We start from the raw sequence: 131,958 nt of genomic DNA, 5'->3' as shown, positions 1-131,958 counted from the left end.
GTTGGCTGGCTGTCCTTTGGGTGGTGGACCGTTCTTGATACACATGGAAAACTGTTGAGCATGAAAAACCCAGCAGCGTTGCAGTTCTTGAAACACTCAAACTGGTGTATCTGACACTTACTACCATACCCCGTTTAAAGTCACTTCAAACTTTTGTCTTGCCCGTTCGCCCTCTGAATGGCACATATACACTGAATATACCAAACGTTAGGAACATCTTCCTAATATTGAGTTGCACCCCACCCTTTTGCCCTTAGAACTCCCTCAATTTGTTGGGGGATGGACTCCATAAAGTGTCGAAAGTGATCCACAGGGATGCTGGCCCATGTTGACTCCAATGCTTCCCACAGTTGTAAAGTTGACTGGATGTCTTTTGGGTGGTGGACCATTCTTGATACACACGGGAAACTGTTGAGCGTGAAAAACCCAGCAGCATTGCAGTTCTTGACACAAACCGGTGTGCCTGGCACCTACCCCGTTCAGTTAAATACCCCGTTCAGTTAAATATTTTGTGTTGCCCATTAACCCTCTGAATGGCACACGTACACAATCCGTGTCTCAAGGCTTAAAAATCCTTCTTTACCCTGTCTCCTCCCCTTCATCGACACTTATTGAAGTGGATTTAACAAGTGACATCAATAAGGGATCATAGACTGAAAGCTATGTCATGGAAAGAGCAGGCGTTCCTAATGTTTTGTACACTGTAGGTCACACACTGAATAGTGAATCAAACATAGCCCTGGGGGAGGAAGGGTTACTGGAAGAGGAGGAGGGAGGTTGTACGGTATAGTGGGAGAAGATGGCCTAGATGCCAATAGCCTAAAATGGCCTCCTTTCCTCCTTCATGGCCAGTTATGAGTGAGAAAACACATGGGAAGCGCTAGGTGCCTCAAGTTGAGTAGTAGCTGGCAGAGCACTCCGGACGCTTCAAGTTTACTTTTGGTAGCCGCGCCAACCCCCAACAACACGTCTCACATTTTGTGTGGCTGGGGGGCTAGTTAGTGGAACATCCTCCATTCCTATTTGTTCCCTTTCCCAATTAATGAATAGTTGTAACATCCCATTGGCACACTTCCACACCCCCCTACACACTCCTCCCAAAATGAATAACACTGGAACTTCAGAGATTGTTTAGACCAAGAGAGTGGGGTTAACAACGTTAATATTTGGTAATTTCACACTAACATCTCATGCCAGGAGCACCTGAATTGGAGACAATGCGTGCTCATCATGGGATGGTTGGGAAATAGGGGTTCGGGCGTAGTATGATCTCTGTGATGAAGTCACGCATGGAGAGAATATACATGCCAAAAAGAACTGAAGCAGGATTGCAATAAATTGAATTCGGGCTGAATTCCTACAGCAGATGTGTTTGTCCAGAGGCATACTCATTGTTGAGGGGTAATAAAGGGTTGTGTTGTCTTTAGAGGGGATCAAATTCTAAACCCTACAGTATGAATATAATGTATATAAAACTCTGGCCAGTTTATTAGGTACACCACCCCATTCACAAATGTCGTGCTCCTTCAAACAGTGAGTCAGGTGGCCATGGCTTGCTATATAAAGCGTGCTCATCATGGGATGGTTGGGAAATAGGGGCTCGTTGCTATATAAAGCAAGCAGACAGGCATCAAGGAATTAAATTACTGTTTGATTGAACATCAAATTGGCAAAACAATTGACCTAAACGACTTTGAGTGTGGTATGATCGTCGGTGCCAGGCGTGCCGGTTCCAGTATCTGAGAAACGTCTGGCCTCCTGGGCTTTTCATGCACAACAGTGTCTAGGGTTTACTGAGAAGGTTGCGACAAACAAAAAACATCCAGTCAGCGGCAGTCTTCTGGGCAAAAACAGCTCATTCATGAGAGGTCAAAGGAGAATGGCAAGAATCGTGCAAGCTAACAGGCGGGCCACAAACAGGCAAATAACAGCGCAGTATAACAGTGGTGTGCAGAACAGCATCTCGGAACGCACAACTCGTCAGTCCTTGTCATTGATGGGCTATTGCAGTAGACAGCACCGGGTTGCACTCTTATCAGCTAAAGTCAAGGCCCCTTCCTGCCTGGTGTCAACGTTATAGGCTGGTGGCGGTGGTGTAATGGTGTGGGGAATGTTTTCCTGGCACACATTAGGTCCCTTGATAACAATTGAGCTGCGTTTCCATGCCCCAGATAATTCAGGCTGTTCTGGAGGCAAAGGGAGGTCCGACCTGGTACTATACTGAACAACAATATAAACGCAACATGCAACAATTTAAACGATTTTACTGACTCAATTTACTCAGTCAATTGAAATAAATAAATTGGGGACTAATCTATGGATTTCACATGACTAGGCGGGGGCGCAGCCATGGGCCCACCCACTGGGGAGCCCAGGACCAGCCAATCAGAATACATTTTTTCCTCACAAAGGGGCTTTATTACAGACAGAAATAGTGCTCAGTTTCATCAGCTGTCCGGGTGGCTGGTCTCAGACAATCCCGCAGGTGAAGAAGCCAGATATGGAGGTCCTTGGCTGGCATGGTTACACGTGGTGTGCTGTTGTGAGGCTGGTTGGACGTACTGCCAAATTCTCTTAAGCAACGTTGGAGGCAGATTATGGTAGAGAAATTAACTTTAAATTCTCTGGCAACCACTCCGGTGAACATTCCTGCAGTCAGCATGCCAATTGCACGCTGCCTCAAAACTTGAGACATCTGTGGCATTGTGTTGTGTGACAAACTGTACATTTTAGAGTGGTCTTTTATTGTCCCGAACACAAGGTGCACCTGTGTAATGATCATGCTGTTTAATTAGCTTCTTGATATGCCACAACTGTCAAGTGGATGGATTATCTTGGCAAAGGAGAAATGTTCACTAACAGGGATATAAACAAATTTGTGCACAACATTTGAGAGAAATAAGCTTTTGTGCGTATGAAAAATTGCTGGATTATTTTATTTCAGTTCATGAAACATGGGACCTACATGTTTATATTTTTGTTCGGTATAGATGGGTGTATGTGTGGTCTGGGTCAGTGTACCCTTGTGGATGTTTGTGTCTATGTGCGTGTCCCTGTGTTTATGCATGGATGTGTGTGTTTTGTACAATCATTTCACGGAATCTCTTTCAAGGAATCTCGAATAAATTTTAATTAAACTTTATTCTTTACCAATTAACATTGCAGACAACAACAAACAACATGATAAATGCACTTTCACCGGGTGAAATCCTGGTGACCAGGCAGAAAAAGTGACTCACCACTGTTGGATAAGTACCGCCGCCCTGCGTCATCCATTGACTTATGCGGTACATGTGATTGTGTGTACACACAATGATTCCTGCTCGGGTTTCATAAGCAATCGCAACTTGGAGCAGAGGAAAATTGCCGGGTGGAAAATCCAACCCTAACAGTTTTAGGTCAAAGCTTTTGTGTTGCGTGAAATCATCTGTCTCTCTCTCTTTAAATGGGCTGTGTTTATTTTCATGCCTTATTTTATTATATAGTCACCAGAGCAATAGGAACGACCTACATCAGCTACCCACCCAGATCTGTGTGTGTGTGTATGAGAGAGAGAGAGCGAGAGAGAATGATAAAAGCAAGTAGTATCTAACCAAACTGCAACTGAGGGTATTCCATTAGCAAAGGGGAAAGGTTAAATGATCGTCTAACACATTGTACAACTAATGCAGGGCTGATAATAGTTGGTCATTCAAACAACTAATTCTACTTCGGCTCAAGATAATCACGTTGGGTAGAGGTTTCTGCCAAATTATCATATTCTAAGACGTTTATTACAAGGGGCTTTTAACTAGTGACGCAGTGTCATAGCTAATATGTTACTAGTGCATGATGTGCACACATGAGGCTGAGAGTTATTGAGTGCAAAGATGGGAATACTGCTGTATCAGTCCACACTCAGCAATAGTCAAACACACCTCATCACTGCCAAATGGTCATTAGGTCAGACTGCATTAATTGGCTCACCTCATAAGATCTCATCTTACCTGCCTGAGATAAGACTTAATTATTTGATCAAATCAGGCAATTGCTTTGTAAATGTATAGTCATTTCATAATGTAGCCTAACAATTATTATTTTAGTGTACCTTTATTTAACTAGGCAAGTCAGTTAAGAACAAATTCTTATTTACAATGATGGCCTACCGGGGAACAGTGGGTTAACTGCCTTGTTCAGGGGCAGAACAACAGTTACCTTGTCAGCTCTGGGATTTTATCCAGCAACCTTTCGGTTACTTGCCCAACGCTCTAACCACTGTGCTACCTGCCGCTCCATGGCTGTATCCATGTTGTCTTGATCTGGCTCTGATGTTAAGACTTGTGAAAGAGTTCATGCCTCTTTTCCATTGCAGTCAATGTGTATGCTATTATTGTTGTAGTCCCAGTTCAGACTAATCTTGTTTGGTTCAACAGAGCTCTACTACTTAGTGGGAAGAGAGAGATAGATAAAGACACAAAAAATAAGGAAATGTGGGTCAAATTTAGAGCGTTGTGACCTTGTGTCAGTATGTGTGACACGTAGGCAAACTGTTTACACCACAGACTCACAGGAGATATACACAATGTATTAGGTACACCCATCTAGTACTGGGTCGGACCCCCTTTTCCTCTAGAACAGCCTGAAACCTCTGGGGCATGGAAATGTTGCTCAATTGGTATCAAGGGACCTAATGTGTGCCAGGAAAAACATTCTCCACCAGCCTGTACCAGGCAGCATGGAGCCATGGACTTATTCTGCTTATACCAAATCCTGACTCTGCCATCAGCATGACGCAACAGACACCAGGATTCGTCAGAGCAGGCAATGTTTTCCCACTCCTCAATTGTCCAGTGTTGGTGATCGCGTGTCCACTGGAGCCACTTCTTCTTGTTTTTAGCTGATAGGAGTGGAACCCGGTGTGGTCGTCTGCTGCAATAGCCCATCCGTGACAAAAAACGACGAGTTATGTGTTTTGAGATGCCGTTCTGCACACCACTGTTGAACTGCGCCGTTATTTGCCTGTTTGTCGCCCGCCTGTTAGCCTTCCCGATTCTTGCCATTCTCCTTCGGCCTCTCATTAACAAGCTGTTTTTGCCCACAGGACTGCCACTGACTGGATGTTTTTTGTTTGTCGCACCATTCTCGGTAAACCCTAGACACTGTTGTGCATTGAAAGCCTAGGAGGTCAGACGTTTCTGAGATACTGGAACTGGCGTGCTTGGCACCGATGATCATACCATGCTCAAAGTCTCTTATGTCACTTATGCCCATTCTAATGTTGTAACGCTCGTCTTCCTCCTCGTCTGAGGAGCAAGGATCGGACCAAAGCGTAGCGTAGTGTGAATACATATTGATTTATTTAAGAAAGACGAACACGAAGAACACTTGACAAAATACAAAACGACGTGAACAGACCTGAACTTGAGAACATAAAACATGAACGCACGAACAGGAAGGAACACACGAACGAACGAAACGAAACAGTACTGTGTGGCGAACAAACACAGACACAGCAACAATCACCCACAAACAAACAGTGAGAACAGCCTACCTTAATATGGTTCTCAATCAGAGGAAACGTAAAACACCTGCCCCTGATTGAGAACCATATCAGGCTAGTTGACAATGAACCCAACATAGAAACACATAACATAGAATGCCCACCCAGCTCACGTCCTGACCAACTAAACAATACAGAACAAAGGAAATAAGGTCAGGAACGTGACAAATGTTCAATCGGACAGTAACTGAATTCCTTGATGCCTGTCTGCCTGCTTTATATAGCAAGCCACGTGACTCACTGTATGTAGGAGCAAAACATTTTTGTGAACCTAATAAACTGGCCACTGAGTGCTCTTGGCATGGCCAATACAACACTAAACATGCAACGCAGACCTCCAGCCAGGATAGTTATTCAAAGCACAAGGCACAATAACAGTGTGTGTTCTTTAACTGGTAGTTTGGGTTTACTGTTAATGTGAGATGAGGATGCATTTTGTGAAATAGGAACAACATTCACAAGTAATTGGAAGGTCAAGTTAACATTCAAATGCTAAATCCTCCCTTAGGAAAAAGATTGCAGTCAAAGTTCAGTATAAATGTGCAGGCCAGTCAAGTTTTTCCACACTGATTTCGACAAACCATTTCGGTATGGACCTTGCTTTGTGAACGGGGGCAATGTCAGGCTGAAACAGGAAAGGGCCTTCCCAAACTGTTTCCACAAAGTTGGAAGCACAGAATCGTCTAGAATGTCATTGTGTGCTGTAGTGTTAAGCTTTCCCTTCACTGTGCCGAGCATGGAGACAGTGACACTGAAGCATGCATGAAAGCACCAGCTGTTCCGGACGACTGTGTGATCACACTCTCCGTAGCCAAGGTGAGTAAGACCTTTTTAACAGGTCAACATTCAGACAAATTACCAGGACATGATCAGCACATGCTCTGAGTACAACTGGCAAGTGTCTTCACTGATATGTTCAACCTCTCCCTGACTGAGTCTGTAATGCCTACATGTTTCAAGCAGACTGCCATACATAGTCCCTGTGCACAAGAACGCCAAGGTAACCTGCTTAAATGACTACCACCCCGTAGCACTCAGGCCTGTAGCCATGAAGTGCTTTGAAAGGTTGGTCATGACACATCAACACCATCATCCCAGAAACCCACTACAATTAGCATACCGCCCCAACAGATCCACAGATGACACAATCTCCATTGCACTCCACACCTCCCTTTCCCACTTGAACAAATGGTACACCTACGTGAGAATGCTGTTTGTTGACTACAGCTCAGCGTTCAACATCATAGTGCCCTTCAAGCTCATCACTAAGCTAAGGACCCTGGGAATAAACACCTCCCTCTGCAACTGGATCCTGGACCTCCTGACGGGCCGCCCCCAGGTGGTAAGGGTAGGCAACAAATATCTGCCACGCTGATCCTCAACACGAGGGCCCCTCAGGGGTGCGAGCTAATTCCCATCCTATAGCCCCTGTTCACCCATGACTCCAACACCATCATTACGTTTGCGGGGGGCATTTGAGGGGGGCATTCCTTTGCCTCAACTCAGGGTCACTATGGCTGTACACTCCGTATCCCATGAACCTGCCATTCTAAACAAGCAAATAAATGTCTGGTAAATAAATTAGCCCTCAACCTGAGGCCTACTTCCTTCTCAGGAATGTATGCTTCTCAGGGTAGGTGGGCGTCCATCCACCAGAACAAGATGAGAAGCAAGGGTAGGGGCGGCGACGGGGCTTCTCGCCACTGGAGCATAGCAGATTGTGTTGCCTTCCATTCCCCCACCCCTTCTTTGTCTTTTCAACTTTTGTATTCCATTGAGAAAAACAGTACGCCTTTTGGTTTTGAGACCTAGTTTAAAGAATGACTTCATATGCTAGCAGGCGGTAAATGTGGAAGTCTGAATGGAAACCAACTCATGGTCATGAAAAGAGAAGATGCCAATTTCATTGTGACCCATTTTTATCTGGAGAATGCATTTCACAAAACCGCAGATACTCGATGTAGTCTTCATGATCCATTAACTTTCCTATGAGAGGCTTTGAACTGAAACCCATATGACCAGCCTCTTATAAGTGTAATGGAAAAAGTACCTAACTCTCATGCTTGAGTAAAAGTAAAGATACTATCAGGTATGAAGGTAAGACCCAGATGCAGGCACGTCGAATTAACAATGGTTTAATAATCCAACAGGGGCGGGCAATAGACAGGTCAAGGCAGGCAGGGGTCAGTAAACAAGAGGTGGGGCAACGGTACAGGTCGGCAGGCAGGCTCAGGGGCAGGCAGAGTGGTCAGGCAGGCGGGCTCAGAGTCAGGACAGGCAAGGGTCAAACCCAGGAAGGCGAGAAAAAGAGGTCTGATAGGCTTAACACTCGAAGTGTTCCAAAAACACGTTTTCATGTGATCACGTGATCTTAGTAAATTATCTTATTTGAAGTAAATGTGATAATGTGTGATTACATGTAAAGCAACGTGATAACATGAAACTACATGTGATAACATTCCAAAAACACATGTTACCACGTGAATTCCTGTGTTTTTCCTGTACTGGTAGTTTTCAGTGGGACTTAACAAACTTTGTCATGTCACTTTGACACTGAATGCTGTCCAGATATGCCAAATGTGACCCACTTTCAAATGAAAGAGCAAAATGACCATTAGAGAGGTGTGAGGACAAATAAAGGTGGTCAGAAAAATACAAATTCCTGAGAAAATGCACTGAGTGTGGAAGGAACACTTTTTCCATGACATAGACTGACCAGGTGAATCCAGGTGAAAGCTATGATCCCTTACTGATGTCACTTCTTAAATCCACTTCAATCAGTGGAGCTAAAGGCACAATTTCAGACTATTATTTTCTATTCAGAATTGTTTTAAGTTGTAAAACTTATGTTAAACATGTTGGTCTGCACTGCAAAGTAGGCTATAATTTGGTTGTCATTATGAAAGACATTTACAAGGCATGAGCCGGGTAATGAAGAGATGGGGTGGCAAATATGGATGATGAGGAAGAGATCTGGGTGACAACTGTGGCACGTTTTGGGGTCATGAAGAGGCCAGAGATAGCTAGACTACTAAATTGTGCTAAGGAACAGATGGTGGGTATAGGAGAAAGGCCATCAGTGCGTGTTCTGCAAGCAGTACAATGGATGAAGGTGCGGCGTGAGCGTGGTGAATGGATAGATGTGGTTATGGACTGTGAGGAAGAAGTAGAAGAGCCGAATGCAGTGGGAAGATGTGTGTTGAAGAAGAATAGCGCCAAGTACAAACCATATTCGGCTGTCTCTGATAGCTCAGAAATTGAACCTGACGAGAGTGAGGATGAATTACTTGTGGTGGCAGGTGTGGTGAAGACCTCCGAGTCTGAGCCTCACCCTGATGCTCATGCAAAGGATGATTTGGGCCCAGTGGGAGTGACATTTTTGGAGAAAGTGGATCGCTGCCTTTTGGCTGATCCATATGTATTCTCAGCCTGGGTAGAAAATAAATTGGGTATTGTGAAATCGGTGAAGGTAGCTCGAAGTGGACTTGTGATGATTTTCTGTGTTTCTTCTGTCTAGAGGGAGCGGGCACTTCACGTCACGTGACTAGGGACAAGACCTGTGACTTGCTTTGCTCTCCGGAGCCCGGCGCCTTTGAAAACAATGATTACTGTGGTGGAGTTGAAGTGTTGAGGTGGAGCAAATGAACTTGAAGATTCCTATACCACGGGTATATCAGACCATATACCACGAGTATGACAAAACATTTAGTTTTACTGCTCTAATTAAGTTCGTAACCAGTTTATAATAGAAATAAGGCTCATCTGGGTTTGTGATATATGGCCAATATACCACGGCTAAGGACTGTGTCCAGGCACTCCGCGTGCAAAAGAACAGCCCTTAGCCGTGGTATATTGGCCATGTACCTCACCCCCTCGTGCATCATTGCTTAATTAGTGCAGTATAACTCCAGTATGCTGCAAATACTGCCAAAAGAACACAATTTTTTTACTGCAGTAATTTTGCAATGTAACTGCAGACTGCAGTGCAGTACACTGAATTTATTCGGCAATTACTGAGTCCAAAATGCAGTTACTGCATTTTTACTGCAGTTTCAAAACTGCTTTGTTTTCTTGTAAGGGTTACTGCAGAATGGATACAAGGTGTGTTTAAAGAAAGACTCCTGTCCTCCCAGGCCTTCGGCCTGGTGTAGGATCAGTTAGGGTCAAAGTAGTGGAATGGAGTGATGATTTAAAAAAAATATTAAATAGTGGTATATAGGTGTAGGGTTAGTTGGTGGTGCAACTTTTTTCCATTTACAAAATAAAAAAATTAACGTGATTGACCACACACTACCACACAGTAGGTGGCGGCATGCACAAACAAAATGTGCGAATGCCATGATACCAAAGAAGAAGAACGAAGAGACGCTCTCTAGCTACCGCGTCTTACTTCCTCCTAGAGCACATGGAGCCGGTGACAAGACTAAACCGGTTCCTAAGTCTACAGAAGGCCGGTTTCAGCTGGCGTGTTGCCTTGGAGACAGCACCTCTATAAATACGGTCGTATCGAAACGTTAGCTTCAACTTTCCAGTTGTAATTCAGTTAGAGCGCGCTACACAGTTTCGTGACAGACTCGACTGACGAGGAAAAACCGAGTCATATTTTCCAGGATTCTGGTCTAATGGACACACTCTTTGTAAATGCTTTTTAAGGTAAGCCTTCAATAATTTATCCTACATTTTCACAAATTAATTTATTTTAAACAGGTTAGCTAGGTAGGCTATCGTATTCATCCATGTATTGCGATATCCACGTTGGCTTAGTCAGATCGTGTCAAATTGTGTTTAGCTAAAGTAATATTATGGTAATGCCATATTTAGCCTCTTCGCTCATGGAGACCTGTAACGTTACATTGATCTGTGTAACAGTACAGGTCTCCCAGAGCGAAAAGGATATGCCACCTCGTGCAACGTTAGTTAGCGTTACGTATCTCTATCTTCTAATAGGTTTTTGGTTTAATGGAAGTGATGGGTTTGGAGCAGCCCCAAGGGACGCCGTGTATACCTTGTCGAACCTGGGGTTGGGTTTGAAGAATGGTTTGGACCGCGGGAATGAGATTGGCAAAGAAACTCGGTGAAAGTTTTTGTTACATTCGTGAACAACTCCCAGTCCCCACACAATGTCTTTAACTAGCTTGCTAAAATGTATTTTATGATGAAGTGTATACCGGTAACATTAGGCTACATTGACGAAGCTTGTGTGGCCATGCTGGCATGGCGTTAATGAATGAATGAAGAATTTTGGAGCGTGTTCGAGAGCATCAAAACCGTGATGTATCATGGGTAAATTGTGACAGACTAACACATCTAGAAGTTATGTTGAGGAGTAATTGTTTATGAAGCAGGGTGATTTGGAGATCGGTCAGTCTCGATTCGCCTTTTATGTCGGCTGCAATGTCGAATGCGCCCATTATAATGGCGCGCCAAGCGGATAAAATACTGATTGGTTCAGCCAAGAAGCGTTTGTTTTGCGTCAGTCTTTCCTGATTGGTTCCTTTTCATGCCACTAAACGATTTAGCCACTGTCTCCCTGCTATTTGGATACTTTAGCAGTGTCCTTGTCATAGAGGCGGTTTCTCACTTACTGGTTAGTAGAGACTTGTCGAGAGACGTTGTATCCCTTTGAGACCCGGATAAAAGATTGCCCTGTAGTCGGCCTTCTCGAGGGTGTGGTTGTTCAACAAAAAATCCTTCAGATTGTCCGATAATGTAAAAAAGCAAGTATATTGGCCATTAATACTCTCTGATAACACTTGCGATGCCAACAGTAACTACTTCTCAGTCATACTAGGCTATATGATTATCTAAACTGCTAACGGGCTGGTTGAATGAATTATGTAAATATCCATTGAAAACACTAACGCAGCATAGACACTGTCCTGTTTTAATGCTACTGTATTTTCACACATTTGAGCTTTCTGTTTGCAGAATACTCGCTTTAGGAAAGCGCACACTGGCTACTCTGCAGGCCCCGGCCTAGAGTCTTACCTGAAAGGCTTCAACTTCACTGGTGAACCACCTTGGCTGCTCTGCACCTGATTAAACTACTTTGCCAAATTCCATCTCTTTCTTGTCCAAGTAAGGGTTGCTTTCCAATCCACTGTCATTTCCAACATACATGTCACAATATCTTCTGGAATAGATGTTACAGTACCGGCCTATGAGCAGCTGGGGTTGGTTGTAATTGGTGTACTGTCTTTGGGAGTAATGCTACTAATTTAGGCATATTCCAGGTGACAATGAGCTGTCTTGTACAAACATTTTACTATCAGGGAATTGCCCTTGTAAAGTGTGCAGGTCACTGAGTCAACATTGATAGGCTATTCCTTGAACAACTAGCCCACTGATAAACACAATGTTTTTGGGTCTGTGCTACGATTTTTAACTCTGATCTCCTTTTTCCACAGTTCTTTTGTGACAGTCTTTAAATATTTTCTTCGACCATGAACACTTTTGCTCCTGATTTTGCCTTCCTGGAGGAGGGTTTCTGTGCCCGTGACATTGTTGAGCAAAAAATCAACGAGACATCCATGTCTGTAAGAACCACTTCCTGTTGTCTCAGATTTTGCTGCATTTGGTGTGAGAAGTGTGATTTGATGTCGAGGCATTTGTCAGTGTAAGATGTATTTCTTATTCGCTTGCATCCATGTCTTTGACCCTCCAGGATGATAAGGATGCCTTCTACGTGTGCGACTTGGGTGACGTGCTGAAGAAGCACATGCGATGGGCGCGTGCCATGCCTCGCGTCACGCCCTTCTATGCTGTCAAATGCAACGACAGTCGGGCTGTTGTCACGACCCTGGCTTCCTTGAACGCTGGCTTTGACTGTGCAAGCAAGGTTTGTCTCTTTCTAAACCGCTCCTGACAAACCCTGCTGCCCTGTGAATGTGTTTCCTGTACTGACCCAGTCTGTCTTTGTCCCATCAGACTGAGATCCAGATCGTTCAGTCTCTGGGTGTGGATGCTAACAGGATCATCTACGCCAACCCCTGCAAGCAGGTGTCCCAGATCAAGTATGCCTCTGCCCACGGAGTGCAGATGATGACCTTCGACAGTGATGTGGAGCTCATGAAGGTTGCTCGGTACCACGACGATGCAAAGTAAGAGACCTCCACCCCCATTCTTTAGCCACACTGAAAACACTTGGATTGTCAGGAACTTATTTGGCTACTCTAGAAAAGTACACCTCTTACTTATCTCTCCTTGTCCAGACTGGTACTGCGCATTGCCACAGATGATTCCAAGGCAGTGTGCCGGCTGAGTGTGAAGTTTGGTGCCACCCTGAAGGCCTGCCGGGGTCTCCTGGAGCGGGCTAAGGAGCTGGGCCTGGATGTTATCGGGGTCAGCTTCCACGTGGGCAGCGGCTGCACTGACCCAGACACCTTCAGCCAGGCCATCTCTGACGCACGCTGTGTCTTCGACATGGGGGTGAGTTGCCTTTTCTGCTTTAACTTATCACCTGAATTGATACATTTTAAAAATGGACCCTTTACCTGGTAAGTTTGGTTCGTTTCCAGTGAAGGGATGCAGTTGGCCCGCAGCGGTAGGCCTAACTCATCTTTTGTTTGTTTCTTCAGGCTGAGGTGGGATTCAACATGACCCTCCTGGACATTGGTGGCGGTTTTCCTGGGTCTGAGGACGCCAAGCTCAAGTTTGAGGAGATCACAGCAGTTATCAACCCAGCGCTGGACAAGTATTTTCCTGCCGACTCTGGGATCCGGATCATAGCCGAACCAGGCCGCTACTACGTGGCCTCTGCCTACACCCTAGCTGTTAACATCATTGCCAAGAAGGTTATCATGAACGAGCAGTCTGCCTCTGACGGTAAGAGCAAACTCTACTCAATCCGCTAACTTGTGGCTACTGCCTGATGTGCGAAATAACATTGCATCACGTAACTTAAAGTTAGCAAAGTTTCATTCATCTCTGCCCCTACAGAGGATGACGATTGGACTAGTGACCGGACTCTGATGTACTATGTGAACGATGGGGTCTACGGCTCCTTCAACTGTATTCTATATGACCATGCTCACCCCCTGCCTACCCTGCACAAGGTACGATGATTTCAACCAAACACTTCATTTCAACCAAACTCACACAAAAAGCACATTTTATAAAACCAGTAAAGTAAGTTTGATTGTTTAATCCCTGCTCTCTTCATCCTCCTACAGAAGCCAAAACCAGATGAGCGTATGTACCCCTGCAGCATCTGGGGACCAACCTGCGATGGCCTGGACCGCATCGCTGAGATGTGCACCTTGCCTGACATGCAGGTGGGAGAGTGGCTGCTGTTTGAGAACATGGGTGCCTACACTGTGGCTGCCTCCTCTACCTTCAACGGCTTCCAGAAGCCAGACATCTATTACACTATGTCCCGCACAGCTTGGTAAGTTATTGGAAATGTAGTATAATTATATGGACACCAATTGAATGTGACTGTGGCTGAATGTTTCCATACAGTGGTGTCTCATCAATCCTCAACCTTCATTCTGATTCTAAATCGCTCTTGTCCTGTGTAGGCAGTGCATGCAGCAGATCTGTGCCCAGGGGATGCCCACTCCTTTGGAGGATATGTCCTGTGTGACATCCAGCTGTGGCCATGAGAGCAGCCTGGAGCTGCCCACCAAGCCTTGCCAGACCCGTGTGCTCTAAACACAACACCAACATAATCTCATACATACCCACCACCACACTGCCACTCTACGGGGCCAGTAGCCTGTGTTAATTTCCTATTCATTTTTTTTTTTTTACTCATACCATTGAAAGGCCAGTTACTTGACTGGAGAATGAGGGGCATGTTGGTGCACATTTCTTTCTTTTCTGTATGAAAGACAGATCTAATCCTGAGCTGAGGCTGAATCTCTCTGTCTCAGAGGGTTGTAGTCCTATTGTTACAGGGGTCTGATTGGCTAATGCCTATAACACCAAGGTTGAATGTTCATTTATTGTAGGGGCCACAGGATGCCTTCATTTGCACTGAGCTAAGTCGCTCTAAATGAGAGCACTTGTAACATTGACATTGTCATTTTACATGGCGGTGTCGTGGGTGGTTTTTCTCTCCAACTCCTAGAAGGGTCCATTTCAGTTGATTCCACTACCACATCTCATGACTCAAAGGGCTGTTTGAGTGCTGATTACTTTGCCAGGTAATGGCTGCTACAGATGTTTAATTTTCTCTGAATCCTCTTTCACACCGACCCCTTTCGGTGTAGGGACTCAACATGCAGACTGTCCCTTCTCCTTTTCTGTATTTAATATTTTTTTTGTTTGTTGCTGGGTAGTAAATCAGTTAATGATAGTTATTCATGTTTAAGATGCATTTTTTTTTAAACGGATACGAAAGATGGGATTGCACATTTGTATTGCTTTCCTATGGAAACTTTCAATTTTGTAATAAAAAAAGATAAATAAAACGTAGGTGCAGAGCTGAATAATGTTGGTCCTTTCTGGGGGAAAAGGCAGTGTCTGTTGGGTAGAAAGGATAGGATACTGGATAACACACCTTGAGGATATTACTACAGTAGTGACTCGCTAACTATACTGAACAAAAATATAAATGTAACAATTTCAGTTACAGTTCCTATAAGGAAATCAGTCAATTGAAATACTTTAAATTAGGCCCTAATCTATGGATTTCACATGACTGGGAATACAAATATGCATCTGTTGGTCACACAACTTTAAAAAAGGGATGTATGTGGATTAGAAAACCAGTCAGTATCTGGTGTGATCATTAACCTCATGCAGCACATCTCCTTCTCATGGAGTTACTCAGGCTGTTGATTGTGGAATGTTGTCCCACTCTTCAATGGCTGTGCAGTTGTTGGATATTGGCCGGAACTGCAACACGCTGTCGATTCAGAGCATGCTCAACGGGTGACGTCTGAGTATGCAGGCCATGGGGGAAGAACTGGGACATGTTCAGCTTCCAAGAATTGTGTACAGATCCTTGCGCCATGGGCCCGTGCATTATGGCGGTGGATGAATTGCACAATGGGCCTCGGTTACGGTATGTGTGCAATCAAATTACCATAAATAAAATGCAATTGTGTTTGTAGCTTATGCCTGCCCATACCATAACACCGTTGGCACTCTGTTCACAATGTTGACTTCAGCAAAACGCTCCCCCACACGCCATACATGGGGTCTGCGGTTGTGAGGCCGGTTGGACGTACTGCCAAATTCTCTAAAATGACGTTGGAGCAGCTTGTAGAGAAATTTACATTCAGTTCTCTGGCAACAGCTCTGGTTGACATTCCTATTACACTCCCTCAACTTGAGATGTTTTAGTGACCATTTGTCCCCAGCACAAGGTGCAATGATCATGCTCTTTAATCAGCTTCTTGATATGCCACACCTGTCAGGTGGATGGATTATCTCAGCAAAGGAGAAATGCTCACTAACGGGGATGCACCTAATTTGAGACAAGCTTTTTGTGCGTATGGAACATTTCTGGGATCTTTTATTTTAGCTCATTAAACATGGGACCAATACTTTACGTTATATTTTTGTTCAGTGTGTATATAAAATTCTGAACTTATGAGGGGCAGCAGTTGCATCCATATCCACACATGCAGTCAGTCAACTGATTTGTGGAATAATCCATGTAGTTATGCTAAACTCTTAATGCACTATGAAGAAATGACTCAGCGTTTACCTGGTTGCTAAAATTATAATAGTTCGCCTAATTTCAGTTTGTGACAAAGCAGAGAATTATTGTATAGAGAATTATTGAACCATCTAAAACGTTCTGAAATATATTTTCCATATTGTATTTTCAGCTGTTTGAAGCAGGTGTACAAAACTGAAAGATGCAACTTAAGAATGGGAAGCATAGAAATAGCACACACATAGAATAGATCTAATACTTCTTAGAATTGCTTGATGAGAATCGAATTTATTTATATAGCCCTTCTTACATCAGCCGATATCTCAAAGTGCTGTACAGAAACCCAGCCTAAAACCCCAAACAGCAAGCAATGCAGGTGTAGAAGCACGGCGGCTAGGAAAAACTCCCTAGAAAGGCCAAAACCTAGAGAGGAACCAGGCTATGAGGGGTCCTCAGTCCTCTTCTAGCTGTGCCGGGTGGAGATAACAGAACATGGCCAAGATGTTCAAATGTTCATAAATGACCAGCATGGTCAAATAATAATCATCACAGTAGTTGTCGAGGGTGCAACAAGTCAGAACCTCAGGAGTAAATGTCAGTTGGCTTTTCATAGCCAATCACTGAGAGTATCTCTACCGCTCCTGCTGTCTCTAGAGAGTTGAAAACAGCAGGTCTGGGACAGGTAGCACGTCCGGTGAACAGGTCAGGGTTCCATAGCCGCAGGCAGAACAGTTGAAACTGGGGCAGCAGCACGGCCAGGTGGACTGGGGACAGCAAGGAGTCATCATGCCAGGTAGTCCTGAGGCATGGTCCTAGGGCTCAGGTTCTCCGAGAGAAAGAGAATTAGAGAGAGCATACTTAAATTCACACAGGACACCGGATAAGACAGGAGTACTCCAGATATAACAGACTGACCCTAACCCCCCCGACACGTAAACTACTGCAGCATAAATACTGGAGGCTGAGACCGGAGGGGTCAGGAGACACTGGCCCCATCCGATGATACCCCCGGACAGGGCCAAACAGGCAGGATATAACCCCACCCACTTTGCCAAAGCACAGCCCCCACACCACTAGAGGGATATCTTCAACCACCAACTTACCATCCTGAGACAAGGCCGAGTATAGCCCACAAAGATCTCCGCCACAGCACAACCCAAGAGGGGGGGGGGGGGGGGGGGGGGGGCAAACCAAACAGAATGAAAGATTAACTAATTTGTGAATTTGGATAGGTAACCCAAAAAGTTACATTTTAAATACATTATTACTAGTAGCCGGCCCTTGCCTTTTAGGGCACCTAGCCGGCAAAACATTTTACTGGCCCCCATCTTGACAGCAGAGAATGTTGTTTTGGCAGTGTTAAAGCAAATTTCTTACAATTCGACACATTTTGCAGTGACTTGTGCCATTTAAATATGATATCTGAGTGAGCATGACTAACAAAATCAATGTGGGCCCCCTGGAGGCCAGGGCTCCTGGGCACATGCCCTGCGTGCCCAGTCGGTAAATTTAGATAGTCTAGCCAGCTAACTACCAATAAAAATTGTTAGCAGATATGGCTAATTGAGTGACCCAGTGACTAAAATAAGCGAAAAACTGTTGATGCACAACCAATTTTTTTTAATTATATCTTGTGTATTCTATTTTTACTCTCAACATTAAGTTGATTACCAGACTGAGATCATAGAAAAATTAAGACAACTAAATTATCAAAGCAAAGGTGCACATCCGTATCACTTAAAGTATTTAAAAGCAATATGCTAACATGACAAATAACAAAACATTTGAATGCTGGTAATAGACTCACAATTTCATAGACTCGTTTGAGTAAAAAATGTTGAAGACACTTAAAATCTCAAGTAACATCGCTTTAATACCAGTGATACTTGAAACACTACTGACAGAAACTTTGGGTGTATTCATATAGAAAATCACTGTTCAATGACATTCAAAGAGACAAAGTTGGTATCATTAGAAAGCAGAGTCTTTTCAACAGCATGTCTGACTAAAGTCAATACATTTCCATGATCGGCATCATTGATGACCTGTGTCGTAAAACCAAAGTGGCTGTTGAAAGAGAAGTTCCCTCTTCCTACCTACAGATATCAGTCACTTTCCATCTGTGTGTTAGGGGCCCTTCTCCTCGCCCGTGACGAACAGGTGTACAGGCTTCTGGGACTGCAGCATCTGAGCGGCCCTCTGGGCCCCGGTGATGGCAGCGAGGCGCTGGGCGTCATAGCGTGAGTAGAGGGCTGTGCAAGTCCAGCTAGCCTCCTCTCCTTGGCCCCCTGCCTGCAGCATGTTGCACACCTCATTGTAGAAGTGAGGGTAGGAGGGCAGCCCATAGAAGATCAGGTTCTGGATTCCCTTGATGGTGTATCTGATAGGGGGTTGACAATTATTCAATGGGAAAGTTCAATGCAACACTATTATACACAGCTGGACAACTTCCTGTTTACAGACAACAAAAATTGCCTGACATTTAAAAACGGAGCACCACTTTTACCTCTTGTAGAAGTGGAAGCGTTCGGTGAAGAGAATAAACTGTTTATCTCCCTTCTGGAAAAAGTGCCTGGCACGGGACACCTCTGACTTTGTCGAGTACTCGCATATGCTGGCAAAGTTGATCTCCTCCTTCTTCATGTAGTTGCGCAGTCGGACGTAGTCGAAGTATGAGGGAACATAGATGAGCGTGTGGGACATGACTGAGTCCCTGTACTGGGGCAGGACCTTGTCCACAAAGAATTGGAACCTGCCAGGGAAAATGGGGATAAATTAAGAAAAGGTTTATTCATTGATTGATTTTAAGATGTCAGTATAACATTTAAACACAATAGGAGGTAGTCAATGACTACCTATTGTTTACAATGAAACTTCACTATAATAAATAAACCATGAATTTCCCTCTGTAGTCCGATCTGATCTTGTGGTATTAAAAATTTGCCACTTACAGAGTAGGGTTGATCTTGACGTGGAATGTATTAGTGCAGTGCGCCCTCTAGTATTCGCTATGTGTCTTACACCGGGGCTGTCTGTTGCAAATCGGAGACTTCACTTTTTCTTTATTTGCTGTAGGGTTGGGCTGAGTAGACCTCTAAAATACAGTATGCTACTCCAAATATCGCGATATCCAATATAATCTGTTTGCGCCGTTAATGACTAGATAATTCCAGACGGTGCATTTTTTGTTCTTATTTACAATATCATAGTTGCATTCTCATTTTAAAAAATTAGTATGGTGAAAAAACAAGGCTTAATTCATTTAGATTTCATTTTCAACATATTGATATAGCCTAACTGAAGTTCAAACAGACTATAGTCTTTTTAAAATTTATTTTACCTTTATTTAACTAGGCAAGTCAGTTAAGAACAAATTCTTATTTTCAATGACGGCCTAGGAACAGTGGGTTAACTGCCTTGTGCAGGGGCAGAACGACAGATTTGTACCTTGTCAGCTCGGGGATTCGAACTTGCAACCTTTCGGTTACTAGTCCAACGCTCTAACCACTAGGCTACCATCTTGCACATCACAATATATTGTCTTGCACTTCACAATATATTGTCCAAGTAAAATATCACAATATTCAATTTAAACATACATCAGCCCAACCCTAATTTCCTGCCCAGATTATATACCATCGTAGGATACTGCTGAAGAGTACATTGTGTGTCTTTACCTTGCATCCTGGTCCATGAAGCTGTTAGAGTTGATCATCTGGAAGACATGAGGGAGCTGAACCAGAACCTGGCAGATAGAGCCTGTTATAGGCATATTCTTGGTGGCAACCTGGAAAAAGAATGTGGAAAACATGACTTTCATAATACTCAATTAACAATGTTTCTAATGGCATGGCATATACCTCATTAGTTGAAATCATACAGACGATGGATTGAAGAGGCCACACAGGCCAAGTGCACACTGACCTGGCCGCGGTAGTTGAAGCAGTGCTTAGAGATGATGTTGTTGATCTGTGGGTCTTGGATAGAGCTGAACATCAGTGTCTGGCGATAGTACTTGGCCCAGTTGTTCAGGTTCCACATGCGCACCCTGGAGAAGTCCACCCCATGGGGGTCCAAGGGCTGCAGGTTCAGATGCTTCATCACATGCTGGAAGAAAGCACAGCAGGGATTGTGGTTAAAGCAACACTGAAAAGTTCTGTGGTGTAGAAGGTCCCTTTACACAGGAAAGTAATTCACTAAAATACCAGAAGGGCAGCCTGCATAATGCCATAGTGATACTTCCCTGAATTATACACATTATTTACAATAGTAGAACTGGATATTTTTGGCTTGGGTTAACATTGTCCTTATAACAGAACTTGATGAAATATGGAGGCAACTTTAAAAAAAAATATATATATATTTTATTTTACCTTTAACTAGGCAAGTCAGTTAAGAACAAATTCTTATTTTCAATGACGGTCTAGGAACAGTGGGTTAACTACCTTGTTCAGGGGCAGAGCGACAGTTTTTTACCTTGTCAGCTCGGGGATTCGATCTTGCAACCTTTCGGTTACAAGTCCAACGCTCTAACCACTAGGCTACCTGCCGCGCCCAACTTAATCTAGGCTACTGTTTATCAATCCAGCCTAACCCTGCCAGTAGGTAACCCTAACACTATAGGTAACCCTACCTAACCACACTAGCAGGTAACCCGAACACTGTAGCTAGGTAACCCTACCAGTAGGTGCTCCCAGTTCTGCATGAGGAAGACGTCGGCCTGGTCCACCACAAGTATCTCGATGGAGGACAAGAAGTCGTAGTCCCGCTTGGCCTCGCCCTCCACCCCCAGCACCGTACGCAGGCCCAGCGGAGACGCTATGATGATGTCAGAGGAGTAGAAGGGTGCATAGAGCCGAATGCTTCTCCTCAAGATGGAAACTCCTGGTTTGAAGAGGGTGGGGTCAAAGGTCGATAATGGTCAGAGATAGGAGGCAATGAGCCAAATGTGGAGGAAAAAATGGAGTGCAATCTATTGTGAATGAATGTCTTATGTTTTGTGTAAATGTACTGAAAAAATTGTATTTTAGGGAAATATAAACACGACAACAAACATTCTCATTGAGTTTGCCTGCACATCCTATTTGCTTGCTGACCTATCCTGAAGTGATCGTCGATGTTGCCAGAGAAAATGGCGGTGTAGTCGTCTGGTCTGAAGAGGTTGGGTGGCGTGTCCACTGGCTCCTCTCCAAATTCGTCCTTGAACCTCTTCTTGTTGCTGACATCCATCTTCCTGTCCTTGGTCTCCAGGAGGTTGATGAGGGTCTGGACCACCCGCAGCGCTCCATCTCGGAACGGCACCAGGATCAGAACCTGTACACAGATGCATGAGGGAACTGATTAAAATATCTTGATGGTGAAAAGGGGTAGACTAACCAGATGTGTAAACAACATTCAGTCTCTTCAACCGAGCTGGACTACTAATCAGCACACATTGGTGCTACTCTGGATAGGGACTTAGGACAAAGTACACAAGTAAACAGGTGCCTTACCTTGGGTCGGGTCAGGCCTTGGTCCCGGGGCTCATCCTGTGGTTCAACTTTGGCCTTGTTCCCTCCGGCCTTGTCCGCGGCTTGGTTCTCCCTCATCTGGGCATTATGACCCAGAACACCGGAGTTGGCCTTCAGCACGTGGTTGAGTGCGTGGAGGCAGTAGGCACTGCGGACCTGCCGGCCCTCGGTGAGTGGTGAGCTCTCTGGGAAGTACACGTCCTTGTAGGAACCCATGAGAGACAGCAGCTCCAGCTGCAGTGGACTGACCTCCTCCACGGCCACCTTAGGGTTGGAGGTCTGGTTCAGAGACGTCCAGTTAGTTTCCAGGACTTTGTGGAGCGCCAGAGGCCTTTTGTCTTTCTCCTGGCCGGCGGGACCAAACTTCTCCAGGGGGGAGGAGCAGAGGAGGGTGCCCAGTCTTGGCCACTGTGTATGATTTGTGTGGGGAAGGGGGTGGTGAAGGTGGACATGAGAGGTTACACAATGTTGGCCGTAAAACTTGAATAAACAAGAACACATAAAAATGTAATTAAGCTCAGACGAATGTGGGCGTACCTTGACCTGAGCCTTGGCCTTAGTGCCAGCAGTAATCCATTTTACATCCTCCTCACTAATCTCTGTGTCAAGGTGCAGCTTAAAGGAGTCTAAAAAAGATGGGAAACACACGGAAGCATTGCCTTTTCACTCCAAACTCACCTTCAGGAGTTGGTTGCTGCACAGAGCTATGAATAATTCCAGAGCTGGATAGTGGATACAAAACCAGAATGAAGGAAGATTCAATTAAGTAGGATTAAATTTCTCTCAATGTTTGCTTACCTTCCTTATCCTCTTGTTTAGCAGTGCTCTCTGCACCCTCCTGTTCTCCTTCTCCAGAGAAGTTGTTCTCCAGACAGAACTGAGACTCATGTTCCTTGTCCTCAAACTCCACTCCTCCTGCTGTTTCATCCTCCATAGCATCCTCACACCCTTCATTTGGTCCTGCTTCCCCCTCATCTGCCTCTTCTGGTGTCACAGTCAAATTATTTCCTGCTTCTTTATATTCCTCATCTCCATCACTTCCTTCTAAAATCAAGGAGCATAGACAAATCTAAATTCCGATCTGATTTGCAATGTCACTCCATGACTGTTCTAAAGACAATCATGACATAACCAATACTCAATATATCTGCAAGCAAAACTATGCTTCAATCAGTGTGCACTTTGACACTTTCACTTGCCTTCACTAAGATGCTCTTCTACCTCTTCTTCATCATCTACACTCTCATCTTCGCTTTCGTGGTCTGCAGGACTGCTGAGAGTAGACAACAACTTCTGGTATGCTGACTTGTGCTCTGGTTCGTCGTCCTCGTCACTTTCAGCACTGGACTGTACTGGGCTGTCTGGCTGTAGAAAAGAGAAAACACATTTACAAAAAACGCTAACTAGCAATTGAAAGTCAGATTAGCTAGTTAGTCGACGAGACAATAACGTTAGACTTACCAGAGCCAATATTTGTGTTTTCTCTGCCTTTTCTGTGACTCTAGAATAAATAATTTAAAACATCTGATTTATAAACGTGTACTTTATTCTATGCAGGGTCAAGTGATTAGCATGGTTAGCTGTTTGCTAGCTAGTTACGTTAGCTATAGTATAGCTAATTGAGGAATTACAAGTCACAGTGAATTTCAATTGCTGCGTACATATCATGGAATGGATGCTCCTCCCCAAATTCTTTCAGATGTTTCTTCTGCTTTTTTGATAAATTATTGAAGATCTGATTCTTCTGTTTTCTCTTCCCCATTGTTGACGGTTCAGTCACTAGATAGCTAGATAACTTTAGCTTGGTCGGGACACACGTGTGTTTGGGTTTTTTCGCAGATCAATAGCGTCACTTCCGGTATTCAAATTAAAGTGACATTCCACTGCAGTCAAATCAAATTGTATTGGTCACATACACATGATTAGCAGATGTTATTGCGAGTGTAGCAAAATGCTTATGCCTCTAGATCTGACAGTGCAGCAGTATGTAACAGGTAATATCTAACAGTTCCACAACAAAACCTAATATCTAACAAATTCCACAACAAAACCTAATACACGCAATCTAGTAAAGGAATGGGATGAGAATATATACATATAAAATATATGCATGAGCAGTGACAGAGCGGCTAAGATGCAATAGATAGTAAAGAATAGATAGTGAGGGATGCAGTATACAGTATATACACATGAGATGAGTAATGCAAGATATGTAAACATTCTTAAAGTGGAATTATTAAAGTGACTAGTGTTCCATTTATTAAAGTGGCCAATGATATCAAGTCTGTAGGTATTCAGCCACCTTTCTGTGCTAGTGGTGGCTGTTTAACAATCTGATGGCCTTGAGATAGAAGCTGTTTTTCAATCTATCTGTCCCAGCTTTTATGCACCTGTACTGACCTCGCCTTCTGGATGGAAGCAGGGTGAACAGGTAGTGGCTCGGGTGGTTATTGTCCTTGATTATCTTTTTTGCCTTCCTGTGACATAGTGTGTTGTAAGTGTCCTGGAGGGCAGGTAGTTTGCCCCCGGTGATAAGTTGTGCCACCCTCTGGAGAGCCCTGCGGTTGTGGGCGGTGCAGATGCCGTATCTGGCGGTGATACAGCCCGACAGGATGCTCTGTGATTGTATGTTGATGGCAGCAAAGTTTTATATGGGAAATAGTTGATCAACGCTTTGATAAAATACTCCACTTTTCTCCTTTCTCGTGGAACCTTCTCTTGCTACCATAGAGGGATGCCGCTATAAAAACAGATGCATCCTTGACAACATTATAATAGGTCATCAAAGTTTCAACAGCTGAAGCTTTCATGTACGGATAGGTTGTGGAGGTAAGGCGTTGGAAAGTGGGGGCACAAGAACCCGTAGGTTGTTGATCTGCAGTGACCTCTCAACTAGCTGTTGCCTATTTGGCCATATTTGAACAATTCATTAATTATGGAGATATCAGTTGAATGTTTGCTTGTTTTAGCTGTTACCATGGCAGAACTTAATTCATTGTTAACCATTTTGGTGTCTAGTTTTTTTACTCAGACCATTTTGGACTTTTACGTGTCAATGAGGAAAATGAACAATAGCGTCGGGCGGCAGGTGGCCAAAACGGTTAGAGCGTTGGGGCAGTAACTGAAAGGTCGTCTAATCCTGAGTCGACAAAGTGAAAAATATGTCGGCTCGGGGACCCTTGCTCCAGGGTCGCCGTTGCTAATATATGACAAACCCTGGCTTTAACCCCACTCAATTCAAGGGTGTAACGTTTGCTTTCAACTCATACTCTCCAACACGTAAATCCCCTGAACGCAGCTCACTTTCCAGCTCACACTCTCAAACACATAGATCCCCTGAACGCAGCTCACTCTCCAGATCCCAATCACCTGAATTCTGATCACCTGTTCACACACTTGTATGTCATTACCACACACTATTTAGTTCAGTTCTTTGCACCCCATCATTGTGAGGTATTGTTTGTTTTGTGACACACTTCTATTCGGAGCGCTGGGTTGTAGTGTAATTTAATCCTCCTGTGTATGATGCCTTTTTGCATATTAACTGCCTGTACTTTAGCCTATCGGATTTCCTGTTATCAACCTATTGCCTGATCTCCCGGAGGACGTTACTAGCCTTTTCTCTGCCTGTACTGTTGCCTTTTTGGACCCCCTGTGTATGACCTTCTGCCTGCCCCTGGACCCAGCTACTTGCCCCCTCCTGTGGTCCTTTACCAATAAACACCTGCTGCACCCTGCACTTGAAACCAGCTCTCTGTCTCCCATCGTGTTCATTACAAAGGGGCTTTATTGGCATGGGAAACATATGTTTACATTGCCAGAGCAAGTGAAATAGTTAAACAGAAAATTAACAGTAAACATTACACACACAAAAGTTCCAAAATAAAAAAGCCATTTAAAATGTGTTTGTCAATTGTTGTGACTGTTGACGCATATCCACGGTAGTTATTGGGGTCAAATTTGTCTCCACTTTTGTGGATTGGGGTGATCAGTACTTGGTTCCAAATATTGGGGAAGATGCCAGAGCTAGGATGGTGTTAAAGAGTTTAGGTATAGCCAATTGGAATTTGTGGTCGGTATATTTTATTATTTCATTTAGGATACCATCAACACCACAGGCCTTTTTTGGGTTGGAGGCTTTGTATTTTGTCCTGTAGTTCATTCAATGTAATTGGAGAATCCAGTGGGTTCTGGTAGTCTTTAATAGTTTATTCTAAAATGTGTTTTTGATCATGTATATGTTTTTTCTGTTTGTTCTTTGTTATAGGGCCAAAAAGATTGGGGAAGTGGTTTATCCATACATCTCCATTTTGGATAGATTACTCTTTGTGTTGTTGTTTGTTTAGCATGTTCCAATTTTCCCAGAAGTGGTTAGATTCTATGGATTCTTCAATTACATTGAGCTGATTTCTGACGTGCTGTTTCTTCTTTTTCCATAGCGTATTTCTGTATTGTTTTAGTGATTCACCATACTGAAGGTGTAAACTCAGATTTTCTGGGTCTCTATGTTATTGGTTGGATAGGTTTCTCAATTTCTTTCTTAGGTTTTTGAATTCTTCATCAAACCATTTTTCATTGTTTTTCATTTTCTTAGGTTGTCTGCTTGACATTTTTAGATTTGATAGGGAAGCTGAAAGGTAAAATAAACTGTTTAGGCTTTCTACTGTCACATTTACACCTTCACTATTACAGTGCAATCCAGGAAGTTGTCTAAAGGGGTTTGAATTTGTTGTTGCCTAATTGATTTTTGGAAGGTTTCTACCCTACTTTCCTTCCATCTGTAGCGTTTCTTAATATTGTGCAGTTCCTTTGGCTTTGATGCCTCATGATTGAGTATTGCTCTGTTCAAGTAGACTGTGATTTTGCTGTGATCTGATCGAGGTGTTAGTGGGCTGACAGTGAACGCTCTGAGAGAGTCTGGGTTGAGGTCAGTAATCTACAGTCAGTAATCTACAGCCAAGGGATGAGCTGTAGGAGTACCTACCATAGGAGTCTCCTCAAAGCCTACCATTGACTATGTGTTTGTGTTTGTCCCCCTGTGTGCTGAGAGTGTCAGGTTCTTGTCCAGTTCTGGCATTTAGGTAGCCACAGACTAGTACATGTCCCTGGGCCTGGAAATGGTTGATCTCCCCCTCTAGGATGGAGAAGCTGTCATCGTTAATGTATGGGGATTCTATTGGGGGGATATACACTACCGTTAAAAAATTTGGGGTCACTTAGAAATGTCCTTGTTTTTGAAAGAAAATCACATTTTTTGTCCATTAAAATAACATCAAATTGATCAGAAATACAGTGTAGACATTGTTCATGTTGTAAATGACTATTGTAGCTGGAAACTGCATATTTTTTATAGAATATCTACATAGGCGCACAGAGGCCCATTATCAGCAACCATCACTCCTATGTTCCAATTGCACGTTGTGTTAACTTATCCAAGTTTATCATTTTAAAAGACTAATTGATCATTAGAAAACCCTTCTGTTAGCACAGCTGAAAACTGTTGTTCTGATTAAAGAAGCAATAAAACTGGCCTTCTTTAGACTAGTTGAGTATTTGGAGCATCAGCATGTGTTAAAATCGCCTGTCCTCGGTTGCAACACTCACTACTGAGTTCCAAACTGCCTCTGGAAGCAACGTCAGCACAAGGACTGTTCATCGGAACTTTGTGAAATGGGTTTCCATGGCTGAGCAGCTGCAAACCAGCCTAAGATCACCATGCGGAATGCCAACTTTCGGCTGGAGTGGTGTAAAGCAAGCGGCCATTGAACTCTGGAGCAGTTCTCTGGAGTGATGAATCACGCTTCGCCATCTGGCAGTCCAATGAACAAATTTGGGTTTGGCGGATGCCAGGAGAACGCTACCTGCCCGAATGGCAGTGCCAACTGTAAAGTTTGTTGGAGGAGGAATAATGGTCTGGGGCTGTTTTTCATGGTTCAAGCTAGGCCCCTTAGTTCCAGTGAAGAGAAATCTTAACGCTACAATGACATTTTCTTAGGTTGGCATACAATGACATTCTTGATGATTATGTGCTTTCAACTTTGAGGCCCTTTCCTGTTTCAGCATGACAATGTCCCTGTGCACAAAGCGAGGTCCATATGGAAATGGTTTGTTGAGATCAGTGTGGAAAAACTTGACTGGCCTGCACAAAACCCTGACCTCAAACACCTTTGGGATGAATTGGAACGCTGACTGCGAGCCAGGCCTAATCGCCCAATGTCAGTGCCCAACCACACTAATGCTCTTGTGTCTGAATGGAAGCAAGTCCCAGCAGAAATGTTCCAACATCTAGTGGAAAGCCTTCCCAGAAGAGTGGAGGCTGTTATAGCAGCAAATGGGCGACCGACTACCGACTCCATATTAATGCCCATGATTTTGAAATGAGATGTTCAGCTAGCAGGTGTTCACATACATTGAGTAAAACATACTTTTGGTTGTGTAGTGTTTTTCTTTTTTAAACACTGGATTACTGTAAAAAAAAAAAGATTAAATAAAGTTGAATAGCTTTTAAACATGGTCTTTGTTGGTTCCATAATTCAAATTTAAGTCAGTATTGCCTTTTGACACAATGTAACATTTCAATTACATTTCTTGGCACATTCCAATGCACAAATGTCAACCAATCACACACCCAGATTACATTTTTCACAATGTAAAGTAACCCCCAAGAAGAAACCAGGACCCATTTCAAAAAAGAAAGGAATACAACTCTATATAACTATAACTCAATGTTATTTTCACACCCATATACCGCACTGATACCCATATGGGATACGTAGTGCCTCAAATGTGATCTCTGTTGACAGTCAGCGACAGTAGTGGCCTTTAGAACACTGTTAGCAAGGCAAAGACTCCATAAAGCAGGGCACAGGGGTACGCTACCAACAGCTGCTGGCCCTCCATAGCCAGGGTGGAGATGAAGATCTTGGAAGCTGAGAAACTGCACCAGCCAATCACCAGCAAGGCCAGGATAGTTCCAATGATCCCTCTGGATGGAAATCAAGTAAGATTTCAAAAAAGTTACAACAAAGGACATGACAGAAAATAAATCAAGATGAGCCAATCTTAGTTGTTTTACACAATATTATTTAGGCAACCTTTTTATTTTTTCTGGACTGGATAGGCCTACTCACTGTAGGGAAAAGATGACTGCGAATGCAGATAGTGCCACCATGGGTAGGAGGCAGTAGCCCAGAACGCTGGCTACACAGCCATAGGACACAGTCAGGGAACTCAGCAGGGTCAACAGGGTGTACATCGCCATGCAGCCGATGGCACTGATCCCATAGACATAGCTAAAGTGGGATTTGCCTGCCTACATAAAAGAGTAAATGTTTTCAGTACAGTACATGCACATTTACATAGCTACAAATGCTTTTTATTTTAATAGTGTCTCATGATGACTTGGGCTGTGAAAACGTGCCGCACACACACACACGGACATGAGCTGCTCCGGAGGTTCCTCACCATAAGTAAAGTGGCACCCAGAGCGATACAGAACAGAATAGGGCCCGTCAGGTCGGTCTCATTCATGATGCTGCCATCTGCTGGCATCATAGGGTTCAGCACTGTCAACGTCTTCTGCCATATGTGTTCAAAATTAATGCCAAGCTCTACACAAATACAAAACAGAGGAATAAAAACAGATGTGAACATGAGAAGACTCATATACACTTTCACATTGAAATATGTTACTTATTTAATTTGATTTCTGTTAAAGATTTAATCCGGAGATAAAACAATGTGTTGAATAAACCAGCAGTTTAGAGCAGTACTAGTGACTCAGGTCTTACCTTCCAGCAACGGAGGCTCCTCTTCAAATGATCCGTCTGTTCCAGCTGTGTATTGATATGTCCCAGCAGGCTTTGAAGGCTGGAAGGCCTGGCCCGTAGAGGGGGTGAACACACCAGGCATGGACACATCTATGCCACTAATAACAAAACAAAAATCTTACTGGCTAAATGTATCTACTTTCCTTTCAAAAAAGTAGGGGAAGATGTGAGGGATGTGCCCCCATTGTACATCTCCCTTTCTATCATGACATAATGTAATTGACCTTAAGAGAACAAAATTATATATTATGAGTTAGACTTATTGACACATTCAAATCTTCCCAATCCCAGTTCAAAAGTTGAATGAAGAGTTTAGGAATGTAGAGTTTTCCCCATATACTTACTCATCCTCATACTCTGGGTTATGGTCATAGCCATTGCCATAGTCGTAGGCCACCTGTCCCTGGTCATCGATGTAATACCCTGACTGGTAGAAGCCCTGTTCAAATTGCTGAAAGTCCCCCATTGCTATAGAGTAGGCAGAGATGATTAGATAAAGATCATGACTGTAACAGTAGAATGAAGTGAGGGGCTAGCCTTTTGAGGAGTGGTGCTCAGTTTGAGTCTCACATATCACAAAACTAGTTGTCAACCAAATCACAATTACATAAACTACAAATGATAATACAAATAGCTATTGCGCTTTATCCTTTGGTCAACAGCATACTCACACTACAGCAGAAATAGCAAGCCAGGTATCCTTAAGATTTCACTCAAACTGATAAGGCAAGATCATATTTTGTAACTGGGATTGCTTATCTCAATAGAATGAGGTCTCATCAGCACATATTTGATTGGATCTGGAAGCCTGTACCAGCCCATTGAAAGTCTGTTTACAGTCACAGCACCAGTGGCCTAGTAGCAACACTAAATAGACATGCATAAGAAACAGCCAACAGAAATATGTATGCCTGTGAAATCAACCAGAGTCTATTCACTTCATTAAAGTACAATCACATCCCACACAGAGCCTTATTGCTAAATTCAGATTTCAAACCTTGAGGTAAATTCTCAGCAAGACCTCTTATTATGTTGTCAAGGGAGAGTTTGGGAAGAAAAGTTGACGCCTATGTGGGGATGTACTATAAATAGTTTACTATATTTAAACTTGGGGAATGACAAATCCTGAGAAGCAGACTAAGTAGCCCACTTTCTATTTAATCTATTTCTTAATTGCGCTCTTTTTTCTTTTTCATTCAGCTAGGTTTGGAGGTTTGGTAATGCACATTACATCCATTTGCAGAAATGCAATGGTTTTGGATACTCGGTGCTACAGAACAGAATTAACAATTTCCACTGTTGACAAGGCTCTTATTTTGAAACATTTTCGAACAGCGTAACCCGGATGTTGCTGGCTCAACATGGGTCAAGTCAAAGATGATCTATTATATTGACAAGATAGTTGAGTGACCGCTCTAACAATGGCAATACATGTCCTCAAATATGGAGGAGTCAATGCTATCCGGAATCCTTGGGACGTCCCTACCCCATTGAAGTTTACATTTAAAATAGTTAAGGTAAGGGTTATGGTTAAGGTTTGGGTAGGGGTTAAGGTTAAGGTTAGGTTTAGAGTAGGGACGTCCCAAGGGTCGCAGATGGCACTGACTTGACCAAGATGGAAGGCAGGCGGCGAGATCAGGTGGGACCATTCTAACCAATTAGAGGGCAGATACCCGTGTCAACCACATGCACAACTAAGTTGTTTTTTATCAAATTTGCCGGAATTCAATTTGCATCCACTTATATTAGTACATTTGTAAGAGCCTAAACATTACGAAACGTATATTCGATCAAATAAGCCTTACGTAATTCGGCACTCTCTCATAGACCATACAAAAAGGGCTTATCGCACGCAGTAACAATTTGGGCTGAGTAAATCCTCTCGCTTCGCCTCTTCCTAGCTGAACAAGTCAGTCATGTGATTTCCTTGTGCTCAAGCGGAGTCAGAAAAACATCGAAGATTTTGTGCCAAGTAAAACAATTCAATAAGGTAACCAACACAGTGCATTTTAAAAGTATTCGATAAAGATTGTCATACCTTGTAGCTAGTGAAAATGACATTTTGTTAATAAGGTACATATTAAAAACAACCAAGTTCAGCTAGCTAACATTACGTAACCTTCCTAAACCCAGTAACGTTATCAGCTGGTTATAGCGTACTGTAGCTAGCTAACGTTAGCTGTCAACAAGTCAGGGGAAGCTTGGGAGAGCACAAAAATACCTGCTGATATTCTTTAGCGTTAGACACCCTTGCCATAATTCAGTTCTCTATTTTAGTAATTGAAGGAATAAAAGAAATTTCCACCATGGCTGATGTAAGTATCAATTCTTTGAGCACAATCACTAATTGGCTATATCCATCTAGCCAGATGAAGCTATAGCTAGCTACACTCGTGTAACAAATTGCTTTGGGCTAACACATTGACATTTGTTGCAGGACTTGAAGAGATACTTGTACAAACAGCTACCAAGGTATGTTGGTTGTATGAATATGGTGTGTTCATTGTGATTCTTCTGTTGCTGAAACCTAATGAGTTCATTTGACTTAACGAATTATGTCATGTGTAGCAGACTAAACTCCACGGTGAAGGATGTTTCTGAACTCCACCTACCGAGTGCAGCAGAGACTAGGCTTTGTGCAATTCAGCTCCAACTACATTGATTTGCCCAAGGTCAATACTTAAATAATGAAATGCTTACCTTGTATTTATGTTTGTCCTCTGTAGTCGCCTGTCTTTCTTTGAAATCCATATTTTTCCAGAAACGTTAATTAAATACAGCCACCGACTTTGCAAATGTACATGTGCCAACAAGGAAACAGTAGGTTGTATTTGATTAATGTTTTTTTAAGTATGGAGGACAAACATAGGTACAAGGTAAGTGTTTCATAATTGACGTTTTTCAAGTATTGACCTTGGGTGACTCAATGTAGTCTGAACTGAATTCCATAAAGCCTGGTCTATGCTCCACTCTGTTGGAGTTAATTAGAAATGTCCCTCACCATGGACTGGCGTTAAGTCAGCTATGTCAAGTGCTGCTCTTTTTCTCCTTATCCACCAGTGTTGAGGGTCTTCATGCAATTGTAGTGACAGACAGGGATGGTGTCCCAGTTATCAAAGGTAGGTCTCCCTCACAACTGTTCTGTTCTAAAAACGAGGTAATTTAGTTGACCTCTTCTTATCCATGTTCCAATGTGTTGTGCTCAGTGTACCTGATATTTTATCCTTCAGTGGCAAATGATAATGCACCAGAATATGCGCTACGGCCAGGCTTCCTCTCCACTTTTGCATTGGCCACCGACCAGGGCAGTAAGCTAGGGCTCTCCAAAAACAAGAGCATCATCTGCTACTATAACACATACCAGGTAAGTTAAATCTAGAACTAACAATTGACATTGTTGCCTGGGGAGACTTGGTGATTAGTTGAGTCAGGTGTTAGTGCTGGGCTAGAATGAGTGTGCATTCCCTGGGGCTCCCTGGGAATAGCTTGAGAAACACTGACCTACAGTGCATTTGGAAAGTATTGACCCCTTGACCTTTTCCACATTTTACATTGCAGCCTTACTCTAATGGATTCAATTGTATTTTCCCTTCAATCTACACAACCTACACTGCTCAAAAAAATAAAGGGAACAGTTAAACAACACAATGTAACTCCAAGTCAATCACACATGCTGTTGTGCAAATGGAATAGACAAAAGGTGGTAATTATAGGCAATTAGCAAGACACCCCCAATAAAGGAGTGATTCTGCAGGTGGTGACCACAGACCACTTCTCAGTTCCTATGCTTCCTGGCTGATGTTTTGGTCACTTTTGAATGCTGGCGGTGCTCTCACTCTAGTGGTAGCATGAGACGGAGTCTACAACCCACACAAGTGGCTCAGGTAGTGCAGCTCATCCAGGATGGCACATCAATGCGAGCTGTGGCAAAAAGGTTTGCTGTGTCTGTCAGCGTAGTGTCCAGAGCATGGAGGCGCTACCAGGAGACAGGCCAGTACATCAGGAGACGTGGAGGAGGCCGTAGGAGGGCAACAACCCAGCAGCAGGACCGCTACCTCCGCCTTTGTGCAAGGAGGAGCACTGCCAGAGCCCTGCAAAATGACCTCCAGCAGGCCACAAATGTGCATGTGTCAGCATATGGTCTCACAAGGGCTCTGAGGATCTCATCTCGGTACCTAATGGCAGTCAGGCTACCTCTGGCGAGCACCTGGAGGGCTGTGCGGCCCCACAAAGAAATGCCACCCCACACCATGACTGACCCACCGCCAAACCGGTCATGCTGGAGGATGTTGCAGGCAGCAGAACGTTCTCCACGGCGTCTCCAGACTCTGTCACGTCTGTCACATGTGCTCAGTGTGAACCTGCTTTCATCTGTGAAGAGCACAGGGCGCCAGTGGCGAATTTGCCAATCTTGGTGTTCTCTGGCAAATGCCAAACGTCCTGCACGGTGTTGGGCTGTAAGCACAACCCCCACCTGTGGACGTCGGGCCCTCATACCACCCTCATGGAGTCTGCTCAAACGATCAGAAACAGACTCCATGAGGGTGGTATGAGGGCCCGACGTCCACAGGTGGGGGTTGTGCTTACAGCCCAACACCGTGCAGGACGTTTGGCATTTGCCAGAGAACACCAAGATTGGCAAATTCGCCACTGGCGCCCTGTGCTCTTCACAGATGAAAGCAGGTTCACACTGAGCACATGTGACAGACGTGACAGAGTCTGGAGACGCCGTGGAGAACGTTCTGCTGCCTGCAACATCCTCCAGCATGACCGGTTTGGCGGTGGGTCAGTCATGGTGTGGGGTGGCATTTCTTTGTGGGGCCGCACAGCCCTCCAGGTGCTCGCCAGAGGTAGCCTGACTGCCATTAGGTACCGAGATGAGATCCTCAGAGCCCTTGTGAGACCATATGCTGACACATGCACATTTGTGGCCTGCTGGAGGTCATTTTGCAGGGCTCTGGCAGTGCTCCTCCTTGCACAAAGGCGGAGGTAGCGGTCCTGCTGCTGGGTTGTTGCCCTCCTACGGCCTCCTCCACGTCTCCTGATGTACTGGCCTGTCTCCTGGTAGCGCCTCCATGCTCTGGACACTACGCTGACAGACACAGCAAACCTTCTTGCCACAGCTCGCATTGATGTGCCATCCTGGATGAGCTGCACTACCTGAGCCACTTGTGTGGGTTGTAGACTCTGTCTCATGCTACCACTAGAGTGAGAGCACCGCCAGCATTCAAAAGTGACCAAAACATCAGCCAGGAAGCATAGGAACTGAGAAGTGGTCTGTGGTCACCACCTGCAGAATCACTCCTTTATTGGGGGTGTCTTGCTAATTGCCTATAATTTCAACCTTTTGTCTATTCCATTTGCACAACCGCATGTGAAATTTATTGTCAATCAGTGTTGCTTCCGAAGTGGACAGTTTGATTTCACAGAAGTGTGATTGACTTGGAGTTACATTGTGTTGTTTAAGTGTTCCCTTTATTTTTTTGAGCAGTGTATAATAACAAAGCAAAAACCGGTTTAGACATTTGTAAATGTATTAAAAACTAAAATCAGATATCACATTTACCTAAGTATTCAGACCCTTTACTCAGTACTTTGTTGAAGCACCTTTGGCAGCGATTACATCCTCACATCTTCTTGGGTATGATGCTACAAGCTTGGCACACCTGTATTTGGTGTTTTTCCCCATTCTTCTCTGCAGATCCTCAAGCTCTGTCAGGTTGGATGGAGAGCATCCCATCAAGGATATCTGTACTTCGCTCCATTCATATTTCCCTCGATCCTGATATGTCTCCCAGTCCCTGCCACTGAAAAACATCCCCACAGCTTGATGCTGTCACCACCATGCTTCACCGTAGGGATGGTGCCAGGTTTCCTCCAGATGTGACTCTCTGCATTTAGGCCAAAGAGTTCAATCTTGGTTTCATCAGACCAGAGAATCTTGTTTCTCATGGTCTGAGAGTCCTTTAGGTGCCTTTTGGCAAACTCCAAGCGGGCTGTCGTATGCCTTTTACTGAGGGGCCTCTGTCTGGCCACTCTACTATAAAGGCCTGATTGGTAGAGTGCTGCAGAGATGGTTGTCCTTCTGGAAGGGTCTCCCATCTCCACAGAGGAACTCTGGAGCTCTGGCAGTGACCATCAGGTTCTTTGCCACCTCCCTGTCCAAGGCCCTTCTCCCCCAATCACTCAGTTTGGCCCGGTGGCCAGCTCTAGGAAGAGTCTGGATGGCTCCAAACTACTTCATTTAAAAATGATGGGGGCCACTGTTCTTGGGGACCTTCAATGCTTGGTTTTTGCTCTAACATGCGCTGTCAACTGTGGGACCTTCTATAGACAGGTGTGCCTTTCCCAAATCACGTCCAATCAATTGAATTTACCACAGGTGGGCTCCAATCAAGTTGTAGACACAGCTTAAGGATGATCAATGGAAACAGGATGCACCGGAGCTCAATTTTGAATCTCAAAGGGTCTGAATACTTATGTAAATAATTTTATTTTTTTAAATATTAAACATTTTTAAACCGGTTTTCACTTTGTCATTATGGGGTATATTTCATCCATTTTAGAATAAGGCTGTAATGTAACAAAATGTGGAAAGTTGGAATATTTTCCGAATGTTAAGTTGTGCCTTGTTTGATTGCCTCTCCTTTTGCCAGATTGTGCAGTTTAACCGGCTGCCTTTGGTGATCAGTTTCATCGCAAGCAGTACTGCTAACACCGGTAAGATAAAGTTCTCTCCTTATCATCTCCTCTGCATGAATGAGGATGAAAAGTACAGAATTCTGAAGGGTTATCCAAGCTTAACTGATGTTGTATGTAGGTTTGATCATCAATCTGGAGAAGGAGCTCGTACCGCTAATCGAAGAGCTACGGCAGGTAGTGGAGGTTGCTTAGGAGTGTCACCTTGACGACAAAAGGACTGTTCTATGACAGAATCACAAGTTTCCTTTTTCATGATCACAATGACATATATTTAATATCACTCATGCACACGCACTCTCACACAAGAATGGCTCTGTTGCAGAAAGACTGATACATGTTTGATAGTGTCTTGATGCTGTATTGTTTGTCATTCATGTTCTAAAACTTTAATGTTACCCCTTCCTTGCTTGTGTTTTTTGTAAGTAAACTGACTCATGTAGCCATTTTCTTAAAATAAATATTAACAGAACTCACCCTCATACTGTGTTATCTTGAGTAAAATTAAGATCAAGTGAATGTCAACCAGTGAAAGATAGCGGTCAATTTAGAAAAAATAATTCCTGGAGGAACTGAAGTATCACAAAAGAAATATCAACAACAGGCCAGGGCAAAGGCCGGGCCGTATGCAGACTGCGACTTGATTCAATACGGCCCACGGAATCATGCGCAGATCACAGAGAATTTGCAATAGTAAAGTTTTGAAAAATTAAAAGCCCAATGAATTACAGCCTTTGTAAAGATTTAAGTCCCAACAATAACAACTGCACGAGGACAGACAGTGACTGACAGGCTGACACACGTCAGTTTCACGTCGTAGCAAGGTAGAAATTGCGCAAAAATTTGTTTTTCAATGAAAGGTAAAGTAGACGAAGGGTTTTCCAGCAAGTGTGGACATCGAACTATTTGAGGTATCAGGGAAAGCTGTGTGCAAAGAGAGCCTCGCTGTCTTGAAGGACTACAACTTACCCCGACACTTCCAGACAAAGCATGCAGAGAAATATAGGAATATGTCTTCTGAGCGGAGTGCAAGTGCATCGAAAGAGTTGCTTTCTCAGTTGCAAAAGCAGCAAGGACTTTTCACAAAATTGCATTCTGCAAACGATGGAATTGTCCAACAAAATTGCTAAACATAGCAAGCCATTCGCTAGGGGCGAATTCTTTAAAGAATGTTTAATTGACTGCAGCAATACTTTGCCCCGACAAGAAAGAGCTGTTTGAAAATGTTTACCCGTCAAGACGAACAGTGACACAGCGCGTTGAGGACATCGCAGAGAATATGGAACAACTGACAGACGAGGTAAATGATTTCTCCTTGTCCCTGGATGAGAGCAGTGATGCACATGACACGGCGCAGTTGTTGATATTCTTACGAGGCATAAACACAGACTTTGACATTACAGAGGAGCTTGCTTCAGTGCAGTCAATGAAGAGCACAACCACAGGGAAATATTTATCGGAGGAGGTTAATAAGTGTGGCAAAGCTGGGACTGTTTTGAAAAGTTATCCAGTGGCCATTGTGTGCCCAAACTTGACAGAAAAAAACGTTGGTCTTTTGAAAAGGATACAAGATCAAGTAGCTGAGCAGAACCCAGATCAGAAAAGTATTTTCCTGAATTGCATTATTCATTAGGAGGTGCTCTATAAATGTGTTCTGAAAATGAGTCATGTTGTGGATAGTCACTGAAGGGGTAAACTTCATAAGCGCAAAATCATAAAACTACAGGCAGTTTGTCTCACTGTTGGAAGAGACAGTCGGGTCATGCATATCTCCCCTACCACACAAACTTCAGATGGCTGAGTTAGGGGAAGATGCTTAAAAGACTGTGGAACCTGAAGTCGGAGATTGCTGAGATTTTGGAAATGAAAATATTGTAACGACCCTGGGTTTATAAGCGCGGAAATCGACTCTGCCGCTTGAGCATGCTTTTGCGGCCCAGTCGATAGCGCGCCGGACCTCGGGCTAGGAGGTCGAGGGTTCGAGACCTGCTCCCTGCCTGTTTCATTACATTGGTGTCGGAAGTGATCGGACCTCGCATCCACGACAGTGCGTGTGCTTGGCCGGTGAGCGCGTTCCTGTAAGACGTAAAGTCGCAAGCTAGCGCGAGGACGCGCTCTTTGAAAGGAGGGAGTAGTGTAACGACCCTGGGTTTATAAGCGCGGATATCGACTCTGCCGCTTGAGCATGCTTTTGCGGCACAGTCGATAGCGCGCCGGACCTCGGGCTAGGAGGTCGAGGGTTCGAGACCTGCTCCCTGCTGTTTCATTACACTATGTAGATTTCCCTCAACTGCAAGATAAAGAATGGTTGGCTGATTTTTGCCTTCACTGTGGACATGGCCCTCATGAATGAACTGAATTCCAAACTATAAGGAAAGGGCATTATTTCACATCAGATGTACAGCCTTGTCAAAGCCATCAAGGGAAAATTACTCCTGACCCGCCAAGTAGAAGCCAACAATCTCACCCCCCTTCCCGACACTACTAGTCTGTTCCCTATCAGATGACCAACGGGAGAAGTATACATCGCTGCTGCGTGCTTTGAACGGTGAGTTTTCTCGTCGTTTTGAGGATTTCAAAGTGTTGGAAAATGACATGCTGTTTGTTACCTCTCCTTTCACCTTCAATGTGGATAACGCTCCCACTGACATGCAATTTGAGCTTATCGATCTTCAGTCTGATGCAGTGATTGGAGAACTATTCAAAAGAATGACACTGACGAGGTTCTATGCATCTCTAGATGAACAAAACTTTCCAAAGATTGGGAGACATGCTCAGATGTTTGTACTGTTTGGGTCAACCTATGTATGTGAACATACATTTTCTGTTATGAAATATAACAAGTCGAGGCACAGATCATCTCTTACTGACTCTCAGCAATCCTCCGCATAGCGACGTCAGGAACTATACCTGACCATTGCTCTAGTCAATGCCCATCAGAGACTTCACTCCTCACACCGATTGAGTAGTTTAAATGTAATGTTGAGCACTCTCTCTCTCATATTTGTGTGCATACCTGCATACATTTTGTGCAAGAGTTCTGTCCGTGGTGCTGAATGCACAGTGTACTTTTCCCTCCGTGTAGTTCATTGCATGTTTAATAATGAAAATACCTACCAAAAGGAGAACATGTATGTGGTTTATTTCTGTGCATGTTAAAAAAGTAAAATATGTAGCATATCTGGATGTGATTTACAGTAGAAATATCTGTCAACACAGTCATACACATGATGTATTATCTTGTAATATGATTCTGGCCTGCGATGGCAAAAATATATTCTAATGTGTCCCTCCATGGAAAATAATTGCCCAGGCCTGATTTACAACATTGTCATTGTGCATGTTCTGTAAATTGCATGGTAAAAATGGATATTGTTTAGATGTTCAGAGCCCACTTGTATTTTGTCTTAGGTTACCAGCCAGTCATTTAATCTATGTGGAGCAGAGAGGATCTCGGTGGAGTGACAAGCTACCAGTCTTGAGGTTATTCTTTTAGTTCATTGTGGAAATATGCTTATTTTGGCTGTCCACATCTGTCACAGCTCCTCCTCTGCTTTCCAATTCTCTTCTCTCATCCGCTTCATGTTGTCATCTTCCTTTTATCTGTGACTGAAAATGATAAACATTCATTTGTTAGGCTATTTTGCTCTGATTCTACCCCCATTAGTTAAGAATTTGGACTAAGAGGTAGCCAGTTCAAGCTTTGTTTCTGTTGTATACATTCTAATGGTGGAATATGGGCTCACCAATTTCAATCTGTTATCGTGATCCATTCGTTCACCTCCACACCACTCTTGTTACACAAAATAAAATACATAATGTCCACTTGGGGAACACCACACTGAGACAGAATGATGATTATTGCAAATTTTAAAATCATTAAACTTAAATAATACAACAGCTACAAAAAGAGACCCAGCAACAAGAGAAAGTAGCTACCATCTTTCCATACGCACAAAAATATTAATTTGCGCAAATTTGTGCACAAATTAGTTTACATCCCATTCAGTGAGGATTTCTCCTTTGCCTAGATAATCCATCCACCTGACAGGTGGCATATCAAGAAGCTGATTAAACAGTATGATCATTACACAGGTGTACCTTGTGCTGGGGACAACAAATGTGACGCAATGCCACAGATGTCTCAAGTTTTGAGGGAGTGTAGAAATGTCCACCAGAGCTGTTGCCAGATAATTGAATGTTCATTTCTCTACCATAAGCCTCCTCCGTCATTTTCGATAATTTGGCTCTATGTCCAACCGGCCTCAACCGCAGAACTTGTTTAACCACACCAGCCCAGAACCTCCACATCTGGCTTCTTCACCTGCGGGATTGTCTGAGACCACAACTGAAGAATTTCTACAAAAACTGTCAGAAACTGTCTCAAGGAAGCTCATCTACGTGCTCGTCGTCCTCACCAGGGTCTTGACCTGACTGCAATTCGGCGTCATTACCGAATTCAGTGGGCAAATGCTCACCTTTGATGGAAACTGGCAAGCTGGAGAAGTGTGATCTTCATGGATTAATCCTGGTTTCAACTTATCACGAGAAATTTTATCCCAATGGTTGAACTCAACTATCACTATAGCTTTGACCGATTCCCAGAAGTTTGTAAGACCCTGGTTAATGAAGAATTAGACAAAGCCACCAGTCTGCAATAGATCAATCCTTTATTCAGAGAGTACTCTGAAGTCAAAAATGCAAACAGTCATTTTATAACTCCCACCCCCATCTACACGCACGCACACACACACACACAGTTTATCACTTTTCTACCAGCCTGGCAGTTTCTAGCCGTTCCTCTCCTCCCTAGATTATAGGAGCCTTGGAAGGGGCCTCTTTCCTGTTGTCAGTTTGAGTTATAACAAGTCGACAGTTCAGTTGGCCTTGAATGTCTCAACTCTACCCAGCTCATATTGCGAAATAGTAACACAATGGTCTAGTCACACACATTATGGAATTATTACTCTTAACACATTTCATACAATTATATGATTTCAGGGTGGAATCCTTTAGTCATTACTTTAAACATATAGATTCCTTTATCACAACTGTAACGGGCAGATGGCAGACAGCGTGAATGGCGTCGTGGGTGAGCGGTTTGCTGATGTCAACATTGTGAACAGAGTGTCCCATGGAGGCAGTGGGGTTATGGTATGGGCAGGCATAAGCTACGGACAATGAACACAATTGCATTTTATCGATTGCAATTTGAATGCACAGAGATACTGTGGTGAGATCCTGAGGCCCATTGTCGTGCCATTCATCCACTGCCATCATCTCATGTTTCATCATGACAATGGACAGCCCCATGTCGCAAGGATCTGTACACAATTCTTGGAAGGTGAAAATGTCTAAATTCTTCCATGGCCTGCATACTCACAAGACAAGTCACCACCCATTGAGCATGTTTGGGATGCTCTGGTATGACGTGTACGACATTGTGTTCCAGTTCCCGCCAATGTCCAGCAACTTCGCACAACCATTGAAGAGGAGTGGGACAACATTCCACAGGCCACAATCAACAGCCTGATCAACTCTATGCGAAGGAGATGTCTCGCGCTGCATGAGGCAAATAGCTGTCACACTAGATACTTACTGGTTTTCTGATCCACACCCCTATCTTTTTTTTAAAGATATCTGTGACCAACATGCATATCTGTATTCCCAGTCATGTGAAATCCATAGATTAGGGCCTAATGAATTTATTTCAATTGACTGATTTCCTTATATGAATTGTAACTCAGTAAAGTCTTTGAATGCATGTTGTCATCTGAATCAGGGTTAGTTTGGCAGCTGGGGTGAAAGAGGAGCGATTAGGATAGAGGAAAACAAGTCTAGATTTAACTTTAGCCTGCAGATTTGATATGTGCTGAGAGAAGGACAGTGTACTGTTTAGCCATACTCCCAAGTACTTGTATGAGGTGACTACCTCAAGCTCTAAACCCTCAGAGGTAGTAATCACACCTGTGGGGAGAGGGGCATTCTTCTTACCAAACCACATTACCTTTGTTTTGGAGGTGTTCAGAACAAGGTTGAGCATGTTAAGCTTGTTGGTTAAGGTTAAGCTTAAAGGTTAAGCTTGTTGGACACTAAGAAAGCTTTGTTGTAGAGCATTTAACACAACATCTGGGGAGGGGCCAGCTGACTATAAGACTGTATCATCTGCATATAAATGGATGAGAGAGCTTCCTACTGCCTGAGCTATGTTGTTGATGTAAATTGAGAAGAGCGTGGGGCCTAGGATTGAGCCTAGGGTACTCCCTTGGTGACAGGCAGTGGCTGAGACAGCAGATTTTCCGACTTTATACACTGCACTCTTTGTCAGAGGTAGTTAGCAAACCAGGCCAAAGACCCCTCAGAGACACCAATATTCCTTAGCCGGCCCACAAGAATGGAATGGTCTACCGTATCAAAAGCTTTGGCCAAGTCAATAAAAATAGCACCACAACATTGCTTAGAGTCAAGGGCAATGGTGACATCATTGAGGACCTTTAAGGTTGCAGTGACACATCCATAACCTGAACGGAAACCAGATTGCATACCAGAGAGAATACTATAGACATCAAGAAAGCTAGTCAGTTGATTATTGACAAATTCTTCCAACGCTTTTGATAAACAGGGCAAAATAGAAATAGGCCTATAACAGTTAGGATCAGCTTGATCTCCCCCTTTAAATAAAGGATGAACCGTGGCTGCCTTCCAAGCAATAGGAACCTCCCCATAAAGGAGAGAGGTAAAACATTTGGAGATAGGCTTGGCGATGATAGGGGCAGCAACCTTAAAGAAGAAAGGGTCTAAACCATTTGACCCAGATGTTTTTTTGGGGTCAAGTTTCAGGAGCTCCTCTAGCACCTCAGACTTGGTGACTGCTTGCAGGGAGAAACTTTCTAGCGGGGCAGGGGAAAAATAGGGAGAAGCATTGGGGATAGTCACATTAGAAGGGGTGGGAGATGAGGAAATATTGGATGTGCAAGGAGGCATGGCTGAGTCAAATAGGAATCCTGACTTAATGAAGTGGTGATTAAAGAACTCAGCCATGTGCTTCTTGTCAGTAACAGCCACATCATCAACTTTAAGGGACATGGGCAGCTCTGAGGGTTTATTCTCCAGGTCTTTAACCGTTTTCCAGAACTTCTTGGGGTTAGACCCACAGAGAGAGAACTTCCCCTTAAAGTAACTAACTTTGGCCTTCCGGATAGCCTGAGTGCACTTCTTTCTCATTTGCCTGAACGAGAGCCAGTCAGCCTGAGTATGTGTGTGCCGAGCCTTTCGTCAAATGCAATTCTTGAGGTGGATTAACTCTGCAAGATCACGGTCGAACCAGGGGCTGAACCGTTTATAATTTGCATTTTCTTTATGGGGCGTGTTTGTTAAAAATACCACTGAAAATATAAAAAAAGAAGGTCCAAGCGTCTTCGACAGAGGGGATCAAGCTGATTCTATACCATTTTACAGAGGCCAGTTCATGAAGGAAGGCTTGCTCATTAAAGTTATTTAGCAAGTGTCTATAACAAATCAGGACAGGTTGTTTCACTGAGCAGCCATTACGAACACAGGCTGTAAAACAGTGATCACTAAGGTCATTACAGAAAACACCAGACTGATACCTATCAGGATTATTTGTGAGAATAACATCAAGAAGAGTAGCCTTTTCTGGGTGTTTGGAGTCATACCTTGTGGGATTGGTAATAATCTGAGAAAGATTATTGGGCCGACCAAACAGTGCTCCAGCACATTGGCTAACCGGGCTATCTGCATTGTGTCCCACCCACCACCCGCAAAGCCCTCTTTTACGCTACTGCTACTCTCTGTTCATCATATAAGCATAGTCACTTTAACCATATCTACATGTACATACTACCTCAATCAGCGTGACTAACCGGTGTTTGTATGTAGCCTGTCGTGGTAATTTCATGTATTATTCAATGATGAGAGAGCAAACCACACACAAGTCAGAGTTATATTATAAAGTCCATCTTTAATTATATATGAGCTTCACCATAGTCCTTACAACACAATTCTTAGAATATTTTATAGCCAAGATACACCCCCTCCTAACTTACATGACGAACCACAGATCTTAGTAACAGTTCACAAAGAACCTTTTACTTGAAAGAGGAGTATCCCATAGCTAGATAGCATTAGCTATAAATTATCAATCAGTTTGGTCTCCTAAAATGAGGTTCCAATCTCGTGCTTGGTACCAAAACATTACCTCATCCAATGGCATATATCAATTGTCAATTCTAGATACTCCCATCTCAAATACACCTCCTCCTGGACAAGCTCAGAAAGGGGAGTGATTCTCTAGGTCATATACCATGAAAGATAAGTTCAACACATCAGAGGGGTAATACAATGGTTCCAGACACTGCCATTCTCCTCCCCTCTCTGGGCCCCAAGTGACTTTTCCCTAGAGACAAAGGCCAATGCAACTGCCCACAGTATAGTCCAAAAAGAGACATTCTAACTGACAAGTATCCCACATAAGCATAATATGAAGATAAATAAAACATTTTATTTATCTATGTTACCTAACTAATTCTGATTCAGCCACGACAAGCCTCGCTACTTTTATAGCCTCGCTACTGTCTTTTTACTGTTGTTTTATTTCTTTACCTACCTATTGTTCACCTAATACCTTTTTTGCACTATTGGTTAGAGCCTGTAAGTAAGCATTTCACTGTAAGCATTTCACTGTAACCTGTTGTATTCGGCACACGTGACAAATAAACTTTTAATTTGATTTGAGTCCCATTGATTTAGGACTTGGTTAGGTGGTTTAAGCATGTCCCCGTTTAGGTCACCTAGCAGGACAAATTCAGACTTGGTGTAAGGGGCCAGGAGAGAGCTTAGGGCAGGTAGGGTACAGGCCGGTGCTGATGGAGGATGATAGCACCCAGCAACAGTCAACAAAGAGCTATTTGAAAGTTGAATACTTAAAACCAGCAAATCAAATTGTTTGGGGACAGACTTGGTGGAGACAACCAAGAAATCATTGAAGCAGATATCAGAGCACAAGTCAGAATTGGGGCTAGCAACAGTAGATGGGCCAGGGTGTACATGTACATTTCCAGATATCATCAACAGTAATACAATCAAGGCACGGCATAGTACAGGGAGAGCTTTGCAGTGCTAATTTATGATATCTGAATGTGCATACGATGACAACAAGATCATATTATACAGTAATTTCATCAAATCAAATCAAATTTTATTTGTCACATACACATGGTTAGCAGATGTTAATGCGAGTGTAGCGAAATGCTTGTACTTCTAGTTCTGACCATGCAGTAATATCTAACAAGTAATCTAACAATTTCACAACAACTACCTTATACACACAAGGGTAAAGGAATGAATAAGAATATGTACATAAAAATATATATGGATGAGTGATGGCTGAACGGCATAGGCAAGATGCAGTAGATGATATAGAGTACAGTATATACATATGAGATGAGTAGTGTAGGGTATGTAAACATTATATAAAGTGGCATAGTTTAAAGTGACTAGTGATACATTTATTACATCCAATTTTTAATTATTAAAGTGGCTGGAGTTGAGTCAGTATGTTGGCAGCAGCCACTCAATGTTAGTGATGGCTGTTTAACAGTCTGATGGCCTTGAGATAGAAGTTGTTTTTCAGTCTCTCGGTCCCAGATTTGATGCACCTGTACTGACCTCGCCTTCTGGATGATAGCGGGGTGAACAGGCAGTGGCTCGGGTGGTTGTTGTCCTTGATGATCTTTTTGGCCTTCCTGTGACATCGGGTGGTGTAGGTGTCCTGGAGAGCAGGTAAGTTGCCCCCGGTGATGCATTGTGTAGACCTCACTACCCTCTGGAGAGCCTTGCGGTTGTGGGCGGAGCAGTTGCCGTACCAGGCGGGGATACAGCCCGACAGGATGCTCTCGATTGTGCATCTGTAAAAGTTTGTGAGTGATTTTGGTGACAAGCCAAATTTCTTCAGCCTCCTGAGGTTGAAGAGGCTCTGTTGCGCCTTCTTCACCACGCTGTCTGTGTGGGTGGACCATTTCAGTTTGTCTGTGATGTGTACGCCGAGAAACTTAAAACTTTCCACCTTCTCCACTACTGTCCCGCCGATGTGGATAGGGGGGTGCTCCCTCTGCTGTTTCCTGAAGTCCACGATCATCTCCTTTGTTTTGTTGACGTTGAGTGTGAGGTTATTTTCCTGACACCACACTCCGAGGGCCCTCACCTCCTCCCCGTCGGCTGTCTCGTCGTTGTTGGTAATCAAGCCTACCACTGTAGTGTCGTCTGCAAACTTGATGACTGCGTGCATGGCCACGCAGTCATGGGGGAACAGGGAGTACAGGAGAGGGCTGAGAATGCACCCTTGTGGGGCCCCAGTTTTGAGGATCAGCGGGGTGGAGATGTTGTTTCCTACCCTCACCACCTGGGGGCGGCCCGTCAGGAAGTCCATGACCCAGTTTCACAGGGGGGGTCGAGACCCAGGGTCTCGAGCTTAATGACGAGTTTGGAGGGTACTATGGTGTTAAATGCTGAGCTGTAGTCGATGAACAGCATTCTTACATAGGTATTCCTCTTGTCCAGATGGGTTAGGGCAGTGTGCAGTGTGATTGCGATTGTGCCTTTTGTGGACCTATTGGGGCGGTAAGCAAATTGGAGTGGGTCTAGGGTGTCAGGTAGGGTGGAGGTGATATGATCCTTGACTAGTCTCTCAAAGCACTTCATGATGACGGAGGTGAGTGCTACGGGGCGATAGTCATTTAGGAGAGCCCGCAGGTTTTGGTAGCGGGCCGTGTCGGTGACACTGCATTGTCCTCAAAGCGAGCAAAGAAGCTGTTTAGTTTGTCTGGGAGCAAGACATTGGGGTCCGCGACGGGGCTGGTTTTCTTTTTGTAGTCCGTGATTGACTGTAGACCCTGCCACAAACCTCTTGTGTCTGAGCCGTTGAATTGCGACTCTACTTTGTCTCTATACTGACTCTTAGCTTGTTTGATTGCCTTGCGGAGGGACTAGCTACACTGTTTGTATTCGGTCATGTTTCCGCTTGCCTTGCACTGATTAAAAGCAGTGGTTTGTGCTTTCAGTTTTGCACGAATGCTGCCATCAATCCACAGTTTCTGGTTGGGGAAGGTTTTAATAGTTGCTGTGGGTACAACATCACCGATGCACTTGCTAATAAACTCGCCAACCGAATCAGCGTATTCATCAATGTTATTGTCCGACGCTATGCGGAACATATCCCAGTCCACGTGATCGGAGCAATCTTGAAGCGTGGAATCAGATTGGTCGGACCAGCGCTGAACAGACCTGAGCACGGACATTTCCTGTTTTAGTTTCTGTCTATAGGCTGGGAGCAACAAAATGGAGTCGTGGTCAGATTTTCTGAAAGGAGGGCGGGGCAGGGCTTTGTATGTATGTTAGAGTAACAATGGTCAAGGATTTTTCCCGCCCGGGTAGCGCATTCGATATGCTGATAAAATTTAGGGAGTCTTGTTTTCAGAATAACCTTGTTAAAATCCCCAGCTACAATGAATGCAGCCTCAGGATGGGGGCTGGGGGGGGGGGAGACAGGCCAGGGCAGACGGTGAACAGATCGCCAGGTGGAATCCAAGCAGCAGTGCAGCAGGCAATGGGAGTAGGTGTCACACCCACTTGGGGGAAGCTTTTATTTCTGGAGGCAGATTTCTTGTAGAGAATGCCAGTGGATGGTCTTTGAACAGCAGGAGGGGGCTTCAAGGCCTCTGGATCTGGGTGGGGTAGCCTGCCGTTTGTTGGGCTCAAAAGGCTTCAACACCTCTCGCTTCACACGTCAGTGCTATTTGAAGTTGTATCTCTTTTTCCTAGCAAAGCCTGGTAGCCTGAGCATTCAGTCCTTATTATTAAGTAAAATACATAATTGTAATTTATTTTTCTTCTTTGCTTTTGAAAGTTAAAAAAATGCTTCAGACTAAGCATTACTCAGCTCACTCAGCTCCGTGTTGCATGGGGTTTTCAGGTCTCTGCTTGTTTGCCAGAGCATTTGATGTATAGTTTGGGAATAATAATCCTTGAGCGTATGAAGCATTCCAAGTAATTCCATCCAAAATCAGGTTGTTGGTTTGCTGTTTCAATTTGGAATGAAGGTTATGTTGTTTAGGGTAGCGTCCTGTATATGTCCTGGTGACATAGTGAAGGTTATGTTGTTTAGGGTAGCATCCTGTATATGTCCCTTCCAAAAAATCTAAGTTTGTCTAACTCTAAATCTATCTATTTTTAAAAACATGCTGAAAAATGTGGGAGCTCATCTGCTCATGACCTCTCTCAAGTACCCTCCTTTCTCGCTGATTAAAGATTAGGGCCATGTTTCGAAAGCCGTATCGCAAGCGATGATTATTGACGTTTTTAAACATTAAACAGCAGGATTATAGTTCACATGAGCCAGTCATGGGCGAAGCTAACCACTGAAAACTGTAGGGAGAAGGCAGAATGCCGCCTAGAGTTTGAGAGCTATGGGTAGGGTAGACAGTTGAACTATGCTCATGAGGCATTTCTGTTCTATTCTTCAAGATTCAATGGCTATATATCACAGGAGGTTGGTGGCACCTTAATTGGGGAGGATGGGCTCATGGTAGTGGCTGGAGCAGAAAAAGTGGAATGGTATCAAATACATGGTTTCCACTGCTATATATAATTAATAAAAAAAGTCAGGAAATGGATGTACCAATCCCAGATTGCCCCTTTTTAAATTCAATATTTAAACAATTCATATATTTTAACAATTCATATAAATAGGCTAATAACAATACTATGATGCCTAGTGAAGGGATTCCCTTGTCTAGAAGCCTTTCAGATAACATTCCTAAAACTCACTGCACATAAAGAGAACTTGAATTTTGTTTGATCAGGTAGGCTATAAGATAAAATGTACGAATAGGGACAAGAATGACATTCTTACCCTAATGTCTCCACCTCATTGTCGACACTTGGCGTGTTACTGTAGTAACTCATCGTGAAAACGATGGCAATTAATCACCTGTTCGATTCTCCACTTGTCAGGCTACGGAGTCGACTCAACATTCTTAAAGCACCAACCGAAATCCTACACACACGCTGACCAAACGGAAATGATGAGGAAGTTCTAAGCAGACACGCCACAACAAAAATGTAAAACTGTAGGCCTACTGTAGTAATGTCTGTGCCATAGTCATGTGCCTACTGTGATCTCAACGGGTCCAGTTTGTAGGATTAAACTGTTCTTTATCCACATTTTAAAAGAAAGATGGAGGGAGGTAGAGGAGGGGAGGGAGCTAGCAGGGTTGACTCAGGCCCCATTTACCCTTGTTTAGAATATTAGGCTAATGAAGTAGTTTCTGTCTTATAATAACCCAAATTATTGTACACAAATTAACATCAGACGTTTAATAACACTAAACTCAAATAATTAACATGACACAGAACACATGAGTTGCTAATGTATTTATACCAATATCTGATACAGTACACACATTTGGAATTAAGTTGATATAAAATAATGACTTCTAATCATTGCTCTGAAACTTTTTCAAATGGACTATATTCAAATCAGCTGCCTTTGCCATGTTGTACAGGATTTGATATGCAGGATTGTACTGTAAAAATTTATTATAAAAAAAAATACATCAGTCTAATGTTACCACATAAAATACTGAGGATGGTCTGTCTAAAAAAGACCAAACCAGGTCAGAATTGCATGTGGTAGAGAAAAACGTCACTTCTCAGAAGTAGATATAAATGCCAATGCCATATCCAGGCAAACTCAAGAGAACATTTGTAAAGCCTATTTCCAGTGGTGGAAAAAGTACCCAATTGTCATACTTAATGATACCTTGATAGAAAATGACTCAAGTAAAAGTGAAAGTCACCCAGTAAAATGCTACTTGAGTAAAAGTCTAAAAGTATTTGGTTTTAAGTATACTTAAGTATTAAAAGTAAATGTAATTGCTAAATATATACTTAAGTATCAAAAGTATAAATCATTTCAAATTCCTTATATTAAGCAAACCACAATGTGTTTTTTAATTTACAGATAGCCAGGGGCACACTCAAACACATAATTTACAAACAAAGCATTTGTGTTTAGTGAGTCTGCCAGATCAGAGGCAGTAGGGATGACCAGGGATGTTCTCTTGATGTGTGAAGCGTGTGAATTGGACAATTTTCCTGTCCTGCTATGCATTCAAAATGTAATGATTGTTTTAGGTGTCAGGGAAAAGGTATGGAGTAAAAAGTACATTGTTTTCTTTAGGAATGTAGTAAAGTAAAAGTTGTCAAAAATATAAATAGTAAAGATATCCCCAAAAAACAACTTAAGTAGTACTTTAAAGTATTTTTACTGAAGTACTTTACACCACTGCCTACTTCACATATAGAGGGCCATACCTGAATCCTCCTCCTACACTTAGGCCTACTAAGTTGCACTTTTGGTTGTCTTGCTTTAGAAACCCCAGGCCCTCAATCAATTCCCACATTTCATTTTCATTGTGTCAGTGTGTTTTGCTTCTTGCTGATTGCGTTTCTCTTTATTCAATATCAATATTACAATTTAGCGTTTTTTAATTACTGTTTACAAATACACCATGACAGCGCAATACACAAGGGGTGGAACAGTGGCAAAGGTACCCACAGTACATAGCATTTTGGTTCTTGTCTTGTAACTAAACGTGTGCTGTCACTTTGGTCAGGACTTTCTCAAAAAGAGATTGTATCTCAACAAGGAAATACATGTTAAATAAATATATCCCATGTTTTAGTGGACTGCTTTACTCAACTACAGGTCAGAGGAAAACAGTGGTGAGAAAGGTCAGGTCCATGCCAAATCCATTTCAACTCCAGTCAAAATGAATTCAAGTGCGATTCAGAAAGAAAAGGCCACTTTACAGCATTTTGATTTGGTCTAGCCCTTCAATGGGACCTCTGTGTCCAAGGTTCATATGCATAATTTACAATGTTATTTTGGAGTGTTTGTTTAAGAAACGCCAACGTCGAAGAGTTGTGCCTAAACACAAAAGGAGTCATAGCTTGATGCTAACTTTAAAAATAAGTGTACGCAGCTCAATAACTAATAATGATAACTAATAGCATTCTGTTCTCTACATGCTCAGTGCACACTGAAGAGGGCCAGAGTGGACCACACCTCGCAGTGTTCGGGTAAGGTGCACTGTGAAGGGGCCTCTTCACCATGGACACTGGATTGTGTCAAAGTCCTACCGTACAGCAGACACACATTTATTAATATCTGTGTCCACATCACTAATCTTTAATCAAGGGACCATGACTCCATGTTAATGCAACTCTAGGCACATGTGAGAAACATCCATCTCTTTTCCCTGGATAGACAGCATGGTGATCTTAACCATCACCAGTGAGCAACGCATGCAAGGCAGCTAGCTTTGAAGGGTGTTAGGGTTGAACCCTGTAGCCACCATGTAAATAATGAATAGCACAGGCTTGGAACCTCTAACCCTTGCAATTTGACTGGTAAACTCATGGGTACTCTAGCAATGGCTGCCTGGTATTGTGATTAAATAATTTCCATGTTAATGTATAATGTTCATTCAAATGATGCTAACTGATGTGGCTCATGAAATGGGATGTATTTTTTATAATGTCAGTTGAGTTAATTCAACAAATCACAGCACAGATTGATGGGTACACTTCCAGCTTTTACTTCCTGCTTTTACTTCCTTCTTTGCTCCTATGCGTACACTCACAATGGCCACATGTCCACCAATTATGCCATCAATGACTTGAATGGGACTATTCTTTTCTTTCTATTACTATGGTTGCCACCTCCTGTAGCCTCTGAGGTCAGGAGAGCACAGAGCCAGTGGCAGCTCTGCATTCCTTCAGCTCTTTAGGGAGTATAAAGTCAGGGATCTTGATGTCCAAGTCTTCCACGTTGATGACGAGACCCCTGGCTTTACTCTGGGCCTGGGTCTGGTTCCAGTGCTGGATCCTCCTACAGTAGTTGTCTGGGTTGAGCTGGTCCATCAGAGCAGCCTTCAGTGTGTCAGAGGGGGAGATGCTGTTGCGCAATGCATGGAACAGGAATCTGAAAGAGTGACAGTGAGGGAAGGTAGAAAAGGTTTAAAAAACGATTTACAAAAAATATGTTTTTTATGACATGGTCTCAAATCGAGCAGTGATTGTGTCTGAAAAAGGTTGGCACTACTGTTGGTGTGTATACCTTGGTAGCAGTGCCACCACGGTGGTGAGGGCACACACTCCATAGAAGAGTGGTTGGGACATCTGTAGCTTGTCCACACCAAGGGGATTGGTGGGGGGACTACACGTCACACACACCACACTGAAGACCAGGGTGAAAGAGAAGTAGAAGAGAGCACTACCCACCAGCACTAACACATGTAGCCATGTCTGTAACACAGGAACATAGCACAGATCAACACATGAATATAAATAGAGTACATAACATGGAACGGGAATATTCAAACACGATCCCAGGTGCACTTATTCACAACTTGAACCCATGAGTTGCCCCCTTCAAAATGTGAAGGCATTGAGACCTAGTCAAAAGTGCTAAATACAGTGCATTTGTAAAATGTATTCAGACCCCTTGACTTTTTCCACATGTTACGTTACAGCCTTATTCTAAAAATGATTAAATATTTTTTTCCCCCTCATCAATCTACACACATTACCCCATAATGACAAAGTGAAAACAGGTTTTAGGAAATGTTTGCAAATATATAAAAACAAACAATTACAGCCTCAAGTCTTTTTGGGTATGACGCTACAAGCTTGGCACACCTGTATTCGGGGAGTTTCTCCTATTCTTCTCTGCAGATCCTCTCAAGCTCTGTCAGGTTGGATGGGGAGCATCGCTGCACAGCTATTTTCAGGTCTCTCCAGAGATGTTCGATCGGGTTCATGTCCGGGCTCTGGCTGGGCCACTCAAGGACATTCAGAGACTTGTCCCGAAGCCACTCCTGCGTTGTCTTGGCTGTGTGTTTAGGGTCATTGTCCTGTTGGAAGACTAGGTCCTGAGTGCTCTGGAGTAGATTATCATCAAGGATCTCTCTGTACTTTCCTTCATTCATCTTTCACTCGATCCTGACTAGGCTCCAAGTCCCTGTCGCTGAAAAACATCCCCACATTATGCTGCCACCACCATGCTTCACGGAAGGGATGGTACCAGGTTTACTCCAGACGTGACTCTTGGCATTCAGGCCAAAGAGTTCAATCTTGGTTTCATCAGACCAGAGAATCTTGTTTCTCATGGTCTGAGACTCCAAGCAGGCTGTCATGTGCCTTTTACTGAGGAGTGGCTTCCGTCTGGCCACTACCATAAAGGCCTGATGGAAGGTTCTACCATCTACACAGAGGAACTCTGAAGCTCTGTCAGAGTGACCATCAAGTTCTTGGGCACCTCCCTGACCAAGGCCCTTCTCCCCCAAATTTTTTAATATTTATTATTTATTTCACCTTTATTTAACCAGGTAGGCTAGTTGAGAACAAGTTCTCATTTGTAACTGCGACCTGGCCAAGATAAAGCAAAGCAGTTCGACACATACAACAACACAGAGTTACACATGGAATAAACAAACATACAATCAATAATACAGTAGAAAAATCTGTATACAGCATGTGCAAATGAGGTAGGATAAGAGAGGTAAAGCAATACATAGGCCATGGTGGCAAAGTAATTACAATATAGCAATTAAACACTGGAATGGTAGATGTGCAGCAGATGAATGTGCAAGTTGAGATACTGGGGTGCAACGGAACAAGATAAATAAATAAATACAGTATGGGGATGAGGGAAATTGGATGGACTATTTACAGAAGAGCTATGTACAGGTGCAGTGATCTGTGAGCTGCTCTGACAGCTGGTGCTTAAAGCTAGTGAGGGAGGTAAGAGTCTCCAGCTTCAGAGATTTTTGCAGTTCGTTCCAGTCATGGGCAGCAGAGAACTGGAAGGAAAGGCGGCCAAAGGAAGAATTGGCTTTGGGGGTGACCAGTGAGATATACCTGCTGGAGCGCGTGCTAAGGGTGGGTGCTGCTATGGTGACCAGTGAGCTGAGATAAGGCGGGGCTTTACCTAGTAGAGACTTGTAGATGACCTGGAGCCAGTGGGTTTGGCGATGAGTTTGAAGCGAGGGCCAGGTCGCAGTGGTGGGTAGTATATGGGGCTTTGGTGACAAAACGGATGGCACTGTGATAGACTGCATCCAATTTGTTGAGTAGAGTGTTGGAGGCTATTTTGTAAATGACATCGCCAAAGTCGAGGATCGGTAGGATGGTCAGTTTTAAGAGGGTAAGTTTGGCAGCATGAGTGAAGGATGCTTTGTTGCGAAATATTGCTCAGTTTGGCCGGGCAGCCAGCTCTAGGTTGAGTCTTGGTGGTTCCAAACTTCTTCCATTTAAGAATGACGGAGGCCACGGTGTTCTTGGGGACCCTCAATGCTGCAGAACTGTTTTGGTACCCTTCCTCAGATCTGTGCCTCGACACAATCCTGTCTCAGAGCTCTACGGACAATTCCTTCGACCTCATGGCTTGGTTTTTGCTCTGACATGCACTGTAGACTATGGGACCTTATATAGACAGGTGTGTGCCTTTCCAAATCATGTCCAATCAATTGAATTCACCACAGGTGGACTCCAATCATGTTGTAGAAACATCTCAAGGATGATCAATGGGAACAGGATGCACCTGAGCTCAAGTTCGAGTCTCATAGCAAAGGGTCTGAATACTTATGTAAATAAGGTAATACATTTTTTTTTTCTAAAAACCTGTTTTCGCGTTGTCATTATGGGGTGTTGTGTGTAGATTGAGGGAAATTAAAAAAAACATTTTTTAGAATAAGGCTGTAACATAACAAAATGTGGTAAAAGTCAAGAGGTCTGTATACTTTTTGAATGCACTGTACGTAGCCTACTGTAGGCTCCACTACTTTTTTTAAGGGGAACATATGTTCAGAACAATTAACTTGAAAGCAAAAGAATGTTGCTCTCAAAAAGTATCAAAAGAAAGGTGAAAATTGAAGTTTCAGGGAAGAATGGAAAGAGATGTTTTCATCTTACAATATTTTCCCAATGCCAAGCCAGTGTGTCTTATTTGCAATGAAAATGTCACTGTTTACAAATAATTCAATCTCAGACTTCATTATGAATTTAAGCATGGAACTTTCAAAGTGGCATTCCCACCCCCCAAAATAATTGTATCCATATTAGAATAAGGCTGTAACGTAATAAAATGTGTAAAAAAATCAAGGGGTCTGAATACTTTCTGAATGCACTGTAAATGCATTGTCATTATCAACCTATGGGTGTGTCAGGTAAGGTGTGATTCTCACCAGTGTGCGGCTCTCGATGACCTGGTGTAGTAGGATGATGAGGAGGGCCGAGGCGTTGATGGGAGACCCAAAGGAGAGCATGTCTGCATCTGACCCTGCATATGCCTGACCAAAAATAAGGAAGTCCTGTCAAGCCTTTAAAGGCAGGGTATGGCATGATGCCCTATTCAACTTAAACTACTCCCAGACTAGAGAGAACAACACCACCTCACTGACCCCTTCTCAGGGTATATGTATCAAAACATAATAGATCAATGGCAATAACACTATTTGTGGAAATCTACTCACAAAGTAAGGAATGAAGAAACAGACAAGGCTTTGGTAAAGAGCGTCCAGCATCGTCAGCCAAAAGGTAGAAGGGAGGTAGGCCTGGACAGATACATAAATAAAACATATCAATGAGTGTATGTGTTAGTGCTGGGCTACAACAAAAATATACCCAAGGACCAGAGTTGGAAATCATTGTTCTAATACATCCAGATTCCGCCTTAACACACCTTGGAATTCTGTCCGGATTTGTAGAGCTCCGGTAACTTAATGAGGGTGTCTGCAGACACGTCTTTGTCCAGGATCCCGTAGAGAAGGGGAGGGGCGGAGGTGAAGAGGAGGTTGAAGAAGATGAGCACCCAGGAGTTGGTCATGGCGCTCCCCGAGAAACCACAGAAGAACTGGTACCAGAACAGCAGATTCACATACATCTACACATACAGGAAGAGAGAGGGACAAAGGGAGGGAGGAAGAGAAAATAAAGACAGAGATAGTGAGTGTATGTGTGCCTGGGGTGAGTGAGAGATGTTCTTACCACATTCTTGTAGAAGAAGTAGAGAATCATGTTGGCCAGGCGTGTGTAGCACCAGTGGCCATGGACCAACAGCAGCTTGCGAAGGTGTTTAAACCTGGAGATGGCAAAGTCACTGGACATCACAGCCTGCATGCCCTCCTGGCCAGATATCCCAATGCCAACATCTGCCACCTGGATCATACTGACATCATTGGCTCCATCACCTGGACAAAAAGGATGCCCCAGACTTAAGAAATCTAGATTGGAAGCACTAAGACAGGCCTATTTCTACTGCCTTATAAATGTGCATAAATGTTTATATATCCTGGACTTATCATTTATTTAAGTGTTACCGACTTCCACTGACCTATGGCGAGGGTCATAACTCGGAGCTGGTCCCGTACCAGTTGTACCACATGGCTCTTCTGAAGTGGGGTGGAGCGGCAGCAGACCACGGCCCTGCAGCGCCGGCTCAGCTCCAGGAAGTCCCCTTTCAGGTCCTCCTGCAGGGCGAAGTCCAGCGTGCGCCCGTCCACCACCAGGGTGAAGCCTGACGTGCCCTCAGCTGCCTCGCCACGCTCCACCTCCGCCCGCAGCTCCAGCAACAAGGCCTTGCAGGCCTCCTGAAGAGAGACAAGACAGGATGAGGAAGATTGACAGCAGGATGACAGGAACGCATTTTGAAGAAGGACAAATAATTTAGAATAACAGGATAACATTCACCTTGCTACCACAGTTAGCAGTCAGCAGTTGGTCTGTGGTCCTGAGCAGTTTGCAGGCACAGGCAATATTTATGGCAGTCTCTTGTTTGTCCCCTGTGAGGACCCATACTTTGACCCCTGCTCTCTGTAGTGCCTCAATGGTCTCTGGCACCTCTTCCTGCAGTCTATCCACAATCCCTGTTGCCCCTGGCGACAGAAACAGTATCACTACAGTCAGCCATTGCAAATGGTTGTTGCTAGCCCCTAACCAAGTTTAGGGGTGACCCCATTTAGTCGACTGGTCGATTGTTTGGTCGATAGGCTGTTGGTTGGCCGAAATGTCTTTAGTCGAGCAGTAGCAAAAAATATATATATCCAGTACCAGTCAAAAGTTTGGACACACCTAATCATTCCAGGGTTTTACTTTATTTTTACTATTTTCTACATTGTAGAAGAATAGTGAAGACATCAAAACATTCCATCACTCCCCTTCTTGGTCATATAGCCCTCACACATCCTGGAGGTGTGTTTTGGGTTATTGTCCTGTTGAAAAACAAATGATAGTCCCACTAAGCGCAAACCAGATGGGATGGCATATTGCACCAGAATGCTGTGGTAGCCATGCTGGTTAAGTGTGCCTTGAATTCTAAATAAATCACTGACAGTGTCACCAGCAAGGCACCCCCACACCATCACACCTCCTCCTCCATGCTTCACGGTGGGAACCACACATGCGGAGATCATCCGCTCACCTACTCTGCATCTCACAGACACGGCGGTTGGAACCAAAAATCTCAAATTTGTATTCATCAGACCAAAGGACAGATTTCCACCAGTCTAATTTCCATTGCTCATGTTTCTTGCCCCAAGCAAGTCTCTTCTTCTTATTGTGTCCTTTAGTAGTGGTTTCTTTGCAGCAATTCGACCATGAAGGCCTGATTCACGCAGTCTCCTCTGAACAGTTGATGTTGAGATGTGTCTGTTACTTGAACTCTATGAAGCATTTATTTGGGCTGCAATTTCTGAGGCTGGTACCTCTAATGAACTTATCCTCTGCAGCAGAGTTAACTCTGGGTCTTCCTTTCCGATGGCGGTCCTCATGAGAGACAGTTTCATCATAGTGCTTGATGGTTTTTGCGACTGCACTTGAAGAAACTTTAAAAGTTCTTGTCACGTTCTGACCTTTATTTCCTTTGTTTTGTCTTTATTTAGTATGGTCAGGGCGTGAGTTGGGGTGGGCAGTCTATGTATGTTTTTCTATGTTGGGGTTTTGAGTTCGGCCTGGTATAGTTCTCAATCAGAGGCAGCTGTCAATCGTTGTCCCTGATTGAGAATCATACTTAGGTAGCCTGGGTTTCACTTTTGGTTTGTGGGTGTTTGTCTTCCGTGTCAGTGTTTGTCGCCACACGGTACTGTTTCGTTTGTTCACATCGTTTATTGTTTTGTTTAGTGTTCTGAGTTTAATTAAAAACATCATCATGAACACTTACCACGCTGCGCTTTGGTCCTCCTCTCTTTCTCCCGAAGACGATCGTTACAGTTCTTGACATTTTCCGGATTGACTGACCTTCATCTCTTAAGGTAATGATGGACTGTTGTTTCTCTTTGCTTATTTGAGTTGTTCTTGCCATAATATGGACTTGGTCTTTTACCAAATAGGGCCATCTTCTGTATACCACCCATACCTTGTCACAACACAACTGATTGTCTCAAACACATTAAGGAAAGAAATTCCACAAAGTAACTTTTAAGAAGGCACACCTGTTAATTGAAATGCATTCCAGGTGCATTCTGCATTGAAATGCATTCTACCTCATGAAGATGTTTGAGAGAATGCCAAGAGTGTGCAAAGTTGTCATCAAGGCAAAGGGTGGCTACTTTGAAGAATCTCAAATATAAAATATATGTTGATTTGTTTAACACTTTTTTGGTTACTACATGATTCCATATATGTTATTTCATAGTTTTGATGTCTTCACTATTATTCTACAATTTAGAAAATAGTCTAAATAAAGACAAACCCTTGAATGAATAGGTGTGTCCAAACTTTTGACTGGTACTGTATTCACAGAAATAAGACAGATCCTGCTTCTGTTGCCTGTTTGAGTGTTTGTTTAATAGCCTACTGATTCCATGTGCACCAAGCCTCATGCAACAACATGTCAAGTAACAATTTCGCATTCGGCTGCTTTTAATCTTTGCTTTGCTGTAATAAAGGCTTTAAACTGTTTTTCGTTAGAACAGCCCCTCTGGTATTATTCATAATTTATTTAGTGCTGTTTACGCTGTTCCAAATTGTCCCAAAAATTATTTGTAAAATAACAATAATAACACTCCTTTTTCTTGATCTCCTTCTTATTGTAATTATTACTATTATGATCATAAGTAATGTCATTATCATTAGTAGGCTTAGTATAGCAGCCTTGTATAACCACCATTGAGCTGTAGGCCTAAGAGCGCATCCGGTTTAGCATTAACACCATAACTTACTTTGGCCTATATTTCAAAACTTATATAGGCTACTGCATCAATCAATCATTCATTCGTTAGTTTATGTCATCACACAGCATACCAATTATTCATGATTTGAAATGGAATCAAGCATTTTAGTTTTAAAATAAAATAAAGCGAGCCTTGAAGAATTAGCTTAAACAATAAATAAACCGTTCCATTTAGGAAATTGCATTCATGAATGAATGCGACTGTTTTTAGGGAAACATTTATTTAATCAATTTTATAATAAGGCTGTACGTAACAAAATGTGGAAAAAGTCAAGGGGTCTGAATACTTTCCGAATGCACTGTACTCGGTCATGTAAAGAGAGCAAGGGTTTAGGGAATAGGGATTGTTTTTTTCTAAACAAATGAGGAATTTCGGTAAGAGAACTTTTCAGTCAGAAATGGCTGGAATTATGTTGCAGCTTTAGCAACACGGACAGCGCGATAAACACGTTGATGTTCTGTGGTGGTCGCTGCAGCAGGGAGCAGCAGGGAGGAGAGAAAGACAAACGGGTGCTAGTCACACAGTCACTCGCTGTCTTTTCTTTTTTTTAACACAGCGCAGCAAGTCTGAGCCAGGCCCGGCACAATCAAATCAATTGCTGGTTGGGCTCGCTGTAGTCATTTGTGTGTCTTAATTAGTTAATCAAACAGTGTGCTTAAAGCATCAAACAAGCTCAGTGAATATATTTGATTTAAACACATAGGACAGGACTCGTCAACTAGGTTTGGCCTTAGGCCAAATTCTTTGAGCTAATAGTCGAATGGTCATTCCACAATTAGCATATAATATTAGCACAATTAATAGGCCTTTTTTTTAACACATCTGATTAGTACATAATAAATTCAGTGACAATAAGATAATAATTTCGATCCGATTACGCTCATAAAATCACCAATGTCTCTATTCAATTATTATTTTTGTCTATTTCTCTGTGCATTGATTGGTGGGGAAAAACATATCTACATAGCCTACTGTAAACTGCACTACTTTTTTAACGTCAACATTAGTTCAGAACAATTAGCTTGATAGCAAGAGAATATGTCGCTCTAAAAAAGTATCAAAAGGTGAAAGAATGGACAGATACTGTAGATATGTGTTCATAGATGTTCATCTTCCAATATTTTTCCCAATGCCAAGCCAGTGTCTCAGATTTCATTATGAATTTAAGCATGGAACTTTCAAAGTGGCATTCCCGCCCTAGACAGAGGCCTGACGCAGAGAAATTTAAGCATTAACTGCAAGCTACACACAGCTTTTTTTGGCTGACATATTCTTGTCACTTAAACGAGTTAAATCTGCAGTTACAAGGAAGAGGGAAAACAGTGGTGTACATGGTGGAAAAACCTGAGGCCTTTACTAGGAGGCTTGAGTTGTTCGATTTGGACTTGTCATCTAGAAGGCTACTTCACCTCAGCACACTGAAGAAACGACAGGCAGAGAGACCAGACAGCAGATTTGTCACAGAGGTGATGGAAGATTTCATCAAGCAGCTGAGGGACAACTTCTCCACCAGATTTGAAGACCACAGCATATCTGCCCAAGGATATCATTGTTTGTACGTGATCCTCTCACAGTCCGTCCAGGTGGAGAATTCTCCTCCCTTGCTAAGAAAACAATACCCTCGCTGGATGAGGCCACAATTCAAACAGAGCTGATTGAACTCCAGATATCGAGCCAAATCAGGGATGCGCTCGGGAGTGCCTTTTGTGTTTTGGGTGGCATGCACAGAGGAATACAACACAATAAAGAAACTTGCATTTTATGTGCTAACAATGTTTGGATCGAGTTATACATGCGAGTCCTCCTTTTCCTCTATGAACGCAATATAGACTCACGACAGGAACCGGCTTTCATATAATGTAAACTCACTCACCTTGGTCCGTACAATTGACCTTATTTTAGCGCCCCAAAAACGTAATACTTACAGATCAACTAATGTCAATACCATTGTAAAGCACAATTTCTCCCCTTTCCAACAGAATCAATTATATGACCCCCGCGCTGCGCGTTTCTGCATGATTCAAAAAGGCAATGAGCCCCGTCGGGTCTTTTTAAAAATGGCGGGTGGGGAAGCGAAACTAATGCGTGATAGTGAGAAGGAGAGATGTTGTGTGGGAAAATTGCTTTTTTTCCACTCGATCTGTCCAACTTATCACCTTATCGCCTCTAAAATGTAAATAAAACACTATAAAGAGTTTATATAATGTGTCATTACATACCTATTTGAAGGTTTGTGTCGAATTTGAATCGGGTTTTTAGGGCGGTGCTAAAGTGATCTTCAGAAGTAAACAGCGGCTTTGAGAATGATGATCGCTTGCAGTGAAGATGCAAAAATGACCCCCTTACCCCCGTCACTGTCCATTTCTTGTTTTTAAACGATGAGAGAAGTACTACACCTGGTGGAGAGAGATTGTAAGACAGAAATAGTTGCTTAATGCGTGCTGTACATTACGGCATGACACGTCACGATGTAACGGAGGGTCAGTTTTTTAAAACTTTTCTCCAATACTATAGAGCCATTACCATGTCGATCAACGCATGAATAGAAACGTAGATCACACCCCTGATTTTGAAGTCAACACAGTCGCTACAGTCCCATTAGTTTTCTTTGTAGCCTCGTTTGAATGTTGCGGTTGCGCACATTTGTACGGAATGGGGTGAGTTTACGTTAAGTCAATGGAGGACTGCCTGCACATCAAAATCACATCCATCTCATCCGACATCGTGTCCGAGTGGAACTGCAACTTTTCCCATTGAGTAAGTAACTCAGTGGCCTATATGACTGTATTTAGTAAATACTAACATTATTGTGAGTGCTTATCCAGGGCTATTTAGATCTCAAGCTGACAGTATTTTTGGTCCTTACAGGAGCAGGTTATCCCAAGACTCCCGATACAGACATTCAGACATCACTTTTTTTTCTTTAAATTATTGTTTCATGTAAGATGCAACAGTTTTGGCCAGTTGCAATTTTATGTAGGCCTAATAAATTTTAAAAATCCCACTTCTATTGCCATTTCTTTCTTGTGAAAGATGCTGTTAAGCCACATAACTTAACTGGCTGAGGTAGGCTATTTTATATAGGCATAGGCTCGGAAGAAATAGACTCCAATTAAGCCCTCTTGTTATTTGTAAAGTCAAATTAAAATGAAGATTATTGTTGAAATGAATTACTCAACTGGTGTAGTTTTTCTGGATATGTTGCTGTGCGCCACTTGCATAACAAGTTAGCTATATTTTCAGCGCCAGGTGCTGTTTACCTCCTATTGATTGCACTGCGATTGCAACTTTACGTTTCAGCACCACAAAATGGTTCATTGCCTGCTTTATTAGTTGACTGCCTTCAGCATTCTCTCTCCTAATGAATGAAGTTAAAATGTAACTTTTGCATTATTTAAGTAGGGTAACTTCCTTCTTGGGACTTTTTGCATGTTGGGTCCGAGATTTTTTTATTATATATTTTAAAAAAATGATGGGAGCCAAATAATATAAAATAACCCTGACATAGGATGTGTTAATATGGAAAAATCTTTGAAATTCGAAAGAACAGACTCTTCTTGGTTGGCCAAGATTATTTTTTTGTTGGGGACAGTCCTAACCAAGTTGCTCCTTGAATTCACCACCAGTTTATAAACAAGTGTAGGAGCAGCACTGTTGACTATGAAAGTTACAGGCTGTGCCTTTAATTGATTTGTACCCTATGACTAATACTTTGGCAAGAAATTAAATAAATCATCCTTATTCTCCTAATGGTGTAAGAAAACATGTCAGTGGAGTTTTACCCAGTAGGGTGAGGTTGGTTTCCAGTCTCTGTGCAGACTCCAGTAGAAGCTCCTCTCTGTTCTCTATACTGGTCTCTGCAAATGCATGACGCTTCAACCAAATGTCATACTCCTCCTCCTCCAACACCTGTTAGCACAATGCACCAGTAAGTGAAAAATAATTTATTCTAACGAGGACAATCAACTATTCTAAGTTATCAAGTCTTTTTTCCATAGACACAAATGTGAATTAATGTGGTATTTAAGGTCAAAGCTAAAAAGTTTAACCACTGTAGATGTCTGTACCTTCTTAGCGATGCAGAGGGTGCGAAGGCCTTCCCTGGCGTAGTTGTCTAGGTGTTTCTGGGTTTGTTCTCTGATGTGACCCTGTCTCCCGTCTGACTGCTCAGCACCTTTAGGTGACTCTGCCAGGTCCATGATGACCGAGTCGGCTCCCTTGGTGTAGACCACCACCTGCTTGGTGAGTGGGTGGCGGACCACCACAGACATCCTCTTGCGGGTGGAGTCGAAGGGCAGGATGTGGAGCAGGCGCACAGCCAGGCTGCCCATCCCTGGCAGCTCCACCAGAAGGCGCTCGAGTGAGCGTCCCTGCAGGGTGCAGCGGTAGGCCCTGGCCGCGTGGACCAGAGCCGCCTCGTCAGGGCTCTCCGCCTCATAGATCAGTTCATCTGCCCCAGGTTCACTGGGAGGGCCTTCGGCTCCGTTTGAGTTCTCCAGTCTGCTCCAGGCCCCCGGGTTGAGGTGTAACATCTTGTCCTCTTCGCCTTTCCAAGAGCCATGCTCTCCCTCCTCCTCATACCCTTGGTCCCCATCCTCTCCAGGGACCCCATCCAGCCCTGGTTTGATACTTAGGATGGAGGCCTCAAGGTTATGCTCCCCGTCTGGCTCTGTACCCAGCTTGGTGGGGGTAGGGGAGGGGCTGGGTGTGAAGGAGGCTGCTTTGCCCCTGGAAAAGAGCCTGCGTGTGAAGCTGCCAGGGCTCTCTGTAGTGTGGGGAGGAGAGAGTGTGGAGAAGCGGGGGAGGCCAAAACGCTGGAACAGCATCTTGATGTCCTCCAGGGATTTAAGGGGGGTACGGGAGACCTCTGGCACCTGGACCTGGGAATGTAATTGACAACATCAGTTGAAATGGAATTGGCACTAACCCTGGTCAAACATATACATTTTTGTTACATTCAGCATGTGCTTTCCCCCTTTGAGGACTACACATGGACATTGTTTGGAATTAAAACATCGCAAACACAGGGTTTGTACAGAAAGTGGCAAGTCAAATTCAAGGACTTTTGTCACGGATCCCCCCGGTACTGATCCTCATTCTGTTCACCAGTTCCGGAGGTCTACGTCACCGGCTTTCTAGGCTTCACTAAACGGGATTCATTATCATCAACCCCGGACTGTCTTTTCTGATTACACACACACCTGGTTCCCATTTCCCCTGATTAGTATGTTATATATGTGCCCTCTGTTCCCTCTGTCTTTGTCGATTATTGTTTCCATGTCCGTTGGTGGTGTGAGTACCTATGCGTTGGTGCAGCTGTTATGCTGCATGCTTTATATATTGTGTATTACGGGTATTGTCCCGTGTCAGTCAACAAGGTTTACCCTCGCTCTTTTGTTTGGGTACAGCCCAGTGTTTTTGTATGGGTGTATTAAAAACCCCTATTGTGTATTCCTGCGCCTGTCTCCAAAATCCTTTATACCAGCGTGACAACTTTCAAGTACTTTTTCAAGCACTAATATTTATTTTCAAGGACCATCAATTTGCAATAGTTCAAATAAAATTGTATTAGTCACATGCGCCGAATACAACAGGTATAGATAGACCTTACAGTGAAATGCTTACTTACGACCCTCTAACAAACAATGCAGTTTAAAAAAATACAGATAATAAGAAATAAAAGTAACAAGTAATTAAAGAGCAGCAGTAAAATAACAATAGACTATATACAGGGGGCACCGGTTAGTTGAGGTAGTATGTACATGTATGTAGAGTTATTAAAGTGACTATGCATAGATGATAACAACAGAGAGTAGCAGTGGTGTAAGAGGAGGGGGGGGGGGGGAATGCAAATAGTCTGGGTAGCCAGTTGATTAGATGTTCAGGAGTCTTATGGCTTGGGGGCAGAAGCTGTTTAGAAGCCTCTTGGACCTAGACTTGGCGCTCCGGTACTGCTTGCCATGCGGTAGCAGAGAGAACAGTCTATGACTAGGGTGGCTGGAGTCTGACAATTTTTAGGGCCTTCCTCTGACACCGCCTCGTATAGAGGTCCTGGATGGCAGGAAGCTTGGCCCTAGTGACGTACTGGGCTGTTCGCACTACCCTCTATAGTGCTTTGCGGTCGGAGGCTGAGCAGTTGCCATACCAGGCAGTGATGCAACCAGTCAGGATGCTCTCGATTGTGCATCTGTAGAACTTTGAGGATCTGAGGACCCATGTCAAATCCTATTCCTATTATGCAATTGTTTCTAGTCGCCACTAGATGGCAGTATATCGCCACAACCTCAACAAAAAAAAACGAACTTGGTATATTCATCACTACCTTACAAGTCCTACTCAATAATAAGTGTTTTACTACTTACATGAGTGGTAAGTCAGTACTGATGACTTAATTTAAGTAGTGATGAGCAGAGCTTTGGGACATACCTACTGGTGAACACACATTTCCTATTGCAGCTTAATGACTATTGTATTTTTATTGGGCATTTGGGAATCTACTACTTAATAGTTTGAGGACACACACTGGCAGACGAGAAGTAAGTACAGGGAGTGAATATTTAATAAATAACGGACATGAAACAAAACAAGGACAGAGTCTGGACAAAATAACATTAGTCTGGACAAAATAACATTAATGCAGACACGGGGAAGAAACTGAGGAAGTGACAGATATAGGGGAGGCAATCAATAAGGTAATATAGTCCAGGTGAGTCCCATGAAGTGCTGATGCGTGTAACAATGGTGACAGGTGTGCGTAATGATGGGCCACCTGGCACCCTCGAGCGGCAGCAGGCGTGACAATATCCCCCCTCTAGGGGCGCCACCCGGCGTCCCACCTGGGCCGGATGAGCCGGCTGAGGCGTGGGAGCCCGATGAGACCCGGCTGAGGCGTGGGAGCCTGACGAAACCTGGCTGAGGCATGATGTGGGATGGGAGCCTGCCGAGCCAACCGAGGCAAGAAAACCTCTCAAGCCAGCTAAGGCATGGAAGCCCGACAAGCCAGCTGAGGGACCCCCAATTCCTTCGGCAGCGGCACCTGGACCAGACGTCACAAACCCCAACAAAAAAACAAAAAAAACTACCTGATGCTTCCAATATTCGTGTCTGCATTCTGTGAGGACAGACGCTGGGAGACGAGAAGCAAGTACAGGGAGTGAAGATTTAATTAATAACAGACATGAAACAAAACAAGGACAGCGTCTGTACAAGGGAAACAAGAAGACATTAATGCTGACCCGGGGAATAAACTGAGGAAGTGACAGATATAGGGGAGGCAATAAATTAGGTAGAGTCACATGAAGCGCTGGTGCGCGTAACGATGGTGACAGGTGTGCGTAATGATGGGCCGCCGAGAGGGAGAGCGAGAGCAGGTGTGACATAGTTACAAAAAAGCATCTTGCTTCTGACAGGCAGCTTTAACGTTGCCGGTCGCGAGAAGGGCGGGTGGGCTGTGTGAAGAAAGCGGCATGTGAACATCCAACAGAACGGCAAAAGTACAGCTGCCACTTGATGAAGCGTAATATCGCGAGCGCTCCTTGAACGAGGCTAAAAAGCTCTGGAGAGAAAAAGTCAATGTAGAACTGGCGCCAAAGCAGAATGCAGCGTTGTGTCTTTCCCCCTTCAGGGCCGATTCACCCATGCTCACAAAGTCAAAGTCTTACACATTTTTTGCACATTACACGTTGTGGGTTGGTTGGGTTCAGTGATGTAGTGGTAAAAAAATTAAATGGGTAAACAAACATATAAAACGCAACATGTAAAGTGTTGGTCCCATGTTTCATGAGCTGAAATTCAAGATCTCAGACATTTTCCATACACACATTGAATCTACATTTGCCCGGCATTTTAACTGTCTATGTGATGTTTGGCGGCGTCTAAATCAGTCAGTTCTGTACCTGCCTGGCTGAGTGGCAGTGTGGGTGGAATGAGCGATCTCACCTGGAAACCAGAGTGCGAAACACTTGAGGAAATAAAACTCGGCAGTCTGCCTGGAAATGAATTCGTAAGACCAATACATTTTTCAAATATTTTTCACATATTATATTAAATTATATAATATTAACATATTTTTATCATTTTCTCTTCTTTCATTTGAATTCAAGTACCAACTGAGAACATGTCTGATTTGCAGTATTGCAGTACTTGAATTGCTTGAATTTCAGAGTGCCAAATTCAAGTACTTTAATTAAGCACCTCAAGCACCATGTGCGAACCCCGCAAACATCTACCTCCTTTTATTAAGTTGAGGCTATGTTACGTACCACATGGCGGGGCTGGTTGGGAGAAGACACCACTACCGTGTTGCAGATGGCCAGAGCCATGAAGAAGTCAACGATGTAGGTGAGCTCCATACTGGCGTCCCTCAGAAGGAAGAGTGGAGAGGACAGACAGTTCAGCTTCTGAACCAGGAAAGGGTCTGGGACTATATCCTTCTCCTTGAGGGAAGACAGGAAAATAGGAATTAGACATTTCATATCATGCCGTCAGTTGTGTGTGATTCAACGAATCAACTAATCACCAAGTCTTGATTAGAAGAATCAGGTGTCTTAGTGCTTGGCTAGAACAAAAACGTGCATCTCCTGAGGGGTCTTATTGAAAATGGATTAATAAACACTGGGTGTATGAGTTTCACCATGGGGCTACTGAAGGCGCTGTGTCGGGGCAAGGTGGGGCTGGGTGACTCCTCCCCCTCAGAGTGGCCTGTCAGTGTGTGCAGGGACACAGAGCTGCGGTTGCAGCTGAGTGACTTGCAGCTCAGGGACTTGGCGCTGGCACGTGACTTGAGCGTGTGGGAGCAACCCATCGCCTCATCCTCCTCGTACACTTCAAGCCTCCTCGCTGCCAGAAAGACAGACAGGGAAGGACGAAAGAAATGGTTAAATACATTGTACAAAATCCTTAGTGTCATGGTATCATGGGAGGCAGGTAGCCTAGCGGTTAGAGCCACTCCCGAGGGTATTTCAGGACAAATAAGCACCCACAAAAAATATATAATTATTTTCAAACATTCACAATACTATATCACTGATGAGTAGGGTTGCAAAGCTACCGTTAATTTACCGAAGTTACCGCAATCTTCAGTAATTTTGGTAATTAACAGAAAATCTATGGCAATTTGTCATAACTTTGGTAATTTATACTTGAATAACACTTGTTTTTATTATAAAAATATAGAGTATTCATTTATTATATCTGTGTCCATAGAGTTTAGTAGATAGACCATATGGTTCAAGAGAAAATAGCCTAATTAATTAAATAATAATCTAATCAATGAAGTTTGAAAAATAAATATAAAGGGTATTTTATGCTGAAACCCTCATAATAAACACAAATGGTATTCACTAAGTTGATGGTTTACATTTAGCATAATGTTTTACAGCTTTCTCATATTTTATTTAAAAATATACAGTACCAGTCATAAGTTTGGACACACCGACTCATTCCAGGGATTTTCTTTATTTTTACTATTTTCTACATTGTACAACAATAGTGAAGACATCAAAACTATGAAATAACACATATGGAAATATGTAGTAACCAAAAAAAGTGTTAAACAAATCAAAATATATTTGAGATTCTTCAAAGTATCCACCCTTCACCTTGATGACAGCTTTACACACTCTTGGCATTCTCTCAAGCAGCTTCATGAGGTAGTCACCTGGAATGCATTTCAATTAACAGGTGTGCCTTGTTAACAGGTCATTTGTGGAATTTCTTTCCTTCTTAATGCGTTTGAGCCAATCAGTTGTGTTGTGACAAGGTATGGGTGGTATACAGAAGAGAGCCCTTTTTGGTAAAAGACCAAGTCCATATTATGGCAAGAACAGCTCCAATAAGCAAATAGAAACAACAGTCCATCATTACTTTAAGACATGAAGGTCAGTCAATAGGGAAAATTTCAAGAACTTTTAAAGTTTCTTCAAGTGCAGTCGCAAAAACCATCAAGCGCTATAATGAAACTGGCTCTCATAAAGGACCGCCACAGGAAAGGAAGAACCAGCGTTACGTCTGCTGCAGAGGATACGTTCATTAGAGTTACCAGCCTCAGAAATTGCAGCCCAAATAAATGCTTCATAGAGTTCAAGTAACATACACATCTCAACATCAACTGTTCAGAGGAGACTGTGATTCACACAGTCTCCTCTGAACAGTTGATGTTGAGATGTGTATGTTACTTGAACTCTATGAAGCATTTATTTGGGCTGCAATTTCTGAGGCTGGTAACTCTAATGAACGTTTATTTGGGCTGCATGGTCGAATTGCTGCAAAGAAATCACTACTGAAGGACACCAATAATAAGAGATTTGCTTGGGCCAAGAAACACAAGCAATGGACATTAGACCGGTGCAAATCTGTCCTTTGGTCTGAGGAGTCCAAATTTGAGATTTTTGGTTCCAACCGCCGTTTCTTTGTGAGACGCAGAGTAGGTGAGCGGATGATCTCCATACGTGTGGTTCCCACCGTGAAGCATGGAGGAGGAGGTGTGATGGTGCTTTGCTGGTGACACTGTCAGTGATTTATTTAGAATTCAAGCCACACTTAACCAGCATGGCTACCGAAGCATTCTGCAGCGATATGCAATCCCATCTGGTTTGCACTTCGTGGGACTATCATTTGTTTTTCAACAGGACAATGACCCAAAACACACCTCCAGGATGTGTGAGGGCTATTTGACCAAGAAGGGGTGATGGAGTGCTGCATCAGATGACCTGACCTCTACAATCACCCTACCTCAACCCAATTTAGATGGTTTAGGATGCGTTGGACGGCAGAGTGAAGGAAAAGCATCTAACAAGTGCTCAGCATATGTGGGAACTCCTTCAAGACTGTTGGAAAAGCATTCCAGGTGAAGCTGGTTGAGAGAGTGCCAAGAGTGTCTAAAGCTGTCAACATGGCAAAGGGTGGATACTTTGAAGAATATAAAATATATTTTGATTTGTTTAACACTTTTTTGGTTACTACATGAATCCATATGTGTTATTTCATAGTTGTGATGTCTTCGCTATTATTCTACAATGTAGAAAATAGTCCAAATAAAGACAAACCCTTGAATGAGTAGGTGTGTCCAAACTTGGCTGGTACTGTATATAAAAAAAATCATATATTATTTTAGAGGGCCAGAGATGATTACATACACCTGTGATAATCTGAAGTACCCAAAAGGGCCACTAGATGTCTAAAATCCCTGAAAGATACTAAAATTCTGATATTTTACTGGTAAACTTTGAACGTTTCCAGTAATATACCCTCCCTTTGCAACCCTAATCATGAGTACCCCTGATGGAAAATGTTGTGTTGTGTAGAAAAATGTACTTTGACTTCTCACAATTTTCCTCGTGGGGGTACTCCACCCCAGCAATGGTGCAGCGCCGGAACACCATCTTGTTCTCTGTCAGCGTGCCAGTCTTGTCTGAGAACACATACTGAATCTGACCCAGGTCCTCTGTGATGTTCAGGGCCCGACACTGGATCCTGGAGTCCATATACTCATTATAGAAGTCCACGTCGTTCTGGATGAAGAAGATTTGACACAGTTTGACGATCTCGATGGAAACATACAGGGAGATGGGGATGAGCACCTTCCAAGGAGAGAATGGAAGATAATTTAGCATCATGAATTTAGCATATTAACACAAAGTTTTAAGACATTTAGTGTGCTACCTACCTGTAAAACTATGATCATGGTCCAGAACAGGTAGAAGCCAGACAGGGCAGGAGACGTGGTGTCAGGGATCAGAAAGGAAGCATCCTTCAGGTTCCTGAGCCAGAGACCATGGCCTGGGGGACACAAAGAATGATACGGATGTGGTCAAAATACTTGTTTACAGCAGCGCTATACAGTTGAAGTCAGAAGTTTACATACACCTTAGCCAAATACATTTAAACTCAGTTTTTCACAATTCCTGACATTTAATCCTAGTAAAAATTCCCTGTCTTAGGTCAGTCAGGATCACCACTTTTTTTTAAGAATGTGAAATGTCAGAATAATAGTAGAGAATGCTTTATTTCAGCTTCTATTTCTTTCATCACATTCCCAGTGGGTCAGAAGTTTACATACACTCAATTAGTATTTGGTAGCATTGCCTTTAAATTGTTTAACTTGGGTCAAACATTTTGGGTAGCCTTCCACAAGCTTCCCACAATAAGTTTGATTAATTTTGGCCCATTCCTCCTGACAGAGCTGGTGTAACTGGGTCAGGTTTGTAGGCCTCGTTGCTCGCACATGCTTTTTCAGTTCTGCACACAAAATTTCTATGGGATTGAGGTCAGGGCTGTGTGAAGCCATTTTGCCACAACTTTGGAAGTATGCTTGGGGTCATTTGCGACCAAGCTTTAACTTCCTGACTGATGTCTTGAGATGTTGCTTCAATATATCCACATAATTTTCCATCCTCATGATGATTTGTGAAGTGCACCAGTCCCTCCTCCAGCAAAGCACCCCCACAACATGATGCTGCCACCCCCATGCTTCACGGTTGGGATGGTGTTCTTTGGCTTGCCAGCCTCCCCCTTTTTCCTGCAAACATAACGATGGTCATTATGGCCAAACAGTTCTATTTTTGTTTCATCAGACCAGAGGACATTTCTCCAAAAAGTGCAATCTTTGTCCCCATGTGCAGTTGCAAACCGTAGTCTGGCTTTTTTATGGCGGTTTTGGAGCAGTGGCTTCTTCCTTGCTTCTTTTGATTTTCCCATGATGTCAAGCAAAGAGGCACTGAGTTTGAAGGTAGGCCTTGAAATACATCCACAGGTACACCTCCAATTGACTCAAATGATGTCAATTAGCCTATCAGAAGCTTCTAAAGCCATGACATCCTTTTCTGGAATTTTCCAAGCTGTTTAAAGGCACAGTCAACTTAGCGCATGTAAACTTCTGACCCACTGGAATTGTAATACAGTGAATTATAAGTGAAATAATCTGTCTGTAAACAATTGTTGGAAAAATCACTTGTGTCATGCTCAAAGTAGATGTCCTAACCGACTTGCCAAAACTATAGTTTGTTAACAAGAAATTTGTGGAGTAGTTGAAAAACAAGTTTTATTGACTCCAACCTAAGTGTATGTAAACTTCCGACTTCAACTGTAGCTGTGGTAAAACAGCAAAGACCAAGAACTGTGTGGTAGGACAAGATAAGTAGTGTGTTCATATAGATTTGGCCAGCAAACATACAGCTGTGGTCAGTTAAATTGAGAGCAATACAGACCTACTGTATAGCTGTGGTCGGACACATGTTTTCATATAGATTTGGTCAGTTATATTGATCAGTACGGACCTATAGCTGCAGTCAGACACATGATGACCAGCAGGACAACGCTCCACAGCACGTCCACGTTCAGCCTGCGCTCCAATTTACTGCGTTTATACCTCGGTCCATTGTTGTTCTTCATGGCTTTGGTCTCGTGACCTGCGTTCAAGATCACACAACACAACCATGGCTATTTACATGTAAATGTACATGTATGTGTGCTTTTACAGCAGACCAGTAGTGCAAAGTACTTAACTTGTTTGGGATAGGGGGCAGCATTTTCACTTTTGGATGAATAGCGTGCCCAGAGTGAACTGCCTCCTACTCAGTCCCAGATGTTAATATATGCATATTATTAGTAGTATTGGATAGAAAACACTCTAACGTTTCTAAAACTGTTTGAACGATATGGCAGGCAAAAACCTGAGAAAAAATCCAAACAGGAAGTGGGAAATCTGAGGTTTGTAGTTTTTGAACTCACCCCTATCGAATACACAGTGGGATATGGGTTATTTTTCACGTCCTAAGGCTTCCACTAGATGTCAACCGTTTTTAGAACGTTGTGTCAGGCTGCTCATGTGAAGGGGGGCCGGATGGGAGCTGTTTGACTAAGGGGTCTGCCTACAGCCTCGTTCTCAGTCACGCGCTTTCACTTGAGAGGTAGCTCTCGTTCCATTGCTTTTCTACAGACAATGGAATTCTCCGGTTGGAACATTATTGAACTTTTACGATAAAAACATCCTAAAGATTGATTTTATACTTAGTTTAACAATTTCCCTCGACCTGTAATATAACTTCTTGAACGTTTCGTCCGAATGGACCAGATCGCGCTTTTGGATTGTTTACCAAACACCCTAACAAAAGAAGCTATTGGACATAAATGATGGACATTATCGAACAAAACAAGCATTTATTGTGGAACTGCGATTCCTGGGAGTGCATTCTGATGAAGATCATCAAAGGTAAGTGAATATTTATAATACTATTTATGAATAATGTTGACTACCCAACATGGCGGATATTTCTCTGGCTGGTTTGGGCTCTGAGCGCCGTTCTTAGATTATGCTTTTTCCGTAAAGTTTTTTAAAAATCTGACACAGGGGTTGCATTAAGGAGAAGTGTATCTAAAGTTCCATGCATAACACTTGAATTTTCATCAACGTTTATAATGAGTATTTCTGTGAATTCATGTGGCTCTCTGCAAAATCATAGCATGTTTTTGAACTACTGAACATAACACACCAATGTAAAATTAGATTTTTGGATATAAATATGCACTTTATCGAACAAAACATACATGTATTGTGTAACATGAAGTCCTATGAGTGTCATCTGATGAAGATCATCAAAGGTTAGTGATTAATGTTATCTCTATTTGTGCTTTTTGTGACTCCTCTCTTTGGCAGGAAAAATGGCTGGGTTTTTCTGTGACTTGGTGGTGACCTAACATAATCGTTTGTGGAGCTTTCGCTGTAAAGCATTTTTGAAAACAGACACTGTGGCTGGATTAATGAGAATTTTATATTTAAAATGGTGCCTAATACTTGTATGTTTGAGAAATTTGATTTATGAGATTTCTGTTGATTTGTATTTGGCGCCCTGCAATTTTATTGGCTGTTGGCGAAGGGGTTCCAAGTCCTAGACAGGTTAAGTAAAAATACTTTAAAGTACTACTTAAGTAGTATTTTGAGGTATCTGTACTTTACTATTTATATTTTTGACAAGTTTTACTTCACAACATTCCTAAAGAAAATATTGTACTTTTTACTCCATACATTTTTCCTGACAACCAAAAGTACTCATTACATTTTGAATGCTTAGCAGGAAAGGAAAATAGTAAAATTCACACACTTATCAAGAGAACACGTGGTCATCCCTACTGCCTGTGACCCTGGCTATCCGTTAATTTAAAAACAAGAAAATGGTGCCGTCTCCTTTGCTTAATATTAGGAATTTTAAGTGATTTATACTTTTACTTTTAATAGTTAAGTATATTTTAGCAATTACGTTTACTTTTGATACTTAAGTATATTTAAAACCAAATACTTTTAGACTTTTACTGAAGTAGTATTTTACTGGCTGAATTTCACTTTTACTTGAGTAACTTTCTATTAAGGCATTTATACTTTTACTCAAGTATGACAGTTGGGTACTTTTTCCACCACTGCAGCAGACCTGGGTCAAAATACCGTATTTGTTTGTGGGTGACGAATAAACATGCAGAGGTGATAGTACCCTTACGGCATAACTCTACATACAATTCTACAACAACAACAGAGAAATTCTTTACAATAAAATTGCATAGACATTAAAATGCAGTGCACAAAACGTCAAAAGCCTTCATTTTTGCTGCTGAAAAATGAAAGAAAATGAGATGAATGTCATATATAGAAAGCCATTGATGGTACCAGAGCTGATGTAACTGTATACCTGTATGGATTTTGTAGTAAAATAATGGGAGCAGAAACCTTATGTGCCTGAGCAGACAGACTGGTTTAGCCTGCAGTGTTGTAGTCAGCCCTGCCTGACTATGTTTAGTGGGGACAAGGCATAAAGGAACTAGGGGCAGGCTACATTCCTAGCAGCCAACTGATATAGATTATGGGGGCAGGACAATGTGGTAGTTCTCTCAACAGCCATTTTTCCATAAGGGCAGTATTATATAGGCTTTATGACAGAAGATTCAGGTTCAGTGTTATTGAGTACACGAGAGGCAGATTAATCTCTCACCAGCATAGTCTGTTACCAGAGGTGACACCAGAGGTCCCAGAGTGGTGTGGTGTAAAAAACTATTCTGGGGCCTTGGACTATTCTTATGACTTGCTTAATCTGTTGTAAAAAGATTTAATATGGGCTATGATGGGACCAGAGTTTTTCTAATCACGTCACATGTTTTTTTTTAACTCCTGGAAAAACAAATGGCCTTGGGGAGGATGAAAACCCTGTAAAACTGCAGAAACCTTGTACTTGATCATATGAATTATATTTTAAAGAAGGACTAGGAATTTTCCTCTACACAGACAGACAGAAAGCAACATGATTTAGCAATAAAACTCACAGGGCTGAGCATGCTTTATACAGGTTTGCATCATGTAGTCCTGCCCTATGCAACTGTAGGCCTAATTTAAAATTAACTCACAGTCTATGTCAGCTATTGTTTTTATTGATTAATTCCAGTTAATCATTTTGGATTAGCTAGGTAGTAGCCTAGTCAGCAACATTTTGAATATAAACCACATTTGATCCCATTCACATTTTCTGACAAAGAAATGGGCTTTAAATACACAATGTTACCGCTCTGTTTACCCTGGCCAGAGGGACAGGGTGCATAGTAGGCCAGACTATGCAGCTGTTGTTGTTAGTAGCCTACAGTTGATCAGACGGAAAAATTGTCTAGTTTCCATGCAATACTGCATGTCAGATCGCTAATGTTTAGGTGTATAAGTGCTAAATTTATGTAAGAGTTTTTGCTTGTGTCTGTCTGGAGTAATGTGTTATCACGCTTGCTAAATAAATACCGGAGGATAGTTGTGAGCGCACTTTGTGCGTTGTACCCGGGCCGCGTGACCTGTGATTTCCGTGAATCCGATTGGTCAAGACACACAAAGAGCCTGAAGCAGCACTACGATGTGAAGGACAAAAATTGTGCAAGAGTTGACAAATCATGAGGCAAATCGGTCTAAAAAACAGCACTTTGCCCGTCTTTTAACGCTTTTCAAAGGTGCTAAACTGCCACAGTCCTGCTGGTTGTCCAGGTATAACTTGAAATATGATGAAAACCAGCTGTGGACACCCGGGTTGGATAATGGGATACTCCAAACCCTAGCAAGAGCTAGACCTGAGGAAAGAGGATTGTTTCACCCTCTTACCTGCATAGACCACAATGCCTATGACGGTCTCCGTGTTGCGGATGGTGCAGCTTCGCAGAAGGAGGTTGTTGTTGTGTAAGCCCACACGAGCCTTACTGGGGTACTCCCTGTAGGAAACAAATAAGAATAAATAATGAAGTTACCTTTCCTTTCAAAAGTTTATAAAATGACGTCTGTCTTCATACAGTGTCTGTAGTCACTAAAACCAGACTCACATGAAACCTCGGAACCGGCTGAGGTCGTTGTTGGGGTTCTCACATTCTATGCGGCTGTGGAAGTTCTCTGGAGTCAACTCAGAACCCTGAAACACATGACATACACACTAAATATTTCTGTAGTCATTTTCCCACTAGACCCAAGGACAATATTTGACCTAATCCCTATTGATGTTCTTCTTCCTTACACCATACCTTTACGGGATGCGTACAGCTTTTTACACAGATATACAGTGCAGTTGCGTAATGCCGGTAAATTACAGCTTCTTGTGTCATGTTTTATCAAGCTTTTTATTGATTATTGTGCCACGCCACCTTTAGCTGTTCAATAAACGGCAGTGTTTTGTTTAGGCAGGGCGAGCCGCCCCGTCTCTTGCACGCTTGCTTTAAGACTTAAGCCTCAAGTACTTCAAACACTGAAGTGCCATCATGATGATTTAATGATAACAGCATGTTCAAACCAATGAGGGCCACATACCTGTCGTGGCAGATCTCTGACCACTTGTCTCTGTTTGAGGTTGGTCTCCCCGTCCAGGTTGGCCGTCTCGATGTAGCAGACGCCGTGGGGGTCAGAGGAGTACAGCAGCAGCATGTCTGCAGGGATGATCTCATTACAGGACAGACGGACAAAGTCCCCCACATGGACATCCTGCCAACGCTGGTCCACATACGTCTGCCGTTTCCTATGGTAAAAAAGACCACAAGATAACCTGTTAACTACTTGAGGGCAATGAGAGTGGGACCATGTGCGTACTATCAAATATGACGAAGGCCTGAAGTCCCCCGCTGTTGTTAAAACTTTGCTAACAATTAGAGGTCGACCGATTATGATTTTTCAACGCCGATACCGATTATTGGAGGACCAAAAAAAGCCGATACCGATTAATCTGCCTTTTTTTATTTATTTACTTGTAATAATGACAATTACAACAATATTGAATGAACACTTTTATTTTAACTTAATATAATACATCAATAAAATCAATTTAGCCTCAAATAAATAATGAAACATGTTCAATTTGGTTTAAATAATGCAAAAACAAAGTGTTGGAGAAAAAAGTAAAAGTGCAATATGTGCCATGTAAAAAAGCTAACGTTTAAGTTCCTTGGTCAGAACATGAGAACATATGAAAGCTGGTGGTTCCTTTTAACATGAGTCTTCAATATTCCCAGGTAAGAAGTTTTAGGTTGTAGTTATTATAGGAATTATAGGACTATTTCTCTCTATACCATTTGTATTTCATATACCTTTGACTATTGGATGTTCTTATTGGCACTTTAGTATTGCCAGTGTAACAGTATAGCTTCCGTCCCTCTCCTCGCCCCTACCTGGGCTCGAACCAGGAACACATCGAAAACAGCCACCCTCGAAGCATCGTTATCCATTGCTCCACAAATGCTGCGGCCCTTGCAGAGCAAGGGGAACAACTACTTCAAGGTCTCAGAGCGAGTGCCGTCACCGATTGAAAGGCTATTAGCTCGCACCCCGCTAACTAGCTAGCCATTTCACATCGGTTACACCAGCCTAATCTCGGGAGTTAATAGGCTTGAAGTCATAAACAGCTCAATGCTTGAAGCACAACGAAGAGCTGCTGGCAAATGCACGAAAGTGCTGTTTGAATGAATGCTTACGAGCCTGCTGCTGCCTACCACCGCTCAGTCAGACTGCTCTATCAAATATCAAATCATAGACTTAATTATAACATAATAACACACAGAAATACGAGCCGTAGCTCATTAATATGGTCAAATCCAGAAACTATCATTTTGAAAACCAAACGTTTATTCTTTTAGTGAAATACGGAACCTTTCAGGATTTTATCTAACGGGTGGCATCCCTAAGTCTAAATAATGCTATTACATTGTACAACCTTCAATGATGTGTTACAGTATTTGTTAGGAATAAATGGTCTTCACACAGTTCGCAACGAGCCAGGCGGCCCAAACTGCTGCATATACCCTGACTGCTTGCATGGAACGCAAGAGAAATGACACAATTTCCTTAGTTAAAAGAAAGTAGTGTTAGCAGGCAATATTAACTAAATATGCAGGTTTAAAAATATATACTTTGTATTGATTTTAAAGAAAGGCATGGATGTTTATGGTTAGGTACACATTGGTGCAACGACAGTGCTTTTTTCGCAAATGCGCTTGTTAAATCATCACCCTTTTGGAGAAGTAGGCTGTGATTCGATGAGAAATTAACAGGCACCGCATCGATTATATGCAACGCAGGACACGCTAGATAAACTAGTGATTATGTTAAGGTTGATTGTTTTTTATAAGATAAGTTTAATGCTAGCTAGCAACTTACCTTGGCTTCTTGCTGCACTCGCGTAACAGGTAGTCAGCCTGCCACGCAGGCTCCTCGTGGAGTGCAATGTAAGAGTGGTTAGAGCGTTGGACTAGTAACCGGAAGGTTGCAAGATCGAATCCCCGAGCTGACAAGGTAAAAATCTGTCATTCTGCCCCTGAACAAGGCAGTTAACCCCCCGTTCCTAGGCTGTCATTGAAAATAAGAATGTGTTCTTAACTGACTTGCCTAGTTAAATAAAAGGTAAAAAAAATATATATAATAATTTTAAAAATTCGTCCACAATCGGTGTCCAAAAATGCCGATTACGATTGTTATGAAAACTTGAAATCGGCCCTAATTAAATCGGCCATTCCGATTAATCAGTCGACCTCTACTAACAATACCACAAAAGACAACAAAATAACAGTTTCACACATATGAGCAGTATTCACACAAGCAAAGGAACATGTCTCTCTAAACAACCATGAAACACAGACATGGTTACGTATTTTACACATTGTAAAAACTCCAGGAAACACCATTAACCCTGCACTTTTTTTGTCTACATTTTGGTCAGTGACCTGTGTTTGGGTGCACAGCAACATGCAAGATGGAACCATGCCAACTGTAAGGTAGGGTGGGTGTTAAGAAACAAGTCTTCAAGTCAATCAGAGGGAGTGAGTGTAAGGCTTCTCAAACACACAATGTTCAACCAAGGCAGCTATGAGCCAGAGCGTGTGAACACATCTCAAGGTTAATCATTTATTTTACTGTCCACCACCACCACCCTTTCCTGGCAGGAAAGAGACTGAGAAACAAATTACTGTAATACTGTGGTTTGTTATTCAACCAAAATATAAAATATATTGTCATGCCCTGACCTTAGAGATCATTGTTATTCTCTATGTTTGGTTAGGTCAGGGTGTGATTTGGGTAGGCATTCTATGTTCTCTATTTCTTTGTGTTTGGCCGAGTGTGGTTCCCAATCAGAGGCAGCTGTCTTTCATTGTCTCTGATTGGGGATCTTACTTAGGCAGCCCTTTTTCTCTCCTTCAGTGTGGGATCTTGTCTTTGTTTGAGTGCATGAAGCGTTTCGTTCGTTGTATTGTTTATTGTTTTTTCTTGGTGGAACATTGAAATAAAAGAATGTACGCCTACCACGCTGCACCTTGGTCTCCTTCTGACGACAAACGTTACATGTATGGTAAAGATAGTTGGTATGGATAGGCCCTAGGAAAGGGGTCGGCAACAGGCGGCCAGTGGTCCATAATCAGCCTGCGAGTGATATTTGTTGGCCCCCTAAAGTTTTTAGTTTTTGGTCAAAAAAGACTCAAATCACCAGGAATTCAGCTAAAAATGATGAGTTTAATTTAGAAAATATTTTCCCACAAATAAAAAAAGAGATGATTGTGTCTCAATGTAATCAAGGTACGAAATTATTATTTTCAAATACAACCTCTTTTTGGGCTTAGTTGTGGTCAATTTGCAGTGTACAAATTATTATACAACACAAATGGTCCCGCGGCAGAAACTACTCCTGCCCTAAGGATTGTCTGGCCTCTGTAAGCCTGAGGATATGAACGATTGCATGGTGGGACATGTAGACCTGTGAGGAAGAACCAATAGGCTACCTCGACCACTCACTCCTAGACTCCGGAAAAGGGGATAGATTTGATATGGGGTTAGCAACCCCATCCTGAGCAAAATAGATTATGATAAAGATACCTCAACAAGTGAGGACACACCCATTGAACAATGAATTTCTCTTGTCAAGGCCTTATGTGCAGAGAGACATGAGAGGAATTGAGTGAGATGTGTGTGTGTCCATCTCTCACATGGCACAACAATTATGTTTTACAACCACAGATGGTATAATTTAACCCCTTGTAATTAGATATTGTCAACTTGTCCTACTTTCAGTTCAGCATATACAGTGCATTTAAAAACTATTCAGACCCCTTGACTTTTTTCAATTTTTTTTCAACGTTTGTCACGTTACAGCCTTATTCTAAAATGGATGAAATTGTATTTTTCAATTGTATTCATCAATCTACACACAATACCCCACCTAAAAACAGGTTCTTCGAAATGTTTGCACATTTATAAAAATAAAAATAAATAAAAAATGAAATATCACATTAACATAAGTATTCAGACCCTTTACTCAGTACTTTGTTGAAGCTCCTTTGGCAGCGATTACAGCCCAGAGTCTTCTTGGGTATGACGCTACAATCTTGGCACACCTGTATTTGGGGAGTTTCTCCCATTCTTCTCTGTAGATCCTCTCAAGTTCCGTCAGGTTGGATGGGGAGCGTTGCTACTCAGCTATTTTCAGGTACCTCCAGAGATTTTCGATCAGGTTGAAGTCCGGGCTCTGGCTGGGCCACTCAAGGACATTCAGAGACCTGTCCCGAAGCCACTCCTGGGTTGTCTTGGCTGTTTGCTTAGGGTCGTTGTACTATTGGAAGGTGAACCTTCCCCCCAGTCTGAGGTCCTGAGCAGGTTTTGATCAAGGATCTGTGTACTTTGCGCTGTTCATCCCCACAACATGATGTTGCCACCACCACGCTTCACCGTAAGGATGGTGCCAGGTTTCCTCCAGACGTGACGCTTGGTATTCAGGCCAAATAGTTCAATCTTGGTTTCATCAGACCAGAGAATCTTGTTTCCCATGGTCTGAGTATCCTTTAGGTGCCTTTTGGCAAACTCCAAGCGAGCTGTCATGTGCCTTTTACAGAGGAGTGGCTTCTGTCTTACCACTCTACCATAAATGCCAGATTGGTGGAGTGCTGCAGAGATGGGAGAATCTTCCAGAAGGAAAACCATCTCCACAGAGGAACTCTGGAGCTCTTTCAGAGTGATCAGGTTCTTGGTCACCTATCTGACCAAGGCCCTTCTAGGAAGAGTTTTGGTGGTTCCAAACTTTGTCTATTTAAGAATGATAGAGGCAGGGAACGTTCAATGCTGTAGACATTTTTTGGTACCCTTCCCCAGATCTGTGCCTCGACTTAATCCTGTCTTGGAGGTCTACGGACAATTCCTTCGAACTCATGGCTTGGATTTTGCTCTGACATGCACTGTAGGACCTTATATAGACAGGTGTGTGCCTTTCTAAATCATGTCCAATCAATTGAATTTACCCCAGGTGTACTCTAATCAAGTTGTAGAAGCATCTCAAGGATGATCAAAGGAAACAGGATGCACCTGAGCTCAACTTCGAGTCTCATAGCAAAGGGTCTGAATTGTTATGTAAATAAGGTATTTCTGTTTTTATTTTTAATACCTTAGCAAAAAAAATTGAAATACCTGTTTTCGCTTTGTCATTATGGGGTATTGTGTTTAAATTGATGAGTAAAAAAATATATTTAATCCATTTTAGAATAAGGCTATAACGTAACAAAATGTGGATAAAGTGAAGGGTTCTGAATACTTTCCGAACGCACTGTACCTGATCTAGTTAGCATGCTAGTCAGTTTGATGGCACCATATACAACCCTAGTAAGTATAAAGAAGAAGCTGCAGAACTACAGGTCTGTACGTTTTGTTTACCTGTAAAAGTAGCTGTCACATATAATTACTGGTCAATTTGCTATATAGCTATCAGAATGTTAACCTGTAAAAGGATCTCGTGCACAAGCTAGAACATTTCAAACCATGTTCTAGCAAATCAGTTTACCCCATATAAGCAGTACTAATTCCATTTGCTCCCATTCAGAGATAACAAACAACCCTATGCTCTACTAAAATTTACACTGAGTGTATTTACCTGCTGTAAATCTCACAGACCAGTCCGTTGATGAACTTGTCCGACTTGTGTTTCCTGTAGTCTTCCCAAAGATCCTTTACTGCCGTCACTGCCAGCACCAGGAGAATGGGAATAATGCTGATTTCCGGCTGGAAGGCATTGACCACTGGAACAAAGTTCAGAGCTGCCAGGAATATGAAATAGATATTGGCAAAGCGGTGGAGTTGTTCGAACAGGTTCTTGGGGATAAATGAGAGGAAGGAGTACTTGGTGGTGGTCACCTTGTTACTGCTGTATGACTTGAGGATTTCCGTCAGCTCTTCATCCTCTGTGAGGGAGGATACCACCATCCTCCTCGTCCTCCCCAGTCGGTCCTTCGGACTGGAACTTTGTCCTCGGACCGGCCGCTCCAAGCTGTACATGACTCCTAAGCTCAGTGAAAGACTCCACCAGTTAAAATCCAGAGGGTTTACTTATTGGTGACCTTGATTAAAATTCAAGTCAACCCTTGTATCTCTCTCCGGCATTTCCAGCCACTTGTGACCGACCGAGCTCTGCATCTAGATTCAAATGCCCACTCTGTTTTACTGTCATCGTCTATCATGATCCAGGATGTTGAGTTGCCAGGGTGAAGTTTAGATATAGAAAGACAGCTACTTTGCCGGGGAGAGCTTTGTTTCTGTCATGGTGGAGAGTATCTCTCCGGCACTTCACTAACACTCCACCTCGCTGCCTTAAAGACCAAGAGCCACTCCTCCACACTCCATGTCATAAACAAACAACTCAAAGTTGAACTTTTATGACTTTCTATGAATAGGGATTGAGAAACCCTTGACATCACAAAGGAATGGGTAAATGAGCAAGCCCATAGATTATCTGTGCTGTATATATGGTGCTCTTTATACCACATACAGTCACACAGACAACTGAATCTACAATAACCAACATATAATCCAGTGTAAGGATCAACGGTCCTCAGCTTCAGGCTCTCTAGAAAATGTGTTCATGTTTGGTATGCTAATGGTAATACAGAACTGTAGACTGTATCATGTAAATTTCTACTTCACCTTTGATCCTACTGTTACAGGAAGTCCCAGTATGCAATTCATGGGTCTTTTCTCATTTGGGCAAAAGTCCATCCTCCACCTTCTCTTCTCCTTCCTCTCTCCTCTGTCCTCACTCCTCCGTTACTTGGAAACCGATAAGTGGTTGAGGAGATGTCAATTTGTTAGTAGGCAAACGAAAGAGTGTCCTCCCCTCCTTGATAGCCACCTTTCATTGAGGATAGTCATGTGTATCCTACCTGAGTCCTACTAAATCTGTCACACCCCCCCTGAATCATATTTTGTTTTGTCAGTGGAGAAAAGCATGCACACATGTTTTATCTATAAAATGTCTTAAACAACTAACATAATTTGTTTTGATCACTTTACACATTTATTTTGGGATCCACCCCTGTAAACGTAATTTGCCTGATGAGAAGGAGAGTCTAATTTCATACAAGCACATTTTCGTTCACGTTTCCTCTTCTCGCCGCCTCTCCTCGATTACCCTTGACCTTTTTCAAATGGAGGCGAGACAGAGAGAGGACGCAGGAGTTGAGCAAATTCAATTGTGAAAAGGCCATGGTGCTTTGGTGCTGATTAACACAGAGGACTGTGGGATATGAAGTTTGTGTTCAAGATGTTTTAAGACCTTCAGTTTGAATACTAGCCATCATAAAATCAATATACCTATGTCGTAATGCTGTAATGTATCTGGTAACTAAGGATATTTTATTAGAACAATGTTACCAATAGTAATAATTACCATAACTTATTCCGTTTGTGCATTGTGTAATAACAAAAAACACTCAACTGTATAACTATGTATGAAGTAGTATGTAACAACACGGTGACTGTTGTTGATCTATTTCCCTTATAAACGATAAACCCTGGCCATTATGGCCATTGTTGTCCAGCCTTCCCACTCACCCGCTGTACACTGTAACGATGTTGTTGTTGACCTTCTGGTCAAAGCGGTAGCGGCGGTAGTCCTCCAGGGCATCCTTGATGGCGATGACGATGAGCACCACTACCAGGGGAATCATGGTGATCTCCTTCTGAAACGCCTCCACCACTGGGATCCAGTTCAGCATCACCAGGAACAGGAAGTACAGGTTGGCCACCCTGAGGAGGAGGGGCGAGAGGGGCTTGATAAATCCCACATCGACTAAGGCTACCTGTACACTTATGGGCACACTGCAGTCTCCATTTGGCATCTGCTCATTTTGAGTTAATTCACAACAAACCTAATTGCATGATTATAATCAAGTGACTCCTATGCACTCCTGCTCGAGTAGAAGTTATTTCCCAACATCAACAAACATGATTGCCTGATTGTAATCAGGTATGGTCTACCCCATCCCCTGTGTAAATCAGCATGAGGTTAGGTATTCCTCTCACCTGTGGAATTGCTGGAACAGGTTCATGGGAATGAAGCTCAGAAGGCTGTACTTGGTGGTACGGATGCTGTTGCCTTGGCATCCCTTGGAGATGCTGTGGTACTCATGCTGGTGGTGTCCGTGCCGGGCGATGACCGTCCTCCGTTTGCCAGTGAGCAGCTGTGTGTTGTGGAGCACTGGGGAACTCTTGGTGGGTAGGGCGGCAGGGGCCGAGTACTGGCCTCGACCTGAATCTGCGGCAACCAGCTGCTGCCAGCGGCGTCTCACCCAGTGGATCTGCTCCATAGGCCCAGTGGCCAGGGCACCCTACACCCAGAACCCTGCACGCTCCCTGGGCGGCCAGACCTGGTCTTCTGTTGCCTTAGGGCTGCTTACAGTGCTGTTTTTCTGAAACAAATACAAAACAGTAATCAGAAAGGTTTCAAAAGTAGTGACCTTGTGGAGAAAGCGGGAATGAAGTAGGACAGATAGTAGGCAAGAGTCCATGAGATAAGCATTGATTAAGTGACATAGCTATGACTAATTGTTTTAGGCAATACTCCCAACTCCTTTCTCAGGCCTGTATTTAAAGGGCAATAACTTCTAGTTCATAATAGACCCTCACCTTGTACTTCTGACACCAATATATCTGTCACGTATACTTCCTCGCCGGCCTCTAGCTCATCAGGCTGCTGATTATCCTGCACACCTGTCACCCTCGTCTCGCGCACCTGCGCCTCATGACACTCACCTGGACTCCATCACCTCCTTGATTATCTTCCCTATATCTGTCACTCCCCTTGGTTCTTTCCTCAGGTGTTATTGACTCTGCTTTCATGTCGGTGCGTTGTTTGTGTTTCGTGTTCATTGTTTATTTTATTTATTAAAACACTCACTCCCTGAACTTGCTTCCCCACTCTCAGCCTACTCGTTACAATATCATTACTTCCACTACTGATGGGAAGGGTCTGAGTATGGAGATGGAAACACCTGCCACGTGCCCTCCTTATCACTAACGTATATCATACGTATTGTGCCAAAGTGAGTTTGTTGTAAAAATGTTTACTACTGGGACTCCCGAGTGGCGCAGTGGTCTAAGGCACTGCATCCCTGTGCTAGCTGTGCCACTGGAGAACCTGGTTAGAGTCCAGGCTCTGTAGCAGCCGGCTGCGACTGGGAGAGCCATGGGGTGGCGCACAATTGGCCCAGCATCGTCCGGGTTAGGGGAGGGTTTGGCCGGCAGGGATGCTCCTGTCCCATCGTGCACTAGTGACTCCTGTGGCGGTCTGGGCGCAATGCACGCTGACACAGTCGCCAGGTGTACGGTGCTCCTCCGACACATTGGTGCGGCTGGCTTCTGGGTTAAGCGGGCGTTGTGTCAAGAAGCAGTGCTGCTTGACTGGGTCGTGTTTCGGAGGACGCACGGCTCTCGACCTTCACCTCTCCCGAGTCCGTACGGGAGTTGCAGCGATGGGACAGGACTGTAACTACCAATTGGATACCACGAAATTGGGGATAAAAAGGGGTCAAATAAAGACATGAAAATAATACTTTTTTACTACTATGTTGTCTATAGGTTATTTCTGCTACGTTGAAACTTTCTCAGGATCTGTTTTCAGCAGCCTCTTAACTATCTCAAACTTATTTTCACCTGTAATTCATTATCTAAACAGCAGGAGGTTGGAAAAACTCCTAAATTACACATGAGGAAATATACGACTTATGAAGGGGTGCCCCTCATTGGGGAGATTTTTTTAGCTAAACATTTTCGACATTGTGTAGAAAGAAACTGTGCATTAATTGCTAATGCCAACCATGTACTGTTGACAATGATGTTAAAGTTTTCTTGGGAAGATTAGGCTACTTGTACCTACTAATAGAGGCCGCTCAGCATGTGTGGAAAAACCCTACGCAATCAATTAGGGCCCCCCTCAAAGAAGTGTGCAATCATCACCGACATTGATGTATCAGGTTAATAATATAGACTGTTTGTGTTGATTAGAGTACACTTGACTGGCTTCACCACCTGACCTATTTACCATAATACAATTGTATTTACTTTTTCAAGTTTTTCACTTGAAGTCTCTTCTACGCCGAGACTGCCAGTGTCTCAATGCTTTGAAATACTTGCTTTCCTTTGTCATAATCATGTTCCTGTCTTCTAAATAAGAGAAGGTAATGCAGTGAAGCTCTATTGTGGCTCTATTGTAAGGCAAGGTAGACTGTAACACTAGCCTAGATATCACTAAACCCAAGGCTTTCCTATCAGTGAGAACTAGGGAGTAGGAAATCAGGAGGCTTCTAAAATGAGATACCCATAACCCAATGTGACAGAAGTTGTCCCCATTGTAAATGTCAGATTTCATCAGGCTCGGTGTGCACGAGTCATGAGCCCATCTCAAGAAAATATGGTGGATTAGGCTGAACTGGTGTAGATACAATATGCTTACTCATTCTCAGGAATGTGGATTTGCCACACATGAGACCTAGGCTCCTGAAGCTATACTGAACAAAAATATGAATAAATGTTTCATGAGCTGAAATAAGATAATCCATCCACCTGACAGGTGTAGCATACCAAGGAGTGAATTAAACAGCATGTTCGTTACACAGGTGTACCTTGTGCTGGGGACAATAAAAGGCCACTAAAATGTGCAGTTTTGTCACACAACACAATGCCACAGATGTGTCACACCCTGATCTGTTTCACCTGTCTTTGTACTTGTCTCCACCCCGCTCCAGGTGTCATCCATCTTCCCATTATCCCCTCTTGTATTTATACCTGTGTTCTCTGTTTGTCTGTTGCCAGTACGTCTTGTCAGGTCTTACAAGCGTTCTCTCCTGCCTTCCTGTCTCTCTAGTTCTGTTTCCCGGTTCTGACCATTCTGCCTGCCCTGACCCCGAGCCTGCCTGCCGTCCTGTACCTGCCTGACTCTGACCTGATCACGAACCTCTGCCTGGCCTCGACCTGCCCTTTGCCTGCCCCGTGTTTCTAATAAATCATCTGAGAACTGTACTATCCGCCTCCCGTGTCTGCATCTTGGTCATATCCTGAGTTGTGATGAGATGTCTAAAAGTTTGAGGGAGCATGCAATTGGCATGTTGACTGCAGGAATATCCACCAGAGCTGTTGCCAGAGAATTGAATGTTAATTTCTCTACCATAAGTCACCTCCAACGTCATTTTAGAGAATATGGCAGTACAATTAACCGGCCTCACAACCGCACACTATGTGGGCGAGCGGTTTGTTGATGTCAACATTGTGACATCAGCGGTGGGGTGGGGTTATAGTATTGGCAGGCATAAACTATGGACAATGAACACAATTGCATTTTATCGATGGCAATTTGAATGCACAGAGATACCGTGACGAGATTCTGCGGCTCATTGTCGTGCCATTCATCCAACGCCATCACCTCATGTTTCAGCATGATAATTCACGGCCCCATGTCGCAAGGATCTGTACACAATTCCTGGAAGCCTAAAATGTCCCAGCCTGTATACTCACCAGACATGTCATCCATTGAGCACGTTTGGGATCCTCGGGATTAACGTGTACGACAGCGTGTTCCTGTTCCCGCCAATATCCAGCAACTTCGCACAGCTATTGAAGAGCAGTGGGACAACATTCCACAGGCCACAATCAACAGCCTGATCAACTCAATACAAAGGAGATGTCATGCTGCATGAGGAAAAAGGTGGTCACACCAGATACTGACTGGTTTTCTAATCCACGTCCCAACTTTTTTTTTTAAAGGTATCTGTGACCAACAGATGCATATCTGTATTCCCAGTTATGTGAAATCCATAGATTAGGGCCTAATGAATTTATTTAAATTGACTGATTTCCTTAATTGACTGATTTATTAGAGATCCCCATTAGCTGCTGCCTCCTGGGGTCCAAACACATTAACTTCTCTGGGATATGTGGGACGCTAACGTCCCACTTGGCCAAAAGCCAGTAAAAATGCAGAGCGCCAAATTCAAATAAATTACGATAAAAATCAATCTTTCATGAAATCACACATGAAAGACACCAAATTAAAGCTACACTTGTTGTGAATCCAGCCAACAAAGTCTAGAGCAGGGTTGGACTGAAAACCTACAGGACGGTAGTTCTCCAGGAACAGGGTTGAAAAGCCCTGGTCTAGACGAACTGAGAGGAATGGATCCATATAGAGCTACCAGGCATAGACTACTAAGGCCTATAGCTTTACACAATGTTGGGTGACATCTCAAACAATAAGGCTACTTACTGGAGGATGTCCCCATTCCACCGAGGAGCTACTTAGCATAATATAGTGAACAAAAATATAAACACAATATGTAAAGTGTTGGTACCATGTTTCCTGAGCTGAAATAAAATATCCTAGAAATGTTCCAAACACACAAAAAGCTTATTTCTCTCAAATTTGGTGTACAAATGTGTCTACATTCCTGTTAGTGAGCATTTCTCATTTGCCCTAGATAATCCATCACCTGACAGGTTTGGCATATCAAGAAGCTAATTAAACAGCATGAACATTACACAGGTGCACCTTGTGCTGGGGACAATAAAATGCCACTCTTAAATGTGCAGTTTTGTCACCCAACACAATGCCACAGATGTCTAAATTTTGAAGTAGCAATTGGCATGCTGACTGCAGGAATGTCCACCAGAGCTGATGCCAGAGAATGTAATGTTAATTTCTCTACCATAAGCCGCTTCCAACGTCATTTTAGAGAATTTGGCAGTACATCCAATGGCCTCACAAGCGCAGACCACGTGTAACCACGCAAGCCCAGGACCTCCACATCTAGCTTCTTCACCTGTGGTATCATCTGAGACCAGCCACCCAGACAGCTGATGAAACTGAGGACTATTATGTCTGTAATAAACCCCTTTTGTGGGGAAAACTCATTCTGATTGGCTGGGCCTGGCTTCCCTGTGGGTGGGCCTATGCCCTCCCAGGCCCACCCATGGATGTGGAATCCATAGATTAGGGCATAATTAATGTATTTTAATTGACTGATTTCCTTGTATGAACTGTAACTCAGTAAAATCGTTGAAATTGTTGCATGTTGTGTTTATATTTTTGTTCAGTATACTTACAGTAACCAGTAAATCAACTCTAGTCCTTTTACTTTGTTGACTAAATTAATACTATACTACCAACAAGACATTGGTTGACAGGCTGCTAACCCACAGGTCAGAAAAAGCACAAGTGAAACCATCAAGATACTACAGCATTGTATGCTAGATCTTATCAACACAGAATAATATAAATGTTCTATTTGAATCTTGTTCCGCTATGTGTACACAGAACCTTCATGATCCTCGAGAAAATAATTGTCACTAAGAGGAACAGAATGTAGTTCCAGAGAAAAGAAGAACTATGTTTATGGGCAAGTCCACGATAACACAGTAACACTGACTCAGATTTTTCACTTTAAAATGTCTGTCAAACAAAAACCAATGATTGCAAAGTTAAACAAACCATACAAATTGTTAAACGTAGTCCTTGTGCATAGTTTTATGGTTTGCTTAAATTTGCAATCATTGGTTTTTGTTTGACATACATTTTAAAGTGAGAAATCCTTTGTACCGTGGCATTATCCCTTATGCGCCACTCAACTCAGATATCACAACTACTCTGAGGTTACTCACTCACACGCCCTTGTGAGATGCCAAAACAGCTAGCAAGACAGGCCAGTATATGCCCTCGGCTGAGTGTGTGCTGTATTAAAGCTCAACAGTAGAGTATCCTTCATGCTTTCCTTGATTTCCCAGGTAATGTTTTTTTTGGTAGGCTACTTCAGTTTATTCTATAGTGTGAACTGTGTAGCCTAGGCCTAGTGCTGGGAGAGGCCTATCATTTATATATTATTGGGCTAAAAGGTTGACTTATAAAGTAGTTCATAAACTACTATACGTTTACATATAGTTTATACATCTGTAAAACAACATAGCCTGGACTAGAAGATACAAGCACATTTCTTTTCTATTGATATAATGGCATATTTTCAAAGACAGGCTCATGTGCCTGTCATTTTCTTTACTTAATTTTTTTATTGTACCCCCCTTATTCAACTGGCAAATCCAGAACCAGGTGTTTTACAACTGCCTGCATACCCTGGCCTACAGCTCTCCAGGAACAGGATTTTCTCAAACTGCTGTGTACAGTGAAAGAGAAAACAAATAGTTTCAAAAACTCCACACAATTTATTCTGCTGTGTAGAATTGTCATATCCTTCACCACAGTGTGCACAATGACAATGTCCCCATTTAGGAGATACTTTATCATTCATGCATGATGACATGGGCCAGGTGTATTGTTGCGATAAAGCCAAGGGGGCCAAAAAAACTAAAATGACAAATGTAGCTAACTAGGCTTAACTACAAAGGCATAATGCTTTTCCCGGAAATACAGTAGTTTACAACGATAGATCACAGATTTTAGCTAATTCAGTTTGGGTTTGGTATTTTTGTACCATTTTTTTTCTTTATTGCAGCAGAATTGATTTGAACGAAACGTAGCCTAACGAATCTAGTAACTTTATCTTTTGTTACCATGGCTGCCTATAAAGTAAAAACAAAACATGCATAAATGTGTCAAGAACTTACCCTGTAGTATTCATTGTTCGCTGTGCTGAGAGCAGAGAGCTGTGAGTCGTAAAACAAAACACAAATACAATCTGTAGTGGTCACATCACATTACCTGTTTTGAGAATTTACATGAGATAAAGCAGGCCTACTCATACTTGCGCGAATATATTTAAAAAAATAACATCACTTGCGCAGCATCATGAATCACGAGATAAGAGTGCTGTTCCAGGGTATAAAAAAGACGAGCTGAACGCCACTACCCACAAGAGATGGGTGGTTCATTCAGTAACATTTTTTTATTATTTATTTCAGGCCTGCCTAACGATGTTACTGTAATGAAATAGACTGTGTGTGAATCACTTCTTCGATGAGGTTTAACGGGGGTTAGCATCCAATAAATATTGCATTACCGCCACCTACTAGACTGGAGTATAACTCGCTTATACTTTTCTTGAAAAAAGAAACACAATAAAATAATACAAATGTATACCATCTAACCCTACACTCACTAAAAACACACCACCCTACTCCACTATTTAATCCTACCTCAGGCTAACAGCCTGAAAGGAGAGGACACCATCAGTCAACACACCCTGTAACTTTTCTGACTTCAAGTCTTGTACACCCAAATACCTCTCTGCAGCTGTCACCACAACCTTAATTTTCTGCGACTTATGTTCCATCCCTGCAGTGCAGTTGATAACCATTGATATAAATGCTAAAAATCCAATCTTACTGAAGCATATATCACTTGTTGGCCTATCCCTCTGTACTGGTAAAGATCTACTACTCACACCACTCCTCTCAGGATCCCCCCCCTTGACCCATCTTCCTCTACTTCAAATCAAATCAAATTTTATTGGTCACACACACATGGTTAGCAGATGTTAATGCGAGTGTAGCAAAATGCTTGTGCTTCTAGTTCCGACCATGCAGTAATATCTAACTGTCACGCCCTGACCGTAGATTGCTTTGTATGTTTCTATTTTTTGTTTGGTCAGGGTGTGATGTGGGTGGGCATTCTATGTTTGTATGTCTAGGTTTTGTATTTCTATGTTTTGGCATGGTATGGTTCCCAATCAGAGGCAGCTGTCTATCGTTGTCTCTGATTGAGAACCATACTTAGGTAGCCTGTTTTCCCACTGGTAGTTGTGGGTGGTTATTTTCTGTTTAGTGTTTTTATCACCTGTCAGAACTGTTTCGGTTTTTCCTTTTGTTATTTTGTATTTAGTGTTCAGTTTCGAATAAATAATATGTACACGTATCACGCTGCACCTTGGTCCTCACCTTCTTCTTCTGAATGCCGTTACAGAACTACCTACCACCAACGGACCAAGCAGCGTGGAAAAAAGGAGGAATGGACATGGGAGGACATTCTGGACGGGAAGGGATCCTACACATGGGAGGACATCCTGGCTGGAAGGGATCGCCTCCCATGGGAACAGGTGGAGGCAGCCAGGAGAGCGGAGGCAGCAGGAGAAGGGAACCAGCGGTACGAGGGAACACGGCTGGCAAGGAAGCCCGAGAGGCAGCCCCAAATTTTTTTGGGGGGGGCACACGGGGAGTGTGGCGGAGTCAGGTTGGAGACCTAAGCCCACTCCCCGTTCTTACCGGGGCGAGCATGTGACTGGTCAGGCCCCGTGCTATGGGGTGATGCACACTGTGTCTCGGCCGAGCATCCACAGGCCGGTGTGCTCGGTGCCAGCGTCCCGCATTTGCCGGTTGGAAGCTGGCATCCAGCCAGAACGGGTGGGGCCAGATCTGCGCTCGAGACCGCCAGTGCGCCTCCACGGCCCAGTGTATCCGGTGCCTCGGCCAAGGACAAGGCCTCCTGTATGTCTCCCCAGCCTGGTGAGTCCTGTGCCTTCTCCCAGAGCCAGGCCTCCTGTGCGTCTCTCCACTCCAGTGATGATCCATGGCAAGAAGCCTCCAGTGATGATCCATGGCACGAAGCCTCCAGTGATGATCCATGGCACGAAGCCTCCAGTGGTGATCCATGGCACGAAGCCTCCAGTGAGGAGTTATGGCACGAGGCCTCCAGCGACGGACGCCCTCCTGTCCGGAGCCGCCAGAGTCGCCCTCCTGTCCGGAGTCGCCCTCCTGTCCGGAGCCGCCCTCCTGTCCGGAGCCGCCAGAGTCGCCCTCCTGTCCGGAGTCGCCCTCCTGTCCGGAGCCGCCCTCCTGTCCGGAGCCGCCAGAGTCGCCCTCCTGTCCGGAGCCCGCTGCGAGGGTCTCCGCTCCAGAGGCGCCACCTAAGTGGGCCAATACTAAGGTGGAGCGGGGTCCACGTCCCGCACCAGAGCCACCACCGCGATAGATGCCCACCCAGACCCTCCCCTATAGGTTTAGGTTTTGCAGCCGGAGTCCGCACCTTTGGGGGGGGGGGGGGGGTACTGCCACGCCCTGACCTTAGAGATCCTTTTTATGTCTCTATTTTGGTTTGGTCAGGGCGTGAGTTGGGGTGGGCATTCTATGTTTTGTTCTATGTTGTCCTTTTCTATGTGTTTGGCCTGGTATGGTTCCCAATCAGAGGCAGCTGTCAATCCTTGTCTCTGATTGAGAACCATACTTAGGTAGCCTGTTCCCACCTGTGTTTGTGGGTAGTTGTTTTCTGTTTTGTGTGTCTGCACCAGCCAGTACTGTTTCGGTCGTTATCTTTGTTATTTTTGTTATTTCAGTGTTCATTTAATAAATATGGACACGTACCACGCTGCACCTTGGTCTTCTCCTTCTCCCGACGACGTTCGTTACACTAACAAGCAATCGAACAATTTCACAACAACTACCTTATACACATAAGTGTAAAGGAATGAATAAGAATATGTACATATAAATATATGGATGAGCGATGGCCGAACAGCATAGGCAAGATGCAGTAGATGGTATGGAGTACAGTATATACATATGAGATGAGTAATGTAGGGTATGTAAACATTATATAAAGTGGCATAGTTTAAAGTGACTAGTGATACATTTATTACATCCAATTTTTAATTATTAAGTGGCTAGAGATTGAGTCAGTATGTTGGCAGCAGCCACTCAATGTTAGTGATGGCTCTTTAACAGTCTGATGGCCTTGAGATAGAACCTGTTTAATCCATTTTAGAATAAGGCTGTAATGTAACAATGTGGAGAAAGTCAAGGGGTCTGAATAATTTCCGAATGCACTGTATGTATGTGTATATACAGTGGTAAACACAACGGCATAAAAAGGACAAAAGCTTTAAAGAGAAAATACATTTACAATGGTGATCTTTGTATTATTATTACCCACATCAGCCCATTGAAACATCTTGGTAGAGCAGAGACAACTTTTTATTTTACCATTATTTAACTAGGCAAGTCAGTTAAGAACAAATTCGTATTTACAATGATGGCCTACCAAAATGCATAAGGACTCCTGCGGGTTAGGGGGCTGGGATTAAAAATAAAAAATTCAATATAGGTCAAAACACACATCACAACAAGAGAGACACCACAACACTACATAAAGAGAAACCTAAGACAACAACATAGCATGGCATCAACACAGCATAGTAGCAACACAACATGGTATCAGCACAAAACAAGGTACACACATTATTGGGCAAAGACAACAGCACAAAGGGCAAGAAGGTAGAGAGAACAATACATCAGGCGACTTAGAGCATGTGGCTTTGTAACACGCAGATGTTTCATCCACACAGAAGCAGTGACTACCTGGCTAAGCTTGATAAGCAGGGGTCCACAGCTGCAGTCAGAACGCAGTGAAATCAGGCCATGTGTCCACAGCTGCAGTCAGAACGACAGCATGACCAGGAGTTCAGGTCCTCTACCAGGGGATACACAGAAAGAAAGAAGGGTGGGTGGGGGTATGCCTAAGATCACACCAGAGCCCATATTCACAAAGCATCCAAGAGTAGGAGTACTGATCTAGGGTCAGGTCCCACCAGTCCATGTAATTTGATACATTATGATCTAAAAGCAACAATGATCCTAGATCTGCACTGGGTCCAGACAAGACAAGATGATCCTTTTCCTTCACTTTGGAGTCCAACTCATCCCAAACCATCTCAATTGGGTTGAGGTCAGGTGATTGTGGAGGCCAGGTCATCTGATGCAGCACTCCATCACTCTCCTTCTTGGTTAAATAGCCCTTACACAGCCTGGAGGTGTGTTTTGGGTCATTGTCCTGTTGAAAAATAAATGATAGTCCCACTAAGTGCAAACCAGATGGGATCGTGTATTGCTGCAGAATGCTGTGGTAGCCATGCTGGTTAAGTGTCTTTTGCATTCTAAATAAATCAGTGTCTGCGACCCCACACCTCCTCCATGCTTCACAGTGGGAACCACACATGCAGAGATCATCAATTCACCTACTCTGCATCTCACAAGGACACAGTGGTTGGAACCAAAAATCTCCAATTTGGACTCATCAGATCAAAAGGACAGATTTCCACCGGTCTAATGTCCATTGCTCGTGTTTCTTGACCCAAGCAAGTCTCTTCTTATTGGTGTCCTTTAGTAGAGTTTGTTCTCATCTGAACAGTTGATGTTGAGATGTATCCGTTACTTGAACTCAAGCATTTATTTGCGTTGCAATCTGAGATGCAGTTAACTAATGTACTTATCCTCTGCAGCAAAAGTAACTCTGGGTCTTCCTTTCATGTGGCGGTCCTCATGAGAGCCAGTTTCATCATAGCGCTTGATGGTTTTTGCGACTTGCAACTGAAGAAACTTTAAAAGTTCTTGAAATGTTCTGGATTGACTGACCTTATTGTCTTAAAGTAATGATGGACTGTTGTTTCTCTTTGCTTATTTGAGCTGTTCTTGCCATAATATGTACGTGGTCTTTTACCAAATAGGGCGATCTTCTGTATACCACCCCTACCTTGTCACAACACAATTGATTGGCTCAAACACATTAAGGAAATAAATTCCACAAATTAGCTTTTAACAAGGCACACCTATTAATTGAAATGCATTCCAGGTGAATATCTCATGAAGCTGGTTGAGAGAATGCCAAGAGCATGCAAAGCTGTCCTCAAGGCAAAGGATGGCTACTTTGAAGAACCTCAAATATAACATATATTTTTATTTGTTTAACACTTTTTTGGTTACTACATGATTCCATGTGTTAATTCATAGTTTTGATGTATTCACTATTATACAATGTAGAAAATATTTAAAAAATAAGAAAAACGGTGGAATGAGTAGGTGTCCAAACTTTCGACTGGTACTGTATATCAGACATTTTCAGGAAAAGCAGCTAATAGTAAGCCAATAAAAATGTATATCATTGCATTCGTTCAACATAGACGTCTAACTCTCTAATTAAGATAGAATCTGAGAGATCGCACTTTTTTTTTTATCTCTCTGGGGCAGTTTGCCGCCATTTCGTTTGGGTACTCCAACACCCCGATTGAAGCAACTGTACATCTAATCTTCTCTCCCATCCCGTTGAGTCGACAGGGAGCTAGCCTGTTCTCCTCAAAACATCGCTAGCAAGCTAACTAACGTTGCCCAATTTGAGCAGCGATATCAGCTTGTTAACTAGCAAAGCCAACCAACTAACTACAGAGCAAACAATCATTTTCTAATCTAATTAGTTTCGACCAAATGACAAGTTGCGTCCTCACCAACGCCTTGCTGTAACTTTCAAATTATGTGAATGTAATTTCAACAGATTTGATTCATATTTAGCATAGTGGAAAGCGTGCTTCCAAGACGAACCCTGGCACCCTATTTGAAAGTACTGTTCGGAAGGAAAAGCCCGCCCACCAAAGCTCAATTGTTTTTCTCTACATACCTATTGCACAACGTAGCAACGCCCACTTCCTATCCGATACATAGCTTCCTGTCAGCCTGATTGTAGCCTCGAAGTCGCTTGTTTTATCATTACCTCAGTATATTAATATAATCATACTTCTATAGCGTTTAAAAAAAATCATTCTTCTTGAAAATTCTGTTTATCCGTTTAGTTAGTGTATTTTGTTTGTCTCTTTAGCTAGCAAACGTTAGCTACCAGTAACGTTACCTAGCTAACGTTAGTGTTAATGTTAATGTTATTAGTTGGTGCGGCATCGTTATTGAAAGTTAAGAAATTAAGATTTCATTGAACCTTCTAGTGGGCTTCGCCGTTTGAAGAAGGGAGCCGTGCCTTTGCAATTCCAGTGGAATAACTACCATGTCCAAGAGATCCTCGTGTCACTGATGGGAAGCATCCCCGGCATCTGGGCTGTGGCTTGCCTTCTCACAAAACTAACAGTGTGGACCTCTTGTTAATTAAGGCATGGTCCAAGGCGCAATGAGCTACTACTGCAATGCATCTTTCCTTTTTTTGCTGTTACACCCTGTAGTCCATTTATTGATAATAAACACCACTGCTTACTCCAAACACAATGTTGTAAAGAGTTTTTATTTACAGTGACAAAAGAACAGAAACAATTTTACTGAATTATTTTAAATTATTAATTGCACAGACAGATTTGTTGGTTTGTTTCTCTTTCATTAATTGAAAGATCAAGGAGCATGTCCGTTGTTATTTAGTCTGTCCTGCCTAAGAACTTTTGCATGTACACATAAGTAGTAACAGTCACCCTTCTCTCTAATTAGTGAGAACACCACTGGGTCTCTATGTCTTCTCTCGACCAGAATGTCCTCATGCGCACAGACAACAAAGTCACACCACTCCAACCCAGTGATGTAGAGCTGACCTTGAACTTGCCAATAGTAGGCATGCTGCTTCTTCAGGGAAGGTTCACCGTTATGCATGTGAATGTACTTGCAATCCACAAAACCCTTTACGTTTGGGTTCTTATTATCAACTAGGCCAAAAGATGGATGCTCGAGAGGGTCGTAGACCAGGCCATCAGGAGAAGTGGCAAGCCAAGGGACGTCAGGATGTATGATGAGGCCACAGGGTGAGAAGTTGACATTCTGCATCTTGCAGTAGTCACTGTCATCTCCAATTCCAGTCCCCTCTTCATGTCAGCTGTTGGTGCTGTGCCTTTGCGTATCCTTTCAGCTAGATTGCCTGAGGAGCATTTCTTACAAGCACATATTTTCTTTTACAACTGGGAGCCAAGTATGCTTACTGTGTTCTTTGTATTTTTTCCTATTCTCATGTGTGTTTTATAGTATTACATTGTTATTGATCGTTGTGTTTTCAAGAAAGGTATTTCACTGTACTTGTGCATGTGACATTAAAAACTTGAAAGTATTTTAATATCCTGACAATCCAGAATAGATTTTTGGCTTATATCCAAATGTATTGATAGTGAGTGTGTTACTACAAATATCTGTACTACTCCCCTCACAGACCATAGGGCCATTTACATTGATATCAAAATATTTACCCCTGATACTAACCATGGCAGTGCATCTTACTGGAAGCTAAATAGCTCATTATTAAATAATGATATAGTTAAATTTGAGGTTAAAGATCTGCTCTCACACTTTTGGGAAAGGGCTTGTGAAGAAAAATCTTATTGCAAGAACTGGGAGCTCTTTAAATTTGAGGTGTCCAAATACCTTAGAAAATATGGTAGTAATCTTGCTAAGACCAGAAGAGCTGAGGAGGAAAAGGTGATCATTAAGATAACTTCCCTTTCTCAGAGGTCCCCAGCCGGCCTCTCGGGGGAGGAGAAGATGGAACTAATTGAGTTACAAAATAAACTGGATAATATATATAGATTAAAAGCAGAAGGAGCCTTTATTAGATCTAGGAAAAAATGGATTGAGGAGGGAGAACAGAATTCATCCTATTTCTTTAGACTTGAGAAATTTCACTCTAAAAATAACACTATCCATAAATTAAACATTGATGGTGTTATTACAGATGACCAAAAAATAATCGCTAAATACTGTAGCAATTTTTACAGAAAATTGTATAGCTCTACATACTGTCAGGAATCCACAGATGTTTTTTAACTCACTGAATAATGTTCACTCTATCAGTGATATAGAATCTAAACAGTGTGATGAACCCATCAAAGTTGAAGAGATTATAGAGTCTATCAAACATCTAAAGAACAATAAATCACCAGGTGTTGATGGAATTACATCAGAATTTTACAAATTATTTTCTGAACAAATAGCTCCCTTCCTATTTGAAGTCTTTTTAGAGAGTATTAAAAACAATGTTCTCCCTCCTACAATGAGTCAGGGGTTAATAACACTGATACCTAAGCCTAAAAAATAAGTGCTGCTCATCGATAACTGGCGTCCAATTTGTCTTCTTAATAATGACTATAAGATATTAGCTTTACTACTTGCAAAAAGAATTAAAGAAGTCCTGGATGCAATCATTGATGAAACACAGTCTGGCTTCATGAGGAACAGACATATTTCTAACAATGTCAGACTAGTATTAGACATACTTGACTACTCAGACCTAATAACTGAGGATAGCTTCATATTATTTTTAGATTTTTATAAAGCATTTGACACAGTAGAGCATCAATTTCTCTTCCACTCCCTTGAGAGACTTGGCTTTGGGGATTTTTTCTGTAAAGCTATTAAGACTCTCTATGCAAATGGTAACAGCTCTATCAAATTGAAATATGGCACCTCACCTAGATTTGAGTTAAAGAGAGGAATTAGGCAAGGTTGTCCTATCTCCCCGTATCTGTTTTTATTAAACACCCAACTTCTTGCAAATTCTTTAAAAAATAGTCCTGTACAAGGTATTTCCATAGCTGGTAAATACATTATTATAAGCCAGCTGGCTGATGATACTACACTTTTTCTGAAAGACGCTAACCAAATTCCCATATCGATCAATGTGATACAATCCTTTTCCAAAGCATCTGGTCTATACCTTAACATTAATAAATGTGAACTCATAGCTGTCAAATATTGTGTGACACCTTCATATTATGGTATTCCAGTAAAAGAAGAACTTACATATTTAGGCATAACCATTAAAAAGGATCAGAAGTCTAGAGGCTTACTAAATTTTAACCCTCTTATTAAAAATACCCAGAAGAAGCTAAATCAATGGCTACAGAGGGACTTATCTTTAAAAGGTAGAGTCCTAATAACCAAGGCTGAAGGTATATCTAGACTAACATATGGCGCTCTATCTTTATATCTTGACAGTAAAATAAGCAAGGAGATAGACCAGATGCTTTTCAACTTTCTTTGGAGAAACCGTACCCATTACATTAGGAAAACTGTTGTAATGAACACTTATGAGAATGGTGGACTGAATTTTCTGGACTTTACTACTTTAAATAATACTTTTAAGATCAATTGGATAAAACAATTCCTAAGAAGACCCACTTCTATCTGGAATTTTATTCCTCATCATGTCTTCTCTACTTTTGGTGGCCTTAACTTCATGTTGTTATGCAATTATAATATTGACAAAATTCCAGTGAAACTTTCTGCTTTTCATCGGCAGGTTTTCTTGTCATGGTCCTTAATTTATAAACACAATTTTTCTCCACACATATATTATATATGGAATAATCGGGATATATTGTATAAAAATACTTCTTTGTTTTTAGAATATTGGTTCAGAAATAATATCCTATTGGTGAGCCAACTGGTAAATGCAGAGGGTCTTTTACTCAGTTATAAGGAATTCTTATCTCTTTACAAGGTCCCTGTAACACCCAAAGATTTTGCAATTGTTTTAGACACCATTCCCTCAGGTGTTGCTCTGTTATTCAGGAACGTGTCAAGACCTGACCCTCAGAGCCTACCTTCTATTGACCCTGTTGACTCATCAGTAGGAAAGATTTGTTTCTCTTTTGGCCCATTCAACAACAGAGTGATACGAACCTTGTTTCAGCAGGATGTTGTATCTATACCTTATGTCATGCCTTATTGGAATGGATTTATTGATAATATCTGTTGGGGAAAAGTTTGGATGTTGCCACACACATACCTACTTGTTAACAAAATTAAGGAGGTTTCCTTTAAAATTATTCATAAATATTATCCTGCCAACCACTATATGAAGAAGTTTAAGGAAAACATCAATTCAAATTGCTCCTTTTGTAATGACCACCCAGAAACAGTGTTGCATCTCTTTTGGCATTGTATACATGTAAGAAAACTGTGGCAAGACATCAGTAGATTTATAATTGAACACATTTATGAAGATTTTACACTATTGTGGAGAGATGTACTGCTTGGATTCTTTACATACGATAAAAATAAGCTGAAACATTTTTATGTAATTAATTTCATTATTCTTTTGGCCAAATTTCATATACACAAATGTAAATTTACTAACAAAAAAACACATTTTCTTACCCTACAAAAATAAATTGAACTGTATTTTAAGACTATTAAATACTCTACTAACAAAAAAGCTGTTAGAATTGTAAGTGTATGTATGTCCCTTAAGGTCCTTGTGTAATTGTAATGTGATATTGTACCCCCTAGCTCGATTGTCCATTATATATCATCTATTATACTTGTGTTCCCTTATGTACTTTCTGTATTGATTTGTTGTCAATAAAAAAAAATATATATTTTTTTATTTTTAATATCCTTATATAGATGGAAGCAGACAGGAGGAGGCGAGATCATGTGTGACCATTCTAGCCAATGAGAGGGCATAGAGCTAGATAGAGGACTCACATTTGTATCTGTACCATCATGGCGTCTGTGACAGCATGGACATCGGCATTGACGCTCTCTCTATTTTAAAGTAGTCAATTTTCTTATTTTTCATTGGCTGATTGCTCCCAACTCGTCGGAATCCCCACCCAGTTGACTACTATAAAATGGTGAAAGCCTGTCATGGTAATGTACACGCAAAAACAGAGTCCTCTATCTATCTCTATGACAACAGACAACTCCAATTTAAAGTAGTTTTTCCCCCCTTAGTTGCCGAAATGCCACGTGCGTCCACTTATATAGAAAAAAAGTACATTCATAACAATCTAACCATTACGTAACTTTAATTCGATCAAATAAACCTCACTTAGCAAATTTGCAATTACATGTTTTGTTGACCAAATTCCACACTCTTATTGACCTCCATACAAAAATTCCTCACTTCGTGGAGTCATTTTCGTGGACATACTTTGAGCTGAGTAAAACCTCTCGCTTGGCCTCTTCTTGTCTGATGTAGTCGGCAAATCAGATTTTTTTAAATCCCCATAATGCAACACACTTTGAATGGCGGGGGTTTGACAACACGGGATATATTATGTCAGAATTCACTTTTCGTAGTAATTTTTTTTTTATTTTTTATTAAACAGCAACATGCAAAACACAAACAGAACAGCCAGAGGGATTACACAAAGAAATAAGGAAGAGAAGAAAAAATAATACATTAACGTTATATCAAACCAAATACAGACACGTAGCGAATACATTTTATTTTGTATACGTTTTAAAGATTCTAAATAGTTTTACAAATCTGCATTTTTTTTTATAAGAAAAGGGCCTTTTTCTTCATACATTTTGATTTAACTTACGCAGCAGGTTGGGAGAATTTGGATACTTTTGGAAAAGGGTTTGGTTTGGCTAATATGCAACAAAAAAAATGTAGACATCAATTTGACATAAACTGTATTCCCTCTAGTCTTGACAAAGTTATCCACTTGAAGGCGCCCTTTGTTTATGGACCAGTTTGAGTTATGATAATTACAAATCCCAATGTTTAGCCACGCTGAAAAAGTACTCTCAGGAAACAGCAGATTTCCCCGGTTTACCATGTGATCACTTATCAGCTGATTCGTGACGTTTTACAAGGAAGGCGAAACTCGACAACAAAACATGGTACATTTACTTGACAAATTACGTCCTGAAGAATGTCCAAAAGTAAGTATAATACATTCATTTCCTTGATTCATACATGTCGCATTTTTTTCACCACTGTCCTGGAGCTAGACAGTGCAATATCAGGAGAACCCGTGCATGCGTTTACTTTAAAAATAGCAACAGGCCATTGTAATATATGCCATCTAGCAGACGTTTTTAAACAAATTGACATACAGTCATGCGTGCATACATTTTACGTATGGGTAGGCCCGGGAATTGAACCCACTATCCTGGTGTTCCAAACGCCATGCTCTACAAACTAAACTACATAGTATTACAGAAGGAGGAGAAAGGATTTCCATTAGGTTTACAATCCAATGGACTAAATACTTTGCTTGTGCATTCAGATGAGACGATACAACAGAGGCTTTTGAGTACCCTCGGGGCTGTTTATATAATATGAAAACAAGATATTATACTCTCAATCAAGGGCTAAAATGTGATTTGTAGTACTGTTGTAACTATGTAGCTTACAATGTTGTTGCAAGCTCCCCAATTCAGATACAATGTGTATTGATGATCCATTGTGTGTTTTCTGCATCTAACCATTTGGAAAGCATATCAATACTCAATCGTAAACCGCCCCTATAAATACTCTAGTAGGTCTGAAAGGATATGGTAATTACTTCAACTTTACTCATGATAGGCTTTGTGGAGCTGTCATCATATTATTTAAACCCGTGTAATCCTTTCTGATCTATGATTGCCTGGGTGTAGCTGTTAGGGCTCAATTTGGCAAAGTGTGCCCATGTCATTGTCATAAGCACACACTGAACCAACAATTGACCAGCAGAGGGAGCATTATGCTTGATTGTAAATCCAAAGCATGCAGATAAGTCAGTTACTCCAAAACACTATGACCTCCACACAAACATGGGCATGGCATTGTTTACTGACTTGTTTTGGTGGGTAGATTAAATCCTACCATAGGCTACCATCATCATGATGATGATACACATTTTCTTTCCCCCAGCTATTACACAGGGTGGTGGATGGTGTATGTGGGCGGGAGTCCCCTCGGATGGCAGACTATGGTGACATGTGGACCCTTGTAGAATGGATGGAGCTCCTTGACTCCCTCTCCTCTCTGTTCCGGCTCGCCGTCGGTAAGAACACCCCAGACGAAGAGGTGAGCTAGGAGTCAGTGAGTTTGGAGTTGTATCATGCATGTTTGACAGAGTCATGTTCCATGCATGACTGACCATTGACTCAGATGTGACTGGAGTTGGGTTTCTAAGGTGTACAATGCAGTGACTCACTGGTTTTTGAAGGTTCTATGTCAGTCACATGGTGTTTGACTCTTCAGTGTGTATTAGGTTTGTGTAGGGCCTCTTGATGGCTGAAGTATAGTGTGTTGGGTTTGTTGGGGAAATATGAAGAGTGTAGGGTTAGGTCAGTGTTTCTTAATCCATTCCTGGGGGATGCTCCGAGGGTGCTGTGTTTTTGCTGAGCAAGAACAAAAATGGGCACCCCCTGTGTGAGTGCTGCAGTGTGTGGTAGGCTGTGTTTGTTATGGCTGCAGAGTAGACCATGGGTTGAGTGTGTCAGGTGTATACAGTGTGTTGGTTTCAGGTTGCTATGTTGTTTGGCACTCAGGAGGAAAGTTCAACCAGGCATCAATCATACTGTTCCCATAGAATTTAACTTTGACACAGCATAGTAACATTCAATGCCAACAACTAGGTCTACATTTTCAAGTGCTAAACGTTACATATTAGTTATTTCAGTAACGAGTTACATACAATTCAAAAGGCACTCACACATCTGAGCAATCTTATTTGCAGGTGCATGGCAACAATTGAAGGAAAAAGGAAACCGCACACTGCTCTTGATAGTATCACCGATATTTAATAAGCTTACGTATCGGCCACACGGCCTTCGTCAGAGCTTTTGTGATTACATTTTTTTTGCACCCTTATGTAGACCTGGCCCCACCCACATCCGTTCTACACATCGAAGGGGGTTGGAGGCAAAGGAAAAACAAATAAGTGCTACCAAATATAACAATATGCATTTCATAAATATTACAAAAGTGTATAAATAAGGCGTATTGAACACGTCTGTAAAATCTCAATGAGGACATAGCAAGTTTTCATTAGTCATTGGGTACATCGTACGAAAAACGTCAGAATAATCTACAATAGACACATATTTCATGTTCAAATTCGCGAAAAGTGGGAAACTGGCATATTTTATCATTGGACCCAGCTTTTCCGGCTGAATTTAAATATCCACCACGTATTGTGTATAGGAGAGGTCGCAATTTACGCAATAAATTGGTTCATGCCAACTGCCAGCCACAAAAGAAAATTAGCCAAGCTCTTTTACGCCCTCTACCAAATGGTCAAATGGTAGCTATAAATGCAGAGGATGCGCACAGTGCAACAATATGATGACGTGTGAATATTTCTGCCACCCACACACAGGAAAACGGTTCCAAATAAATTACATTATTACGTGTTCCACCACCCATGTTATTTACATTATTAAATGTCCATGTGGGCTCTGTTATGTTGGTAAAACCACCCGCTCTCTCAAACAGAGAATTAGTGAACATAATTGTTCAATCAGGAGAAATGACAGGGATTATCCAGTCGCTGTACATTTCAATGACATGAAGCATGAAGCAAAACCTTTAGATTTTGTTGCATAGAGAAAGTTAAGATATCAGACAGAGGAGGAGATATTAATAATACTCTGAGTAAAAGAGAATGTTTTTGGATTTTCACCCTCCAGACATTATTTCCTAAAGGACTTAATGATGAGATGCCTATGTATGTTATGTTGTGAATTTGAACATGAAATATGTGTCTATTGTAGATTATTCTGACGTTTTTCGTACAATGTACCCAATGACTAATGAAAACTTGCTATGTCCTCATTGAGATTTTACAGACGTGTTCAATACGCCTTATTTATACACTTTTGTAATATTTATGAAATGCATATTGTTATATTTGGTAGCACTTATTTGTTTTTCCTTTGCCTCCAACCCCCTTCGATGTGTAGAACGGATGTGGGTGGGGCCAGGTCTACATAAGGGTGCAAATTTTAAAAAATCACAAAAGCTCTGATGAAGGCCGTGTGGCCGATACGTAAGCTTATTAAATATCGGTGATACTATCAAGAGCAGTGTGCGGTTTCCTTCTTCCTTCAGTAACGAGTTACATCAAATAAAATCTTATTTGTCACATGCGCCGAATACAACAGGTGTAGATCATCTTACAGTGAAATACTTACTTACAAGCCCTTAACCAACAATGCAGTTTTAAGAAAAATAAGAGTTAAGTAAAAAATAATAAATAATTAAAGAGCAGCAGTAAAATAACAGTAGTGAGGCTATATACAGGGGGTACTGGTACAGAGTCAATGTGCGGGGGTACAGGTTAGTCGAGGTAATTGAGGTAATATGTACATGTAGGTAGAGTTAAAGTGACTATGCATACATAATAAACAGAGTAGCAGCAGCGTAAAAAAGAGGGGGGGTAATGCAAATAGTCTGGGTAGTCATTTGATTGTTTGTTGATTGATTGCTGTTCAGGAGTCTTATGGCTTGGGGGTAGAAGCTGTTAAGAAGCCTTTTGGACCTAGACTTGGCGCTCCGGTACGGCTTGCCGTGCGGGAGCAGAGAGAACAGTCTATGACTAGGGTGGCTGGAGTCTTTGACAATTTTTAGGACCTTCCTCTGCCGCCTGGTATAGAGGTCCTGGATGGCAGGAAGCTTGGCCCCAGTTGGGTCATACGCACTACCCTCTGTAGTGCCTTGCGGTCGGAGGCCGAGCAGTTGCCATACCAGGCAGTGATGCAACCAGTCAGGATGCTCTCGATGATGCAGCCTTCGAAATATTTGAGGATCTGAGGACCCATACCAAATCTTTTCAGTCTTCTGAGGGGGAATAGGCTTTGTCGTGCCCTCTTCACTACGGTCTTGGTGTTTTTGGACCATGATAGTTTGTTGGTGATGTGGACACCAAGGAACTTGAAGCTATCAACCTGCTCCACTACAGCCCTGTCGATGAGAATGGGGACATGCTCGGTCCTCCTTTTCCTGTTGTCCACAATCATCTCCTTTGCCTTGATTACATTGAGGGAGAGGTTGTTATCCTGGTGTAACGGATGTGAAATGGCTAGCTAGTTAGCGGGTACGCGCTAGTAGCGTTTCAATCAGTTACGTCACTTGCTCTGAAACCTAGATGTAGTGTGCCCCTTGCTCTGCAAGGGCCGTGGCCTTTGTGGAGCGATGGGTAACGATGCTTCGTGGGCGACCGTTGTTGATGTGTGCAGAGGGTCCCTGGTTCGCGCCCGTGTCGGGGCGAGGGGACGGTTTAAAGTTATACTGTTACATTGATGCTGTTGACCCGGATCACTGGTTGCTGCGGAAAAGGAGGAGGTTGAAAGGGGGGTGAGTGTAACGGATGTGAAATGGCTAGCTAGTTAGCGGGTACGCGCTAGTAGCGTTTCAATCAGTTACGTCACTTGCTCTGAAACCTAGATGTAGTGTGCCCCTTGCTCTGCAAGGGCCGCGGCTTTTGTGGAGCGATGGGTAACGACGCTTCGTGGGTGTCAGTTGTTGATGTGTGCAGAGGGTCCCTGGTTCGCGCCCGAGGTCGGGGCGAGGGGACGGTTTAAAGTTATACTGTTACACTGGCACCACACAGCCAGGTCTCTGACCTCCTCCCTATAGGCTGTCTCACCGTAGTCGGTGATCAGGCCAACCACTGTTGTGTGATCGGCAAACTTAATGATGGTGTTGGAGTCGTGCCTGGCCATGCAGTCATGAGTGAACAGGGAGTACAGGAAGGGACTGAGCACGCACCCCTGAGGGTCTCCCGTGTTGAGGAACAGCGTGGATGTGTTGTTACCTACCCTTACCACCTGGGGGGCGGCCTGTCATTAAGTCCAGGATCCAGTTGCAGAGGGAGGTGTTTAGTCCCAGGGTCCTTAGCTTAGTAATGAACTTTGAGGGCACTATGGTGTTGAACGCTGAGCTGTAGTCAATGAATAGCATTCTCACATAGATGTTCTTTTTATCCAGGTGGGAAAGGGCAGTGTGGAGTGCAATAGAGATTGCATCATCTGTGGATCTGTTGGGGCGGTATGCAAATTGGAGTCGGTCTAGGGTTTCTGGAATAATGGTGTTGTGAGCTATGACCAGCCTTTCAAAGCACTTCATGGTTACAGACGTGAGTGCTACGAGTCGAAAGTCATTTAGGCAGGTTACCTTAGTGTTCTTGGTCACAGGGACTATGGCGGTCTGCTTGAAACATGTTGGTATTACAGACTCAGTCAGGGACAGATTGAACATGTCAGTGAAGACACTTGCCAGTTGGTCAGCACATCCTCGGAGTACACGTCCTGGTAATCTGTCTGGCCTTGCGGCCGTTGACCTGTTTAAAGGTCTTACTCACATCGGCTACGGAGAGAGTGATCACACAGTCGCTCCGGAACAGCTGATGCTCTCATGCATGCTTCAGTGTTGCTTGCCTCAATCAGAGCATAGAAGTAATTTAGCTCGTCTGGTATGCTCGTGTCAGTGGGCAGCTCGCAGCTGTGCTTCCCTTTGTAGTCTGTAATAGTTTGTAGTACGATTCAATCTTAGTCCTGTATTGACGCTTTGCCTGTTTGATGGTTCACCGGAGGGCATTGCAGGATATTTATAAGCTTCCGGGTTAGTGTTCCGCTCCTTGAAAGCGGTAGTTCTACCCTTTAGCTCAGTGCGGATGTTTGCGTCCGACTCTTTAAAGAAAAAGTATTCTTCCAGTACGAGGTGAGTAATCGCTGTCCTGATATATCTAGAAGCTCTTTTCGGTCATAAGAGACGGTGGCAGAAACATTCTGTACAAAATAAGTTACAAATAACGCGAAAAAACATTGGTTAGGGGACTGTAAAACGGCAACCATCTCCTCCAGCCATATTGACAATATTTATGAATAATTACAGGGACACACAGACTCATCTGTTTCAGTTGAGAAACTAATTAACTGAATATTTTATATGTGTAAATAGAATTACAGGCAGATTGAAACAAGACCAGCCATTTGATATTCATTGCATAATCACCAGGAGCTGTTGCACCAGATGTGAAAGACGAGCTAAGGAACATATTTACAAAAAAACATGTCGTTTAAATTAATATTGTCCTGTGTCTTCTGTGTTGACCGTTTTTGTGTATCATGTTTGTTGTTTAATGTCGGCCAATGTATTATCCCACACAATAAAATCCTAAGTTATTTTGAATTTGAACTGTACAGTATGAGTGATTATTTATTAGTGCAACTGCCAGCCTGTTCTGCTTTGGGCAGGTGCTGGCATCGTTGGCAGACGTGGGCCGGGGGTACGGGGAGGCCGTGCTGACCGTCCTGAGGGCCAGACGGGAGGAGATCCGCCAGGCGCTGGTAGAGAGGACCAATAACGTGTCCAGCTCCACCCTCCAGGACTTTGACTGGCATATAAAGGTGAATTCCCTGGACTATAGTGAGGAGACCACAATCTTTGTTTGATTGGTAAACTGATTGATCAGGACTCCCTTGAAAAATATATTATATTTTTTATCTCAATGGGACATACAGGTCAAATGAAAAAAGTGGTTATGCTTTTTTACAGACCTGTTTCACCTGGTATTTATACATTATGTGATGTCAGTCATTAATTAATCCGGGGTGAAATGCTGATGTGTATGGTTCACCATGTCTACTACTGCTACCACAATGATTTCTATACACTAGAATCCTAAGCCTCTCTGTCTCTGTTCAGCTGGCATTGGCCAGCGATAAGATCTCGTCTCTCCAGACCCCTCTACTCAACCTCAGTTTGGACGTGAAGGAGAACGGGGCCCTGAAGCCTGTGTCTGTCGAGATGAACCGAGAGGAATTACAAACACTCATCAGCTCAATGGAGGCTGCCAATAAGGTAAACCTTCAGGGACACACGTACATGCACACATATTATGACAATTAGGGTATTATCATTGCCAATCAAATGTGTTTGTGTCAACATGTTGTATGTCCAATGTTTTAGTGGTGCATAGTTATGCACAGCATGTGTGTATGAGTGCTTGCGCGTGTATGTATGCGTGTGTGAGCGTTTGGCCAGCATCAGTGGAGGGTGTGATTTGGATGGCTTGAGAACAGTTTTCTTGGCAGTTCCACCAATAGTTTAATATCATTATCTTTTCACCTACTGATGTCAGGAGCATAATAGCTGGTGATTTCTGCCAGTTTTTGCACGCTCATTCACTTAAAGGGACTGTTCTTTCCCAATCGTTCCATATTCCCTCTGTCCTAGAAGACATTTGTGTATTACAGAAGGGCGTTTATCCAGGTAAATATATTTGTATCCCAACAGCAGTTCACAGTATGTTATTTTTTGTGTGTGTGGTTTTTGCAGTGCTGACAGTTTACATTTGATACACACTTGAGGACAGCCCATCTCATATGATTTATGATTTTTCTTCGGATCCCAGTTAACTGTTGAAGAAGCAGCAGCTATTCTTCCTGGGGTCCACACAAAACATACTAATGGACAAGAACAGCAACACATTTAAACTAAGAACACTACGACTATTTAAAAAAAAAAAAAAAGAGGAGAATAATAATACTATGAATAATGTGTGGAGGGGTGTGTGTGTCTCCACAGTCCACGTTGTTTCTTGAGGTGGTTTTTATTGATTTTATTGCTTGCCCGAGTTACCTGAGGTGGAAGAGAATTTGATGTAGTCATTGCTTTATACAGCACTGTGTCTCCCAGCCTCTGTTGTTGACTTGGGAAATGTGAAGAGACCCCTGATTGAGTGTCTTGTATGGGTTTTTGAGCTGTGTTAACTGGCTGAACAGACAATTCGGTACTTTCAACACGTCAATACCTACAGCCCTCAATGGTGTTGCCCATGCTATCTCCATTATAAAGTAGTCTACTTCTGAGTGTATTGGCAGTTCATAAATAAACAAAAAATGTGCATACCACTGTCTACTGTGCTGGAGTGTGTTTTCTCTGAATAGGTATCAATCAAATGTTGGTGATTTACTGCCACCTGCATTTATGGAAAGTTTGTTCAGGAGTATAATTCATTAGTTGACCACTCCTTTCTTAACCCATAGTAAGTCTCATCCAGTTGACTACTTTAAAATGGTGGAAGCCCTCAATGGCACTGTCTATGCTAAAGCAGGCACAAGAGCCCTCTATCCAACTCTATGTGCACACTACATCTGTGTGTATGTATCCTGATAGTGTGTATTTGTGTCCTTACAGGTGGTACTACAGCTGAAGTGATGGTGGCGATATACATTTATTTCACTGTGCCCTTTCATCTATGGCTCTTATTAAGGGGACTTGCTATATCATCATAGAGGGACACTGAACTATGATGCAGGGTCTTTCTGGAAACAGTGGTCTGATCCAAATACAGCTTTTTGCCTTCAACCCCCTTAGGCACTGATTCCTACGCTTCCCCTCATGAATTCAAAATCATTGAACTTGTGTAAGCATGGGATAGTGGGTGTTGCACCATATTCCATTTATTTTCAATCCATGAGGGGGAGTGAATGAGTGCACATTTTAGGGAAAAGGATATAGAATCATACTTCAGCCTAAGATAGATTCCCAAGACTGCAGTAAGAAGTAGTCTTTTGTACTTTTTTATTTTTGCTGTGTTTTTTTGTAATCCATTCTATTACTGTATAATAAATATTAACGTTTGACCTTTTCTTCAATGGAATATATATTAGAGCTGTAGGCTGTCTCCATACTCTGAAATGGCTTCATCTCTTTCTCTTGTCCTTCCTGATCTCGGTTGATTGGCTAGGTGAAAAGATTGTCAAGGTCATCCCCAGAGGCAATGTTATATATCAGACCAAATAATACCCCTTCCATTTTTTTTCTGTCTGTTGAATATTTAATACAGATCCACACTGTGTGCAAAATCTTCCTTTGCGTATGCCTGGTACTAGTCAGCATGCCTATGATGTTATTCACCAAAACAGCAGTGGGGGGTAGAGAGTCATGGAGGGCCTAATTTTCATCACATCTGGACCACAATATGGCAGCGCTATAATGCATTAATATTTTAATGAGTTATGTAAAAAAGACCATGTTGACAAAAAGTCCAAGTCTCTAGTGTTGGATGAGAACCCGGTGCGTGTTCTAGTTGGGCATATACAGGACTTGCTATTAGAGCAGTCTTTTTAAGAGGTAACCTGACTTTGCAAGCTAGGTTAGATGTGCATTTTGCCTGAACACGCGCACACACAACCAGAGGCAAAATGCCTGAACGCGAGCGCACACACACAACCAGAAGCATAATGCCTGAAAGCACGCACGCACACAACCAGAAGCATAATGCCTGAACGCTCACACACACACAACCGGAAGCATAATGCCTGAACTTGCATACACACACACAACCGGAAGCATAATGCCTGAACGCACGCGCAACCAGAAGTATAATGCCTGAACGAGCACACAACCACTAGAAGCATAATGCCTGAACCCGCACACACACAACCGGAAGCATAATGCCTGAAAGCTCACACACACACAACCGGAAGCATAATGCCTGAACGCTCACACACACACAACCGGAAGCATAATGCCTGAACGCTCACACACACACAACCGGAAGCATAATGCCTGAACTTGCATACACACACAACCGGAAGCATAATGCCTGAAAGCACGCGCGCACGCAACCAGAAGCATAATGCCTGAATGCGCGCAACCAGAAGGAAAATTCCGGAACGCGCGCACGCAAACACGCAAACGCACACAATCAGAATCATAATTCCTGAACGCAGGCACGCACCCACCCACCCAACCAGAAGCAAAATGCCTGAACGCGCACACACACAACCAGAAGCAAAATGCCTGAACGCGCGCACACACACAACCGGAAGCAAAATGCCTGAACGCGCGCACACACACAACCAGAAGCAAAATGCCTGAACGCACACGCACACACACAACCAGAAGCATAATGCCTGAACGCGCACGCACACACACAACCAGAAGCAAAATGCCTGAACGCGCACACACACACAACCAGAAGCATGATGCCTGAACGCGCACACACACACAACCAGAAGCATGATGCCTGAACGCGTGCACACACAACCAGAAGCAAAATTCCTGAATTCGCACACACACACAACCAGAAGCATAATGCCTGAAATTGCACACACAACCAGAAGCAAAATGCCTGAACGTGCACGCACACACACAACCAGAAGCAAAATGCCTGAACGCGCTCACACACGCACAACCAGAAGCAAAATGCCTGAACGCACGCACGCACGCACAACCAGAAGCAAAATGCCTGAACGCGCACACACACAACCAGAAGCAAAATGCCTGAACGCGTACACACACAACCAGAAGCATGATGCCTGAACTCGCACACACACACACACAACCAGAACTGAACGCGTGCGCACACACAACTGGAAGCATAATGCCTGAATGAATACACAACCAGAAGCAAAATGCCTGAACGCGCAAACACACAACCAGAAGCATAATGCCTGAACCCGCGCACACACACACAACCAGAAGCATAATGCCTGAACGAGCGCGCCCACACACACAACCAGAAGCATAATGCCTGAACGAGCGCGCCCACAAACAACCAGAAGCATAATGCCTGAACGCGTGCGCACACACACACACACACACAACCTGAAGCATAATACCTGAATGCGTACACACACACAAACACAACCAGAAGCATAATGCCTGAACGCGTGCGCGCACACACAACCTGAAGCATAATGCCCGAATGCGTACACACACAGCCAGAATTATAACGCCTGAACGCGCGCACACACACAACCAGAATTGTAACGCCTGAACGCGCGCACGCACACAACCAGAAGCATAATGCCTGAACGCACGCGCAACCAGAAGTATAATGCCTGAACGAGCACACAACCACTAGAAGCATAATGCCTGAACGCTCACACACACAACCGGAAGCATAATGCCTGAACGCTCACACACACACAACCGGAAGCATAATGCCTGAACGTGCGTACACACACAACCGGAAGCATAATGCCTGAACGCACGCGCGCACACAACCAGAAGCATAATGCCTGAACGCACGCGCAACCAGAAGCAAAATTCCTGAACGCGTGCGCGCACACACAACCTGAAGCATAATGCCCGAATGCGTACACACACAGCCAGAATTATAACGCCTGAACGCGCGCACACGCACAACCAGAATTGTAACGCCTGAACGCGCGCACGCACACAACCAGAAGCATAATGCCTGAACGCACGCGCAACCAGAAGTATAATGCCTGAACGAGCACACAACCACTAGAAGCATAATGCCTGAACGCTCACACACACAACCGGAAGCATAATGCCTGAACGTGCGTACACACACAACCGGAAGCATAATGCCTGAACGCACGCGCGCACACAACCAGAAGCATAATGCCTGAACGCACGCGCAACCAGAAGCAAAATTCCTGAACGCGCGCACACAACCACGCAAACAATCAGAATCATAATTCCTGAACGCAGGCACGCAGCCACCCACCCAACCAGAAACAAAATGCCTAAAAGCGCGCACACACACAACCAGAAGCAAAATGCCTGAACGCGCACACACACACAACCAGAAGCAAAATGCCTGAACGCGCACACACACAACCAGAAGCAAAATGCCTGAACGCGCGCACACACACAACCGGAAGCATAATGCCTGAAAGCACGCGCGCACACAACCAGAAGCAAAGTGCCTGAACGCACGAGAAACAGAAGCAAAATGCCTGAACGCGCGCACACAACCACGCGAACGCACACAATCAGAATCATAATTCCTGAAAGAACGCACGCACCCACCCAACCAGAAGCAAAATGCCTAAAAGCGCGCACACACACAACCAGAAGCAAAAAGCCTGAACGCGCACGCACACACACAACCAGAAGCATGATGCCTGAACGCGCGCACACACAACCAGAAGCAAAATTCCTGAATTCGCACACACACACAACCAGAAGCATAATGCCTGAACGTGCGTACTCACACAACCGGAAGCACAATGCCTGAAAGCACGCACGCACGCACCCAACCAACCAGAAGCAAAATGCCTAAAAGCGCGCACACACACAACCAGAAGCAAAATGCCTGAACGCGCACGCACACACACAACCAGAAGCAAAATGCCTGAACGCGCACACACACACAACCAGAAGCAAAATTCCTGAATTCGCACACACACACAACCAGAAGCATAATGCCTGAAATTGCACACACAACCAGAAGCATTATGCCTGAACGCGCACACACACACAACCAGAATTATAATACCTGAACGCGCACACACACAACCAGAAGCATAATGCCTGAACACGCGCGCGCGCACACACACAAACAGAAGCAAAATGCCTGAACGTTTACGCACCAACACACACAACCAGAAGCATAATGCCTGAACGCGCACGCACACACACAACCAGAAGCAAAATGCCTGAACGCGCACGCACAACCAGAAGCAAAATGCCTGAACACGCACACACACAACCAGAAGCATGATGCCTGAACTCGCGCGCACACACACACACACACACACACACACACACACACACACAACCAGAACTGAACGCGTGCGCACACACAACTGGAAGCATAATGCCTGAATGAATACACAACCAGAAGCAAAATGCCTGAACGCGCAAACACACAACCAGAAGCATAATGCCTGAACCCGCGCACACACACACAACCAGAAGCATAATGCCTGAACGAGCGCGCACACAAACAACCTGAAGCATAATACCTGAATGCGTACACACACACAAACACAACCAGAAGCATAATGCCTGAACGCGTGCGCGCACACACAACCTGAAGCATAATGCCCGAATGCGTACACACACAGCCAGAATTATAACGCCTGAACGCGCGCACACACACAACCAGAATTGTAACGCCTGAAAGCGCGCACACACACCACTAGAAGCATAATGCCTGAACTCGCGCACACACAACCACACACACACAACCAGAAGCATAATGCCTTAACCCGCGCACACACACACAACCAGAAGCATAATGCCTGGACGAGCGTGCACACAAACAACCAGAAGCATAATGCCTGAACGGGTGCGCACACACAACCAGAAGCAAAATGCCTGAACGCGCGCACGTACAGACCACCAGAAGCAAAATGCCTGAATGCGCGCACATACACACAACCAGAAGCATAATGCCTGAACGTGTGCACCCAACCACATGCAAAATGCTTGAACGTGCACATACACAACCAGAAGCAAAATGGCTGAGCGCGCACACACACACACACACACACACTACCGGAAGCATAATTCCTGAACGCGCGTGCACAACCTGAAGCAAAATGCCTGAACGAGCGCATGCACGCACTCAACCAGAAGCAAAATGACTGAACCCACACAACTAGAAGCAAAATACCTGAACGCTCACGCACGCAAACAACCAGAAGCAAAATGCCTAAACGCGCGAACACACAAACAGAAGCAAAATGCCTGAACATGCAGACACACAACCAGAAGCAAAATGCCTGAATGCGCGCACACACACACTACCAGAAGCATAATGCCTGAACGAGCGCGCACACAAACAACCAGAAGCATAATACCTTAATGCGTACACACACGCACACACAAACACAACCGAAAGCATAATGCCTGAACGCGTGCGCGCACACACAACCTGAAGCATAATGCCCGAATGCCTACACACACAACCAGAATTATAACGCCTGAACGCGCGCACACACAACCAGAATTATAACGCCTGAACGCGCGCACGTACAGACCACCAGAAGCATAATGCCTGAACGCACACACACAATCAGAAGAATAATGCCTGAACGCGCGCACACACACAACCAGAAACAAAATGCCTCAACGCGCACGCACGCACCCAACCAGAAGCAAAATGCCTAAAAGCGAGCCCACACACAACCAGAAGCAAAATGCCTGAACGCACACGCACAAACAATCAGAAGCAAAATGCCTGAACGAGCGCGCGCACACAACCAGAAGCAAAATGCCTGAATGCGAGCACACACAACCAGAAGCAAAATGCCTGAACGAGCGCACACACAAACAGAAGCAAAATGCCTGAACTCGCGCACACACACACACACAACCTGAAGCATAATGCCTGAATGCGTACACATACGCACACACACAACCAGAATTATAACGCCTGAACGCGCGCACACACAACCAGAATTATAACGCCTGAACGCGCGCACACACAACCAGAATTATAACGCCTGAACGCGCGCGTGCACACACACAACCAGAAGCATAATGCCTGAATGCGCGCGAACACACACACACACACACAAAACCAGAAGCATAATGCCTGAATGCGCGCGAACACACACACACACACACAAAAACAGAAGCAAAATGCCTGAACGCGCACGCACACACACATCCAGAAGCAAAATGCCTGAAATTGCACACACACAACCAGAAGCATAATGCCTGAACGCGCGCGCGCGCAAACAAACCAGAAGCATAATGCCTGAACGCGCACACACACACACACACACACACAATCAATCAGAAGCATATTGCCTGAAATTGCACACACACATCCAGAAGCAAAATGCCTGAATCCGCGAACACACACACACACACAACCAGAAGCATAATGCCTGAATCCGCGAACCCGCACGCACACACAACCAGAAGCATAATGCCTGAACGCGCACGCACACACACACAACCATAAGCATTATGCCTGAGCCCGTACGCACACACAACCAGAAGCATAACGCCTGAACGCGCGCACACACACAAACAGAAGCAAAATGCCTGAACGCGGACGCACACACACATCCAGAAGCAAAATGCCTGAAATTGCACACACACAACCAGAAGCATTATGCCTGAGCCCGTACGCACACACAACCAGAAGCATAACGCCTGAACGCGCGCACACACACAAACAGAAGCAAAATGCCTGAACGCGGACGCACACACACAACCAGAAGCATAATGCCTGAACAGGCGCGCGCAAACAAACCAGAAGCATAATGCCTGAATGCGCGCACACACACACACAACCAGAAGCATAATGCCTGAATCTGCGAACACACACACACACACAACCAGAAGCATAATGCCTGAATCCGCGAACACACACACACACAACCAGAAGCATAATGCCTGAACGCGCACGCACACACACACAACCAGAAGCATTATGCCTGAACCCGCACGCACACACACCAGAAGCATAACGCCTGAACGCGCGCACACACAAACAGAAGCAAAACACCTGAACGCGAACGCACACACACAACCAGACGCAAAATGCCTGAAATTGCACACACACAACCAGACGCAAAATGCCTGAAATTGCACACACACAACCAGAAGCATAATGCCTGAACCCGCGCACACACACACAACCAGAAGCATAATGCCTGAACGAGCGCGCACACAAACAACCAGAAGCATAATGCCTGAACGGGTGCGCACACACACAACCAGAAGCATAATGCCTCAACGTGCGCGCACACAACCAGAAGCAAAATGCCTGAACGTGCGCACACACAACCAGGATTATAACGTCTGAACGCGCGCGCACACACACAATCAGAAGCATAATGCCTGAACACGCACACACAACCAGAAGCATCATGCCTAAACGCACCCACAACCAGAAGCATAATGCCTGAACGCACACACAAACACACACACACACAACCGGAAGCATAATAACTGAATGCGTGCACACACACACACACACAACCAGAAGCATATTGCCTGAACGCCCGCACACACACACACACACACAACCTGAAGCATTATGCCTGAACGCATGCGCGCACACACAACCAGAAGCATAATGCCTGAACACGTGCGCGAACACAACCTGAAGCATAACGCCTGAACGCGCGCACACACAACCATAATTGTTATGCCTGAACGCGCGCGCACACACAACTAGAAGCATAATGCCTTAACTCGCACACACACAACCAGAAGCATAATGCCTGAAAGAGCGCGCACACACACAACCAGAAGCATAATGCCTGAACGGGTGCGCACACACACAACCAGAAGCATAATGCCTGAACGTGCGCGCACACAACCAGAATTATAACGCCTGAACGCGAGCACACACAACCAGGATTATAACGACTGAACGCGCGCACACACACAATCAGAAGCATAATGCCTGAACACGCACACACAACCAGAAGCATAATGCCTGAACACGCACACACAACCAGGATTATAACGTCTAAACGCGCGCACACACACAATCAGAAGCATAATGCCTGAACACGCACACACAACCAGAAGCATCATGCCTAAACGCGCACGCACACACACAACCAGAAGCATAATGCCTGAACGCGCACGCACACAATCAGAAGCATAATGCCTGAACGCGCACGCACACAATCAGAAGCATAATTCCTGAACGCACGCACACAACCAGAAGAATAATGCCTGAAATCGCGCACACACACACAACCAGAAACATAATGCCTCAGCGCGCACGCACCCACCCAACCAGAAGCAAAATGCCTGAACGCGCCCGCACACACAACCAGAAGCAAAATGCCTGAACGCGCGCATGTACAGACCACCAGAAGCATAATGCCTGAACGCACACACACAACCAGAAGCAACTTGCCTGAATGCGCGCACACCCAACCAGGATGAAAATGCCTGAATGTGCGTACACACACAACCTGAAGCATTATGCCTGAAAGCACGCGCACAATCAGAAGAATAATTCCTGAACGCAAGCACACAACCAGAAGAATAATGCCTGAAAGCGCGCACACACACAACCAGAAACAAAATGCCTCAACGCGCGCACGCACCAAACCAGAAACAAAATGCCTAAAAGCGCGCACACACAACCAGAAGCAAAATGCCTGAACGCACACAACCAGAAGCAAAATGCCTGAACGCGCACACACACACAACCAGAAGCAAAATGCCTGAACGCGCACGCACACAACCAGAAGCAAAATGCCTGAACGAGCGCACGCACACAACCAGAAGCATAATGCCTGAACGCTCACACACACACAACCAGAAGCAAAATGCCTGAACGCGTGCACACACAACCAGATGCATAATGCCTGAATACGCGCACCCACCCAACCAGAAGCAAAATGCCTAAAAGCGCACACACACACAACCAGAAGCAAAATGCCTGAACGCGCCCGCACACACAACCAGAAGCAAAATGCCTGAACGCGCACACGTACAGACCACCAGAAGCATAATGCCTGAACGTGCACGTACAACCAGAAGCAAAATGCCTGAACGCGCGCACACACAAACAGAAACAAAATGCCTGAACAGGCGCGCGCAAACAAACCAGAAGCATAATGCCTGAATCCGCGAACACACACACACACAACCAGAAGCATAATGCCTGAACGCGCACGCACACACAACCAGAAGCATAATGCCTGAACGTGCGCGCACACAACCAGAATTATAACGCCTGAACGCGAGCACACACAACCAGGATTATAACGTCTAAACGCGCGCACACACACAATCAGAAGCATAATGCCTGAACACGCACACACAACCAGAAGCATCATGCCTAAACGCGCACGCACCCACCCAACCAGAAGCATAATGCCTGAACGCGCACGCACACAACCAGAAGCATAATGCCTGAACGCGCACGCACACAATCAGAAGCATAATTCCTGAACGCACGCACACAACCAGAAGAATAATGCCTGAAATCGCGCACACACACACAACCAGAAGCATAATGCCTGAACGCGCACACACACAACCAGAAGCATAATGCCTGAACGCGCACGCACACAATCAGAAGCATAATTCCTGAACGCACGCACACAACCAGAAGAATAATGCCTGAAATCGCGCACACACACACAACCAGAAACATAATGCCTCAGCGCGCACGCACCCACCCAACCAGAAGCAAAATGCCTGAACGCGCCCGCACACACAACCAGAAGCAAAATGCCTGAACGCGCGCATGTACAGACCACCAGAAGCATAATGCCTGAACGCACACACACAACCAGAAGCAAATTGCCTGAATGCGCGCACACCCAACCAGGAGGAAAATGCCTGAATGTGCCTACACACACAACCTGAAGCATTATGCCTGAAAGCACGCGCACAATCAGAAGAATAATTCCTGAACGCAAGCACACAACCAGAAGAATAATGCCTGAAAGCGCGCACACACACAACCAGAAACAAAATGCCTGAACGCACACAACCAGAAGCAAAATGCCTGAACGCGCCCGCACACACAACCAGAAGCAAAATGCCTGAACGCGCACACGTACAGACCACCAGAAGCATAATGCCTGAACGCACACACACACACACAACCAGAAGCATAATGCCTGAACGTGCACGTACAACCAGAAGCAAAATGCCTGAACGCGCGCACACACAATCAGAAGCAAAATGCCTGAACGCGCGCACACCCAAACAGAAGCAAAATGCCTGAACAGGCGCGCGCAAACAAACCAGAAGCATAATGCCTGAATCCGCGAACACACACACAACCAGAAGCATAATGCCTGAATCCGCGAACACACACACACACAACCAGAAGCATAATGCCTGAACGCGCACGCACACACACACAACCAGAAGCATTATGCCTGAACCCGCACGCACACACAAGCAGAAGCATAATGCCTGAACGCGCACGCACACACACACACAACCAGAAGCATTATGCCTGAACCCGTACGCACACACAAACAGAAGCAAAATGCCTGAACGTGCACATGCACACAACCAGAAGCATAATGCCTGAACGTGCGCACACAACCACATGCAAAATGCCTGAGCATGCACACACACAACCAGAAGCAAAATGCCTGAACGCACACAACCAGAAGCAAAATGGCTGAGCGCGCACACACACGACCGGAAGCATAATGCCTGAACGCGCGCGCACACACACACACACACACACACACACACAACCTGAAGCAAAATGCCTGAACGAGCGCGTGCACGCACACAACCAGAAGCAAAATGACTAAACACACACAACTAGAAGCAAAATACCTGAACGCTCACGCACGCAAACAACCAGAAGCAAAATGCCTGAACGCGCACACACACAACCAGAAGCAAAATACCTGAACGCGCGCGCGCGCAACACACAACCAGAAGCAAAATGCCTGAACGCGCGCAACGTACAGACCACCAGAAGCATAATGCCTGAACGCACACACACAACCAGAAGCATAATGCCTGAACGCGCACGTACAACCAGAAGCAAAATGCCTGAACGCTCACACACACACAACCAGAAGCAAATTGCTGAATGCGCACTCACCCAACCAGAAGGAAAAGCCTGAACGTGCGTACACACACAACCTGAAGCATTATGCCTGAAAGCAGCGCACGCACACAACCAGAAACAAAATGCCTAAAAGCGCTCACACACAACCAGAAGCATAATGCCTGAACAGGTGCGCACACACACAACCGAAGCATAATGCCTGAACGTGCGCGCACACAACCAGAATTATAACGCCTGAACGCGAGCACACACAACCAGGATTATAACTACTGAACGCGCGCACACACACAATCAGAAGCATAATGCCTGAACACGCACACACAACCAGAAGCATCATGCCTAAACACGCACGCACACAATCAGAAGCATAATTCCTGAACGCACGCACACAACCAGAAGCATAATGCCTGAACGCGCACGCACACACACACAACCAGAAGCATTATGCCTGAACCCGTACGCACACACAACCAGAAGCAAAATGCCTGAATGCGCACACACATCCAGAAGCAAAATGCCTGAAATTGCACACACACAACCAGAAGCATAATGCCTGAACAGGCGCGCACAAACAAACCAGAAGCATAATGCCTGAACGCGCACACACACACACAACCAGAAGCATAATGCCTGAATCCGCGAACACACACACACACACACACAACCAGAAGCATAATGCCTGAATCCGCGAACCCGCACGCACACACAACCAGAAGCATAATGCCTGAACGCGCACGCACACACACACAACCATAAGCATTATGCCTGAGCCCGTACGCACACACAACCAGAAGCATAACGCCTGAACGCGCGCACACACACAAACAGAAGCAAAATGCCTGAACGCGGACGCACACACACATCCAGAAGCAAAATGCCTGAAATTGCACACACACAACCAGAAGCATAATGCCTGAACAGGCGCGCGCAAACAAACCAGAAGCATAATGCCTGAATGCGCGCACACACACACACAACCAGAAGCATAATGCCTGAATCTGCGAACACAACACACACACAACCAGAAGCATAATGCCTGAATCCGCGAACACACACACACACAACCAGAAGCATAATGCCTGAACGCGCACGCACACACACACAACCAGAAGCATTATGCCTGAAACCGCCACGCACACACACCAGAAGCATAACGCCTGAACGCGGCACACACACAAACAGAAGCAAAACACCTGAACGCGAACGCACACACACAACCAGACGCAAAATGCCTGAAATTGCACACACAAACCAGACGCAAAATGCCTGAAATTGCACACACACAACCAGAAGCATAATGCCTGAACCCGCGCACACACACACAACCAGAAGCATAATGCCTGAACGAGCGCGCACACAAACAACCAGAAGCATAATGCCTGAACGGTGCGCACACACACAACCAGAAGCATAATGCCTCAAGTGCGCGCACACAACCAGAAGCAAAATGCCTGAACGTGCGCACACACAACCAGGATTATAACGTCTGAACGCGCGCGCACACACACAATCAGAAGCATAATGCCTGAACACGCACACACAACCAGAAGCATAATGCCTAAACGCACCCCACCAGAAGCATAATGCCTGAACGCACACACAAACACAACACACACAACCGAAGCATAATAACTGAATGCGTGCACACACACACACACACAACCAGAAGCATATTGCCTGAACGCCCGCACACACACACACACACACAACCTGAAGCATTATGCCTGAACGCATGCGCGCACACACAACCAGAAGCATAATGCCTGAAACGTGCGCGAACACAACCTGAAGCATAACGCCTGAACGCGCGCACACACAACCATAATTGTTATGCCTGAACGCGCGCGCACACACAACTAGAAGCATAATGCCTTAACTCGCACACACACAACCAGAAGCATAATGCCTGAAGAGCGCGCACACACACAACCAGAAGCATAATGCCTGAACGGGTGCGCACACACACAACCAGAAGCATAATGCCTGAACGTGCGCACACAACCAGAATTATAACGCCTGAACGCGAGCACACACAACCAGGATTATAACGACTGAACGCGCGCACACACACAATCAGAAGCATAATGCCTGAACACGCACACACAACCAGAAGCATAATGCCTGAAAACGCACACACAACCAGGATTATAACGTCTAAACGCGTGCACACACACAATCAGAAGCATAATGCCTGAACGCACACACAACCAGAAGCATCATGCCTAAACGCGCACGCACACACAAACCAGAAGCATAATGCCTGAACGGCACACACACAATCAGAAGCATAATGCCTGAACGCGCACGCACACAATCAGAAGCATAATTCCTGAAGCACGCACACAACCAGAAGAATAATGCCTGAAATCGCGCACACACACACAACCAGAAACATAATGCCTCAGCGCGCACGCACCACCCAACCAGAAGCAAAATGCCTGAAGCGCCCGCACACACAACCAGAAGCAAATGCCTGAACGCGCGCATGTACAGACCACCAGAAGCATAATGCCTGAACGCACACACACAACCAGAAGCAACTTGCCTGAATGCGCGCACACCCAACCAGGATGAAAATGCCTGAATGTGCGTACACACACAACCTGAAGCATTATGCCTGAAAGCACGCGCACAATCAGAAGAATAATTCCTGAACGCAAGCACACAACCAGAAGAATAATGCCTGAAAGCGCGCACACACACAACCAGAAACAAAATGCCTCAACGCGCGCACGCACCAAACAGAAACAAAATGCCTAAAAGCGCGCACACAACAACCAGAAGCAAAATGCCTGAACGCACACAACCAGAAGCAAAATGCCTGAACGCGCACACACACACAACCAGAAGCAAAATGCCTGAACGCGCAGCGCACAACAGAAGAAAATGCCTGAACGAGCGCACGCACCAAACCAGAAGCTAATGCCTGAACGCTCACACACACACAAACCAGAAGCAAAAGCCTGAACGCGTGAACACACACACCAGATGCATAATGCCTGAATACGCGCACCCACCCAACCAGAAGCAAAATGCCTAAAAGCGCACACACACACAACCAGAAGCAAAATGCCTGAACGCGCCCGCACACACAACCAGAAGCAAAATGCCTGAACGCGCACACGTACAGACCACCAGAAGCATAATGCCTGAACGCACACACACACACACAACCAGAAGCATAATGCCTGAACGTGCACGTACAACCAGAAGCAAAATGCCTGAACGCGCGCACACACAACCAGAAGCAAAATGCCTGAACGCGCGCACACACAAACAGAAACAAAATGCCTGAACAGGCGCGCGCAAACAAACCAGAAGCATAATGCCTGAATCCGCGAACACACACACACACAACCAGAAGCATAATGCCTGAACGCGCACGCACACACAACCAGAAGCATAATGCCTGAACGTGCGCGCACACAACCAGAATTATAACGCCTGAACGCGAGCACACACAACCAGGATTATAACGTCTAAACGCGCGCACACACACAATCAGAAGCATAATGCCTGAACACGCACACACAACCAGAAGCATCATGCCTAAACGCGCACGCACCCACCCAACCAGAAGCATAATGCCTGAACGCGCACGCACACAACCAGAAGAATAATGCCTGAAATCGCGCACACACACACAACCAGAAACATAATGCCTCAGCGCGCACGCACCCACCCAACCAGAAGCAAAATGCCTGAACGCGCCCGCACACACAACCAGAAGCAAAATGCCTGAACGCGCGCATGTACAGACCACCAGAAGCATAATGCCTGAACGCACACACACAACCAGAAGCAACTTGCCTGAATGCGCGCACACCCAACCAGGATGAAAATGCCTGAATGTGCGTACACACACAACCTGAAGCATTATGCCTGAAAGCACGCGCACAATCAGAAGAATAATTCCTGAACGCAAGCACACAACCAGAAGAATAATGCCTGAAAGCACGCACACACACAACCAGAAACAAAATGCCTCAACGCGCGCGCACGCACCAAACCAGAAACAAAATGCCTAAAAGCGCGCACACACAACCAGAAGCAAAATGCCTGAACGCACACAACCAGAAGCAAAATGCCTGAACGCGCACACACACACACAACCAGAAGCAAAATGCCTGAACGCGCACGCACACAACCAGAAGCAAAATGCCTGAACGAGCGCACGCACACAACCAGAAGCATAATGCCTGAACGCTCACACACACACAACCAGAAGCAAAATGCCTAAAAGCGCGCACACACACAACCAGAAGCAAAATGCCTGAACGCACCCGCACACACAACCAGAAGCAAAATGCCTGAACGCGCACACGTACAGACCACCAGAAGCATAATGCCTGAACGCACACACACACACACAACCAGAAGCATAATGCCTGAACGTGCACGTACAACCAGAAGCAAAATGCCTGAACGCGCGCACACACAACCAGAAGCAAAATGCCTGAACGCGCGCACACACAAACAGAAACAAAATGCCTGAACAGGCGCGCACACACAATCAGAAGCATAATTCCTGAACGCACGCACACAACCAGAAGAATAATGCCTGAAATCGCGCACACACACACAACCAGAAACATAATGCCTCAGCGCGCACGCACCCACCCAACCAGAAGCAAAATGCCTGAACGCGCCCGCACACACAACCAGAAGCAAAATGCCTGAACGCGCACATGTACAGACCACCAGAAGCATAATGCCTGAACGCACACACACAACCAGAAGCAAATTGCGTGTGAGCACGCGCACAATCAGAAGAATAATTCCTGAACGCAAGCACATAACCAGAAGAATAATGCCTGAAAGCGCGCACACACACAACCAGAAACAAAATGCCTGAACGCACACAACCAGAAGCAAAATGCCTGAACGCGCCCGCACACACAACCAGAAGCAAAATGCCTGAACGCGCACACGTACAGACCACCAGAAGCATAATGCCTGAACGCACACACACACACACAACCAGAAGCATAATGCCTGAACGTGCACGTACAACCAGAAGCAAAATGCCTGAACGCGCGCACACACAATCAGAAGCAAAATGCCTGAACGCGCGCACACCCAAACAGAAGCAAAATGCCTGAACAGGCGCGCGCAAACAAACCAGAAGCATAATGCCTGAATCCGCGAACACACACACACACAACCAGAAGCATAATGCCTGAATCCGCGAACACACACACACACAACCAGAAGCATAATGCCTGAACGCGCACGCACACACACACAACCAGAAGCATTATGCCTGAACCCGCACACACACACAACCAGAAGCATAATGCCTGAACGTGCACATGCACACAACCAGAAGCATAATGCCTGAACGTGCGCACACAACCACATGCAAAATGCCTGAACATGCACACACACAACCAGAAGCATAATGCCTGAATCCGCGAACACACACACACACAACCAGAAGCATAATGCCTGAATCCGCGAACACACACACACACAACCAGAAGCATAATGCCTGAACGCGCACGCACACACACACAACCAGAAGCATTATGCCTGAACCCGCACGCACACACAACCAGAAGCATAATGCCTGAACGCGCACGCACACACACACAACCAGAAGCATTATGCCTGAACGCGCACGCACACACACACAACCAGAAGCATTATGCCTGAACCCGCACGCACACACAACCAGAAGCATAATGCCTGAACGCGCACGCACACACACACAACCAGAAGCATTATGCCTGAACCCGTACGCACACACAAACAGAAGCAAAATGCCTGAACGTGCACATGCACACAACCAGAAGCATAATGCCTGAACGTGCGCACACAACCACATGCAAAATGCCTGAACATGCACACACACAACCAGAAGCAAAATGGCTGAGCGCGCACACACACGACCGGAAGCATAATGCCTGAACGCGCGCGCGCACACACACACACACACACAACCAGAAGCATAATTCCTGAACGCGTGCGCACAACCTGAAGCAAAATGCCTGAACGAGCGCGTGCACGCACACAACCAGAAGCAAAATGACTAAACACACACAACTAGAAGCAAAATACCTGAACGCTCACGCACGCAAACAACCAGAAGCAAAATGCCTGAACGCGCACACACACAACCAGAAGCAAAATACCTGAACGCGCGCGCGCACACACACAACCAGAAGCAAAATGCCTGAACGCGCGCACGTACAGACCACCAGAAGCATAATGCCTGAACGCACACACACAACCAGAAGCATAATGCCTGAACGCGCACGTACAACCAGAAGCAAAATGCCTGAACGCTCACACACACACAACCAGAAGCAAATTGGCTGAATGCGCACTCACCCAACCAGAAGGAAAATGCCTGAACGTGCGTACACACACAACCTGAAGCATTATGCCTGAAAGCACGCGCACGCACACAACCAGAAACAAAATGCCTAAAAGCGCTCACACACAACCAGAAGCATAATGCCTGAACAGGTGCGCACACACACAACCAGAAGCATAATGCCTGAACGTGCGCGCACACAACCAGAATTATAACGCCTGAACGCGAGCACACACAACCAGGATTATAACGACTGAACGCGCGCACACACACAATCAGAAGCATAATGCCTGAACACGCACACACAACCAGAAGCATCATGCCTAAACGCGCACGCACCCACCCAACCAGAAGCAAAATGCCTGAACGCGCCCGCACACACAACCAGAAGCATAATGCCTGAACGCGCGCACGTACAGACCACTAGAAGCATAATGCCTGAACGCACACACAACCAGAAGCAAATTGCCTGAATGCGCGCACACCCAACCAGAAGGAAAATGCCTGAATGTGCGTACACACACAACCTGAAGCATTATGCCTGAAAGCACGCGCACAATCAGAAGAATAATTCCTGAACGCAAGCACACAACCAGAAGAATAATGCCTGAAAGCGCGCACACACACAACCAGAAACAAAATGCCTCAACGCGCGCGCACGCACCAAACCAGAAGCAAAATGCCTGAACGCACACACACACAACCAGAAGCATAATGCCTGAACGCACACACACAACCAGAAGCATAATGCCTGAACGCTCACACACACACACAACCAGAAGCGAAATGCCTGAACGCGTGCACACACAACCAGATGCATAATGCCAGAATACGCGCACACACACAACCAGAAGAAAAATCCCTGAACGAGCGCGTGCACACAACCAGAAGCATAATGCCTGAACGCGCACACACACACAACCAGAAGCATAATGCCTGAACGCGCACACACACACAACCAGAAGCATAATGCCTGAACCCGCGCACACACACACACACACAACCTGAAGCATAATGCCTGAACGCGCGCACACACACACACAACCTGAAACATAATGCCTGAATTCGCGCACACACAACCAGAATTATAACGCCTGAACGCGCACGCACACACAACCAGGATTATAACGTCTGAATGCGTGCGCACACACACACACACAACCAGAAGCATTATGCCTGAACCCGCACGCACACACAACCAGAAGCATAACGCCTGAATGCGCGCACACACACACAACCAGAAGCATAATGCCTGAACGCGCACACACACAACCTGAAGCATAATGCCTGAACTCGCGCACGCACACACAACCAGAAGCAAAATGCCACACACACACACACACACACACCCACACACACACACACACACACACACACACACACACAGAAGCATAATGCCTGAACGCGCACGCACGCACGCACACACACACACACACACACACACACACACACACACACACACACACACACACACACACACACACACACACACACACACAGACACACACACACACAGACACACACACACACACAGACACACACACACAACCAGAAGCATAATGCCTGAATGCACACACACAACCTGAAGCATAATGCCTGAATGCGTACGCACACAACCAGAAGCATAATGCCTGAACACGCGCACACACACACACAACCTGAAACATAATGCCTGAATGCGCGCACACACAACCAGAATTATAACGCCTGAACGCGCACGCACACACACACACAACCTGAAACATAATGCCTGAATGCGCGCACACACAACCAGAATTATAACGCCTGAACGCGCACGCACACACAACCAGAATTGTAACGCCTGAATGCGTGCGCACACACCCACACACAACCAGAAGCATTATGCCTGAACCCGCGGGCACACACAACCAGAAGCATAATGCCTGAACGCGCACACACACAACCTGAAGCATAATGCCTGAACTCGCGCACACACAACAAGAAGCAAAATGCCACACACACACACACACACACACACACACACACACACACACACACACACACACACACACACACACACACACACACACACACACAGAAGCATAATGCCTGAACGCGCACGCACACACACACACACACACAAGCATAATGCCTGAATGCGCACACACAGACAACCAAAAGTATAATGTCTGAACGCCTGCGCGCACACACAACCAGAAGCATAATGCCCTGAAGCAGCATGTCCCAAACTCAGTCCTGGGGACCCCAAGTGGTACACGTTTTGGTTTTTGCTGATTCAAATAATCAACTAATCATCAAGCTTTGATCATTTGAATCAGCAGTGTAGTGTTAGAGCAAAAACCAGAACGTCGCTGACCTAAAGCTTGTTTAATAGAAGTGTCCTGACAGCCTGCCAAATGTTGCTTGTGATTTGATCATCGCGCAGCTTATGTCGTCATTGTCCTCATGAGGCTGTCCTAATAGGTCATGGTAACCATGCAAACTGAACCGCGCTGATATGTTACACAGGCCATAAAAACAAATCAAATTTTTTCCCCCTCAATGCAATAAGGTCAAAATGTCCGAAGGCTTTATTTTGAAGACCCATCCCAAAATTGTCACATGGTTTCGGACACACACACACTGCCCACTTTGTGTAATAAAGGCAATTAAATCCAAAACTCGTAAACTCTGAGTAACTGTGGATCGTTATCACAAGGTGACGTTTGTGTCATAGCCGTG

At 43.8% G+C, this 131,958-nt stretch overlaps 6 protein-coding genes across 6 annotated transcripts; 3 read left to right on the top strand and 3 right to left on the bottom strand.

The window, feature by feature from the left end:
• The first annotated feature begins 9,955 nt into the window (after positions 1-9,955).
• LOC120023692 (ornithine decarboxylase 1-like) lies at positions 9,956-14,970 on the top strand. Its single transcript, XM_038967746.1, has 10 exons — positions 9,956-10,192; positions 11,468-11,617; positions 11,947-12,075; positions 12,204-12,377; positions 12,467-12,639; positions 12,751-12,967; positions 13,117-13,363; positions 13,478-13,593; positions 13,711-13,925; positions 14,059-14,970. The coding sequence occupies exons 3-10, from the start codon at positions 11,983-11,985 to the stop codon at positions 14,189-14,191; spliced, it is 1,368 nt and encodes a 455-aa protein (XP_038823674.1). The 5' UTR covers positions 9,956-10,192; positions 11,468-11,617; positions 11,947-11,982; the 3' UTR covers positions 14,192-14,970.
• A 2,373-nt stretch (positions 14,971-17,343) lies between these two features.
• Positions 17,344-23,486, bottom strand: LOC120023690 (digestive organ expansion factor-like). Its single transcript, XM_038967743.1, has 12 exons — positions 23,320-23,486; positions 23,120-23,159; positions 22,858-23,023; positions 22,457-22,702; positions 22,196-22,284; positions 21,641-22,066; positions 21,245-21,461; positions 20,830-21,032; positions 20,073-20,255; positions 19,826-19,935; positions 18,655-18,900; positions 17,344-18,528 (listed from the first exon to the last, which is right to left on the bottom strand). The coding sequence occupies exons 1-12, from the start codon at positions 23,418-23,420 to the stop codon at positions 18,276-18,278; spliced, it is 2,280 nt and encodes a 759-aa protein (XP_038823671.1). The 5' UTR covers positions 23,421-23,486; the 3' UTR covers positions 17,344-18,275.
• A 4,673-nt stretch (positions 23,487-28,159) lies between these two features.
• LOC120023712 (protein YIPF7-like) lies at positions 28,160-31,378 on the bottom strand. Its single transcript, XM_038967777.1, has 6 exons — positions 31,293-31,378; positions 29,832-29,955; positions 29,449-29,585; positions 29,123-29,268; positions 28,789-28,970; positions 28,160-28,643 (listed from the first exon to the last, which is right to left on the bottom strand). The coding sequence occupies exons 2-6, from the start codon at positions 29,951-29,953 to the stop codon at positions 28,481-28,483; spliced, it is 750 nt and encodes a 249-aa protein (XP_038823705.1). The 5' UTR covers positions 29,954-29,955; positions 31,293-31,378; the 3' UTR covers positions 28,160-28,480.
• lamtor3 (late endosomal/lysosomal adaptor, MAPK and MTOR activator 3) lies at positions 31,362-36,668 on the top strand. The gene is made up of 7 exons (XM_038967778.1): positions 31,362-31,477; positions 31,765-31,802; positions 31,925-31,959; positions 32,548-32,606; positions 32,718-32,851; positions 36,144-36,207; positions 36,308-36,668. Exons 2-7 carry the CDS (start codon positions 31,794-31,796, stop codon positions 36,379-36,381), a joined length of 375 nt encoding a protein of 124 aa, XP_038823706.1. The 5' UTR covers positions 31,362-31,477; positions 31,765-31,793; the 3' UTR covers positions 36,382-36,668.
• Positions 36,669-50,462: 13,794 nt separating this feature from the next.
• On the bottom strand, positions 50,463-92,199 carry LOC120023542 (probable phospholipid-transporting ATPase VD). Its single transcript, XM_038967573.1, has 21 exons — positions 91,894-92,199; positions 85,312-85,697; positions 84,841-85,035; positions 77,305-77,509; positions 76,827-76,912; positions 76,612-76,718; positions 72,770-72,901; positions 71,161-71,273; positions 70,822-71,074; positions 68,128-68,333; positions 67,757-67,930; positions 63,563-64,375; positions 63,278-63,404; positions 57,016-57,200; positions 56,660-56,915; positions 56,314-56,516; positions 56,009-56,209; positions 55,800-55,880; positions 55,512-55,616; positions 52,385-52,572; positions 50,463-52,249 (listed from the first exon to the last, which is right to left on the bottom strand). The coding sequence occupies exons 2-21, from the start codon at positions 85,593-85,595 to the stop codon at positions 52,006-52,008; spliced, it is 4,158 nt and encodes a 1,385-aa protein (XP_038823501.1). The 5' UTR covers positions 85,596-85,697; positions 91,894-92,199; the 3' UTR covers positions 50,463-52,005.
• An 11,339-nt stretch (positions 92,200-103,538) lies between these two features.
• commd8 (COMM domain containing 8) lies at positions 103,539-112,344 on the top strand. Its single transcript, XM_038967395.1, has 5 exons — positions 103,539-103,641; positions 104,615-104,770; positions 109,945-110,097; positions 110,396-110,551; positions 111,890-112,344. Exons 1-5 carry the CDS (start codon positions 103,597-103,599, stop codon positions 111,908-111,910), a joined length of 531 nt encoding a protein of 176 aa, XP_038823323.1. The 5' UTR covers positions 103,539-103,596; the 3' UTR covers positions 111,911-112,344.
• Positions 112,345-131,958: the final 19,614 nt, after the last annotated feature.

The sequence above is a fragment of the Salvelinus namaycush genome, chromosome 28 (assembly GCF_016432855.1).
Source record: "Salvelinus namaycush isolate Seneca chromosome 28, SaNama_1.0, whole genome shotgun sequence".
Lineage (NCBI taxonomy): Eukaryota > Metazoa > Chordata > Actinopteri > Salmoniformes > Salmonidae > Salvelinus > Salvelinus namaycush.
The sequence above is the reverse complement of the archived record's forward strand: the minus strand, read 5'-3'. Positions and strand labels throughout refer to the sequence as shown.

Coding starts and splice junctions, on each gene's coding strand:
- commd8 (XM_038967395.1), top strand. CDS start 103,597: ATGGTACATTTACTTGACAAATTACGTCCTGAAGAATGTCCAAAA. Junction 104,771..109,944: donor AGAACACCCCAGACGAAGAG/GTGAGCTAGGAG, acceptor TGCTTTGGGCAG/GTGCTGGCATCGTTGGCAGA. Junction 110,098..110,395: donor ACTTTGACTGGCATATAAAG/GTGAATTCCCTG, acceptor GTCTCTGTTCAG/CTGGCATTGGCCAGCGATAA.
- LOC120023712 (XM_038967777.1), bottom strand. CDS start 29,953: ATGGGGGACTTTCAGCAATTTGAACAGGGCTTCTACCAGTCAGGGTAT. Junction 28,971..29,122: donor TGGGTGCCACTTTACTTATG/GTGAGGAACCTC, acceptor TCTTTTATGTAG/GCAGGCAAATCCCACTTTAG. Junction 28,644..28,788: donor GCAGTCATCTTTTCCCTACA/GTGAGTAGGCCT, acceptor ATTTCCATCCAG/AGGGATCATTGGAACTATCC.
- lamtor3 (XM_038967778.1), top strand. Junction 32,852..36,143: donor GCTACTATAACACATACCAG/GTAAGTTAAATC, acceptor TCCTTTTGCCAG/ATTGTGCAGTTTAACCGGCT. Junction 36,208..36,307: donor AAGCAGTACTGCTAACACCG/GTAAGATAAAGT, acceptor TGTTGTATGTAG/GTTTGATCATCAATCTGGAG.
- LOC120023542 (XM_038967573.1), bottom strand. CDS start 85,595: ATGGAGCAGATCCACTGGGTGAGACGCCGCTGGCAGCAGCTGGTTGCC. Junction 76,913..77,304: donor TCAGAGATCTGCCACGACAG/GTATGTGGCCCT, acceptor CATGTGTTTCAG/GGTTCTGAGTTGACTCCAGA. Junction 67,931..68,127: donor GCGCCTTCAGTAGCCCCATG/GTGAAACTCATA, acceptor TCTTCCCTCAAG/GAGAAGGATATAGTCCCAGA.
- LOC120023692 (XM_038967746.1), top strand. CDS start 11,983: ATGAACACTTTTGCTCCTGATTTTGCCTTCCTGGAGGAGGGTTTCTGT. Junction 12,076..12,203: donor TCAACGAGACATCCATGTCT/GTAAGAACCACT, acceptor TTGACCCTCCAG/GATGATAAGGATGCCTTCTA. Junction 12,640..12,750: donor CGGTACCACGACGATGCAAA/GTAAGAGACCTC, acceptor CTCCTTGTCCAG/ACTGGTACTGCGCATTGCCA.
- LOC120023690 (XM_038967743.1), bottom strand. CDS start 23,420: ATGGGGAAGAGAAAACAGAAGAATCAGATCTTCAATAATTTATCAAAA. Junction 22,067..22,195: donor AGGCCAAGGCTCAGGTCAAG/GTACGCCCACAT, acceptor AATCATACACAG/TGGCCAAGACTGGGCACCCT. Junction 18,901..19,825: donor TTCATGGACCAGGATGCAAG/GTAAAGACACAC, acceptor TTTCCCTGGCAG/GTTCCAATTCTTTGTGGACA.